The sequence below is a fragment of the Pan troglodytes genome, chromosome 19, assembly GCF_028858775.2.
Source record: "Pan troglodytes isolate AG18354 chromosome 19, NHGRI_mPanTro3-v2.0_pri, whole genome shotgun sequence".
NCBI lineage: Eukaryota > Metazoa > Chordata > Mammalia > Primates > Hominidae > Pan > Pan troglodytes.
The window spans coordinates 78,096,016-78,217,911 of NC_072417.2; the positions used below are offsets into that span (position 1 = coordinate 78,096,016).

At 47.3% G+C, this 121,896-nt stretch overlaps 1 protein-coding gene and 1 long non-coding RNA gene across 7 annotated transcripts in view; both read left to right on the plus strand.

The window, feature by feature from the left end:
* The window catches only part of LOC100609156 (uncharacterized), an 18,192-nt gene extending 8,538 nt beyond the window's left edge, over positions 1 to 9,654 (plus strand). For 2 of the 4 annotated variants that reach the window (XR_010153363.1, XR_010153364.1), the window contains 2 exons: positions 1,121 to 7,408; positions 9,376 to 9,654. This is a non-coding gene — a long non-coding RNA (uncharacterized LOC100609156). The remainder of the gene's footprint in view (positions 1 to 1,120; positions 7,409 to 9,375) is intronic. The other 2 variants (XR_008540536.2, XR_675451.4) reach the window with 2 other exon arrangements.
* A 17,758-nt stretch (positions 9,655 to 27,412) lies between these two features.
* RGS9 (regulator of G protein signaling 9) lies at positions 27,413 to 121,059 on the plus strand. 3 transcript variants are annotated; one of them, XM_511633.5, is made up of 19 exons: positions 27,413 to 27,668; positions 43,601 to 43,697; positions 48,486 to 48,536; positions 50,423 to 50,529; positions 50,725 to 50,776; positions 51,040 to 51,098; positions 53,193 to 53,269; positions 58,397 to 58,478; positions 68,040 to 68,111; positions 79,626 to 79,655; positions 80,510 to 80,571; positions 83,900 to 84,013; positions 90,519 to 90,634; positions 95,388 to 95,475; positions 97,543 to 97,681; positions 101,273 to 101,358; positions 103,812 to 103,929; positions 118,356 to 118,840; positions 120,642 to 121,059. In XM_511633.5, the coding sequence occupies exons 1-19, from the start codon at positions 27,612 to 27,614 to the stop codon at positions 120,772 to 120,774; spliced, it is 2,025 nt and encodes a 674-aa protein (XP_511633.3). In that variant the 5' UTR covers positions 27,413 to 27,611; the 3' UTR covers positions 120,775 to 121,059. The 3 variants fall into 3 exon arrangements, with proteins under 3 accessions (XP_511633.3, XP_009431352.2, XP_016788254.2); XM_009433077.3 differs by having other exon boundaries at positions 27,441 to 27,668; positions 68,040 to 68,102; XM_016932765.3 differs by lacking the exon at positions 27,413 to 27,668 and adding an exon at positions 37,290 to 37,357.
* The last annotated feature ends 837 nt before the right edge of the window (positions 121,060 to 121,896 follow it).

The window sequence follows — 121,896 nt, forward strand, 5'->3', positions numbered from 1 at the left end:
AGTATTTCTTGATTATTTGTCTTAGTCCGTTTTCTGTTGCTCTAACAGAATACCCGAGACTGGGTAATTTACAAAGAAAAGAAGCTTATTTGGCTCACGATTATGGAGGCTGGGAAGTCCAAGGGCATGGCTACAACTGCATACCCTCCTTTTTGCATCTATAATTTTGCACATCTAAAACCATCTATAATTTTGCAAAACAAGGCAAACTCTGCTGCTTCTCCATGAGAGCTTCCATTTGTCTATGAATGACATTGAAGACCTATTGTGTCCTGGATTTATTTGCTCTCCCTTGGCATGCCATGCAGTTTTACCCATTCATGCCTTTGCACGTGCTTTTTCCTCAGCCTGGAATGCTCCTTTTCTCTGGGGCAGAAGCAACAACTTCTTGCCAAATAGCCCATGTTCTCTGAGTTAGAATTACTGGGCCGTGAGCAGAAGTGTTGTGTGGGTTTTCAGGCTGAAGTCTTGAAGGGTGAGTACCAATTCTCCATGTTTTTCTCACTTCCCCTGCACAGTGATGGAGCACATGTAATGGAATGAGAAACCATAAATGGTAGCAGCCTAGAGAGTTGAGTCAAGACATCAAGGGAGGGCCCTGGACACTGCCCAACTTGACTTAGCATTTTCTTAAGAGAGATAAACCCTTGTTGGGTTAAATCTGTGTTACCACAGCATAATCTAAATTATCCTGAGTAATACATTCTCATTTTCTGCCAGTTAAAAATCTTTAAGTATCAGCTTAAATCCTCTTTCTTTAAAAGCCTTCCAGAACCAACCCACCCCTAGCCAGAATTGATGTCTTTTCTTTGTGCTTTCACAGCCTGTGTAACTTATGTCTATTTGACACTTAATGCCTAGTATTATGGTTGGTCATGTAGAGTTAGTGACAGAATGAGTAAGAGTATGAATTCCAAAGCCAGACTGACTGGTTCACATATCAGCTCTGTCATTTACCAGCAGTGGGAATTTCGATGAGTTACTTAGACTTCCAGAACTTGGGTTCATATTTGTCCCTCCAGAACCTACCAGAGTGTCCGACATAGTAATTATATTACATATGTCAATAATTATGTTAAATAATACCTGTTTACCGGCCTCCTTCTTTTTTGTCTTGCAGGTTGAAATATCAGTAAAAAACATGCAGAACCAAAGATGGGGACCAAAATCCAAAGCCAGAGGGTCCTGGAAATCAGAGGGTCTTACAACATAACAGGCAGTACAGGCCATGGCTCAGGCTAGGCGTGGAACAGACTGCAGTTCTCTTCTACAAATCAATCTAGACTGGACAGATAGAACTCCAAGGGAGGAAAGAAAAATGAATCTGATGTTACTTCTTGAAACCACATTTTCTGAAGTCACCATTTTTATGTATCTATCAACTCATCATTTTTATGTATATATCAATATGATTTTATGATCTTATTTTTTCCTACTAATGTGATGAATTACCTTGATTGATTTTAGAATATTAAATCACTTTTGTATTCCTGGAATAAACCCTAGATGGATGCTTGATTTTTTCTAATTCCTTAGCAAAAATGCTAATATTTTATTTAGGATTTTGCATCTATATTCACAAGTGAGGATTTTTTCCCTCTCCTGACACCAACCAATTCTCCAACACAAACTGAGTGTCCTACAATTCAATTCAATTCTGACACTACCCAGAGTTAGCATTAGCCTCCACAGATTTAAGGCCTCAGCCCTACAAGACTGTCCCAATCAGACTCCAGTTGCAAGTCCTGGGCCACCCATACTTCTGGGCAACTGGTTACAAATTGGGGGTTCTTATGACCACCTCCCGCAGGCTTGACAATTTGCGAGAATGATTAGTGGAAAGCAAGAAAGTGCTTAACTTAATATTACTGGTTTATTACAAAGGATACAATTCAGGAAGAGCCAAATGGAAGTGATGCATGGAGCAAGGCAAGGGAGAATGAGCACAGAGCTTTCCTACCCTCTCCAGGCACACCACTCTCCGAGCACCTTGATGTGTTCACCAACCTGGAAGCTCTCTGAACCCCATCATTTACAGGTTTTAATGGAAGTTTCATTACATAGGCATGACTTTTTTTTTTTTTTGAGACGGAGTCTTACTCTGTCGCCCAGGCTGGAGTGCAGTGGCACCATCTCGGCTCACTGCAACCTCCACCCCCCGGGTTCAAGCAATTCTCCTGCCTCAGCCTCCCAAGTAGTTGGGACTACAGGTGGACACCACCATGCCCAGCTAATTTTTGTATCTTTAGTAGAGATGGGGTTTCACCATGTTGGCCAGGCTGGTCTTGAACTCCTGACCTCAGGTGATCCGCCTGCCTTGGCTTCCCAAAGTGCTGGGATTATAGGCATGAGCCCTACATAGCAATGACTGATTGAATCTTTGAACACTGGTGATTACTTCAATCTCCAGCCCCTTGTCCCTCTCCCCTCCCCAGAAGTCAGTGGGTGGGGCTAAAAGTTCCAACCCTCTAATCATGCCTAGTTCTCCTTTTTTTTTTTTTTTAATTGTTTATTTTTCTTGGCATGCAGAATAAGAGCTATTGTCTAGGTCTTTCTGGTGACCTCTTCATCCTGAACTACCTAGAAGCCTCCAGCCACTAGTCATTTCATTAGTATACAAGAGACACTCTTGCCATTGTGGAGATTTCAGGAGTTTCGGGAGCCATGTGCCAGGAACCAGGGACAAAACCCAAATATTTATTTTTTCTCATACCACAATGATTGACATTGGTCTGTAATTTTTTCTGCTTGTAATATCCTAGTCCAGTTTTTCTATTAAGGTTATGGCCACATAAAAAGAGTTGGGAACTATACTCTGTTTTGCTATTCTTTGGTAGAGTTTGTCCAAGTTTATGCAAGATTGGTATTATTCTTTTTTTTTTAGAGACAGGTTCTCACTCTGTCACCCAGACTGGAGTGGCAGTGATGCCATCACAGCTCATTCACTATAACCTTGAACTCCTGGGCTCAAGCAATCCTCCCACCTAAGCCTCCTAAGTACCTGGGACTACAGGTGCAAGCTGCCATGCCCTGCTAATTTTTAAATTTTTGGTAGAGGCGGTGCCTTACTGTATTGTCCAGGCTGGTCTTGAACTCCTAGACTCAAGTGATTCTCCTACCTCAGCCTCCCAAAGTGCTGGGTGTATAGGTGTGAGCCACCACACACAGCCCATGGTATTATTCTTTAAATATTTGGAAGAATTAACTGATGAGGCAAGCCATCTGGGGCTTGGAATTCTTTGTGAGAAGTTCTTGAATAGATTCCATTTATTTATTAGATATTGGCTATTCAGATTTTACTTTTTTATGTGGGCTTTGGAAAGTTGTATTTTTCAGGGAGTTTGTCTATTTTATCCAAGTTGTCAATATTTTGGTGTAAAGACAATAATATTCTCTTATCTTTGTTATATTTGTGGGATCTGTACTGATATTCCTTTCTAATATTGAAAATTTGTCTTTTTTGTTTCTGTTGATCAGTATTGTTTGGAGTCTATCAATATAAATAATATTTTCAAATAACCAAATTTTGATTTTGTTGATTTTTCTCCATTGTATATGTGTTTTCTATTTCTTTTCTTTCTTTCTTTTTTTTTTTTTTGAGACGGAGCCTCGCTCTGCCGCCCAGGCTGGAGTGCAGTGACACGACCTTGGCTTACCGCAAGCTCCACCTCTCGGGTTCACGCCATTCTCCAGCCTCAGCCTCCTGAGTAGCTGGGACTATAGGCGCCCGCCACTACGCCCGGCTAATTTTTTTGTATTTTTAGTAGAGACGGGGTTTCACCACATTAGCCAGGATGGTCTCGATCTCCTGACCTCGTGATCCGCCCGCCTCGGCGTCCCAAAGTGCTGGGATTATAGGCGTGAGCCACCGCGCCAGGCAGATTTGTTTTCTATTTCACTGATTTATAATCTTTATTATTTACTTCTATTTTCCTTAGATATAACTTACTGTTCTTTTTGTTCTTAAACTAAAAAAATAAATCATTGACTTTCAGCCTGTCCATTTTTCGAATATATACATTTTTAAGGTTATAAATAACTCTCTAGTCCCTACATTAGCTGCATCCTATGAGTTTTTAGAAGTTACGTCTTTTATGGGGTCACATTCAGTTCAAAATATTTGCTAATATCTGTCTAGATTTCTTCTTTAATCTATGAGTTATTTAGAAATATATTTTTTATTTCCAGGCCGTGGAGATTATCTTTTTATTATTGAGTTCTGACTTAATTTTATTCTGGTCAAACAACATTCTCTGAATGATTTCAATGTTTTGAAATTTGTTGAGGCTTTCTTTATTGCCCATCATATGATCAATTTTGATACGTTTCATGTACACTTAAAAAGTAAATTCATGCATGCCTGTAATCCCAGCTACTTGGGAGGCTGAGGCAGGAGAATTGCTTGAACCTGGGAGGCGGAGGTTGCAGTGAGCCGAGATTGCACCATTGCACTCCAGCCTGGGCAACAACAGCAAAACTCCATCTTAAAAAATAAATAAATAAATAAAATAAATTCTATCATTATGGGTACAGAATTTGATACATATACAACAACTAAGTCAAGTCTGTTAGTTGCGTTATTTAAATCTTCTAGATCCTTACTATATTTTCTTGCTCTATAAGTTACCGAGAAATGTATCTTACAGTCTTCCATAATGATTGTGGATTTGTCACTTTCTTCTTTGAGTTGCTTAATTTTTGCTTTATGTATTCTGAAGTTATAAGTATGTATAGATTTGTGATTTGATATCTACTTGATGGATTGACCCATTATAATATGTACCTTTTTTTTTTTTTTTTTTTTTTTTTTTTTTTTTTTTGAGACGGAGTCTCGCTCTGTCACCCCAGGCTGGAGTGCAGTGGCGCGATCTTGGCTCACTGCAACATCTGACTCCCTGGTTCAAGTGATTCTCTTGCCTCAGCCTCCAGAGTAGCTGGGATTACAGGCACATGCCACCACGCCCAGCTAATTTTTGTATTTTTAGTAGAGATGAGGTTTCACCATGTTGGCCAGGATGGTCTTGATGTCTTGACTTTGTGATCTGCCCACCTTGGCTTCCCAAAGTGCTGGGATTGTAGGCATGAACCACTGCACCTGGCCAATCTTAGTTTTTTATTTGGATTATTTAGTCTATTTAAATAATAGTAAAGTAATTATTGATATAAAGTTGGGTTTATTCTATTTGTTTTCTGCTTGACCCATTTGTTTTCTGTTGTTTTTCTTCTTTCTTGCATTCTTTTGGATTAAGAAAATATTTTCTATCATTCTATTCTTTACCTCAAGCTTGTTAGTTATACATTGTTTTGTTACATATTCTTTTTCTTTAGCTGTTATCCTAGAGATTAAACAACATGCAATCTTGACTTATTTCTGTGTAATACAAATTATTACTTTTACCAGTTCCCAAAACATTTAAAACTTTAGGAAACTTTAGTTTTATTTATCTCCTTCCTCATTTTGTGTTGTTGTTATACATGTTTAGTTCTACACATATATTTAAATTCCATAAGACATTATACCTATTGGGTTGGCAATAAATATTCATTAATAATTACCTATGTATTCATCCATTCTGGTATTTTTCTTCTTTTTTGAGAGACAGGGTCTTGCTCTGTCACCAAGGCTGGACTGGTGTGCTAGCACAATCATGGCTCATTGCAGCCTCAGCCTCCTGGGCTCAAGCAGTCTTCCCGCCTCAGCCACCTGAGTAGCTGGAACTACAGGCATGCGCCATTACGCCTGGCTAATTTTTAAATTTTTGTAGAGGTGAGATCTCACTATGTTGCCCAGGCTGGTCTCAAACTCCTGGGTGCAAGCAATCCTCCCACTTTGGCATCCCAAAATGCTGGGATTATAGGCACTCCTGGCATATATATATATTAAAATATATATACTAAAATATATATATATACATTTTAATTGAAATATGGTATTCACTCAGAAAACACGTACAGATCAATACATTTTCACAAGCAGAATGTGGTACATATATTTTAAAACATTAAATTCTGTTTAAAGAAGCAAAATTTTGTATTTTAGGAACACATTACTTACTGTTCAAACAGATGGTTTCCTGAGGAAATGTGTGTGACTTCACACTATGGGGCTGTCTTTGTCAGCCCTCCCAGACTGCCCCATCTGTGACTTGATTTTTTTTTTCTCCTTGTCAAGGTGTCCTCCTCAATTCAATTCACCTCTGCTTCAGGCCAACCGAGACAGGGTCCTTTTGTCAACCTTCTGGCTTCCTTTGCCCTGAGGGATGGAAGCCTTTTCCCACAACCCCCATCAGCTTCTCTTTCTGCATGTTGCTGATCTGGAGACCTGCTGTCATTTGTGGCTGCTCTGAGACATGGCCTGGTCATGGGGGCAGAGCCTTCCTTTGACTGCACCATTTGTTAGCTGTGCTTTAGCCTTCTGTGGAGATTACGACTGGAAAGGCTTGAGACATTGATGACTGGTTCAGCAACAAGAGCTTGAACTGTATGGGAGGAAAGACTGAATACTACAATTTTAGCAGTCATTACTGGGGAAGCTGGCAGGAGGATCATTTGAGCCCAGGAGTTCGTGACAGCCTGGGTAACAGCAAGACCCTGTCTTATTAAATTATAATAATAATAGACTGAATTATGGACAAAACGAAGTTAACAAATTTTTTTAGCAGTCACCATTCCTTAAGCACCTACTGTCAGGTGCTCTGCCAGAAACTTCTATAGAGCATCTCATGAATCCTCAAAATAATTCTGTGAAGAAAATATCATTACTATCTGATATGGTTTGGCTGTGTCCCCAACCAAATCTCATCTTGAATTGTAGTTCCCATAATCCCCATGTGTCATGGGAGGGAGCCAGTATGAGGTAATTTAGTCATGGGGGTGGTTACCCTCATGCTGTTCTCATGATAATGGGTGAGTTCTCACGAGATCTGATGGTTTTATAAGGGACTTTACTCCTTTTGCTCAACACTTCTCCTTCCTGCTGCCACGTGAAGAAGGATGTGTTTGCTTCAATTTCTACCATGATTGTAAGTCTCCTGAGACCTCACGAGCCATGTTGAACTGTGAGACAATTAAACCTCTTTCCTTTATAAATTACCCAGTCTTAGGTATGTCTTTATTCGCAGTGTGAGAATGGATTAATACACTATACAACTTCAAATAAGGAAGAGGAAGCTCAGGGAAGCAATTTGCCTAAGGTCACACATCTAGTAAGTGCAGAGAGTGTTTGGATCAGATTTAATTCATGCTCTTTGCTCTAGGTCCAGTCACATCTTCTATGCCTATCTCAGCTGCTGACACGTGACTCAGCTGCTCCCATTTTCCTTGGAAAAGTAGGAGCTGGAAAGGACCTCAGAGGTCATCCACATCAACCATCTCATTTCACTGATGAGGAAACTGAGACTTGGACCAGGTCAGTGGTTGTCATTCACACCCACGTGCCATCCATACCCACGTGCCAGTCACTCCAAACTACACACATTTCTCCAAAGGCATCTGGGTGTTCCCACCTCTCTGCTTTTGCTAACAAGTTTCCCTCTGCTGGAAGTCCCCTTTCTCCTCATTTCACACTGTTAATGATCTTTTCAGCTTTCAAGATTCACTCCAAGCATCATTTCTCTCATCATCTCCTGAGTATCTGCAGGCTACACTTAGCAATTTCTACTGTGCAGGGGAGTTACCACAGCACGCCTGAGACTGCTAACCTTAGAAAGCCCTGCTTTCAAGGTTGGCCTTTCCAAGGCTGGCATGTAGGAGCTTGGGTTTCAGGAGAGTTCCCATGATTCCCTGATAAGAGTGGCTCATTGTGCCTGGACTGTTTGTGCAAACAGTATGGCTTATGTGAAACACCTGCTTTCCTTCTGGGAGTCTGGAATCTTGGTGCATGCTAGGCAGAGGTTGGCTACATGACCAGCCCTCAGTAAAAACTTTGGGTACTGAGTCTCTAATGAGCTTCCCTGATAATGGACAACATTTCACACTTGTCACAGCGCATTGCTAGAGGAATTAAACGTGTCCTGTGTGATTCCACTGAGAGAGGCTCTTGGAAGCTTGCCCCTGGTGGCTTCCAGACTTTGCCCCATGTGCCTTTTCCCTTTGCTAATTTTGCTTTATATCCTTTCATGGTAATAAATTACAGCCATGCTGATGGCTATACTTTGAGTTCTGTGAGTCCTCCAAGCAAATCACTGGACCTGGGAGTCTTAAGTGGTCTTAGGGATCCCCAGCGCACCTGCTATATGTTCTGCCATATGCTTGAATATAGATTTCCTGCATTAACACTCAAATGCTGCAATGTTTTGGTTTATGAATCTCTCACACTGTCAAAAAGCAAGTTTGTGTTATTCTTCTTTTCATTTCAATAGGTTTTGGGGGAACAGGTGGTGTTTGGTTACATGGATAAGGTCTTTAGTGGTGATTTCTGAATTTTGGTGCACCCATCACCCAAACCGTGTACACTGTACTCCATGTGGGGTCTTTTACCCCTCACCCCCCTCCCCCCCTTCCCCCAGAGTCCCCAGAGTCCATTGCATCAATTTTATGCCTTTGCATCCTCATAGCTTAGCCACTTATTTTTGTTTATTTATTTATTATTTATTTTTTGAGACAGAGTCTCACTCTGTCGCCCAGGCTGGAGTGTAGTGGCACGATCTCAGCTCACTGCAATCTCTGCTGCCTGAGTTCATGTGATTCTCCTGTCTCAGCCTCCCAAGTAGCTGGGATTACAGGCGTGTGCCACTACCCCAGGCTAATTTTTGTATTTTTAGTAGAGACGGGGTTTCACCATGTTGGCCAGGCTGGTCTTGAACTCCTGACCTCGTGATCCACCTGCCTCGGCCTCCCAAAGTGCTGGGATTACAGGTGTGAGCCAACGTGCCCGCCCTGCTTAGCCACTTATAAGTGAGAACATATGATGTTTGGTTTTCCATTCCTGAGTTACTTCACTTAGAATAATGGTCTCCAATTCCATCCAGGTTGCTGTGAATGCCATGATTTCGTTCCTTTTTGTGGTTCAGTAGTATTCCATGGTATATATATATATATATATATATATATATATATATATATATATATCACATTTTCTTTATCCACTCGATGATTGATGGGCATTTGGGCTGGTTGCATGTTTTTGCAATTGCAAATTGTGCTGCTATAAACATGTGTGTGTTTATAGCAAGGGAACAGCAAGAGAGTTTTGGTAGCCAGCTTCCAAGATGGCTCCCAATCATCCCTGCACCTGTTTTCATGCCTTCTCACATTGAGTAGGGTCAACTTATGTAATCGCTAGGTTATTGGGGAAATAATGGTGTGTGACTTCTGAGGTTAGGCCATAAAAGATATTATGGTTTCTGTCTTACTCTTTTGAGTCACTTATTCCAGGGGAAGTCAGCTGCCATGTTGTGAGGACACTCAAGCAATCCTATGGAGAGGCCCATGTGATGAGGAACTGAAGCCTCCTGCCAACAGCCACGTGAGGGCACCATCTTGGAAGCAGATCTGCCAACTTCACCCAAGCCTTCAGATGAATATAGCCCTGACCGACATCTTCACTACAATCTCATGAGAGAACCTGCGCCAGCACTACCTAGCTATGATGCTGCAAAATTCCTGACCCATAGAAACTGTGAGATAATAAATGCTTGTTGTGTTAAGCCACAAGTTTTGTGGAAATTTGTTACTCAGCAATAACTAACATGAGAGTTAGCTGAAGGTCACATTCTTGTTGAGTAGTGGAAAGGGTTTTGTTAACCCTTTACCCACTGTGGTTCACTTGATAAATGATAGATGAATAAAGAGTGAAAATGAGCACAAAAGTGCCTAAGAAAATTTTCTTCTTTATTGGATGAGGAAAGGGTCTGGAACTAAACTAATGTAAAACTGAGAAAGGATGAGGGGTATAATCAGAATGACATACAAGCAATGAAAATGAATGAGCTAGAGCTAAACACTACTACATATATTAATATTAGCTGCATAATGTTGAGTAAAAAAAGCTAGTCCAGAAGACAAAATAGTGTAAGACATCCTTTTGATAAAGTTTTAAAAAAGTGAAACCAATGTATTGTTTAGATATAAATGGCTGTGATAAAACAAAAAACTCCAAAGGCAAGAGCATAAACTTTACAAAGTTTATCATAGTGGTCACCCCTATAGATAGGGAAGCAGGAGGATTGGTCAGAGAGGAGCATGTTGTAACTGTAAGTTATTGGTCATGTTGGTTCATGAAATATTCCTAATACTATTAAATAAATCTAAATAGAATAAAATAAATAGAAAGGGCCACGCATAGAACAAAGATGTTTTTGTACCAGGGACTGAGAATTATCACTAACCCAATCCAATAAGCCTGAGGTCCAATAAAAAGGGTGGTGGTGATGGGGGTTAGTCTAAGGCCTGAAGAAAGGGAGGGATGTTAACACTTTAAACACCGATAGTCGAATGTGAAGCGGAGGCAGGTGGTCAGTGGGATGGAGGCCACTCTAAACAAAATGTATGGTTTTTGCTATTTGGGAGTAAAAGGCAGCACAATTTCAGGACACTTTATTTTTTTTTTGTTTGTTTTGAGACAGAGTCTCGCTCTGTCGCCCAGGCTGGAGTACAGTGGTGTGATCTCGGCTCACTGCAACCTCCGCCTCCAAGATTCAAACAATTCTCTTGCCTCAGCCTCCTGAGTAGCTGGAATTACAGGTACGTGCCACCATGCCCAGCTAATTTTTGTATTTTTAGTAGAAACAGGGTTTCACCATGTTGGCCAGGCTAGTCTTGAACTCCTGACCATCTCCTTGTTGTGATTGCAAGCTCACTATATGTCTCAGTACAATATAAGAATCTAGTCTCCCATGTAGATCTTCCTACAGGAAAGAAACACACTGTTGGCAAATACAATGATCCAGTCTGACTGATAATTATGTTTTTCACTAGAAAGGAATTAACTCACACTCCAGGTTTATACATCAACTTCTTTTAGTTTGGTTAGCATGTGTCCTCTGGATCCTGCTTACCTCTGTGTGAACTAATGGAACCAGCGTTTTGGCCCTACAGAGTGAAGGACAGGATACTGGAAGAAGACAGTCCAAGGCATTGTTACCCAGTCATCCCCAGTCAGGTCTTGTTTGAAACTCCAACAGTTTAGTAATATACTAGTAAGTCAATTTGTAGCTCTACTTGAAGAAGGTTTGTGCCAAACAAGATAGTTTCAGTAACTAAGCTATGTTGAGTGATGTTCAAAACAATTGTTCTAAATTTTATTCTATAATGTCAGAGCAAGGTTCCAATGAATATCAATGCAAATATACAACACATTTAAGTGGTTTTTAATTACATTCTATTTATACAGTTAGCAAATGTTGATCATATCTTATTAAAATAGGTCCATCTAGGAGACTGTGAACAAATTTCTAGGTTTGTCATTAAGAATCCCTGAATTTTAGAATTTCGACACAATTCACATTTTTTCCAAATAATTATTTCTGTTTTATAAATAACTGTATATTGATAATGTTTGCTCAATAATATTGAGATGTTATTTACTGTTCATGATGTATGCAGGAGGAAGTCCAAGGCCAGGTTTTGTTCATTTCCTTTTCCAGGTGTTATATGGCTTGTGGCACTTCACTAACTAGGAATCATTTTCTTGAACGTTCACAAAACAGAAACTATCCTAACCGAAATCCAGTCAGATGATTTCAAAAAAGTAGATCTGAAATGCCTTTTGAGAGCTGCGAGTGCCTTCTGAGCAGTCCTGTGCCCAGGTGAATGCTTTATGTCAGCATTTTGCAAAATGTGTTCTGGGAAAAACCACATGGGAGGGATATTAATAGAGTGTTACTTTAAAGTTTCTGTGGTTAAAATGCTAGAGAAACACCAGACTAAACAAAGTTAAGCAAGTTCATCACGGCAGGCCTTCTCTGAACGATCTAATATTCTATTAACTGTGTTAAGAGACTGGCAGATTCCTCCCTCCCTCCCTCCTCCCCTCTTTCTCTCTTTCTTTTCTTTTCTTTCTTTCCTTCTTTTTCTCTTTTCTTTTCCCTCCCTCCCTCCCTCTCTTTCCTTTCCTTTTCTTTCTTTCTTTCTGTCTCTCTCTCTCTCTTTCTTATTTTCTCCTCAGGAACACATAATGGCAAATGCTTCTTTATAGGGAATATTTCCCAACACAATCTCACAGAAGTGTCAGAGAAGGTATATCAGTTTCACACATGAATAGTTTTCGTTTTATGGATAGTTTCCGTTTTATAAATGTTCAAGAAAATGATTCATAATCACTGAACTGCCACAAGCCATATAACACCTGGAAATGGAAATGAACAAAACCCGGCCTTGGCCTTCCTCCAGCATACATCATGAACAGTAAAATAACATCTCAAAATTATTGAGGAACTAACACCTGTGGTAAGTGGCCGCCCTGGTAGAGAATCCAGGCCAGTATTCTCAAACTAGTAGTCTACAATCATGAGTCTCATTTCTCCTTGGTAAGATTTTTTTTTCTTTTTTTCTGAGACAGGGCCTCATTCTGTCACCCAGGCTGGAGTGCAGTGGCACGATCTCAGCTCACTGCAACCTCCGCCTCCCAGGCTCAAGCCATCCTCCTACCTCAGCCTCCCGAGTAGTTGGGACTACAGGCGTGCACCATGATGCACAGCCTTTGGTTAAGAGATCTTGATTTTGTCTTCACCCTCCTCTCCCATAGGGAGGACGTTAGGACCCTTTCTACCCCTGTACCTCCAATCCTCCTTCCAAGTGGCACTGTCTGCATAGTTCTTGTACTCTACTCTTCCAGGCTCATAGTTCCTCATCTTCTGAACTAATCTTCTTCCCCATTATGTGGTCACAATACTAAAGTGCATTTTTTGTTTGTTTGTTTTGGTTACTTGACTTTTTAAAATTGACAAGTCAGTCGTTCTCCTACATACGGGAAAAATGGGCCCTAAAGTATATATATTTACAGGTCTTGTTCTGTCGCCCAGGCTGGAGTGCAGGGGTGCCACCAAGGCTCACTGCAGCCTCGACCTCCCAGGCTCAAGCAATCCTCCCACCTCAGCCTCCAGAGCAGCTGGGACCACAGGCGCACACCACCACGCCCGGCTAATTTTTGTATTTTTTTTTTTTTTTTTAGTAGAGACTGGGTCTCGCTATGTTGCCCAGGCCGGTTTCTAACTCCTGAGCTCCAGCGATCCTCCCAACTTGGCTTCCCAGAATGCTGGGATTACAGGCGTGAGCCAGTGCGCCCGGCCTAAATTAAATACTTTTAAGTTGCAGTGTCACCATTATTTTTTTCGAGCCTGTAGGGGTTATAAAAAGGAAAGTCCAGAGCTTAGGTATTGGAGGGGCCGATCTCGAGGTAGCACTTAGGCGAAAGGGATCCCGGCGCTATGGGCTTCAAGGGGGCCCCTCCGAAAAGCCTTCCACCCCGGCCCCCAATCCCGCGGCGCGCAAGTTCCGTGGAGGAGGCCCCCCCCCCCCCCCCCCCCCCGCCGCCGCCCGCGGCCCCAGAGTCGGCATTAGGGGTTCGCGTCCACCCGGCAAGGCCTTCCGTGAGCCCAGAGCAGGGACCTAAGAGGATGCGAGAAACCCTCCAGCAGAAAAAAGCCCGCAAACTCAGTGCACTCACGCTGTCTGAAAGAAGCCGAAAGTGGGCAACCGCCGGAAGCCGACATCCTGAGCCCGCATTTCCTCTCTAGGAATCCGGAGGTTTCCGCATCTCTATGGTCTGGGCCTCGAGCGGCGGATCCTGTGGTCTCTGGCGCAAAGGAAAGTGAACTCCCAGCGAGGAGGAGAAGGAGCATCGGCTTGTCTCTTCGCGATCCCTTTCCTACCCCTTCTCACTCGTGCGCACCTGGCAGTACCACCAGCAGAGCCTCGGAAATTGCTTTCATCACGATTTAACAAAATGAAGACACAGGAACACAATAGGACACCCCCAAACTCAACAAGTTTCTCTAGCTTTTTGCCAGTAGTGTAGCGCACATGCATTTTTAAAATTTAGATGAAGTCTAACATTCATGCAATAACACAGCTGAAATGACGAGTAATAACAATAATAATAACCCAGAAATGTTTGACATTTGAAATTCCTTTTGAGTTTGAACCCTAGGCTGGAACTGGATGAGCTGGCCTCGTCTCTCAGCACAGACCCTGTCCTCTGGTCCCTAAGGCCGCGAGCAGGAGAGACACACCTGTTCTTCCACTTGCTCCCAGGGCTCCAGCTGGCCCATCTGTTGATTCGAAGGTTCATGCTAACGAACTTATATATACTTTCTTATTTGTATTTTCCACTCTAAAAAGGGATAGGGAAAACAATGCAAATATAAATAACTGCAGAATCTACTAAAATTAGAATTGTCTAGGTTTACAAAACATATGGCATCCAACACAAATAAGGGTGTGGTGAAATTTGTTCATTCTGAGCAGACAGAATGTAAATATATGCATCCTGTTGAAAAACTACTTGGCATTTTATATCAAAAGCCACCGTGACTCATGGGATCCCATCTGTGAAAATTTATCTCAAGCAAATAATGCAAGAGAAAGGAAAAGCTGTATTTTTGAAGTGATTCTGCAATGGACAACTATTGTTATTGTTCGCCCAACATTCAGTTTTTCTTTTAATGATTTTAACAGTAGGATTTTTCTGTGGGAAACCTACTAGCCCTCAATCCACTTCTGGGGTGGGCCCATGACCCAGGCCTGGCCAATGAGAATATCCCAGCATGGCAAGGCAGTAAGACATGAAGTCATGAGCCAGGCTGAAGGCCCCGAGTCCTGGCTCTGCTGCTTAACAGATGCATGAATGTCAGCTTGTTATTCAGCTTCTCTGACTCTCAGTATACTCATTTGTTGAATGGGCACATTAATAGTCCCCTGCCTCACAGGGGTAAAGATTAAATGAATGAAGCAGGTATAACAGTGCTTGTTATGTCCTACCATGATCAGTTCCTACCTCTGTGACTCTGATCAATATTTCCTATGTCTAGCACGCTTTATTACCACCTTTCCTTTCTTTCCTTTTCTTTTTACTTTCCACATGTTGCAAAATCATCTACTGCATTATCCTAGACATTTATTTTATATTTTTCTTTCCTACGGGGAATACCCTGAAGGTGGGACTGTGTCTTATTCATCTTTGTACTCTGGGTGCTTAACACAGTTCCCACCCCAGAAATGGTGCTCAATAAAGGCTTCTTGAAGAAACGGAATAGCCTTGAGCCCAGAGATGAGAAAGAAGTTGGAACAACTAGTGAAAAGGTGATAAATCCTAGATGATAAACAAAAGGGGAATAGAGAGAACCACATGAATATGAACAATTTTCTTTAAAAAACAAAAAAAACTTGATCCCTGGGGATTGCAGACTCCCTATCTCCCTAGCCCTGGACTGGCTCCCATGTGGTGGACAGATGAGTTCTAAGGACAGACTTGTGCCTAAGATTCACTTTCTGAATTACTGCTTCCTTTTTCTGCCTTAGGAATCATCTCTTCCCTTGGAGACTAACAGGAGAAATTAGCATTCTTTTCAGATAGATCCAATCTGCCTTCAGGAAAGACCACCCTGCATGGCCAATATTCATGTGCAAAAATTCAGACATAAAATGCAAAGTGTAGAGGAGGCTTTAAGGTACAGTAAACAAGGCCAGGCATGGTGGCTCATAACTGTAATCCCAGCACTTTGGGAGGCCAAGGCAGGAGGATCCTTTGAGTCCAGGAGTTCGACACCAGCCTGTGCAATCTAGCGAGACCCCCATCTCAACAAAGATATAGTAAGACACTAGGGAAAGGACAAGCTTCATTAGGTGCCTGGAGGAGATGGGTCAGGCCAGCCTGGAAACCCTTGAAAACCCTTTCTAATGAGTGATTGCTCATCTTTTGATGGTGATACTGAACGAGTGATACCTCATCTTTTGATGGTGATACTGAACGAGTGATACCAGCATCAATTTCTCTGCTGTACAAGACCCTCCTGGAATCCATCTGAGACTCAGAAATTCTCAGGTTTGAAAGAGATGGACAGCAGCACAGTTTGCCATTGAGTATAGAGTAGATCTCATCTACAACTTTGGACTGTGGCCACTGAAGCTGGGAACACTCCAAAGACACCCAGTTCCCTGGTCTGTGAGATCATCTGCTTAAAGTACAAAATTAGTTGTTAGAAAGTTTTTCCATGAAGTCCTAATTAGTATTAATGTAATAGTGTCTTAATTCAGGTATTGGTAACCCTTAGCAATCTTCGGTGAAGCATCCAGAACCTAACAGATAGAGGACTTCCTGACTTAACTGACTTCTCCTACCACCAGATTCTGCAATTTAGCAAACATTTTCACTTTTTTTTTTTTTTTTTTTTTTTTTTGAGACGGAGTCTCACTCTGTTGTTGCCCAGGCTGGAGTGCATTGTCATGATCTCGGCTCATGCAACCTCTAACTCCCGGGTTCAAGTGATTCTCCTGCCTCAGCCTCCCAAGCAGCTGGGATTACAGGTGTGCGCCACCACACCCAGCTAATTTTTGTATTTTTAGTATGGATGGGGTTTCATCATGTTGGCCAGGCTGTTCTCGAACTCCTGGCCTCAGGTGATCTGCCTGCCTTGGCCTCCCAAAGTGCTGGGATTACAGGCGTGAGCCACCATGCCTGGCCTAAACATTTTCACTTACAATATTAATTATAATTTTTTAAGAATAATTAGATTTTCTCATAGCAAGCAAATGAATTATTAGAAAGTGGAGGCTTTGCCCAGAGGTACGCATGTTAGTAAGCAGCCAAACCAAGACTCAGCCATGGTTTATTTTGTTCTGAATCCTGTGCTCTTTCCATGACTGCAGTGCTCGGCCTCCCTGAACTGCTAGATAACAGTGACATAAATTCAGTGAAATAAATTCTGGCTGTGTTGGCCAGGCACGGTGGCTCATGCCTGTAATCCCAGCACTTTGGGAGGCCAAGGCGGGCAGATCACTTGGGGTCAGGAGTTTGAGGTCAGCCTGGCCAACATGGTGAAAGCCCAACTCTACTAAACAAACAAATGAACAGAAAAACAAAGCAAAACAAAAAAACAAAAATCAGCCAGGCATGGTGGCATGAGCCTGTAGTCCCAGCTACTCAGGCAGCTGAGGCAGGAGAATTGCTTGAACCTGGAAGGTGGAGGCTGCAGTGAGCCAAGATTGCACCACTGCACTACAGCCTGGGCAACAGAGTGAGACTCCATCTCAAAATAAATAAATACATAAACAAACAAACAAACAAACAAATAGATAAATAAATTCTGGCTGTGTCTACCTGGGTATGGGATTGATTGATCCATGACTGGGAAATTTTGGACAAGTCTGTTAGAAAGAAGGTGAGGGGCTCTGCTTGAAAGGCTCTTAAGAAGGTAGTAGGCCAGGTGCAGTGGCTCGCGCCTGTAATCTCGGCACTTTGGGAAGCCGAGGTGAGTGGATTGCTTGAGCTCAGGAGTTCAAACCTGGGTAACATGGCAAAACTCCGTCTTCACCAAAACGACACCAAAAAATTTAGCTGGGCATGGTGGCACATGCCTGTAGTCCCAGCTACTCAGGAGGCTGAGGTCAGAGGATCACTGGAGCCCGGGAGGTTGAGGCTGCGTGAGCCGAGATCACGCCATTGCACTCCAGACTGGGTGGCAGTGAGACCCCTGGGCCCAGAGAAAAATAAAAAGAAATGAAAGTAGCAAATGTGGCAGACTTAAGCTGAGAGGAGGGAAGACCTAACTCATGAGGGATGGGACACTTGGAGCAAACAGAGGGTCCTGGGATCTAGAGGTTTCACAATGATGAACAACAGGTAAGTGAACCCTGAGCAGAACTGAATGCTGGACTTAGAGGGCAAATATACAAGTTCAGACTTTCCAAGACGACTCAGCTCAAAGTTAAGATCGGGATATGGCCATGGAAGTGGATAGCTGAAGTGAAGCAGAAGCAAAGATCGCTGGAAGGGAGGAGGTTAAGGTCAGAAGGTTGGGGAATTCATCCACTGGGACCCTGAATTCACCCAGGATGGACAAGAGGAGGATGTGGGTAAGGTGCTCAAGTTCTGTGGGGGAAAATCTGGAGGAAGACAAGAGTGCAAGGAGGAGGAGAGGGGTGGAGAGGGGTGTGTACGTCTCAGAGGAGGAAAGGTTTAGCACCAAAGTAGAAGAGCGATGCCTCAGAAGTGGCAATGGCAAGCTTGGGGAACTCCTAATACCAGCCTGGAAATAGGGTGATGACAGGGGAGTAAAGCAACCTCCCCTGTAATGGATGTGACACCCCGGGGGACAAGCCCAGTTGCCCTTAGGAGGAAGATCTAGTAGAATATTCCAGGAGGACAGAATGCTCATTCTATTATCATTATTTTTTTAGAGACAAGGTCTTGCTCTGTCACCCAGGCTGGGGTGCAGTTGTGCAATCATAGCTTACTGCAGCCTCACACTCCTGGGCTCAAGTGATCTTCCTCCCTTAGCCTCCCAAGTAGCTGTGATTACAGGTACATGCCACTACCTGGCTCATGTGTTTTAAAAGATTGAGATATAATTCACATACCATAAAATTTACCCTGTAAAGTATACAACTCAGTAGTTTTGGTATATTCACAGGCTGAATCTCTACTACAAATTCCAGAACATTTTCAAGAAGAAACACTATACTCATTAGCAGTCACTTCTCATTCCTTCCACCTCTAAGGATTTGTTTTTTGTTTTTGTTGTTTTTTTTTAAATGAAGTCTTACTCTGTTGCCCAAGCTGGGGTACAGTGGCACAATCTTGGCTCACTGCAATCTCTGCATCCTGGATCCAAGTGATTCTCCTACCTCAGCCTCCCAAGTAGCTGGGATTAATAGGCGTGTGCCACCATGCCCGGCTAATTTTTGTATTTTTTAGTGGAGATGGGGTTTCACCGTGTTGGCCAGGCTGGTCACTAACTCCTGACCTCAAGTGATCCGCCCGCCTTGGCCTCCCAGAGTGCTGAGATTACAGGCGTGAAACACTGCGCCTGGCCGGGATTTGTACTTTTTAATAAAACACCACATTTGCTGTCAGTAGGGTGGCTTCAATTTTGAACTCAGAAGGAATCTCTACTAAAGATAAGGAAAGATGAGAAAAAAAGGACAATTAGCTTTTCCAAGGTTCAGGTGATGTAATAAGACATAAAGATAAAGATGGATGGACGGACGGATGGATGGATGGATAAATGGTTAGATAGACAGGATAGATTGATTGACTCACAGATAGAGAAAGCGATTATTAGGTTCACACATCAAAACAAAGAGAAATGAACCTAGGGAAAGTGGATCTTTAGAAGCAACACCTGAACTGGATTAAAAATGCATTCTTGCAGCATTTAATGTTTCTTTGTGTCTCCTGTATCAATCATCTTCCTGTGCCCTTCCAGACATTTCCATTTCTGGGAAAACCAAGGGTAAAATGGGCAGGAGTTTTGGAAAATCCCTTGCTTTGGAAAACCATAAGACAGACACTTGTTCCCTATCACCCTCTCAGCTCCTTACAAAGAGCGGTGGTGGCTGCTGGAAGCTGAAGGAGGAGGTGGGACCCCCCAACCTCCAACACACAGCTGTGGTGCCTGAGCCATCCCGTCACAGTCAGGCAAGGGGAGAATCTGGGCAGTTGGCAGAAACACCGAGGGAGCCACAAGCCTCCAGGTGGATCTTGGGGGCCTGTGTCAGTAGAGGACCCTCAGCTGGCGTGCATTCTGTTTAAGCATCCTTTGCAGGGTGGGAGTGTTTGGCCAAAGAAAGGGGCTTCAGTGAGATGGATACACATGGAGTGCAGCAATTAGTACATTTTCCTGAGGTCTTTTTTTCTAAAGTAGGTCCCTCTTGCTCCATCCCCGATCTCTGTCTGATAACTTGTGGGGAATGTTGATGGTAGCACTCAGCTCTTTTGAATGTCTGCCACATGGAATCCCATTTTGGGGCGGCTGGTCTAAGTTCAGAGGGGCCTTGACTTAGGGGGAGCACTGTTCCCACTCTGCTACACCTCAGGGCTGATTGAACTTTTTACTCTACTCAGAATACTGACCTCATAGGATTTCAAAATTTGAGGGGACTTTTGAATTCATCACGTCTGATTCTTTCTGAAATTACATATTACTAGTGAGAAACTAGAGAATCAGAGAGGTTAGGTAACTTGATCAAAGTCACCCATCCTCAGTGGGTGTGGTGGCACACATCTGTAATCCCAGTTACTTGGGAGGCTGAGGCTGGAGAATCGTTTAAGCCCAGGAGTTGGAGTCCAGCATGTGTAACACAGCGAGACCTTGTCTCTACAAAACATAAAAGAATTAGCCTGGCGTGGTGGTGCATGCCTGTAGTCTCAGCTACTCGGGAGGCTGAGGCAGGAAGATTTCCTGAGCCCGGGAGTTGGAGGTTGCAGTGAGCTATGATCGTGCCACTGCACTCCAGCCTGTGCAACAGAGCTAAAAAATAATAATAATAATAAAAATAAATAAATAAATAAAACAAAGTCACCCATCCAACTAATCCATAGTGACAGAAAGCAGGTCAGTTGTTGTGTGGGTACAGCGTAGGGGGAGGAGGTGAAGGTCAGAAGGTGGTGCAAAGAAGTTCTGGAAGATGATGGATAGGTTCCCTATCTTGATTGTGTGTATAGTTTCATGGGTGTATATATATGCCAAAACGTATCAAATTGTACACTTTAAATATGTGCAGTTTATTGTATACCAATTATACTCGACGAAGCTGTGAACAAAAGGTCCCTATCTGGTCAGAAGCAGAGGAGGGATAAGAGCACACATCTTGTGCTTCGTGGTCTTCACACCGCCCTAACCCCAGCACTGTCTTAAAACCAAAGCTTATTCTAAGTCATAAAAGTACCTTTACCCATATTGTCATTTTTTAAAACTCTGTATTTATAAATTTTCTACAATAAAAAATAATAACACCCTTAAAACAAGTAGCAAATGCCCTTCAACAGTTCCAATCTGACCCGGTCCTTAGATGGAATTGTACCCTACAGAATTGGGAAGGGGTGGGGAACAGAGAAAGGTGTGAGTTTTTTCTTTTTTCCTGTGTTCATCTTGAGCAATGCTTGTGCCAAATATCTTTTCTGGATGCATCAAGTGAATTTAATTTAGGATAAAAAAATTGAGAGGAACCAGGTTTCTATTATAGGACTGTGGTTTGTGGTGGTATCTGGTGGTCCCCACTAGGTCGAAAGAGTTTCCGAACAACCCCTAGATGAGGAAGATGCAGGAAGCCTTCTAGGAAGTACCAACTCTTCTTTTTCTCCTTCTTTCCCTGTTCAAACACCCAGGGCCACGAGGTGTGGCCAGCTTCCGGAGGTCCAACATAGCTTCTTTGTGGAGCATGTGAAAGTGCAGAGATAAAGGTCGGTGTGTCCAACCATCACTTCCCTTTATTGTTGAACTTGGGCTGACCCATGAGGAGCATAGAGACTCTGCCCAGCTGGCTCGATATGCTCAGTGTGGAAAATGAGGCCCTTTGGTTTCCCACCAGAGTATGTCTTCATGCTGTATTGCCTAAAAGGACCTAAGAAGAAACATTCATGCAACTGAAGGTTTTTCTGTCTGTATGATTTTTTTAGAATTGCAAATGTAATATACACTTATCATAATTTCAAACAAGACAAGTAGATGAAATGTAAGCAAGGGTAAAGGATGGGCAGTGACTCTGGGAGTCAGATGAACCCGACACCATTTCTGTCCAGGTCAGGGAGATGTCTCTTTGTGCACGTGTGGGAGGTGCTGTACCTGAGTTGTCCAAAGTGCTGGGGGACAGTGGATGAACTCTGAGACCGAGATCTGGGTGTGCACACTACCATAGACATTTAACCCATACGCTGCCTCTTCACACTGTGCCTCCCCTGTGTCCCTTCCAGCCCCCAGAATTTTTGCCCTTCTCTGCCTGACTTCTGTGCTCCAGGAGGCTAACTCTAAAAGACTGCAGACCCATTGCCCTCTGGATTTGGGTCAAGACTGAACACTGGGAGGAAACAGGAGATGGAGGGCAGGAGGAGAGAGAGCCAGGATATGTATTCCCTCAGGCTTTCTCCTTCCAAGATGACAGACCCCCCAGCAGGGCCCTGGCTCTCCATCCTTAAATGCCTAGATAATGCATAATAGCTTTCCACGGTTGCTATTATATTACCTGGGATCTTTAACATCCCTTAGTGGCTCCTTTAACCCTGCCCCACTTCTAAGAAGTCCCTTCATGGAAGTCTTGGCCTGGCAGCGGTCTGAAACATCCATCCTGTTGAAATGAACTGTTTAAGTTTCTGTCTCTTTTTCCAGACTTTGAGAAGGGCACAAAGGCAGGGAACATGTCCTTTTAAGCTTTAGTGCAGCGCTTGGACTGAACTAAATTGTTGGGTTGACTAGGGGTGTTGCGACATTTTATTGAGATGATCTTAGACCTGGATTTTAAAGGGCACTGCTGCTTGCATGTGCTGTCTGGATGAACACATGACTGTACCGAGATGAGGTTTTAGCCTACAGGGAACAAGGTCCAGGACCGTGTAGATCATGTTGTACAATACCCAGGGCAGCATGACTCCGCTTAGGGTCTGAATCACACTCTTTTGTTGATAATGATGCAGAGGACACTGGTCACAAAACTGATGATGATGTTGATGATAATGGAATGTCCATTTACTGACTCAGTCAGAGTCACAGGAGGATTTAATTTTAGTACTGGTTTATTGCAAGGTAATATCTGTTTTTTTTGGTCCTTTTTTTTTTTTTTTTGAGACAGAGTCTCACTCTGTCACCCAGGCTGGAGTGCGGTGGCACGATTTTGGCTGACTGCAACCTCTGCCTCCTGGGTTCAAGCGATTCTCCTGCCTCAGCCTCCTAGGTAGCTGGGATTATAGGCATCTGCCACCATGCCCAGCTAATTTTTGTATTTTCAGTAGAGATGGGGTTTTACCATGTTGGCCAGGTTGGTCTTGAACTCCTGATCTCAAGTGATCCACCTGCCTTGGCCTCCCAAAGTGCTGGTAGTATAACAGGCATCAGCCACTGTGCCTGGCCTCAGTTTTTGTTTTTGTTTTTTTTTTTTTGGAGACAGGGTCTCACTCTGTCACCCAGGCTGGAGTACAGTAGTGATCCTGAGCTCAAGTGATCCTCCTGCCTCAGCCTCTCCAGTAGCTGGGACTACAGGTACGCACCACCATCCCTGGCTAATTTTTAAAACTTTTTGTAGAGACAGGGTCTGACTATGTTATCCAGGTTGGGTCTCAAACTCCTGGCCTCAAGTGACCCACCCGACTCAACCTTCCAAAGCATTGAGATGACTGGGTCAACCTTTTAATTGAGGTAAAGTTTATATTCAAGGTACAGTTTACATATAATTACACACTCTAATTTTAAGAATAGTTGGATGAGTTTTGGCAAACTTATTTCCCTGTTTAACCAGCACTCCCATCAAGATAGAAAACATTTTTTATCCCTTTAATCCCTGACCCAAACCCTCCAAATTTCTTTTCTTTTCTTTTTGAGATAGATTCTTGCTCTGTCGCCCAGGCTGGAGTGCAGTGGTGCGATCTCGGCTTACCTTGGCCTCCTGGGTTCAAGTGATTCTCCTGCCTCATTCAGCCTCCCAAGTAGCTGGGATTACAGGTGCCTGCCACCACATCCGGCTAATTTTTGTATTTTTGGTAGAGACAGGGGTTTCACCATGTTGGCCAGGCTGGTCTCAAACTCCTGACCTCAGGTGATTCTCCCGTCTCGGCCTCCCAAAGTGCTGGGATTACAAGCATGAGTCACCATGCCCGACCCCTCTAAACTTCTTGACCTTGTGTCCAACAAACTCCTAGTCACCACCCTCAAATTATGCTAATCCTTGCCTCTGCACCTTTTCTTGTGCTGTTCCCTGTGAGGAAACTTAGCTTGCCCCTACACCTGGTTAACTTCCTATTTTCTTTTAAGACTCCTCTTCCAGGAAGCCTTCCTGATCTTCTCTTCCATTCAGGATGGGTGAGGTGCCTTTCCACAAAATCCTGTATTGCATTGACTACATCTTCATCACACATAGATTTTATTTTATAACATTTTTGTCTAAATATTCTTTTTCCACTTTAAACTCTGAGCTCCTTGAGACAGGAACTGGGTCATATTCTTTTTTTTCTTTTTTATATTTGTATTTTTCTGGTCTTATTCTCATAGAAAGGACTGAGTCATATTCTGCTTTGAATTCCAGACTCTAGCACAATGGCTGGCAAACAATATGTTTGTTGATTAAATAAATCGATGAATTAAATCAATTTTTTCCCCTAGGACACTGGCATGAAACTTTGAATACCATATTATATGACAGGCTCTTTCAGTTGCAAGAAACAAAGACTCAGATATGTGGGAGGATTCCTGAAGATACCCTTGCCCTTGGTAAGGCACTGACCCAACTTAGTCCGAGGGGCTTGTCTGTGTCATGGCCCCTCCGCTGCTCTCTGTTCAGCTTGTTGCTTCCCTTTTTTTCTTTTCTTTTATATGTATATTTTTTGAGACAGTGTCTCGCTCTATTGCCCAGGCTGGAGCGCAAATCTCAGCTCAATGCAACCTCCGCCTCCCAGGTTCAAGCGATTCTCCTGCCTCAGCCTCTCGAATAGCTGGGATTACAGGCATGCGCCAGCATGCCCGGCTAATTTTTTTGTATTTTTAGTAGAGATGGGTTTTTGCCATGTTGACCATGCTGGTCTCGAACTCCTGACCTCAGGTGATCCCCCGCTTCGGCCCCCCAAAGTGCTGGGATTACAGGCGTGAGCCTCCGCGCCCAGCCTGTTTGCCTCCCTTTTCTGATCAGCTTCCTCTGCTCACCTTTCATTTCTCCTTCCTCATAACTTCAGCTTGCATTTGGTCTCAGCTTCCTGTGGCCCTGACTTTATCTGACTCAAGTTGGCATTTGTGAAGGTAATAATCTAACAAGCTCCTCTCCATTTTTCGGATCCACATCATGGTCCTATCATGTGGGGAACTGGCCTCTGGTCCAATGAGCAAAGATGGGTCCCACAAAATGTAGTTGCTTGGAGAGCAGGGCCTGACAGAAGGGGTGGGGAGGAGAGTGGCAGGCACTGAGGCCTCTCCTATTCTATTAGTGAGCAAAGTGCCTTTTATTTTTGCCTCTCTTTGCTCCTGAATAATTTTTCTCATCCTTCATTTTAGGAATGCCACTTATCTTCTCGATGCTTAGGGTTTCTAGAGACAAGGGATGTTGAAGCTGGAAGGAACTTCATAGCTCATCTTGGTCAGATCCCAGCACGTGCTCTGTATAACACTAGGCTCAAAAGATGCTTCATGAGAAAAAAAATCAAGATATTCCAGCATTTTCTTTGGATTTAAACTCACACCAGGCTCAAAAGATGCTTCATGAGAAAAAAAATCAAGATATTCCAGCATTTTCTTTGGATCTCAGCTCACACCAGGAGCATACTTCTCAGTGGTTCAATTTGCTTGGCAGGATCTCTGGTCTTCTGCATGGATGGATCTCTGCAGGGTCCAGCGTCCTCTAAATTGGAGGCTCTGAATCAGGGATTCCTGAAAAGGCACAAGAGAGGCCCAAGCATGAACCTCTTGAAATTGTTTGCAAACTTCAGTCAGTGTTGTGTACATGTGCATGTGTGTGTGTTCCTGAGTGTCCGTAGCTTTCATCAGATCCTTACAGGTAAATATCACCCGAGAGAATGGATAAGAACCACTGCTTTTTTTTTTTTTTTGAGACAGAGTCTCACTCTGTCACCCAGGCTGGAGTGCAGTGGCTCAGTCTTGGCTCACTGCAGCCTCTGGGTTCAAGTGATTCTTGTGCCTCAGCCTCCTGAGTAGCTGGGATTACAGGTTGCTCCACCATGCTGATTGATTTCTGTATTTTTAATAGAGATAGGGTTTTGCCATGTTGGCCAGGCTGGTCTTGAACTCCTGACTTCAAGTGATTCACCCGCTTGGGCCTCCCAAAGTGCTGGAATTATAGGCGTGAGCCATCACACCCGGCCAAGAACCACTGCTTTAAAGGGACATTGGTTGACTGTGCCTTCCTAAGGTAAAGTCCTTCTTGTTTTCTTCCAACTTAAACATTTTATCTGCTACACTCAATAACCATCGAGTATGTTTAAGAGAAAGTGCTTTATATAACAAAGCAGAAAGGCTCTTGATAATAACTTAGAGGCTTCATCCTTGCATTTTTCTCAAGATGAAAACGCTAACATAATGAGCTGTCAAGGTAGGTTCATCAATTGTAACAAATGGGCCACTCCAGTGGAGGATGTTGATCATGGGGGAGGCTGTGCGTGCGTGGGGAGAGGGCATATATGACGTGTCCCTATACCTTCCACTCAATTGTGCTGTGAACCTAAAACTGCTCTAAGAAATAAAGTCTATTAAAACAAGCAAACCAGCCAGCTGCAGTGGCTCACTCCTGTAATTCCAGCACTTTGGGAGGCCGAGGTGGGCAGATCGATTGAGCCCAGGAGTTTGTGAAACTCCCTCTCCACAAACAATTTTTGTAAAAATTAGCTGGGTGTGGTGGCACGTGCCTGTAGCCCCAGCTACTGGGGAGGCTGAGGTGGGAGGATTGTTTGAGCCTGGGAGGTTGTAGGTGCAATGAGCCATGATTACGCCACTGCGCTCCAGCCTGGGTGACAGAGCAAGACCCTGTGTCAAAAAAAAAAGTTAAACAACAACAAACCCAAACCAACCAACCAACTAACCGAAACACTAGGAATCAGAGAAGTGAAATATAATTCGCTTCATCCAGACAGCTAGCCCGGTGAGGACTACAACCTTCCCCTCTTCCTTCTTCACTTCTTTGCTCTCTCTTTTTAAACCCACATCTTAGCAATTTCTCTGCTATTGGGTCATTAAATCGCCACCTCTAATTTTTTTTCTAAGCATTTATTGAGGGCCAAGCACTGTGTTACATATCTCCTCATTAAAATGGTATAGCAACCTTTTCTGGTCGATATTATGATCCCATTTTCCAATTTTTACTTTTGAGTGAAGGACATTGATTCTTAGAGATTGTAAGGAACTTGCCCAAGGCTGCCGGCTGGTTAGTGGCAGAGCTGGGATGGGAAAGTCCGTATCTTCCACCGCGCTGTATTAGTGAGGGCTCTTTGTGTCACTTCTGTGCATAACTCCGCCCCAAGTTAAAAGGCTCGCTGCTCTCGACAGGTCCTCCTCCTCCTCCCACCAGGTCCTCCTCCCGCCAGGTCCTCCTCCCGCCAGGTCCTCCTCCTCCCGCCAGGTCCTCCTCCTCCCGCCAGGTCCTCCTCCTCCCGCCAGGTCCTCCTCCTCCCGCCAGGTCCTCCTCCTCCTTCTCCTCCTCCCGGGGCCCTGCCCTGCGTGTCTCACCTGCTGCTCCGCGGGGTCCCGGCGGGGGCCAGATAGCGCCCCCTGGCGGCAGGTGGGCGCTCGCGCAGCGCATGCTAATGAGCCCGCGGCGCCGCTCGCGGATTGGCTGGCGCGGATTCCAGCTGCTTTCCAAGTCAGCGGCGCCTAGTGAGAGTCAGGGGGGCCCGGCCCGCGCCCTCCCCGCCCAGCCGCCTCCCCGTCGACGCCCAGGGCTGGGGCGAGCCAGGCTGCCTTTCGAACTTGGGGGGCTTCTCCTCTTGTCTCCCACTGGTGCTCTGGCTGTGAATCCATCCAGGGGCCAGGATGACAATCCGACACCAAGGCCAGCAGTACAGGCCGAGGATGGCATTTCTCCAAAAGGTAACCCTGGCCCCTCACCTGGACCCTGGAAGGAGGGCGGGGGACCGCATCTGCGAAGCGTCCGAGGACAAGAGGGGCAGGAGTGGAGGGCACCCCTTTGGGTCGATTTGTGCTGCTCGATTTTATTAAGTGACTTCTTTGCTGTGTGTGTCGATATTGATGGCTATAATAATTAGGTTTTCGTGTGCCCTGCCTGTAGTGGAGAATCTGAAGCCAGCGCTGATGGTCTGCGGGAGGTGAAAACAACCTGTTACTCGGGAGAGGCAGGTTCAGTTCAGGCTGTGGCAGATTTGAGACAGCCTGCCGATATTGTTGTAAGACGACCAGATGTGACATTGCCATTTTTGCCTTTTTTTTCTGATCCCAAACTGCACTATTTTAAAGTGTGTGTGTGTGTGTGTGTGTACACATAGACCATGAAAACGGGGTGATTTGTAGGATAAAGGGCCACCCCATTTACAATGTCCTGAGAGCCCTCATTTGAGTGTGTCTATCTGTGCATCTCCTGCTGTCTGCGCTGGCGGCAGAAGTCCCAACCTTTTCACTTCCCTTGCGAATGCTTTCCCAGACAAAGTGACCGGGCACAGGGTGTGCACACAGGATGGACATGTGGGAGGTGGAATGCACCTGTGGGGTGATGTGTTTAGGGACAAAGTGGTTCATTTAGTTCTGAGCTTCTGGTGTAATCACTGTCCGATGAGATCTACAGAGGATTAGGTGCCGGGTCACATCTTTGTCCTTCCTCCCACCCGTAGCCACTTTTCACAGCCTAGTGTCCATCTTCTTAGGCTTATCTTGTTGAGTAGAATTAGTTGAATGTTTTGTGACAAGCTGGGCTCTCCCTGAGCCCCTGGAGCTCAGCAAATTGGTGTAGTCAGTGACCGCTGTCCTGATTTGCCCAGGACTTTCAATGCTAAAACCTGGACAGTCCTGGGGACCCCGAGACAGTTGGTTGCATTTGGTTCACCTGTTTCAAGATGCTCGTGCTCATCTTCCGGGTAGCAGAGGTGTGGGTATCATCTGTAAAGCAGACAGGCTGAATGTTGTCTCACTCAGAAAGAACCCTGAGAGCCTGTATTGCAGATACCAGTTACTAAAAGCAGAAGAAACTGCCTAAGTCGGCTATCTCAAAGCCACACATCATCTTCCAGGATTGATCCTAGGACTGTCTCCTCCCAGGCAGGACAGCTCTGGCTTGGAGGCTCAGAGGGTAATTGTCAAGAGATAAATTCAGTTTGTTTATTGAATCTCTGGCATTCTTTTCCATCATGACTCTTCTCTGATAGATTCTCCTCTCTTTACCTTGGTCTTCTGACTAGTGTCTTGGTCTCTAGTTTCTCTCCTCCACCCCAGGCTTCCCTCCTCCTCCCCAGCCACCCCTCCTCCACCCCGGCATCCCCTCCTACATCCTAGCCTCCCCTCCTCCACCCCAGCATCCCCTCCTCCACCCCAGCATCCCCTCCTCCACCCCAGCCTCCCCTCTTCCACCCAAACTCTCCCTCCTCCACCCTAGTCTCCCTTCCTCCACCCTAACCTCTCCCTCCTCCATTCCAGCTCCCCTCCTCCACCCTAACCTCTCCCTCTTCCATTCCAGCTCCCCTCCTCCACCCCAGCTCTCCCCCCTCCACCCCACGTTTACCTCCTCCACCCCAGGTCCTCTTCCTCCACCCTGTCTTCCCCTTCCTCTACCCCATCCTCCTCCTCCTCCCCAGCCTTCTCCTCCTCCATCCTAACTTACCTCTCCTCTACCCTAACCTCCCCCTCCTGCATCCCAGCTCCCCCTCTTCCACCCCTGTCTCCCCTCCTCCATGACAGCTTTCCTACACACACTGTTTTTTTCCCCCAAATCAATGGTGACCTCCTTGACCTGAAACGCTCCACTGGCTTCCCACATTCCCAGCATAAAGTCCAACCTTCCCCTGAGCAGCCTGGTTACCCAGGATTCCGTTCCCACCATCTTCCTGGCTTTGCCTCCTGCCTGCCTTCCACACCTGCCCTCTGGGAAACAACAAAGCAGCCACAGGCACCCCTGGGCTCCTGCCTCAAACACTTCTTCCTTTTTAGGAACCCGGTGCCCTTTCATGCCTCAGGGTCTGTCTGCTGGGAAAGTCCTTTCTCCCCCTCTTGCTTGCCAAGCTCCACTTCTCTTCCCACGCCCAGCTCAGTCACCCCTCGGCTGTGAAGGCTGGTTCTCCTAATGCCCCTGGGCAGGACAGCTCCCTTCTCTGTGCCCTACAGACCTTGCCACACCTCCAGCATTGCTCTTTCCCTAGACCTTGTGCTGGCAAGGGCCCTGTCTATGTATCCTCTATATCTATGTATGTATTGGTCATGTCACAGAGCTCCTTGGAGCAGCGGACAGAATAAAGGTCTGCAGAACAGGTCTCAAGAGCCCATGCCAGGTGATCCTTAATGAAGAACCAGCTACATTCAATGTTCAGCTTTCTGGAGAAGGGCCTGGAACAAAAAAATGTGGACCTGGGTGCAACTGTCACTCATCACTCGTTCCATGCATGTGATGAAGTACGCTGTGTCTGTGATGGTGTGGAGGGGTGGGCATTATGTGCATTATCTCATCTATTTCATTAGCTGGAGGTTATGGCCACCATTTTACAGAGAAGAAAGCTGAGGCTCAGAGAGGCTAAGCGGCTTGCCAGTCACGCAGCCCTAGGTGGTGAAACCAAGAAGAAATACAGGAGTGGTCATTGTCTGTCACAAGTTGTGATGCAATGCCCTGAGCTTTCCCATGACGTAGGGCAGAGTGTGGAGGCTGTGGGAAAGCCTGGCTCAGTGTGCTTAGGGACACAGAGCTGAGACCTGAAGGATACATAGGGTTTCCAGGCAGAAAGGGAAAGATGTTTCAGGCAGAGGGAACAGTTTACGCACAGAGGCATGGGAAAGCTAGTGGGTTTGGGGCCATGTTCTGTAATGGATGGATTTTGAAGTGCGAGGGGAGTGGGAAGCTGGAAAGGAAAGGCAGAGGTAGTGGGTGCCTATGGGCCTTCAAGACCTTTGAAACGTTTGGTTTTATCTCGTACGGAGCCACTATAGAAATTGGAATGGGCAAGTGATATGGCAGATTTGCAAATTAAGAAGATCACTGGTGGGCCAGATGCAGTGGCTCATGCCTGTAATCCCAGCAGTTTGGGAGGCCAAGGTAGGTGGATCATCTGAGATCAGGAGTTTGAGACCAGCCTGGCCAACATGGCAAAACCCTCTGACTATTAAAAATATAAAAATTAGCAGGGTGTGGTGGTGGGCACCTGTAATCCCAGCTACTTGGGAGGCTGAGGCAGGAGAATCGCTTGAACCTGGGAGGTGGAGGTTGCAGTAACTGAGTTCCCAAGTTCTTGCCACTACACTACACTCTAGCCTGTGTGACAGAGAGAGACTCTGTCTAAAAAAAAAAAGGACCACTGGTGTGAGCCAGAGGAATGGGTGGGATGCCTTCTCCCTGAACTAAGAGAGTTTACTCAGGATCCTCCTGTGCCCCTGCAGCTCCAACCTCTTGAGAAATGACAGCTGTCATGGGGCCATGGAGAGCCATACTGGTCAGAAAGGACCGTGTGCGATTCCCGAGGTTCTCACACCCATGCCTCCATCTCAGTCTCAATGCAGCTGTGGGTCGGGATGCCCGCCAGCCATGCTGCTTCCCACCTCTGATGCCTGGGCTCGTTTCAGATGTGGTAGAAAGAGGCAGAAGGCCCATCTGTTCTTGGCTTTGCTGGGGAATTAGCTGATGGCACACAGTGGACAGATGAACACAGGTGGGTGGCCTCCTGTGGTTCCAGCACCCATGGACTCTTGTTCTGGGGATGGCCCATTCCCCTCTGCAATTACCAGATCACCATCCCAGCCAGTACCACCACTGCCCTTGGGATTCACCATGGGATGGACTTTCTTGGAGAAGCCTTCTGGTGACAGCTTTGTTTTCCTGTGTGGCTTCTGGCATCTCTTTTTGCCTGAGAAAGGAATGCAGAAGCAGAAATATTGAGGATATCCAGGCCGAGTTTGGTATCTCTTGCTTGTAACATTCTTTCATTCAATACAGACACATAATTGGGCACTTATGGGCTAGATGCTGTGCCAGGTGCTGGGAGCACCAAGGAGCTTAGAGTCTAGTGGAGAAAGACAGATGTATAAACAAGGAGACAAGAAGTGTTCCATAGGCTGTGGCAGACATTGTTTGAGGATACATGTGACACCAAGCAGGGAGTGGTCAGTTCTACCTGGGGTCAGGGGGGATCAGGACAGATTTTACAAGGGGGCTTGCAATGGAGTCGAATTATAAAAAGTCAGTAGTTTTTGGCCAGGAGGTTGAGGAAATGAGTGACATTTTAGGCAATACAAAACAGGGACATGTAAAGTAGCATGGTGGTTTGGGAGATTGCCTACGGGTTGGGAGAGCTGGCCCCAAGTGTACAGGAAGTGAGTTTGGCGTTGATGGAGGAGAAGCCTGGTAGGTAAGAAAGGCCCAGATCTGCTGGGTTCGGTGCCACATGTCTGTAATCCCAGTACTTTGGGAGGCTGAGGTGGACGGATCACTAGGTCAGGAGTTCAAGACCAGCCTGGCTAACATGGTGAAACCAAAAATACACAAATTAGCCAGGCATGCTGGCATGCGCCTGTAATCCTAGCTACTTGGGAGGCTGAGGCAGGAGAATCGCTTGAACCCAGGAGGTGGAGGCTGCAGTGAGCCGAGATCATGCGACCGCAGTCCAGCCTGGGTGACAGAGCAAGGCTCAGTCTCAAAAAAAACCCAAAAACCAAAAACCAAAAACAAACAAACAAAAAGAAAAGCCCAGAACTGGAGGGCTTCCTAGGTCATGCTACAGAGTTTGATGACTTCTGTGTTTAATGAGAAGCTGTTTGACGTTTTAAAATCAGGGATGAATAAGATGAGTTGGTTTATATGCTAGAAAGATGATTCTGGTGAGAGGGAATGAGTAATTCTCAACCTGGGCTGCACTTTAAAAAACATTAATATCAACTCACTCTACTTTGAGTTTCTGATTTACTTGGCCTGGAAGTGAGGCTTAAGCATTGGTCTTTTTATGCCACTGTTTTTCTCCCTTCCTTTCTTTTTTTTTTTTTTTTTTTGTTTGTTTTTGAGACAGAGTCTGTCTTTGTTGCTCAGGCTGGAGTACAGTGGCGAGATCTCGGCTTACTGTAATCTCTGCCTCCCGGGTTCAAGTGATTCTCCTGCCTCAGCCTCCCAAGTAGCTGGGAATACTGGGACCTGCTACCATGCCTGGCTAATTTTTGTGTTTTTAGTAGAGACGGGGTTTCACCATGTTGGTCAGGCTGGTCTCAAACTCCTGACCTCAGGTGACCCACCTGCCCTGCCTCCTAAAGTGCTAGGATTGCAGGTGTAAACCACAAAGCCTGGCCTGGTTTTCTTTTCGTTTCTTTCTTTTCTTTTTTTTTTTTTTTAACAATTTCTTTTTTTAGAGATGGGTTTTCACTATATTGCCCAGGCTGGACTCAAACTCCTGGGCTCAAGGGAACCTCTCACCTTGGCTTCCTGAGTAATTTCATTTACAGGTGCCTGCCATCATGCCAGGCTTAACCATTGCTCTTTTTGAAAAGTTTTCCAGGTGGTTTGAATGTGCAGTCAGGATGAGAGCCCCCGGGGACATTTGGCAATGTCTAAATACATTTTAGGTTGTCAAAACTGGGGGTGCTCCTGGCATCTAGTAGGTGGAGGACATGAATGCTGCTAAACATCCTGCAACACACAGGACAGCCGCTCTCACCAACCCCCAAAGAATGATCCAGCTCCAAGCGTTGATGGGGCCACGGTTGAGAGCCCTGGGCTAAGGAGCACCCCGGAGGCTGGAGACAGATGCCAGCTCAAAGGCAGAACCTGATAGTCCAGGAAGCGGGTTAGAAGATGTTCCACGGAGGCAGGATTGAGTGGGCAGAGAAGAGATGTGTTGAAAACAAAAGCAGTCAGACTGAGCAACATATCAAGACCCATCTCTACAAGAAAATTTAAAAATTAGCTGGGGGCCAGGAGTGGTGGCTCACGCCTTTATCCCAGCACTTTGGGAGGCCAAGGTGGGTGGATCACTTGAGCCCAGGTGTTCGAGACTAGCCTGGGCAACATGGTGAAACCCTGTGTCTACCAAAAATACACACACACACACAAATGAGCTGGGCATGCTGGCAGGCACCTCTAGTCCCAGCTACTAGGGAGGCTGAGGTGTGAGAATCACTTGAACCCAGGAGGCAGAGGTTGCAGCGAGCCGGGATTGTGCCACTGCACTCCAGCCTGGGCGACAGAGCCAGACTCTGTCTCAAAAAAAAAAAAAAAAAAAATTAGCTGGGCAGGGTGGCACATGCCTGTAGTCTTAGCTATGGGATGCTAAAGTGGGAGGATCACTTATGCCCAGAAGTTTGGGGCCACAGTGAGCTCTGATCGTGCCACTGCACTCCAGCCTGAAAAAAAAAAAAGGAAACAAAAGCAGATTCAACAAAAGTTGGCCACATCTTGGCTGGGGTCACCTGGAACGATTCCCAGGCTTTTGAATCGGTGGGAAGAGCAGATTTTGGAGAAAGGCTACCGAGCACTGGTTAGGGCGTGGTGCCTCATGAGTGTCTGAGCGTCTGGGAGACATCGGGTGGGACAGCGGGAGGGCGGCTGGACTGTGTGGCCAGGCTTATTAGCAGGAGTGCATCCTCCTCTGTTGGAAAAACAGCTCTGCGGTTCTGGGTCACTTTTCCCATCTTTGTATAGAAAAGTACCGATTATTATTGTTCCCCCGGGTGCCTTCTCCAGCTTAAAGGAAAATTCCAGCCCCAGAGATCTTCCGCAGTGAGTGACAGCTCCTTAATGTGAGGAGCAGCGTGGGCGTGGTGGGTGGGATGTCAGAGCCATCAAAGCCCTCATTTCTGATCCCTCTGTGATGTCGGGGTTCCCTGGCACGCCCACTGTCATGCCTCAGCACGTTGGCATCTGAGAGAGGAAAGGTGCAGCTGACACCCTGACCCCCTTCTCCCCGAAACGGGGTCAGACAGGGTCCCGCGGTGGCCTGGTTGTGCAGCACTGACATGTTGCCTGGGAACGAAGCGGGGCTGATGCTTTGTCTTGGGAGGAGCTGGGAAGCAGAGTCTGTTTGGGAGTGAGAGTGTTGGCCTTTGAGGGTGAGCATGCCCCCAAGGACACAAGGAGGAGAGTGCAAGGTCTGCCGAAGTTTGCAGCAGAATAGCAAGGGCATCTCACTCCCTGGAGAACTTGGGAAACAGTTCAGATTCTCTCCCCTCTGTGCAGGGGAAGGGATGTTTCTGATTGAATATAGGACACAGAGTCTGTATGAGTTTGTAGGGCTGTCGTCACAAAGATCCATAGACTGAGTGGCTTAAGCAACAGAAACTTCTTTGCTGACAGTTCTGGAGGCTGGAAGTCTGAGTTCAAAGTGTGGCACGGTTGGCTTCTCCTGAAGCTTCTCACCTTGGCTCGCAGATGGCCGTCTTCTCTCTGTTCTCACATCATCTTCCCTCTGTGTCTATCTGTGTCCTAATCTGTTCTCATAAAGACACTGGTCATAGGGGATTAGGGTCCACTCCATGACCTCATTTCACCTCTTTATTTTATTTTTTTATTTTTATTGAGAATGAGTCTCACTCTGTTGCCCAGGCTGGAGTGCAATGGCGAGATCTTGGCTCACTACAACCTCCGCCGCCCGGGTTCAAGCGATTCTTCTGCCTCAGCCTCTAGAGTAGCTGGGACTACAGGTGCCCGCCACCATGCCTGGCTAATTTTTTTGTATTTTTAGTAGAGATGGGGTTTCACCTTATTGGCCAGGCTGGTCTCAAACTCCTGACTTCATGATCCACCGGCCTTGGTTTCCCAAAGTGCTGGGATTACAGGCATGAGCCATTGTGCCCAGCCTTATTTTTACTTTTTTGAGACTGAGTCTCACTCTGTTGACCAGGCTGGCGTGCAGTGGCTTGATATCGTCTCAGTGCAACCTCTGCCTCCCGGGTTCAAGCGATTCTCCTGCCTCAGCTCCTGAGTAGTTGGGATTGTAGCCTGCCACCACTCCTGGCTATTTTTTTTTTTTTTTGTATTTTTAATAGAGATGAGGTTTGCCATGTTGGCCAGGCTGGTCTCGAACTCCTGACCTTGAGTGATCTGCCCATCTCAGCCTCCCAAATTGCTGGGATTACAGGTGTGAGCCAGTGCACCTGGCCTCATTTCACCTCTTTAAAGACCTTATCTTCAAAAGCAGTCACAGTCTGAGGTACTGGGGTTAGGACTTCAATGTACGAATTTGTAGGGGGATGCAGTTCAGCCCATAGAGCTAGAGTTCTGTGGTTTCCTGGGGAGACTGAGGAGATGCCTCAGAGGAATTTGTACGGGGAAAGGTCTGAGGAAAAAGGATCGGGATCCCAATGGGCCGAACTCCCTCAAAATGTTCCCGAGGTCCACGTGACGTTCCCTCCTCCCACCCAGCCCTTCTTTCTGTGAAGGGTGACACACCTGCTAGAAAGAAATCTGACTCCCCTCATTGTGTTTTTAAAATAACTCTCATTATTCCTCCTCTGAAGGTTATTTTCAAACTCTTTATAACTCGATTTTTTTTAAATGCAAAGACAAGGAATCAAATCTGCCAACTTTCTATCGGAGAAACTCGGGTTTCTAACTTTTAAAGTGGGATTATATGTCTTCTCCAATATATGGGCTCCCTGCTTTTATAACATGCTGCTGTTACATCTAATAAAAACCATTTTGAATGAAGGCAGCCTTTCATCCGGCAGCTAATGTGGGAAAAAGGAGTCTTGGGCCCTCATATTAGAAAATCTTGGCCGGGCGTGGTGGCTCACGCCTGTAATCCCAGCACTTTGGGAGGCCGAGGTGGGCGGATCACGAGGTCAAGAGATCGAGACCATCCTGGCAAACATGGTGAAACCCCGTCTCTACTAAAAATACAAAAATTAGCTGGGTTTGGTGGCGCGCGCCTGTAGTCCCAGCTACTTGGGAGGCTGAGGCAGGAGAATCGCTTGAACCTGGGAGGCGGAGGTTGCAATGAGCCAAGATCCGCCACTGCACTCCAGCTTGGCGACAGAGCAAGACTGTCTCAAAAAAAAAAAAAAAAAGAAAATCTTGGCTGGGCGCGGTGGCTCATGCCTGTAATCCCAGCACTTTGGGAGGCTGAGGCGGGCAGATCACTTGAGGTCAGGAGTTTGAGACCAGCCTGGACAACATGGTGAAACCTCATCTCTACTAAAATACAAAAAATTAGCGTAGTGGTGTGCGCCTGTAGTCCCAGCTTCTCCGGAGGCTGAGGCACAAGAACCGCTTGAGCCCAGGAGGTAGAGGTTACAGTGAGCCAAGATCATGCCACTACACTCCAGCTTGGGCTACAGAGTAAGACTCTGTCTCAAAAACAAACAAACAAAAAAAGAAAATCAGGCACTTCTTGGGTACCATGGAGACCTGAGGTCACAATTAGTGGAGAACTCCAGAAGGAGTCACTCCTGCAGCCTGTTGGCTCCTCAGTTCCCTGGGCCACCCCCAGGAGCAGCAGCTGTACCTCCCAGTGCCCCGCAAACACCCTCCTGGGGTTGTCTCTTTGCTCCCCTCATTGCTGCTGGACCTACAGCTGACCCAGCGACCTCAGATGCTGCCAAGTCCTGTCACTGCAGATGGCCAAGGACTATGGCTCTGAATCAAGCCAAAATAAGTATTTTCTGTTCCAAAACAATTCTGTGAGCCGAGAATGTGTCCGTGCAGAGGAAGCTGACAGTCAGTCTTGCACTGGGAGTCCCTGGAGCTGCCTGGGTCTGCACGCTGGCTGGCTCTGTGCTCAGAGTGGCCTCAGCTGTGTACCTGCCCTTGGCCCATTTCTCGAAATCATGGTTCAGCTGCAAATGCTGGTTTAGCAATAAAGATTGAAATAGGGAATCTCACCCCTCAGCATCAAGTTAGGTCATGGTCCCACGCTCCTTGGGAAGGTGGGAGCTTCCCAGCTTCAGGCTGCCTGAGTGACAGGTGGCAGGTAGCATTTTTCCACTTCAGGACTCCCTTGAATGACCCATCACCTTGAATGCACCTGGATCATTCTCTCTCTCTTTTAAAAACTTTTTTTTTTTTTTTTTTTTTGAGACAGAGTCTCACTCTGTTACCCAGGCTGGAGTGCGGTGGCATGATCTCAGCTCACTGCAACCTCCACCTCCTGGGTTCAAGTGATTCTCCTGCCTCAGCCTCCTGAGTAGCTGGGATTACAAGCATGCGCCATCACACCCAGCTAATTTTTGTATTTTTTGTAGAGACGGGGTTTCACCATGTTGGCCAGGCTGGTGTCGAATTCCTGCCCTCAAATGATCTGTCCGCCTTACCCTCCCAAAGTGCAGGGATTACAGGCATGAGCCATTGTGCCCCGCCTCTCTTTAAAAAATTTTTATTTTATTGCGGTAAGAACATCTCACATGAGATCTACCCTTTCAAAACTTTAAGTGCACAATACAATATTGTTGATGAGGTACAATGTTGTACAGCAGATGTCTAGAATGTATTCATCTCATTTAACTAAAAGTTCTTTATGTCTGTTGAGTAGCAACTCCCCATTTTCCCTTCTCCCTAACCCCTGGCAACCACCATTCTGATATTTGATCTATGAATTTGTCTATTCTAGGTACTTCATGTAAGTGGAATCGTGTGGTATTTGTCCTTCTGTGACTGGCCTATTTCACTTAGCATAATTAGCCCTAGGTTCATCCATTTGCTTGCATATTGCAGAATTTCCTTCTTTTCGAAAGCCAAACAATGTTCTTTTGTATGCATAGAACACATTTTCTTTGTTCATCTGACAGTGGACACTTAGGTTATTTCCACATTTTGGCTAACGTGTATAGTGCTGCAGTGAACATGGGAGTGCAGGTATCTTTTCCAGAGCCTGATTTCAGTTCTTTTGGATACATACCCAGAAGTGGTATTGTTGGATGCTGTGGTAGTTCTATTTTTAATTTTTCTGATGAACCTCCATACTGTTTTCCACAGCAGCTGCACCATTTTACATTTCTACCAACAGTGCACAGGGTTCCAGTTTCAATCTCTTTCCATTTCTGAATTAAGAAACCTGAGTCCTTCTTATACCACCCCTCCCTTAGAGTGCGGCCTGGTCCTCACCATCTAGGGAGATTCTGTTGGCCCTCTCTGCACTTTTTTTGGGATCATCTCAGCCAGTTTGCAGTTGCTATTTTTTTTGTGGGTAGGTGTGGGGAGGAGGACAAGGGCTCCCTGTGTTGCCCAGGCTGGTTTCGAACTCCTGGGCTCAAGTGATCTTCCTGCCTCAGCCTTCCAGGTAGCTGGGATTACAGGCATGAGCTACCATGTCTGACTTGCAATTGCTATTTCATAAATACTTTGTGCACAGAATGATATGAAATGCTTTGTATGCTTAATCTCATTTAGTCTTCACAATATCCCTACGATGATTGGTTTTGGTGTTTTTTTTTGTTTTGTTTTGTTTGTTTTTGAGGCAAGTTCTCTCTCTTGCACAGACTGGAGTGCAGTGATATGATCTCGGCTCATTGCAACCTCTGCCTCCCAGGTTCAAGCGATTTTCCTGCCTCAGCCTCGTGAGTAGCTGGGATTGTAGGCGCCTGCCACCATGCCCGGCTAGTTTTTTTTTTTTTTTTTTTTGGTATGTTTAATAGAAACGAGGTTTTGCCATGTTGGCCAGGCTGGTCTCGAACTCCTGACCTCAAGTGATCCACCCGCCTTGGCCTCCTAAAATGCTGAGATTACAGGCATGAGCCATCGCACTGGGCCTGATACTATTGCAAGCTCTATTTTACAGATAAATGAGTCCTAGTGAAATTTAGCAATTTACCAAAAACCTCTAGCTTCTAAATTGGAGCAGAGATGTGAACTGAACTTTCTCTGCATTCAGACTCCTAGCTTTCATATTAGTTAACTTTTCATTTTCATGTAACTGTCTGCTCAACTTTCTGAAGACTGGGTGTGTATCTTTTACCTTGTATCCTTGCAGTGCAGGGTTCTTAATACATGCTCAATAAATACCTATACTTATTTGGTTTGTTGACCTGGGTTTCTATTCCTGGGCACCTAAACACAACCCTGCATGCAAAGTTTCAAAATGTATTAGTATGAATGCTACTAATATTAATAATTCTAACCATAATAGTGAACATATGTCTCTCCTGATAAAGCATATATCTTCATGCATACATAACATATATCTCTCCTTATAGAGCATTTTACATAATTAAATTCTAAGGGATTATAAAGTCACAAATTAATTAAATTCTAAGAGATTATAGAATTCTTTAGTAGTCCACATCATGGTCCCCATTTTATGGAGAGAAAGGAGATTCAGAGAGGTTAAGTGAGTTGCCCAAGATCCTACAGTTAATAGAGAAAGAAAATCCCATGGAGACTGAGTGCTTTTTCTTTGGACTGCAAGCAAGCACCTTCAGATCATAAAAGGATTTTGTAAATTGTAATGAGCCAGACAGTGTTGGGAGATGTTGTTTAATTCAATGCCAGAAGACTAATGATGGTGTAAGCAAGGTGGCTAAATGGAGGGGAAGCAGGTAAATGGATGAGATGTTTTACTTTGGGTAATGGCGGGAATGTGGACAGACTGGGTGTGAGAGCAGCCATCCACGTTGATGTCCAGCTGCACGCAGCAGCCCAGACCTCAGGAGAGAGCCCTGGGCCAGGTGAAGGCAGGAAAGGGCTTTGTTTCCCGCTGCTGGTTCATGTTCTGTGCTTCTGCTTCTGTGGCCCTTCCACCTAGAACACCCTCACCCATGCTCCTTTTCTCTTTCTGCTTCCTACTCCTTGCTAATCTTTGTAAAATTCAACCTAGGAGGCTGGGTGCAGTGGCTTATGCCTGTAATCCCAGCACTTTGGGAGGCCGAAGCGGGTGGATCATTTGAGGTCAGGAGTTCGAGACCAGCCTGGCCAACATGGTAAAACCCTGTTTCTACTAAAAATACAAAAATTAGCTGGGTGTGGTGGCGGACACCTGTAATCCCAGCTACTTGGGAGGCTGAGGCAAGAGAATCATTTGAACTCGGGAGGCGGAGATTGCAGTGAGCTGAGATCACGCCACTGCACTCCAGCCTGAGCAACAGAGAGAAACTCAGTCTAAAAAAATAAAAATAAAAATAAACCTAGGAGGAGTCCTTCTCTCCTGCCCAGCTCTAGGCACTGCTGTGTTCACATGACACCATAGACTCACCCTTGTCATTGCACGTTCTGCATTGTCCTAGAATATCCTTGCACTGGTCAGTTAGATCTTTGGGCTCAGGGACCACAGCTTCTCTCTCTTGTTTCCCGGAGTTGATCATGACTGTGCCTGGATGTCGAATGACCAGCTGACCATTGGCAAGCACATCTGGGGCAGGGGGAGTGGACAGCTTTCCCGTTAGTGAGGGTTTTTCCAGGGGAACATGAAGTTTGAAACCTCTGCACGTGAAGCTTTGTCAAGATCAGTAGCAAACAACGAATAACAAGAGAAACACCTGGGTTTTCTCTAGTCATCTTTGTTAACTAGTGTCAAACATCCAGTTTGTTTTAAAAAAAAATCCTTCACGCCAGGTGTGGTGGCTCACGCCTATAATGCCAGCACTTTGGGAGGCTGAGGCAGGTGGATCACTTGAGGTCAGGGGTTCGAGACCAGCCTGGCCAACATGGCAAAACCCCGTCTCTACTAAAAATACAAAAATTGACTGAGCATGGTGTCATGTGTCTGTAATCCCAGCTACTCGGGAGGCCGAGGTAGGACAATTGCTTGAGCCCAGGAAGTGGCGGTTGCAGTGAGCCAAGATCGTGCCACTGCATTCCAGCCTGGGCGACAGAGGGAGACCTGTCTCAAAAAAAAAAAAAAAAAAAAGTCCTTCAGCTGATATTATTTCCATTTGATTTTTTCAAGTGGGAAATAATTTTTAATAATAAAAATGAAAAAAACAACTCTAAAGATAGTCAGGGCTGTCCCTGTGGCTGCCTTCCTGCAGTGCAGGCTTCCTTGGACAGTTTGTTGATTCTCTTTAGCTTCAACTCTCCCTGACATTCATGGCTCTAATTCATATCTCTGACCCTGTCTCTTCTGAACCTGGGGCAGTCATTTCCAATCACCTCCCAGACATTGTGGGAATCTCAGCAGCCCCTTACAGTCGACCTTCCAAGGCAGATACCTTTGCTTCCAGAAGTGGCTTCTTCTTTGCATTTTCTAGTTTGGTAACTGGTAACTCTGGTCGTATAAGTTATAAACATTGGCATTATTCTGTGTCACCCTTAGTGAACCTTTCAATCACTTGCAAATGCAGTTTATTTTCGCTCTTCTAGGGCTCTGAAAGTCATGCCTCCTTACCATCTTCCTGGCCACTGCCTCATTTATTTATTGATTCACACATCACTTGCTTACTGGGTACTATCTATGTGGCAGGCATGCTTCCTGACACTTGACATCCAGCAGCAAACAACAACAGAAAAAGACCCCCAGGAAGAGCTTGCTTTCCAGGAGCTAGGGGAGATGCACCATCAACAATGTATTAACTAGGTCAATTATTTTGTATGTTTGAAGACCACACATGCTCTTGAGAAACGGAGCAGGGCGTCAGGAGTGCCAAGTGTGGAGTTCAGGGTTGCAGCTTTAGGAATGGTCAGGGTGGGCCTCCTGAGACCATCAGAAGGGGAAGAAGGTGAGGAGGGAGCCAAGTTGGTCTCTTGCGAAGACTGGCCCAGGTAGAGGGAAGAGCCAGAACATGGGACCTGCCCAAGGCTGGCTGGGAGTGTCCTTGGTATGGCTGGGGGAAGGAAGGTGGCCAGTGTGGCTGGATCAGAGGGAGCCAGTGGGGAGTGGGTAAGAAAGAAGTCAGAGAGGAAGGAGGTCCCGAACATGTAGACCAGTAGGGGAACTTTATCATTTACTTGGAGTCAAGTGGCCCTTGCAGTGGAACAGCCAAGCAGAAGAGTGACATATTCTAAAATAATGGAAAGCCCATCTGGCTGCTCTGCTGAGAATACAAAGAGTGGGAGTGTTAAGGGTTGAAGCGCTGTCATTTCTTTTCTTTTTTAAAAAGAGACAGGGTCTCGCTCTGTCACCCAGGCTGAGTGCAGTGGTGCGATCATAGCTCACTGTAGCCTGGAACTCCTGGGCTCAAGTGTTCCTCCTGCCTCAGCCTCCCAAGCAGCTGGGAACTACAGGCATGTACCACCACGCCCAGATAATTTTTAAGTTTTTCGTAGAGGCAGGGTCTCACTATGTTGCCCAGGCAGGTCAGAAACTCCTGGGTTTAAGCGATCCTCCCGCCTCTGCCTCCCAGATTTTGGGATTACAGGCGTGAGCCACTGTGCCTGGTCACTGTCGTTTCTCACCTGGGCTGTACGTAATAGCTTTGAATAGGTCACTGCACTTTTTTCTACCTCTGCAAACTTCTTCACACTTCAGTGTTCTTCTCTCTGTCATGGGCCAAATTTCCAGAACGCTCTCTAGGAACAGTCACTGGAATAAAATCCACACTGCAGGGGTGGCTTTGAGGTCCATGTGGTCTGGCCTCCACTGGCTTTTCCAGCTGCAACTCCTGCTGTTTTCTGTTCCACTAACCCTGGGAGCTGTCATCCTTCCATGCCTTTGCCCATGGTGTTCTATCACTTTCTGTTCAGCAAAATCCTTTCTTGTTAAGCTCCATCTTTCCTTAAAAGCCACCCCAGAATCTCCCAGTCAGGATGAATCTGCGAGTCTTCACATGCAGGGATGGGATCTGTGTCTGTGGAGCACACCTTAGTCTTGGTTGCATTAGAGTCACTCAGTGCCCACCTGGCTCCTGTACCAGATGGGGAACCCCTGTGTCCACCTTTGCATTTTGAGGTCCCTCTCAGTGCAGTGGAAATTGCCCTGCACAACTTTCAAAATTGTTCTCGTCAGTCGGCTTTTTCCTGTTCTGTCTTGCAGATTGAAGCGCTCGTGAAGGACATGCAGAACCCAGAGACAGGGGTCCGAATGCAGAACCAGAGGGTCCTGGTCACCAGCGTTCCTCATGCCATGACAGGTGATGCAGCTTGCACTTTAGTCTTGGCCTGGAATAGACCCCACAGGCCCAATACGGCCCACCTCCTGTGTTTGTAAAAAAACTTTATTTTTGGCCAGGTGCAGTGGCTCACGCCTGTAATCCCAGCACTTTGGGAGGCCGAGGCGGGTGGATCACAAGGTCAGGAGATCAAGACCATCCTGGCTAACACGGTGAAACCTTGTCGCTATTAAAATACAAAAAATTAGCTGGGCATGGTGGCAGGTGCCTGTAGTCCCAGCTACTCGGGAGGATGAGGCAGGAGAATGGCCTGAACCTGGGAGGCAGAGCTTTCAGTGAGCAGAGATTGCGCCATTGCACTCCAGCCTGGGCGACTGAGCGAGACTCCGTCTCAAGCAAAACAAAACAAAACAAAACAAAGCTTTATTTCTAAATAAAGTTTTATTGGAACATATCCATGTTCACTCATTTATGTATTGTCTATGGCTGCTGTTACACTACAATGGCAGAGTTAAAATATATAGTTGTGGCCAGGCACAGTGGCTCACACCTACAATCCCAGCACTTTGGGAGGCCAAGGCAGGTGGATCACCTGAGGTCAGGAGTTCGAGACCGGCCTGACCAACATGGTGAAACCCTGTCTCTTCTAAAAATACAAAAATTAGCCAGGCATGGTGATGCATGCCTGTAATCCCAGCTACTCGGGAGGCTGAGGCATGAGAATCGCTTGAACCCGGGAGGCGGAGGTTGCAGTGAGCCAAGATCGCACCACTGCACTCCAGCCTGGGTGACAGAATAAGACTCCCACAAAGCTGAAATGTTTATTTACTATCTAGCGCTCTACAGAGTACATTTGCTGACTCCTGGACTAAAGTCTTCCTCTGAGGAAGGGGTCAGGAGGGAGAAAAGGACTCAACAGGTCATTTCTTGAAGCCATTCCTCCCAGAAGGTCATTTTAGAAACCTTCACTGTCATTTTTTGTTTTGTTGTTTTGTTTGCTTTGTTTTAATGAAACCAAGTAGCAGAAAAAAAAATACTATTTAGCAGAAAAAAGTTGGCCTTTGTTTTGCTCCACCTTTTACCTTCTAATTCATTTCAGGCCCTTCTCAACTGCCCTGTGGGGGTGGTGCCACTGTCTCCTCTCTGTGTGTGGTGGGGGTGAGGTGCCTGCAGAGCATCATTTGGGGATATTGGCAAGAAGGGCTGGACACCAATATTAAGAGAGCATTTTGGTTAATGTGTTACCTGTTTTCTGATCTTGATTTTGCAGTAAAGACAATGTTTCATACTTAGGCGTATTGCCTGCAGAAGCAGACAGCTTCTCATGGCCCAAGCCCGGGCCTCACCACGGCTGTGCTCAACCTGAGGCCTCCCTCTCTACGCCACCCCTGACCTGACTATTTATTTTTCACTCAAGGTGCCCTAGTCTTTGCAGAGACAAGCTGGCTCACAGCTTCCCCTTTCCCTTTCTGACTGCTTAGAAGAAAGGATGCCCCCACCAGCAATGTGTCACTCAGGTTTCCTTGCATGCAAGCAACAGAAGACCCACTGTTTTGTTGGAGCAAAAGGGGAAGTAATTGAAATGCTATAGAGCAGCTCATGAAGGAAAAGGAAACACTGACAAGCCAGACTTTGGAAAGGCCAAGAACCAGAGTAGCTCTGGGCACCCAAAGAGTGGAAACAGGGGGCAGACTTTTCAGGGTGCCTTTGTGTCCCCCATCACCTCAGATGCAGCTGGGGCAATTCTTCCTGAAGGCATCCCTGACCCCGTCCCCCTCCCTGCCTTTGACTGTCATCAATTTTGGCCTGAATTCTCTACTGGACTGGGGCCCTTTAAGGGAAAGTATCTTGTCTTGCTCATCTGGGTAATCCCAATGCTTAGCAGAGCTGTGTTTGTAACAGATGGTTAGTAAAAGTTTATTGAATGCATGAGTCACTTCTTGTCTGTCATTGTGCGGAGAGTGAAGGATTAAATCCTTCAGGTGTCTTTTCTAGCTGTAGCCCTGGTCTCAGTTTACTTTCTCCATTGTTTTTGTTTGTTTGTTTGTTTTGTTTTGTTTGTTTGTTTTGAGACAGGGTCTCATGCTGTCTCCCAGGCTGGAGTGCAGTCATGCAATTATGGCTCACTGCAGCCTTGACCTCCTGGGCGCAAGTGATCCTCCTGCCTCGGTTTTCCAAAGTGCTGGGATTACCAGCTTGAGACTCCACAGCTGGCCAGTTTTCTCATTTTGAATGCAAGAATGGCAATCCCTCCCTAAGGGAACGAGTGCAGGAAGGAAGCGAGAGAGTGCTGTGCAGGTGCTGAGTACGCGGCGGGTGCTGGATGGTGGTGGTAGCTAGTGCTTTCCCACTCATTGTCTGTTAACACTCACAATAAAGTTAGGGGTAGATATGACTGCCCACTTTTTGCACATGGGGTTATGGAGACCAAAGAGTTTCAGCAACTTGCCTTCATGTCCTTAAGCTCATTTCATTAGTGAGCTTGAATTTCAGCCCAGCAATGTGACTCCAGAGTCCATATATATATTTTATTTTTACTTTTATTTATTTTTTTGAGACAGGGTCTTGCTCTGTTGCTCAGGCTGGAGTGCAGTGGCACTATCTTGGCTCATTGCAGCTTCTGCCTCCTGGGTTCAAGCGATTCTCATGCCTCAGCTCCGGAGTAGCTAGGATTACAGGCACCCACCACCACATCCAACTAATTTTTGTATTTTTAGTAGAGATGAGGTTTCACTATGTTGGTCAGGCTGATCTCGAACTCCTGACCTCAGGTGATCCACCCGCCTCGGCCTCCCAAAGTGCTGGGATTACAGGCATGAGCCACCGCGCCCAGCCCAGAGTCCATATTCTTATCTACTGTCAGTGTGCACCAGCTGCTTTCCTTCCCTGCACACGGGGCACACTTGGTTCCTGGATTTGGGTGAGGTCGCCCATCCTGCCATGGTTTCCTTGTTCCTCCTGCACAGGTGAATTCCAGCTGCTGTAGAAACAACACAGGGAGAAGCCCTGGTCCTGCAACAACAGCACTGATAAAAAAAAAAAATTATTTAACTTCTTGGATGGCAGGCGTCCCAGGGCTTCCTCGGGACAAAGGTGGCTGATGCAGGAGCCTGAGCAGCCTGCCATGCTGTCAGCGTAGACCGCGTGGTACAGATGCTGGTGGCACCATAATCTCATTTGATCTATTTCGGGAGGCAGTCAAGTGGATGAGAAAGCCCTCGGCTCCTCGGTGGAGAGAGCTAATCAGTCTGATGTCTGCCTAGGTCTGTCTCTCTGCCTGCGCACCACTGTGTAGCATTTAAAGAGAGAGACTTGGTGTGGAAAGTCTAAACACCCAGTCCTAGGAGTTTAGATGAAGGATTTTGCTTTTGAACAGCCATCCAGGGGTGAATGATGCTAAGAGCAACAGAGGGAGAACCATGGAAAGCCACGACGGTGTGCATGTGGACACTGACAGAGATCATGGCTGGACATTTGTGTCCTAGGGTGTGGGCATGAAGGGAAGAATTACAGGTTGTCTACACCCAGCCATGGTCGTAGGCAGGCAATTATGCCCAGAGAGTGTGTATGTGGGTCATAAGAAGAAATGTCCCTGCACCGCCTCCGAGGAGGGAAGTATCATTGGCAATTATCCAGACATAAGAACACAGGGAGTGGAGTCTCAATCCTGGCCCTCTTCTTTGATATGTTATGTGGGCCTGTTCCCATGCAGACAGGCTTCCACCTTGGCCTTTGGAAAGCAGGCTAAGATTGCTGGAAAATGTGACCATTGGCATCTGCACGATGGTATCTGTGATGCGGTGCTTCGTTCCAGGGCACCTTGTCTATCTTCTGAGATGCTATTACCTTGTGCCTACAAGCTGTACCTTCTGCTTGTGAGGCGAGAGGGCCCAGGCTGAGGGAAGGGGCTCAGAGCTTCTGTGGGGTCGTATGGCAGCTCTGGGCTTGTTGGTGGAACTTGGCTTGCCTTGACCCTTAGATAAATCTGAATCCTTGAGGGGAGCAGGTGGGTGGGACGGGTGTACGGGTGCACATTCTCTCCTGGCCTCTGAGCCCGCCTCTCCTGCTGTTTTTCATGCCATTTTTTCATGTTTTTTTGTGTGTTGTTCCCAAGCCAGCCCCTAAGATTTGCAGGGCCTGGGGCGAGAGTACACATGGAGCCTTCATTCCATCATCTAAAGTTATAAATCAACTAGGATAGGTCCCAACCTCCTACCCTGACAAAAGTACCTTCACAATGTCATGGAAGGCCAGGTTCAAGTTTAGAAGTTTCTGACTCCTCGGAGTTCTGCCTGGGAACTTGGGGAGTTGGAGAGCCGGCCCCAGCCCTCAGCCTGTCCTCTTCTCATCCCTGGCTCTGTTTTACTCCCAGAGTCCCAGCTTGGTCCAGAGCCCTGCAAACAGCTTGCCTCGGGTCTGTTTTGTGTGTGTGTGTGTGTGTGTGTGTGTGTTTAGACTTAGCCTATTTACTATCCAGTTAGTGAATAACAGTCCATGTACAAGTTATCGTCAGGTAAAAGATCGATACAACAAGAGATGTAAAGATGAAGCATGTGTGTATGTATGCGTGGGCTGGGAGGGCGTGCGGTGTTAAGTTGCACATCTGCTGGAGTCAGATCATGGATAGCCTTGAATTACAGGCTGCAGAGCTGGGACTGAGCATGATGAGGTGGGGGTTTCTGAAGGTTCTGAGCGAAGAGGAATGAAATCGCAGCTGAACAGGAAGGAGACCAGTCAGGCAACAGCGTGGAGGAGCGGGGATGTGTCAGGAGGCTATGACAATAACCGCAAATGTCTCTTGTTTTTCAGGAAGTGATGTTCTGCAATGGATCGTCCAGCGGCTTTGGATCTCCAGTCTGGGTGAGAGCTCATCTGGCACTCAGTTATCCGGGACAGCTGTGTGTACAGCACCATGGGAGAAACTAAATAGAGACTTAGCCTGTGTTTCTGAGAAATTTACATTTTAATTGGACAGACATGACCTTCGTGTGTAAAAGTACCAGAATCAAAAGCAAAGGCAGGATAATTTGGGGACGAAAGAGTTATTTTGTACAAAATATTTAGAGCATAAATAACAGGGATAAGTGCGGAGGACTCAGTCAAGAAAGTCCTGGAGGGGGTGCTGTGTATAGCTGGTCTTGAAAGAAGTGATGCTTGTGAATTGGTGAAGAGGAGCTCTGAGGGTCTTCCTATAAGGGGACACTAGCAAGAGCAATGGTTTAGAAATGGAATGAGCGGAAAGTGGAGGAGTGACAAGGGAGATTGAGAGTCATGGCTCCAGATGGCTATGGAGGGTGGCAGAGGGGTGGAAGAGCACCTGAAGATCTGGGAGATAGGCAATAGGAAGCCACAGGCAATTTTTGAGCATGGCAATGTGCCTGATAATCATATTTCAGCTAGGGTGCCTCGCAGTGTCAGGCCTCTGAGCCCAAGCTAAGCCATCATATCCCCTGTGGCCTGCACGTATACATCCAGATGGCCTGAAATGAACTGAAGAATCACAAAAGAAGTGATATTTACATGGCCTGTTCCTGACTTAACTGATGACATTCCACCACAAAAGAAGTGAAAATGGCCAGTCCTTGCCTTAACTGATGGCATTACCTTGTGAAATTCCTTCTCCCGGCTCATCCTGGCTCAAAAATCTCCCCCACTGAGCACCTTGTGACCCCCCACTCCTGCCCGCCAGAGAACAACCCCCCCTTTTTCCTTTACCTACCCAAATCTTATAAAATGGCCCCACCCCTATCTCCCTTCGCTGACTCTCTTTTTGGATTCAGCCCGCCTGCACCCAGGTGAAATAAACAGCCTTGTTGCTCACACGAAGCCTGTTTGGTGGTCTCTTCACACGGACACGAGCGAAAGGCAGCAATTTAGAAAATGGATTGGAGCAGAAAGAAACTGGAGAGTAGATTTCACACTAGAAAATAGGCTGTTGGTACAATGAGGCATACAACTTTAGGACTTGGTCTTTGATGGAGGGAGCGAGACCTGGAGAGGGAGGGCTGGGGAGGAAGTCTTCCCACACCTTGGAGGCTGAGCTATGGGATGGGGAGATGGGTTGGGTCCTTGGGCTGGGGGGTCCTGCAGGAATGGAGGGATGGAATCCTCTCCAGAGGATGGAAGGATATCTGCTTTCATTGATGCTTTGGAGAAAGAACCAAGGAAGTTTGTCCTTTAATTGATATAATTGATAAACAAGGCTGTGCTTCCGAATAAACTGGAGCAGGGTGGGAATGAAAGTGAAGTGGGAAGGAGAGGAAGGGTCTGGACCCGAGATGCAGGCAGAGGTGAGCTTGGGATAGAAGTTGGCAATAAACATGATGCTCCTTGCTTATTCTTGGAGTGACAAAGTGTCTGTTGGTCCAACAGAGACATTTTCTTCCCAGTCCTGTGACCTTTCCCACACCCAAAGGGCCTATAGAGGCTTCTCTAGGCCTTCCTTAACCATCACCCGCTGCAGCAGACCACGTGTGGTTTCTGTTAACATCCAGATTTCCTAGTTCCCATCTAGACTTATTGAGTTGTCATTCCTGGGGATAAGACCTGGAGGTCCTCCTTTTAGCATGCAACCCAGCTCACGCTTGTCCACAGCCAAGTTCAGGAACCAGTGTCCTCACTGCTCATGAGATGCAGTGCTGTTAGGAAGGGGCACCTGTCCTGGAGTTTGGGGTGCCGTGGGGGCCGGCAATGAGCTCCTGTCTCAGCCCTGCTCTTAACATCCATGTCTGAACTGCTTTTCCCAGAGGCACAGAACTTGGGCAACTTTATTGTCAGGTATGGCTACATTTACCCGCTGCAAGACCCCAAGAATCTCATTCTCAAGCCTGATGGCAGCCTCTACAGATTTCAGGTGAGTCTTGGCCTTGACCCTGGCTGTTCATATGGGGTTGATCTCATTTGAAAAGGTGGGGTTCATAGTTTCACAGATCAGGACTTCAGAAACGGTGGAGGGGGCCAAGGTGGTTGGATTTCTTTAGTCACAGGGTTGGGGTCCATTGAGTCACAATCCAGTTTTAAAGCGTGGTTTCCCTGGTTTCTTTTGCAGACACCGTATTTCTGGCCCACCCAGCAGTGGCCAGCTGAAGATACCGATTACGGTAAATACTTCAGCCCCAACTATGCCTTTGGTAGTGCTTAACATGCTGCTTATTTACTTGCTGCACTTTGGTGACATTTGTCTTGCTGTCATCATGACCTTTCTGTCAGTCCACATCTGTACTGGGCATGTCCCCAGGGGCAAGGGGCTGGGTGTGCTGAGCGTTCTCTCCCCGACTCTGAGCACAGCAGCCTCAGGCTTAGGGAGGCTGCAGATGGGGTTTTGAAAGATGATGATGGAAGATGTCATTGCTTTCTTTTCCAGCCATCTATCTGGCCAAGCGAAATATCAAAAAGAAAGGGATTTTGGAAGAATATGAAAAGGTATGGAGGTGCTTTTAAGTAGAGGTTGTTATAATTGAGTGGAAGATAGTTTTGAGCTGTACTTTCCTCATTCCCACATCACTACATTCATATGCGCCCACATTCATATGCGATCCATCCAGCCAGCCAGCTAGCCATCCATTTATTAATTAGAAGCAGCTAGCTGAAGTAAATTCTTTCTCATGTCTAACTTCAGTTTCTCTTGCTGTAATTTAAGCCCTTGCCTCAGTGGCTACTGGGCACACAGTGGCTACCCACTTCCTTTTGCCATCCCAAAACAATGTGACATAATAAATATGTACTCTAATGGACAACCCTTGGTTAACAGATTTGAACTTGAATTGTTTTTTTTTTGTTTTTTTGAGACAAGGTCTTGCTCTGTTGCCTGGGCTGAAGTACAGTGGCATGATCTCAGCTTATTGCAACCTCCACCTTCCAGGTTCAAGCGATTCTCCTGCCTTAGCCTCCCAAGTAGCTGGGATTACAGGCGTGTGCCACCACGCCTGGCTAATTTTTGTATTTTTAATAGAGATGAGGTTTCACTATGTTGGCCAGGCTAGTCTCGAACTTCTGACCTCAAGTGATCTGCCTGCCTCGGCCTCTCAAAGTGCTGGGATTACAGGTGTGAGCCATCGTGCCTGGCCCGAACTTCAATTTATGATGGGAAAACAATAGGACTGTATAGACTTTTGTTTTAGGCTGGGTGAGTCCAGTTTCCCAAAGAACACATGCTAGCCCTCAAAAGGCCAAAATTTCTGGGTGGAGGGTTAAAATCTTGCTGTGTTTTTATATTTATTTATTTATTTATTTATTTATTTGAGACAACGTCTTGCTCAATCACCCAGGCTGGACTATAGTGGTGCAGTCTCGGCTCACTGCAACTTCTGTCTCCTGGGCTCAAGTCTCAGCCTCCCAAGCAGCTGGGACTACAGGAGCATGCCACCACACCCAGCTAATTTTTGTATTTTTTGTAGAGACAGGAGGCCCAGGCTAGTCTCAAACTCCTGGGCTCAAGTGATCCATCCACCTCAGCCTCCCGAAGTGCTGGGATTACAGGCGTGAGCCACCATGCTAGGCCACGTGTTTTTATTCTTACAAACATGTTTTCAGAAAGGCCGGTTTATCTTTGGTTTATCTTAGGGTTTATTTTGTGAATTTGTGATGCTGTGTTGTTGAATAGTGAGTTTCCAGGTTGGGTGTGGTGGCTCACGCCTATAATCCCAGCATTTTGGGAGGCCAAGATGGGAGGATCACTCGAGGCCAGGAGTTCAAGACCAGCCTGGCAACATAGTGAGACCCTATCTCTACAAAAGATTAAAAAATTAGCCAGGTGTGGTGGCATGCACAGGTAGTCCTAGCTACTGAGGCAGGAGAATGGCTTGAGCCCAGGAGTTTGAGGCTGCAGTGAGCTATGATTGTGCCACTGCCTTCCAGCCTGGGCAACAGAGTGAGACACTGTCTCAAAAAAAAAATTGATTTTCAAATTATTTTTAATCTCTGATGCTCTCTTCCTAATCAGATTTGGGATACATTTATTTATTTATTTATTTTTTATTTATTTGAGAGGAAGTCTCACTCTGTCACCCAGCCTGGAGTGCAGTAGCACAATATTGGCTCACTGCAAGCTCTGCCTCCCGGGTTCATGCCATTCTCCTGCCTCAGCCTCCCGAGTTGCTGGGACTACAGGCACCCGCCACCACGCCTGGCTAATTTTTTGTATTTTTTTTTTTTTAGTAGAGACAGGGTTTCACCATGTTAGCCATGATGGTCTCGATCTCCTGACCTTGTGATCTGCCTGCCTTGGCCTCCCAAAGTGCTGGGATTACAGGCGTGAGCCACCACGCCTGGCCGGGATACATTTATTTTTACAAAAGCAAAGAAAACCAATAAAAGTGAGGCTTCTTGTGAAAGTGTTTTGAGAATTCAGCTGCTCCTTGAGTGAACACCATGGTAAAACCAGCTTAGACACCATCGGGCTGGGTCCATGGTTGCCATGAGCCAGGGGTGTGCCCTTGCTGACTTAGAGTTTGTTGCCCTGCGGCACATGGCATATATCTTGGGGCTTACTGTTCTCATTTTGTTTTTCTTCTTTAGGAAAATTACAATTTCTTGAACCAAAAAATGAACTATAAGTGGGACTTTGTCATTATGCAGGCCAAAGAGCAGTACAGGTGAGTGAAAGGAGACCATGCTTGTCCTCTCGGTGTCTTTCCTCCCTCTCTTCCTTCTTTGTTTCTTTTTATTTATTTTATTTTTTATTTTTATTTTTTTTTTGAGACAGAGTCTCGCTCTGTCGCCCAGCCTGGAGTGCAGTGGTGTGATCTCGGCTCACTGCAACCTCCGCCTCCTGGGTTCAAGCGATTCTCCTGCCTTGCCTCCCAAGTAGCTGAGATTACAGGCACCCAGCACCATGCCTGGCTAATTTTTATTTATTATTATTATTATTATTATTATTATTTGTATTTTTAGTAGAGACGGGGTTTCACCATGTTGGCCAGGCTGGTCTCAAACTCCTGACCTCGTGATCAGCCTGCCTCAGTCTCCCAAAGTGCTGGTATTACAGGCGTGAACCACTGCGCCTGGACTCTTTCCTTTTATTAAAATAAACTTGTTTTTGAGCATTTATGTGCCTAACACTGGGCTGCGCAGGGGGAATCAAAAGACACAGTCTCATAGGTCAGGCAGATGAAAGAATAGGCTATGGTGCTGCTGTGAGATGAGGGCCACCTGGCTGGGGTTTTCAGAAGGAATCGTAGAAATGGCATTGAACCTGGGGAATGCATAGGAGGGGTCCAGGTGAAGGATGGCAGTTGTGGAGGAAGAGGAGAGGTGTGGTGAGAGGAAGGGGCTCTCAGCAGGCAGAACCAGAGGCTGGAGGCAGGAGTGTGCCCACTGCAAGCAGTTCCTTGCAGCTGCATCTGAGAGTGCAAAGTGTGGAATTAGGAAGATGTGAACTAGAGATGTTAGCAAGAGCGGATCGTGAGAGGGCTTTGTGGTGAGGGCCATAGGGAGCCATAGAATGATGTTTAAGCAGGGAAGGGATACACAGTGATCAGATTGTCATGTTAGAACCACGCCTCGCTCACTTGCATTTGCCTGTTGCCATATCAGAACTGGAACTGGAAGTCCCCTCCAGGGCTCTGCCTTAACGAGAGCCGGATGCAGATATTGGGGACAGTGAGTGGTAGGGAGAGGGTGTGGTCAGGACAAGGTTAGCCTATCATTACAAACAGCCCCCAACTCTCAGGGGCTGGAAACCACAAGGTCCATTTCTTGCTGGTGCTCCTCATCCACCGTGGTGCAGCTGGGGCCCTGACATGCTTTCCCCACCTCCAGGACCCATATGCAGAAGAAGCAGCACCATCTGGGCTTTGTGCGTTGCTTAGCAGGGACAGGGATTTCCTGTGTGTATCAGAGCAGCCCTGTCATCCTGCTCATGAGTCACTAGGCAAAGCAGGTCAACGTCAAAGGTTGGTGGGTGGAGACATAGAATCCTACTAGGTGCCTGAGAAGAGGGACAGCTGGGAACATCTGGTGACCCGCACCAGTGATTACCAAAACCGATGATCCCCCCAGTCCAGCCTCACTCGCTGTGACAGTCCCAGATCCAGGAAGGTCTAGACTTGCTGGTGCTCAGCTGGGCTGGATGGGGAAGACCTGATTCTCACCCAGCAGCCTAGGTATTGGAGTAGTGATGAACACTGTTTATGGGAGAGCTGGTCCGGGAAAAATAGATTCTTATGGCGGAACAGCTTTATTGCCCTCCAGGGGGGAAAATATGTTCTTAGGGTTTAGAATCAGGTAGAACATCAGTGAGAGAGCTGCCACTGCTCATTAGCCACAAACATGTTTCTACCTGGGTACATTTGAGGCGAAACAACACGGGTTATCTTTAATCACTTATATTTGTTCATAAGGCTTCATTTGGTGAGTTTCTGGGTACTGTCTCACTTTATGTTGGTGTGGGGAAATACTTACCGTAGTAATTATTGTCACCCTTCATTTCTACAAATGGGGAGACTGAGACTTAGGGAGGTGAAAATTACTTAGCTGAAGTCACTTGGTGAGATAATGGTAGATCTTGGGCTGATATTACTTAATTCCATTTGTTGCACCAGTTTTGAGTTTCTGATGGGTTCCAGCACTGGGCTGGGCTCCAGGGACACAGAGATGGGTAAGATGTGCCCCTCTCCCTCAACCCCTCCATCCCTTCCTCCTCCTGTCTGCTCTGAGCAGGACTATCCCAGCAACCCACAGGACTATGAACCCTGACATCTGCTTTCCTGGGCGCTCTGGGTGCTCTTGAAGCTTGGAGCTGTTCTCAGTGATCCCTGCAGGTCCACCACCAAGGCCTTGGACTCAGCTGCGATAAAGCTCTGTGCTGCCCAGGTCCTGGGACATTCCCCTCTTTCATTCTTCTAGGTGCCTTGGAATGAGCGATTCCTAAAAGGCTTGCTCCATTTGAGACGGCTTTTTCCCACTTATTTTATGGCTTAAAGGCTGCCTCTGATTTCAGATTTAGGGTCTCAGCACAAAACGTGGTTGACCATGTAGGTTGGCCCATAAAGTAGTCATTTTGTTATGCTGAGTCCTGTCTTCCAAGTTCCACACTCAGCACCCAGACAGCTACTCAAGATCTCATGTTGCTGTCAAACCTCAAACTTACCTTGTCCATATTCAAATATGGCTTTCCCTCACTCTCCAAACCTCTTCCTCCAGTATCACCCATATCAGTACCTCTACTGCCCCTACCCTGGTTGAACCAAACTCACCGTCACCTGAACCACGGCAACATCCTCCCAACTGGCCTCTCTGCTCCCAATTTCTCCCCATGTTTGAAACACAGATAAGATCACCTCAATCCATCTTCTCTAGCTATCAGGGAGAACATTCACTTCCAATGTTACTTCCTCAAAGAGGCTTTTCTGATTAGCTGTTACTGCACTCAGATCATCCTAAATTTAGTGGCTCAAAACAACAACAATTATTTTATTATGTGTCCTGATTTCTATAGGTTAGGGATTTGGGAAGGTCTTGGCCTATCAATTCTGACTCAGAGTCTCTAGAGTGGTTGCTGTCAGATGGCTGGAGCTGGGGGCCTGGAGCAACTGGGGGCTGGCTGGCATTTCCTACTCTCTTCTTGTAGCCTCTCTGTGTGGTCTAGCTTGAGCTACCTCATAGCACGGCAGCATCAGGGAGGGTTGTTAGATTGCTTAGAGGTGTTTGGGGACTTCAAGACCACATATTCCAGTAAGGAGGGTGACTGCTGTCCCACCTTTTATGGCCTGGCCTCAGAAATTAGTGCCATGCCTGACGTCCCATGTTGGTAGAAACCATCACAAAATCCCATCTGGCTTCAAGGGGAGGAGACATAGACACATCTATCAATGGAAAGAGTGTCAAAGAATTGTAGACATATTTAAAAATCACCACAGAGGCCATCCCTGATGCTACATGATGGTACTCTGAATGTTTCCTTATGGCAAATAATGCAATTTGCAATTCTGTATTGATTCTTTGACTGTGTATGTGATGTTTAGGTCAAAAGCTACTCAAGGGCAGGGACTATGTTTGGTTCACCAGTAGACTCCCAGTGCTTGGAATATACTGGAAGATCAATGAGTACGTGAATGAATGAATGAATGAATGAAAAATTAAGCAAATGCTGTTGCTGAAAAAATCACAAACTAAAGTAATTCCTAGGTTACTAACTCTCTTGCATTCCATTTATCATGACTCTCCTGTAATAACATCTGTTACAGAAAAGCAGAAGAGCAAAGCCGGAAAGGACCCGTGGGGTAAATCAGAGAGTGACTCTATTTACCAGGCTCTCCAGCATTGTGGAAACTGCAATGCCTCAGGCTGGTTGTGGCCCATGCTCCTGAGGTCAGGGGCTAGTTAATGTGGTAGAAAATCCAGTTAGGCTATCAGGGGGAAGTTTGAAAACAATGTTTATATTTAATTTCCAGAGGAGGCTGACGGAACGCCCAAATGGAATGGCGCTGTTCACCCATCTGGCTCCCTGAGTGTTATGATGTTTTTCACAGTACGTTAACGGGGAGATGAATTCGCCGACTCTGTCTTGCAGAGGGCGTGTGCGTCATCCCACGTTGCCTGGGAAAACAAGCATTAACAAGTGTGAGCGCGGGTCACCGTGGAAATGGTACAGAAGGGGGCCCACGGCAGGATCATTAGTGTTACTTTGCCCCTGGAGGAAGAAGGCCCTGCGTCATTTCCCATCCAGAGTGGGAAAGGGAGAGAGACTGCGAGATAAAAAGGAAAATAAACAGCCCTTTTTTATTTATTTATTTATTTTTGAGACGGAGTTTTGCTCTTGTTGCCCAGGCTGGAGTGCAGTGGTGCGATCTCGGCTCACTGCAACCTCTGCCTCCCAGGTTCAAACGATTCTCCTGCCTCAGCCTCCTGAGTAGCTGGGATTACAAGTGCTTGCCACCATGCCCGGAACATTTTTATATTTTTGGTAGAGACGGGGTTTCACCATGTTGATCAGGCTGGTCTTGAACTCCTGACCTCAAGTGATCTGCCCACCTCAGCCTCCCAAAGTGCTGTGATTACAGGCATGAGCCACTGCGCCGGGCCATAAATAGCCTTTTATAGCAATAAGTTGTGCTCAGAAAAAGCCCCGACGTGGCATGAACTCTTTGCAGTGCCAGAGTAGAAGTTACAGGCACGGAGGAGAGAGGACTCCCCAGGCCAGCATCTTCCTCGTCACCATCCCACAGGGGGTTGCCTGCCTGACCAGACGTTGACTATGTTGTTTGCCCAAACAGGGAAAAGTTAAGAAGCCAGGAGGTCAAATATCGACCCGGAAGTTCACCCATGCGCGCTGCTCTCCAATGTTGAAGTTGGTGGAGTTGGTTTGATTTAGGGCTGGTGGCGGCAGTATGATCTCAGTGCAGCACTGTCCTGTCCGGGGAAGTTAGACCCTGGCCAGACTCCCAAGTGCAAGTGCCACTTCTGCCAATTGCTGGCAGTGTGACCCCGGTGGGCTGGTGGGGCATTCACCCCCTCTTCATTTCAGTGCCCTGAACTTTGAAGTAAGAAAAGGCCACCGGGAGGATGAAGTGGGATTAAAAGAGTTAATACGTGTCAAAGTGGTTAGAAGGGTGCTAGTACTTAAGTGAGATGTCAGTGCTTGCTGTGTTCATTACTATTACGGTATATGTGAATTACTTGGGCAGGTTGGGAGAGGGGTCTAGGTCATCAGGAATGAGGGGCATCACTAATCAAAAGACACAAAGTCTTCCTGGCCTTACACGTGGCTTTTGGCTTTCCAGGGCTGGAAAGGAGAGGAACAAAGCAGACAGATATGCCCTGGACTGCCAGGAGAAGGCATACTGGCTGGTGCACCGATGCCCTGTGAGTATCCTCCTGCCTGGTGTCCTCTGTCTCTTCCTGTGCCTCCCACCTCCATCCTGTGCTCTCCATACCTGTTGCCAACTCCTCTTTCTCTAGGGCGAGAATTGGATCAGCAGGAGGAGCTGCTCAGTGTTGGGTTAACATCCAAGTGCCTCTTGGCCAGAAAAGGAAGTTCTCTGCCTGGATGGGGTCTGCTCATGGCCCATCTGTTGGTGTTAGGTAGGGAGGGACCTGAATGAATTTGTCTTTTACGAGGGCTGGGACTTTTTTTTTTTTTTTTTTTTTTGCTAGGATATCATACCTTGGGAAAGGAATATAAGGAGAAAAAATTAGAACGTAGGCCCCAATGGAGGCGCCAATGCAGAAAAATAGAGTCCCGTGAGAATGGAAACTGCTTGGCCAAAGTTCTCCTTGGTGTCTCTAGCTCCCTCACTTTTTCCTCTCCTAGATCCAGTTCCCAGCAGCTGAGATGGGAGAAGGAGAAGGAATACGTCTGTGTTGAGCTTCTCCTTGCTTGGAGCACGCTGAATCTCTGGCTTTGGGACTTCAGTGGCCCAGAGAGACAAGCTGTACAGAGCTGGTGTAACTTGCCCCAGCTCATCACTGGGAAATGGTAGCCTCATTCCCCAGCACACAGAAGTGGGGTCTGACTGCTGCATACTGGGATTAACTCTGCTGCCTCAGTTTCCTCCTGTACAGCTCCCTGTGCTGCCTATGGGTCATGGGAGGTAGGAGATGTGAATGAGATTCTGGAAACCGAAGAGTTAGAAAGAAATGTTCTTCCTCCTCTTCCTTTAGCTTCCTTGCCTGCCAGGTATCAGAAATTCTCAGAACCAGAAGGAGAACTGAGTGAGGCCTGGTGTCAGAGTTTATGGATTTTTGAGCTTCAAGCCCATCGATTTTGGCTGTTTTGCTTATATTCTTTATATACTGAAAACAGATTCTCCTAAGGTGTTCCACTCTGTAGCGGCATGGGTTTGGATGCTGTGTTGTTGAGGTTAAGGTGCTGAGGTTGATCCCAAACAGCTTGTTTGATTTTTTCTTTGCTTCAGGGTTTCTCCTCTAGGGAAACCAGTTTACAGATGCCTAACACAGGTATCTGGGGGCTGGGTGACAGAGCACAGGGTCCCAGAGATAAGCACCCCTCCTGGTTGGTAGCGAAGAAACTCTTTGTATGAGAAGGAGCCTCACATTGCTCGTGTGTTCCAGAAGCACTCTGTGGTGAGGATAAGGAGACTTGGCGGATATGCCACATTTGGCAAGACACCTTGGTGCCCAGTGGCACCATACCTGAGGGTAGGTAAAGAACGGCTTCTATATTATGTGCATAGACTCCTCACTGTGGGAATGCCTATGTGACTACATTCCTTGCAAAGTGACATAGACTAGCTATGCATTAACATGAAAAACTGATCATCTGGGTTCTTCTCAGTTCTTCTGGGGTAAGTTCTCAGCCCCCACCAGGCTAGTGGCTGAGTGGCTCTTCACAGGATGATGCAGAATCACATAAATATGACCATGTGTCTCTATGACCACCACCTCCCCCCAGCCCATCTCCACCACCATGACCGTCATCCCACCTCCCACTCCCTCACCTCCCTTATCTCCCTGACCTCTACCACCTCTCTTATTTCCCCCACTTTCTCCACCACCTCCACCACCCTTATTGTCTTCATCATTGTGGTCACTGTCACCGTCACCATCACAGTAGACATGAACTGAGAACTCCCAGTGTGCTGGCCACTGTGCTAAGCCTTCTGCATTCTTTTTTTTTTTCTGAGATGGAGCCTTGCTCTGTCACCCAGGCTGGAGTGCAATGGCACGATTTCGGCTCGCTGCAACCTCCGCCTCCCAGGTTCAACCGATTCTACTGCCTCAGCCTCCTGAGTAGCTAGGATTACAGGCACGCACCACCATATCCGGCTAATTTTGGCATTTTTAGTAGAGATGGGGTTTCACCATGTTGGTCAGCCTAGTCTTGAACTCCTGACCTCGTGATCTGCCCACCTCGGCCTCCCAAAGTGCTGGGATTACAGGCGTGAGCCACCGCGCCTGGCCACCTTCTGCATTCTTATTGAACCTTTGCAGCTCTGTATGGAAGGGTTTATTATTATTCTCATTTTACTGATAAGCAAGTGAAAGCTCAAGGATGCTGCTAATTTGCCCAAAGTTACACAGCTAGTTAGTGCCAGAGGGTCTGAACCCACATACCACTGACTGTGGAGCACCACCCCCTGCACCTTAGCCCTGTGCACTTCTGCCTTTCATGACAATGTCATGTGATATCTTGGTACAGTTCAGTCCTTTGGTAACCTCCTTGGTCATTAGAACGTTGCCTGGGTCACTGCTGCTCTAAGAAGCTGAATGCCTGGGTTTACATGTGCCTGGTCCTTCTTTGACAGCACTGGGGACCCAAGTTCAGCATGAGGCTTTGATGGACTCAGAGTGGTCCTAGAACTTCCAGGACTAAAAACTGCTCCCCACATCTAACCTCTTTCATGGCTGCTGCCTGAGTGAAAACCAGACCAGTAGTCAAAGATGAGGCAGGAGAGTGCAGTGGCCCCACTCTCTGTGATTTTCTTAAAATTCTCCCCATCTCTTGTTGGCCTGTGGGGGTGGAAGGTAGTGTTTTTGAAGAGCATCTCAGTCTAGAAATTGAGCAATCTGACTGACAGGCTCAGGAAGCCCCGGAGCTCACAGGCTGCCAGACTGTCTCCAGGAGACCCAAACAAACCGTCAGTTCAATGGGAAAAAAGCCAGCCAAGGCAAACAAAGCACTTGGCGCCGTGGAGTGTCGCGGCCACTCCGTGTCAGACTGTAACCAACAGTTGTAGAGTGAGACGTGGCCTGCTGTTACTGAACCGACTCATTCACTTGTTCATTTGTCTGTTCGTTGATCCATGAAATCTTCGTTGAGCCTTGACTTTGTCCCAGGGAAGGGGTTAGGTGCTGGGTGTGAAATAACACCCAAGAGTCATTGAGTACTCCTCTGAACCTGTGTTAAGCTCTTGGCACAGATGACCTCATTGATGCCTGATGCTATGATGTAGGGAATATCACCATCCCCATTATTCAGATGGAGAAATTGAGGCTCATAGAGGTTCAGTAGCCTGCTCAGTTCTGAGAGAGGAAGCCACATCTTTCTGATGGTAAAGCCCGATATTCTGCTTCTGTGCAAGGAGGCCCCACCCGTGGTCCCTCTCTCAGCTCAAGGAGCTCAAAATCCAAATTGCTGGAGCACAGGTGAGTGACACTCTCCCAGAGATAAGACCTAATTGCAGAAGGGGCACAGCGAGAGGGTGATTGATTTAGAAAGGCAGGGAGAAATGTCTGATAGATGCTGTTTCAGGGAGATCATCACTGGCAAAGGCCAAGACCCCACGTGGGTGGTGGTCGTTGAGGCTCTGACCTGAATTCCTACCCGGATCCCAAAGGACACCTGTGATTCAGCATCCTGTAATGAAGGAAAACGATGTTTCTCACCCGTTTTTTACTCAAATGGAACCAAGTACAGATCTGAGCACGATGCAAACAACAGTGAGTTTTGTAAATGAACAAAGGGAGAAAGCGCTCCCTTAGACAGGCATGTGGAGGCCTTCCCTGCATCTTTGCTGTGCCATCTGTGACTTCCTGCCTCCCAAGGATGTAGTCTGAAGCTGCTTCCTGGCGGTGGGTGTGCTAAATCAAGCAATCCCTTATCTGCATATCAAGCTAAATGACCCTTGTTTCAACCACATATGCAGACACTTGCCAGAGATGTCTGCCCTCCATTTCCCATCGAGGTTAGGCTAAATGTCCAACAATGGAAAATGGCAAAATAAATTGAGGTATATTAACATGATGGAACATTGTGAAGCTATTCAAATAATATTTTCAAGGGCCATTCATTGATCTAGGAAAATGATCTGACATATAATGTGTTTTTTGTTTGTTTGTTGTTTTTTGTTTGTTTTTGAGACAGAGTCTCGCTCTGGGGTGCAGTGGCATGGTCTTGGCTCACTGCAACCTCTGCCTCTTGGGTTCAAGCAATTCTCCTGAATCAGCCTCCTGAGTAGCTGGAATTACAGGCGCCTGCCACCACACCTGGCTAATTTTTTGTATTTTTAGTAGAGACGGGGGTTTACCATGTTGGCCAGGCTGGTCTCGAACTCCTGACTCTGCCTTGGCCTCCCAAAGTGCTAGGATTCCAGGCATGAGCCACTGTGGCGGCCTGACACATAATGTTATATTGTAAAACCAGGGTGGGTGGAGTGCTCCATGTGCCATGGTCCAAAAATAAAAAATAAAAAAAATTAACATATATTTTGTGAATATCTGCTCTATGCCGGGTGCTTACTAGGCATTGGGGATATTTGGATTATGAGCCAAGACAGACATTGCCCGTGACCTCAAGGAGTTTCTTGCAGTCTGGTGGAGAGACAAAGACTAAAATGATTAAACCAATGAATGAGTAACAAGCAGAATGCCATGGCAGCTGGTAGGAGGCAGGGGCTCTGCGTCCGGTTGGGGGTCAGGGAACACAGGACACAGGACGTGGAGAGTGACATTCAAGCCAAGATCCTCTAGGAGCTGACTTTCCTAACACAGCAACATAAAATTGTCTCCCTGTTTCACCTCATCTCTATTTCTTTTTTCTTTCTTTCTTTCTTTTTTTTTGAGACGGAGTGTTGCCCTGTTGCCCAGGCTGGAGTGCAATGGCGTGATCTCAGCTCACTGCAACCTTCGCCTCCTGGGTTCCAGCGATTCTCCTGCCTCAGCCTGCCGAGTAGCTGGAATTACAGGTGTGCGCCACCTCGCCTGGCTAATTTTTTGTATCTTTAGTAGAGATGGGTTTTCACTGTGTTGGCCAGGCTGGTCTCGAACTCCTGACCTCATGATCTGCCGGCCTCAGGCTTTCAAAGTGCTGGGATTACAGGCATGAGCCACCGCGCCTGGCCTCATCTCTATTTCTTTCCCCTATCTTATTTTGTTCAGGAAACGAGTTAGTGTTTTACTTAGTATTTGTTTTCTGTTCCATGCACCAGAAGAGTCTGATATTTTTGGGAAGAGGGTGAAGCTGAGAGAAGGAGGGGCAGGGGGACACGGTGGAGTACCACCGAGAAGTGTCCGTCAGCTCCACGCTGGCCTTGCTCTGTATGTGGGTTCCTGGGAACATCGCCTCCTCACGAGCAGTTGTCACGAGTACAGGAGCTCCTTTCCTGACCTGAATGATGATGCATTGAGCAAATTGCCTCTTTGGCTTACACCCAAGGGATGTTGTTTGGGGGGGGCGGGGTCACACCCTGGTGTTCACAGTTCCTCAGGGTGAAGGAGGGGAGCTTGCATGTCTCTGAAGGCTTCCTGCATGAGGCACCAGGGCAGAAAGTGCCTGCTGCCTCCTTATCTGCGGGCCACACACCGCAGGATGCATCGGCTGCCCTTATTTCCTGGGCGCTGACAGTCAGTTCTGGTTAACTTCATCTGAACACCCTGTTATGTGCCAGAAACTGTGTCAGCAGCACTCTGGTGATGATCATAGTGGGTCAAAGACTTTACACTACCTGATGAATGAAGAAATGGATGAATGAAAGGAGCTTGGGAGTCTCTGAAACCAGCAGAGGCAGAAAGGCAGCCCTCTCACCAGTTTCGAGGGCAGGGAACTGGAAAAGGACCACAGCTTGATTGGGAACAACTGAGACTTAAGGGCTGCTGCCCACAGAGGTGCAAGAGCCGAGGCAGCAGTGGCCAGAGGACTGTGCCTGGCTGTTCTGTAGGGAAGGCACGGAGAGCCAGGTTGGGCTGGAACTGGACAGGCTGGCAGAATCATGAAGCCCAGTGGGTGGCTGCAGGTCTGAGAGTCTAAGGCCGTCTGGTCTGGGCAGCTGAGGGCATAGAGGAGTCTATCTCAGTTATGCAGTGCACTGTTGAGCACTGGGGCAACCAAATTTATATCAGAGCCTGGGGCACATTGGAAGGAAAGAACTAGATAACGAATTCAAGACTTGAGCAGATGACCACACCGAAGTCACCGAGGCAGTGAGCTCCTGTGGAAGAGCAGCCAGACACTGGTTGTAGGGCATCATGAGCACAGGCTGTGTGTGAGTGTGAGTGCATGTCAGTATGTCTGGGTGTGCATGTATGTGAGTGAGTGTGTGAATGTATGTGTGCGAGTGTGTGTACATGTGTGCATGTGTGTGAGCATGTATGTCAGTGTGTTGGCGTGTCAAGGTGTGCATGTATGTGAGAATATGTATGTATGTGTGAGAGTGTGTGTAGATGTGTACATGTAAGTGAGCATGTATGTGAGCGTGAGTGTGCATATGTATGTGTGAGAGTGTGCCTAGGTTTGTGCATGCATGTAAACATGTATGTGTGTGTCAGTATGCACGTGTGTGAGTGTGTGAATGTGTTACGTGTGAGCATGCATATGTGTGTGCATGTATGTGAGCATGTTTTTGTGTATTCATTCTCATAGTGTTATAAAGAAATACGCAAGACTGGGTAATTTATAAAGGAAAGAGGTTTAATTGACTCACAGTTCTGCATGGCTGGGGAAGTCTCAGGAAACTTACAATCATGGTGGAAGGGGAAAAGGCACATCTGACATGGTGGCAGGCGAGAGAGAGCGAGTATGTGAAAGAGGAACTGTCAGACACTTATAAAACCATCAGATCTCATGAGAACTCACTATCATGAGAACAGCATGGGGGACACCACCCCCATAATCCAGTCACCTCCCACCAGGTCTCTCCCTCAATCCCTGGGGATTATGGAGATTACAGTTCAAGATGATATTTGGGTGGGAACACAGAACCAAACCATATTAATGTGTGTGTGTGTGTGTGTGTGTGTCAGGACATGCGTGTATGTGAGTGTGTATGAGTGTGCATATGTACATGTGGGAGTATGCGTAGGTGTGTGCATGTATGTGAGCATGCGTGTGTGAGTGTGCCAGTGTGTCAGGGCATGTATGTATGTGAGCATGTGTGAGTGTGCATATGTATGTATGAGAGTGTGTGGGTGTGTGAGTGTGAGAGTGTGTGAACGTGCCAAAGTGTGTGTATGAAGTCTGCCTTCAGTTATGCAGGGGGATTTCTCCATACCAGATTCAGGGGGCAACTCCTAGAACCCTTTTTGGCAAAGACACTGACTCTGCTGAGCCCCTGCCATGTGAGGTTAGATCCCATGGTGTTATCCCTTCAAGACACCTGTCTCAACTCTAATTTATCCTTTGTGTGATTAATTGCTGAGTGGCTACCTCCCCCTTGAGACTGGGAGTGCCTCAGTAATGCCTGCTGGGGAGCAGTGGTCTCGGGGCACACTCACCATGGGCTCCCCAGGGCTCAGCACAATGTCCGGCACATAAGAAGTGCCCCATAGATATTTGCTGATCAAGATCCACTTGTAACAACTAGGGTAAGGATGGCCGTTCCCTTTCCCTGTCCTCCTCCCCACCCACTTTCTATTGCCTTTTCCTTTCTCTTCCCTGTGTCGTCTTGTCTGCACATATTTGCCTCCATGGTAGCCCAGTGAGCTAGGTTGCTAGATTTAGCAAATAAAATACAGGAAATTTGGTTGAATTTGAATTTCAGATAAACAACAAATAATTTTTATGTAAAATGTATTTTGTATATTTAGTATAAATATATAATAAGCATCAAAATATTGGGAGAGAAATTATTTGCCATTTATCTTAAATTAACTGGGCTTCCTATATTTTATCTGGCAGTCTTACATCTGAGCTAAAACCCAGTCTGATCCCATGGATGAGGCTGAATTTGATGGCAAGAAAGCCCAGTTGCTTCCCAACTCTCTGCTTCAGTGTAGCCAACCTGGTTGGTCACATGTGCTGAGCAATGGGTGGATGCCTGGCATCACACCTGCATCAGGGGAAGTGAAAGACCCAAATTATTGGCCTCAAAGAGTCAAGGAGTTGAGAGAGACCAAGTAAGATTTTCTGGAGAGCTGGGTTACCTGCTGGCAAAGGGAACTAACAGAGATTACAGTCCCAGTTTTGGGCCATTCTTTTACATATGTAATCTTAAAATGAATACAACCCCTTGCTCAGCAATAGCTACCTTCTGTGGAGAGCTTCACACCCTATCTTGTTAAATCTTCACAAGAACCTGCCACGTAGGAGGCTTCTTCTCTGTTTCTTAGAGAGGTTAGTGAGTGCCAAGACAAGGAGTGTTTTCCAAGATCTTCTGCACAGCTGGGAAGTGGCAGAACCAGGAGTGGCACCCAGACGTGCCTGACAAGCCTGGACTTTCCCAAAGCACTGCTCTGTCACTTCTCTTTTCCCGCCAAGCCCAAGATGAAACCACAGAGTGTGGGGAAGGAGCACTGTGGGAAGAGTCAGGAAGCCCATGTATTAGTCTCAGTGAACTCTTTTGGAGCCTGAATGTTACCCATCCATATGCCCACTCACTCATCCATCCATCTACTCACTCAACCATCCATCCATCCATCCATCCGTCCATCCATCCATCCATCCATCTATCCATCTCTCTCTCCCTCCCTTCATCCATCCATCCCTCCATCTGTCCATCCCACTATGGTGCTGAGTTTGTCATCCATCCATCCATCCATCCATCCACCCATCCATCCATCTCTTCACCCATCCATTCACCATCCATCTACCACAAATTTACCCATTCATCCATGCATCCATCCCTCCGTCTATACATCCCACTATGGTGCTGAGTTTGCCATTCATCTGTCCATCCATCCATCCATCCATCTCTTCACCCATCCACTCACCATCCACCTACCACCCATTCATCCATCCATCCCTCCTTCCCTCCCTCCATCCATTTGTACACCATTCCATTCCTCCATCCATCCATCTCACTATGGTGCTGGGGATGCCATTCATTTGTTTGTCCATCCATCCATCCATCCATCCATCCATTCATCCATCCATCCATCCATCCATCCATCCATCCATCCATCCATCCTTCCATCCCTCCATTCATCCATCTCACTATGGTGCTGGGGATGCCATTTATCTGTCTGTCCATCCATCCATCCATCCACCCATCCATCCATCCGTTTATTCACCCACCCACCATCCACCTACCACCCATTTACCTATTCATTCATCCATCCACCCATCCCCCTCTCCTTCCCTCTTTCCTGCCACCCATCCAACTCTGGTGCTGGGAATGCCATTCATCTGTCTGGCCATCCATCCATCCACTCACCCACCCATCCACCATCTACCCGCCACCCATTTACCTATTCATCCATCCACTTATCCATGCATCCCACTATGGTGCTGGGGATGCCAACCACCTGTCCATTTTTCCATCCATCCACCCACCCACGCATCTACCCATCCTTCTCTCCATCCATCCTTCCATCTCACTATGTTAGGTGCTGGGGATACTGGGAGGCAGAACAGCCCTCATGAAGCTCAACAGCTCACCTGGAGGGTTTACACCCACTCAAAGCTTCCCATGGGCTAGGCCACAAGCTCTTCTCAGCTCGATCTCACAATTGGCAGATTAACCGAGACCCACAGTTAACCAGAAACTGGAGACTCTCCCTGTAATGACCTTATGTTGTTTTTATTCCATTTAGCCTGGAATGGACAATGTGCTGGACTACGGCCTGGACCGAGTGACCAATCCGAATGAAGTCAAGGTAAACCAGGTATGTCTCTGCTGCATAGTTTGGGTAGGACATAGGTCGGATTCTGGGGCTGGGAAGGTGTCCACATGTCTATTCGTGTCTGTTAGGGCAACGATATCTCCTCTTTGAGACTGTCAAAGAGAGGAGGACCGTGGGCTCTGTGGACTCAGGGTTAGGGGAGAAGTGGGACCATGGCAGGGTGCTAGGTGAGAAGAAATTACGATTGAAGACAGACAGAGGCTGTAGAGTGCAGGGAAGAGCTAATGGGATCTAGATGGCTGGTTTTCAAACTTTTCTGAGTCACTTCCCCCTTTGAAAATCTGATGAAAGTTATGAGCTCATTCCACTCAAAGATGCACAGACAGACATTCTGTACACAGTTTCAGCCAGTTCCTTGATCCCAAGGAGACTGTAGACCCCAGCCTCGAAACTCTTGAATCAGTTTTAGATTTAACCTTAATCCACATGACAGGACCTGGAATCTAACACTTTCTTTCACATCCCAGTGGAGTGGGATCTTTGTAAAGATTCTCCAAGCAGGTTTCATTAAAAAAAAATACCTTTCCTCAAATAGGCCATCTTTCGTGATGGAGAGCCAATGTCTTATGAGTATTTATTTATTTATAGAAATACAGTTCATAAGCTGTTGAGCCCATGGCCCTATTGACATTTGGGGCCAGATAATTCTTTTTTTCCTATTTATTTATTTAATTCATTTATTATTTGAGACAGGGTCTCACTCTGTTGCCCGGGCTGCAGTGCAGTGGCATGCTCATAGCTCACTGCAGCCTTGACCTCTTGGGCTCAGGTGATCCTCCTGCCTTAGCCACCCAAGTAGCTAGGACCACAGGTACATGCCACCATGCTTGGATAATTTTTGAAATTATCTGTAGAGACAGTGTCTTTCTATGTTGCCCAGGCTGGTCTTGAACTCCTGGGCTCAAGCAGTCCTCCTGCCTTGGCCTCCCAAAGCACTGAGATTACAGGTGTGAGCCACTGTGCCTGGCTCAGATAGACAATTCTTTGGTGAAGTTGTCCTGTGCATTTTAGAATGTTTAGCAGCATCCCCAGCTCTGCCCATGAGATGTCAGTACCTCCATTCCTCTCCCTGCCCACCTAAGCCCCAGTCCTAACAATCAAAAATGTCTCCAGACATTGCCCATTGTACCCTGGGAAGGAAGTCAACATTACTCTGGCTGAGAACCACTGATTCCAATGAACCATCCTAGACCCATTTAAACAGATCTTAGGTGGTTTCATTGCTTTCTGTCAAACATTGTCTTTGGGTAGCAAGGGTCGTCATCTCTAGCCTAGGGTGCATCTATAGGGCTCTGCAGAGCCTTAAGGCATGAGTGGGGGCCTGTAGGGGTGTGCAGGGGAAGGAGGAGGGTGGAAGTGGGAGGGGAAAGAAAAAGGAGCCAGAAATGTTAGCAAGGCCGCTCTGGGACAGTGTTTGCTTTTGCTCCCTGGAGAGGGTCACCGGGGGAACCATTAGGTCTCTTGTCCACAAGCTGGAGAGACCCTTCCTTTGATACACACAGGGCACAGTCAGCCTTAACTCAGCTGTTCCCAGGGCAGCCTTTCCCGTGTTCTCCTTGTCAGAGAACAGATCACTGCTGAGGCCTTGTAGGCTTGGTTGCCATGGAAACAGAATCCTCGAGTAAAAGACTGAACCTGGGTGGAAGGTTTGCTTTTTTTTATGGCTAACTAGCAGCTCTGGAAACCTCTTTCCTGGGGAGGAGAGAGAGGGTGGAGGCAGAAAGCACATCACTCATTCTGAGATGGGGGGGTGGGAACAAAGGGTCACCCATCCGTGACCCAAGCCAGGATACTGCTCAGCTGTGTGTGTGTGTGTGTGTGTGTGTGTGTTGGGGGTGGTTGGGGTGGTTAGGCAGGACCTTAACTTCATCCATTTGAGAGAGAAGCTAAGGAGCTGAGCTGCTCCATCCTGGGGGTGACTTCTGAGGAGGGTGACCAGATTACTGTCTTTACTGAGGAGGCATCTTTGTGCTCCTTGGCTTTCAGAGCCCACTTCCTGCGGATGTGGATGCTGGCAACACCCTCAGCCCAGAGCCCAGTGGGCAGGCTGGGTGTACGACAGAGGGTGCCTTTGCCATGGTGGGGTGTGATACGGGCTGTGTCTCTGCTGTTGTTTACCGTTATCTTCTCTGTCTCTCTCTCTCTCTCTTCCCAGCTATCTATCTATCTCCTGTCTGTGCACTCTGGCTGCTGTGGAATAAAGTATTAAGAAGAATAAAGAACTGCAATTCTCATGCATGCAGAGCCCCTTCCAGCCCTCCCCTCAGGCAGCCCCAGCATGCTGTGGTTTATCTGTCTGCAACATTTTCCACTGTCTGCGAGTCCCCTGTGTTCCTGGGTTAATTTGCCCTGAGAGAAGAGGGTTGCCAAGAGCATGAAGCATCTCCATGAAGACCTGGGAGTGCAGAGGCTTTGGATTTTTGTCTCACTTCAGAGAACTCATGGTGCCTGAGCTGGTTTGAAGAGAGGTCATTTTGAGAAGGAATCAATCCTTCTTTCTTTTTTTCTTTTCTATTCTTTTGTTTTGAGACGGAGTCCTGCTCTGTCACCCAGGCAGGAGTGCAGTGGCGTGATCTCGGCTCACTGCAACCTCCGCCTTCCGGGTTTAAGTAACTCCTTGCCTCAGCCTCCAGAGTAGCCGCGATTACAGGTGTGTTCCACCACGCCCAGCTAATTTTTTCATATTTTTAGTAGAGACGGAGTTTCTCCATGTTGGCCAGGCTGGTCTCGAACTCCTGACCTCAGGTGATCCGCCCATCTTGGCCTCCCAAAGTGCTGGGATTACAGGCATGAACCACTGCGCCTGGCCATCAATCCTTCTTTTTAAACTTTTATTTTAGGTTCAGGGGTTACATTTCAGGTAAACTGCATGTCACCGGAGTTTGGTATATAGATTATCTTGTCACTCAGGAAATAAGCATAGTACTCATAGGTAGTTTTTCTATCCTCTCCCTCCTCCCACCCTCCACCCTCAAGTAGGCCTGGGTGTCTGTTGTTCCCTTCTTTGTGTCCTTGTGTACTCAGTGTTCAGCTCCCACTTGTAAGTGAGACCATGTGGTATTTGGTTTTCTGTTCCTGCGTTAGTTCGCTTAAGACAATGGTCTCTAGCTCCATCCGTGTTGCTACAAAGAACATGATCTCATTTTTTTTTTATGGCTGCGTAGTATTCCATGGTGTATATGTACCACATTTTCTTCATCCAGTCTACCAATGATGGGCATTTAGGTTGATCCCATGTCTTTGCTATTGTGAATAGTGCTGCAGTGAACATAGGCATGCATGTGTCTTTATGACGGAATGATTTATATCCCTTTGGGAATATACCTAGTAATGCGATTGCTGGGTCAATGGTAATTCTATTTTAAGTTCTTTGAGAAATCACCACACTGCTTTCTACAATGGCTGAACTAATTTCATTCCCACCAGAAGCATATAAGCTTCCCTTTTCTCCTTGCCAGCATCTGTTATTTTTTGACTTTTTAATAATAGCCATTCTGACTAGTGTGAGATGGTATCTCATTGTGGTTTTGATTTGCATTTCGAGAATGAGTAAATTCTTGAGAAGATGTATCTGTTTTCCCCAAATAGAGGCAAGTAACCGTCAACCATAAGGAGGAAAGTCATTAGGTTGGCAGGTGTCTCGGGCCCTGGTGACCCACTCCCACTGGCTAATGGCAGCTGGGAGGGACTGGCCAGGGGCCGGGACCACACTCTAGAAGTGAGTACTCTTTTAGCTCCAATACTTTGAGGCATACAGAACCCCCAACTCCTGCACCCCAGGAGGTGATGGGGGCAGGGGCCGCTCATGGCAGGATCACTGCCATCATTTAGGGATGAGGGCAGTGTCGGGTGCTGAAGAGACCCTCGACATTGGCCTGAGCCCCAGCTCTGCCACTTCCGGTCCATGTGATCTTGGGCAAGCTCTTTCTTGAGCCACAGTCTCAGTTTCCTCATCTCTAACAGGGGAAGCATGCTAGTTCCTTCATCAGAGGATTAAGCAGGATCACTTATGTGTAGTGTCTAGAATGCTAATCAACACGTAGAGACACTCCACACACAGCTGGTATTATTCTAAATGTTGTCATGCTACGAGAGAGAATTTATGGGACTTGTAGACCTCAGACTCCATGTTAGGGTGCTGTACCTAGCCAATTTCCTCTTCTGCCTTTTCACCTTCTCATACTTCTCCCCTGGTTGGAGGTGGAAGGAGGGGTTACATGCCAATTTCAACCTCTCTGCCTACTCCAATGAGCAGCTGCTCAGAACCTGAGTCTACACTGGCAAGTATACAGATCTTTTGGTAAAAGGCAGAAATATGGCCTCCCAGTATAAAATACTGTGCTCTGCAGAGGTGCTCAGCCTGGAGCCTTCACACACCATATGCTCCTGCCAATAGGGGACAAACTGCTTTCTTCTTGTGGCTTCTGTGTGACCATGCCTAGCTGAGGGAAGGGAAGGGGCTGATGTTTGCTGACAGCTCCCTGCATGCCAGGCATGGACCTGAGTGCGCCACTGTTTGTAACGGCTCAGCTAAGACTCACTACTGCATTAGGAGGTAGATGGCCACGTTGACCTCCGTTTCACGGTTGAGAAAGCAGGCTGAGAGAGAGGGTGGCTCCCCCAAGGACACACAGCTGGGAAGTGGTGAAGCCAGGATCTAAACCTCAGCTGATGGCCGCCAGAGCCCACTCCACATCCTGCCTGATGTTTTCTAATGTCCTTATTGTGGCTTTTAGAAGTTTTTCTGCATTTCCTGAAATCCATTAACAGAGACAATGTCAGTTTCCTTTTTCACATGAAGAAAACAAAATAGAGAGACATAGCCGTTTGCCCAAGGTGACCCAGCCAGGATTCAGTTACGTGTTTCCAGTTCTGTAGCTCATGTGCCGCCCTGATCCAACCGCTGCTCTGCTCTCCACCCCACAAGGCCTACATCCTGTACCCAGGGCCGGCTTCATGGGCAGGGGGCTTGTACAGCCGCCCAAGACCCCATCCTCAGAAGGACCCTTGTTTGATTTAATGTTCTGTTACCATCTCAGAATTCCTTACACTTTTTTTCTGAACAGTGAACTGCATTTTTATTTTGCACTGAGCCTTGCAAATTGTAAGCAATTCTACCTCTACTTGATGAGGTCGTACCTGGCTGGACAGCTATTTACTTCACATGATTGCAATCTTAAATCCAAGACTCCTTAGACAGCTGCACCCCCTTAATTTTTTTAAATCTATCTATCTGTCTATCTATCTATCTATCTATCTATCTATCTATCTATCTATCTATCTATCTATCCATCCATCCATCTACCTACCTACCTACCTACCTACCTACCTACCTACCTACCTACCTATCTATTTTGAGACAGTCTTGCTCTGTCACCCAGGCATGAGTGCAGTGGCACAATCTCGGACCACTGCAACCTCCGCCTCCTGGGTTCAAAAGATTTTTATGCCTTAGCCTACTGAGTAGCTGGGATTACAGATGTGTGCCACCATGCACAGCTAATTTTTATATTTTTAGTAGAGACAAGGTTGTGTCTTTTTGGCCGGGCTGATCTCAAAACCCTGGCCTCGAGTGATACGCCTGCCTTGGACTCTCAAAGTGCTAGGATTACAGACGTGAGCCACCACGCTTGGCCTTTATTTATTCATTTTGAGACCAGGTTATAAGACTAGCTAATTTTTGTATTTTTAATAGAGACAGGGTTTCACCATGTTGCCCAGGCTGATCTTGAACTCCTGGGCTCAAGCGATCCACCTGCCTTGGCCTCCCAAGGTGCTGGGATTACAGGTATGAACCACTGCACCCAGCTCCATCTCTTTTCTTGCCTGCTTTGCCTTAACCACTTGTGTTTCTGGATCTCCCGGTTTCTGACTTTAGACCCCCTCTCTGCTCTCAATGCCAGTGCTGCCCGATTCCTCATGGTTCTCCCCATCTCGGCTTTGGCTCCGTGGCTTGCTTGGCCCCCCACCTGAGTTTCTCTGCAGATACCTGCCTGGCTACCCCATTCCAAGGTCCTTGCTTATTTCTCCCCTGCACTCCTGCCGGTGGCCTGACCCCTTCTGCCCTGTGCCAATTGTCTGCACCCTCCATCCGGGGTTCGCCAGTCAGCTGGCCCAGAGCTATGTAAACAACAAGTCTAGATGTGTCCCTATTTGGGCAACTCTGCAAGGGAAAAATAAGAAGTTGTTAGAATGCTAAGAATGCAGAGCATCCGGAGATTCCTTAAGCAGAGTCTTCCTCCTGTAGCAAAGTGTGTCGCTGAGATGAGGCATAAAGAAGTGGCTTCACTCCAGGAGGGCCGGCAGCTGAGAAAGGAGGGAAGTTGTGTGTGAATGCCAGGCTGGAAAAAAACTCTTATTTCTTATTTTATCATGAGGTGGTTTTCTTTGAATTGCTTAGAATTGTGCGTACTTTTTTTTTTGTAACAACTTCACTTTAACATAATGTTTCTTATTGCCTTTGGCTAAGATATAATAATATTGATAGTAGGTTTGAAAGACTTAGCAAATAAAAATACAGGATTCCCAGTTATGTTTGAATTTCAGATAAGCAATGAATATCTTTTTTTGCATAAGTAGGTCCCAAATATTGCCTGTGAATCCTGCATTTTATCTTATGATGAGGGCTTAAATTGTGCCGCTCACGTGCTCAGTGGTGGTGTAGTAGCCCTAATGAATAGGCACTGTGTGTGGGTCTCTGCTATGTGCCAGGGACCTTATGTCTATTATCTCATTTAGTCCCTCTTTTTTTCTATTCTCCTTTTACAAATGAGAAATTAGAGGCTCTGAGATGCTGAGCAACTCATCCAAGGTCATAGCCAGGAAGTGGTAGGACTAGAATTTTAACCTTTGTCCGATCCCCAAAGCCCATATGCTTCTATTTCTTTTTTCCTTCCTTCCTTTTTTCTCTCTTTCCTTCCCTCCTTCATTCCGTCTCTCCCTCCCTCCTCTCTCTTTCTTTTCTTTTTTCTTTTCCTTTCCTTTCCCTTTCATTCTTTGTTTCTTTGTTTCTTTCTCTTTCTCTTTCTTTCTTTCTCTTTCTTTCCTCTCTCTCTCCTTCCTTCCTTCCTTCTTTCCTTCCTTCTCACTGTCTCTCTCTCTCTCTCTCTCTTTCTTTTTTGAGACAAGGTCTTGTTCTGTCACCCAGGCTCCAGTGCAGTGGTGCCATTGTAGCTCACTGCCACCTCAAACTCCTGGGCTCAAGCAATCCTCTGTCCTCAGCCTCCAGTAGTTGCTGGGACCACAGGCATGTACCACCATCCATACTCTTTCCTGAATCTCTTCTCCACCACTCCCTCCAAATCGATTTGTCTCTTCACCTTTTAAAAAGTTCAGGACTCTTTTCCCTCACTGTCCCCTCCCTGTACACACTCCTAGAAGAGCAGAGATCCCTGTATGTTAATCTAGAGGAAGCAGATCCCATGGATGGCTGCTTTTTCCAGGTTCATAATTTATTGTACAAATTGAATTATCACATGACAAGTCGACATGAGCTTCTCCAGGCATGAGAACTAAACGGCTGAGGCACAGACAGTTTAGAATCCATTATATTGCTTTCACAGATGGAGTGTTTTTAGATCTTGACTTGAAGTGAAAGATCATCAAAGCAATGCCTCCATATGTGGCCAGTACTCAACTCACTGTACTTGTGAGCGTCTAAGAGTTGAAATGCGTTTTAACGCCTGGAATTGGGCATCAGTTTCTGGACCTGCCATGATTTCAATCTAGCCAAAGCCACACATTCCACAGCCACTGTCCTTCAACGTACGCAACCTGGACAGCTATTTTTAAAGCTAGAAATACAAGCTAAATTCATGTGGACAATCCAAGGTAGAGGTGGGAAAGTCTCACCTTCAACCAAATCCTATTAAGGGAGAGCAAGCTGCAGTTCAATTCCCAGAAGGTAACTGGTAATTCTGGGAATCAGAAAACAAAATAGCAAACTACAGCACAGAGGCAGAGCCCTAGGGAGATAGTAAAATCAAATGAAGTGAACAGGAGTATACAAATTGTAAACCCCAGAAGACTGAGATAATGGCCCTAGAAGCAAGTATATTAAGCCAAAGGGAGACCCCCTAGAGGCAGAATGGAAATGAGCATGGCAGAAAGTCCTGCAAATACAGCTCCCTGCAGGGCCCAGAGAACACCAGGCAGCCAGGATGCATCTGTGTGCGTCCACTCAGGAGCCCTGTGCCCCCACGTTCTGGCCGCAGAACAGTGGCCGACAGGCAGAAAGCTTGATGCTGGGGTCTGGACACCTTGGAGGTGCTTATGACACTGGCGGCTGAGTGTGAGCCCAGCACGATTCTGGTCTTCACCATCATGAGTGTTAAGGACAGAGTGTTTCTGGTACTTGTATTTTGTCTTGCGTTACGGCTCTAGTTCACTTTTGGTTTACATTTTATTTTATTTATTTATTTATTTATTTATTTTGAGATGGAGTCTCGCTCTGTCGCCCAGGCTGGAGTGCAGTAGCATGATCTCGGCTCACTGCAGCCTCCACTTCCTGGGTTCAAGCAATTCTCCTGGGTCAGTCCCGCCTCCACCCCACCCCCCACCAAGTAACTGGGATTACAGGTGTGCATCACCATGCCCGGCTAATTTTTGTATTTTCAGTAGAGATGGGGGTCTCACCATGTTGGCCAGGCTGACCTTAGATGATCAGCCTGCCTCAGCTTCCCAAAGAGCTGGGGTTACAGGCATGAGCCACCGAACCCGGCCTTGTTTACATTTTAAATTAAGTGACTGGACAGAGTCATTCCATCCTGCAGCACTCTCAGCTTCAGGGCAAGGAAGGAATGGGAAGAGAGCAGGCTAGGAGGAGAAAGTGAACAGGATCAGCGATTTTGTGTTTCTCAACAATTGCTCTTCAGCTTTGCAAAGGGAAGAGCTGAATTTGAATCCTGGCCCATCCAATTACTGACCAGGAGGTGTTGAGAAGTTTACCTACAACCTCTCAGAAGCTTTGTTTCCTCAGCTAAAAATTAGTATAATAAAATCTCCTTACCTTAAGCTTTGTAAAGGCTCAAAGAAGTGTAAATTGCTTTGCAGTAGTTGCTAGGCAGTTATCATTATGTAAAAGTACAGCTCCCCCTTTGAGCAGAGGGCATAAACCAGTAGATGCTATTCTGAATAACCCACTCCAGCAAGGCTCCAACAGAAGGAAGTAATTTTAAAGTATTAGATTTGAATGTAAGTCCACTCTGGCCCCAGGGTCCTTTTCTACCTGAAATGTGCATCTTCTAAAACAGTGCCTTAGGTTGGAGGAGAATGGGATCAAATAAGTATGACTGCCAATGCATTTGGATCATTTGGGGAGTGCTTTCAATTTTTTAGTGGAAAGAAATGCTATTAAGCTTAGAAAATGTCCCCATTCTTCTAGGCTCCCAAGCATGCTGAAGTCATCATTTATTACATATTTGCTGAGCATCTGCTCTGCATCGGACATTGTGCTAGGGAAGAGAGACCTGGTCCCCTGCCCTTAATGGTGACTTCATGTTGATTCATACATTAAACAAAGAGTCACACAAATAAGGATAAAATTCAAATGGTGATCAATGCTATGAAGGAGGAAGTCAGGATGTATAAGAGCCTAAAACATAGAGAACTACGTGAGCCTTACCTTTCTGAGATAACTCTTCCTAATCCCCTATGCAGGAAAAAGATTTCTTGTGAAAAGCAATGATAGAAGAGCAATCCGGGGAAGCAAAATGAAACCCAGCCTGAGTTAGAAAGGAGAGACCAGTACATGACATTCTAGACTGGACTCTCCTTTACTCCTTTTCAATGGGCTCATGGGCCAGTGTTTATTTTTCTGACTGCCTCAAAGGAAGTAGTGTCCTCCTCAGACTTAACCACTCTTTTCCAAGTGAAGACTTGGGTGGGTTAAGCAGCATGGATATTAGCAAGGCAGGAATTAAGAGGGTCTGTGTGAGGCCGGGCACGGTGGCTCACACCTGTAATCCCAGCACTTTCGGAGGCCAAGGCGGGCGGATCACGAGGTCAAGAGATTGAAGTGATCCTGGCCAACATGGTAAAACCCTGTTTCTACTAAAAATACAAAAATTAGCTGGGCGTGGTTGTGTGTGCCTGTAGTCCCAGCTACTTGGGAGACTGAGGCAGGAGAATCACTTGAACCCGGGAGGAGGAGGTTGCAGTAAACTGAGATCACACCATGTACTGCAGCCTGGCAACAGAGAGAGGCTCAGTCTCAACAACAACAACAATAACAACAACAACAGCAACAAAAAGAGGCCCCTCTTGAAGTATAAGAGTCAGTACCAACCAGCCCCTGGACACAACCAAACCTAGAAGTACTGGGGCTGGGATCACCACCTTGCCCAGTCTCCAAGAGTTACATGGAGCAGAAAAGTGGTGCAGAGGAAGCACGGCCCACTGCAATTGCAGATCTATGTATTTTAGCCAGAGATAGATCTGAATGGTTTCCAGGAGCTTCTAAGAGCCTGAACATGAAGCCCCTCTTGGAACTGTCCTTTCTTTCTCTGCCTTAACTCAAAAAGTTGAGAGGGGACACCCTGAAGCTTATCCCCAGTATGACCCTGCTCCAACAGCTTCAGCAAGGGGATGGGGCCTGATTCCACAGGGCAGCTCAACTCGGGGACTCAGCTTGCAGTGCATGCTGGCCTCAAGCCTTTCCATTATGTGCTTTATTTTTGGTAACATTGGTTTATTTTTCAACTTATATTATTGGTCAAATTGTTATGACTACTTGGGGAATGCATCTCACCATTGCTTCAGAGCTCTCCCCTGTAACAAAAGAAACCAACACCCAAGCTCTGTGCTAGTTTTTCTATCTCTTCTCTCTCTCTTTTTTCTTTTTTGAGACAAGGTCTTGCTCTGTTACCCAGGCTAGAATGCAGTGGCATGATCATAGCTTACTGCAGTCTCAATCTCCCGGGATCAGGCAACCCTCTCACCTCAGCCTCCCAAGTAGCTGGGACTACAGGTGCACGCTACCATGCCTGGCTAATTTTTTTGTACTTTTAGTAAAGACGGGGTTTTGTCATGTTGCTCGGGCTAGCCTCAAACTCCTGGGCTCAAGTGATCCTCCCTCCTCGGCCTCCCAAAATGCTGGGACTACAGGCTTGAGCCACTGCACCTGGCCTTCCCCATTTTTCTCTTAATCCATATCTCAGACAGGAATCTGTATCTCTCACTCTACAGATCATTCTGTAGGCACTATGCTAAATTGACACCAGTTCCAAATTTAGTCCTTAATTCATCTTGGCCTTTAGGCGAGCAAAGTTACAGTGGTAAGTTATGCTCCTTTGCTTACAAAATCTCTTACTTGGTATTTATTCCCCAGGGGTTACATAGAATAGAGTGGAGGCAGTAGACATGGAGAAATCCTGTCTTTTAAGAAAGAAAAAAATGGGCATTTTTCTCATGGGGAAGGATTTTTATTTTTCAAATGGGTGTTTGAACTGTAATGATTTCATGACATGTGCTTAATGGTTTTGTTTCTTTGTCTTACAGAAACAAACAGTCGTTGCTGTCAAAAAAGAGGTAATTAGTCTTACACTTCCAGTGAAGAATGGTTTTAAGTCTACTAACAGGTTATATGTACTTTGTTTTACCCTCTGCGCTTGGTAATGAAATGAAAACCACGTGCAATGTTCAAACAATTATTTCCAAATTCACGGACAGCACAGAGTGACGAAGCATCTTTTGTAAGCTCTGGCTGGGGCTGAGGCTGACACTCAGGGTCTGAAAAACCCCTCGAAGGCACAGAGCTGAGGGGTGGCCATAGAGGACTGTGGAACCAATGCTGCAGGCTGCAGAGACTCTACATCCCCAACGTGGCCCCTGCACCTATCATTACAGGGCCAGAATCTACCCAAGGTGGCAACTGCCTATTTTGGCAAATCTTATGTCTGGGGCCCAAGACAGAGTCCTGGGAACCATGGGGCATTGAGGTGGGATGTACGGTTAGCTATCTGAACGTGGAGGAAGGTGGTTGAGGAGGGGATAACTTGCTTTGGCCAATGCTGCAGAATCAGGAAGTTTAAGGATGTCACCTGTGGTGGGGACCGCTCTCTGCTTCTGTCTGCCAGAGACATGTGAGGGAAAAGCCAAGCGTTTGTCCCCGTGTCTCAGTTGAATGCTTCTTAGAACTTTTTTTTTTTTTTTCTGCTGATGCTTTTTCCCAGACTAATACATAATGGCTGAAGGAGGCCACTGATTTGAAGTCTGTGGTCATCTGTCCACTGTGGGCCTGACCCACTGGTACTGAGGGGGCTGGCTCTGGGCGTGGAACGGGATGCAGCTCTGGGTAAATGGCTTCTGGGTTTGGAGGCTGTGTAGTGACACTGAAGGGTGGGAGGGGGTTGAATACCTTCTAACAACTGTGTCTCTTCCAGATCATGTATTACCAACAGGCCTTGATGAGGTCCACAGTGAAGTCTTCTGTGTCCCTGGGAGGGTATGTCCCTGATTTGTTGATCTTGCTAAAGTCTGATGAACAGGTAGACAAGAGGAGAACTGCAAACTCGACAAGTCCTGGGCTGACAGACTGAAGATTCAGCAGAACTGTGAGGGACAAAACCAGTCTCTTGGGGGCTTAGTTCCCAGTTCATCTCTCAGAATAAGCCTCCGGGTCTCATCTTGGGTTATGCAAAATCGAGCGTAGGTGAGGTTCTAGAAAAGACTGTTATGTTTCTTGGAATCCACTAATGTGTGGATGGGGAAGTTGGAAAGAGTTGGAAGTCCGTGGACTGAAGACCCTGTGAGGATCCAAGACAGCCTGGGTTCCTATTGTTACCCGTTCCAATTCATTAGGAGTGTGTGAGTCATGTTTACTGGTTCCATGTGCTACTAAATGTCCATTGTTCATCTTTGATTTAAAATCCCATTAAGATAAATTGGACATTTATGTTTGATTTATTGAACTTTCTGGCTACCTTGACCCAGCCCCCCATAGGACATCGTCTAGGAGACAAGAAAGAGCTGAGTGCCGCCTCCCACGTGCAAGCAGTTATTCTTTTAAAATGCGGAATTTATCTTAGGACTGCATTGCTAACTCTGGGATTTTCCTGCACACATGAAAATAAACTTGGCTTATTCCTGGGAGGCACGATGTGACTAATCATGTATTCTGACTGTGTAAGACTCAAGTCATGGTACTAATCGGGACTGAAGATGCTGTTTCGTTTAGTGCCTTCCTTCAATATGTTTAAGGGTTGGGCTCTTGTAAAAATGTTTTACATCTTCCTATGTCCCCAGTTTGCAAAAATGCCACCTGTCTGAGAAAATATGCCCTGACCCCACACACATTTCAGTGACTCTGCTGCTGCTAAGCCCTGATCCCAGCTGAGGAGGGCACCTGTGTACTCAGGGGCATTCACTTTGGGTTATGATAATCATCATTGTTCAATGATAAACTCAAAACCATTTACTTCCGTGTTCCATAAACCCAGTTTCATGAAACCAAACAGAAAGAAAATGAAGGAGACCCAAGGATATTTCTTAGACCCAGTTTCCAATTTTTATTTGTCTCAGGACCTCATTACCATAATTTTGACATCATTAGTGTTTTGACCTGTGAACCAGTTTTTTTGTTGTTGTTGTTTTTGTTTTTTTCCTCCATCTTCTCCACTGGTAAATGTTTGGGCCCGTCGAGGTGGCTCATGCCTGTAATCCCAGTACTTTGGGAGGCTGAGGTAGGCAGATCACCTGAGGTCAGGATTTCAGGGCTGAGGTCGGGGCGGATCACCTGAGGTCAGGAGTTCAAGACCAGCCTGGTCAAAATGGAGCCCCGTCTCTACTAAAAATACAAAAATTAGCCAGGAATGGTGGTGTGCACCTGTAGTCCCAGCTACTTGGGAGGCTGAGGCACAAGAATTGCTTGAACCCAGGAGGAGGTGGCTTCAGTGAGCTGAGATAGTGCCACTGCACTCCAGCCTGGGAGACAGAGCAAGACTTTGTCTCAAAAAGAAAAAAAAAAAAAAAGGTCTGATTGTCGACTAAGAGAGTCTCGGGAGAGAATAAGCCAAGGGGCTTGAGTTCTGAATAGAATTGCAAACCCAGTGCTTGTCTCTAAGGTACCAGTGGTTTATCTCTAAGGCACCAGTGGTTTATCTCTAAGGCATGGATCCTGTTCTGTCCAAATCTCATGGCTGAGGGAAGACTTCAGGGCAGGTGCATTTCACATTCACTGTGGACACAATTCCCCACCTACGGGGAGGAGGCACAGCAGGTTTTCAATACCCAGACAGCAGGAAATGCATTGACTCAGAAGGTCTGACTCAACTCAAGGGAATTAGCTTTTTTTAGAAAAGTTTTTTTAAATTGACACATAATTGTACATGTTTAGGGGGTACATAGTGATGTTTCAATACATACAATGTGTATTGATAGGATCAGGGTAATTAGCATATCCATCATCTCAAACATTTATCATTTGTTTGTGTTGGGAGCATTCAATATCTTCTTTTCTGGCTATTTGAAAGTATATAAAGTAAAACAAAGGTTACTACAGACTGGGAAGGGAAGGGGGAAGGGGAGATAGGGAAGTATTTGTTAAAGGATAAAAAATTAGGCCGGGAGCGGTGGCTCAAGCCTATAATCCCAGCACTTTGGGAAGTTTGAGGCAGGAGGATTGCTTGAGTCTAGGAGTTGAAGACCAGCCTGGGCAACATAGTGAGACCACATCTCTACAAAGAATAAAAAAAATTAGCCAGGTGGTGGCACATGCCTGTGGTCCCATCTCATCGTGAGACTGAGGTGGGAGGATGGCTTGAGCTGGGGAGGTCAAGGCTGCAGTGAGCCGTGATTGCATCACTGCACTCCAGCCTTAGTGACAGAGCAAGACGCTGTCTCAAAAAAAAAAAATCCTACAAAATTACAGCTAGATAGTGTTCTGTAGAACTGAAGGATGACTGTAGTTAATAATAATACAGTATGTATTTCCATAATAGCCAGAAGAGAAGGAATTAGCTCTTCCTCCAAATAGTGTGTTTGGGCCAATTAAGCACCAGGTTTAAATAATGGGCCTAAGTTTCCAAACCCAGGCATTAGCCTGACAAAGGGTAGAACCCAACATGGCAAGAGTCTTGGAGTCTGTGGCAACTTTGGGCTTCTAAGATGGGTGCAGAGACACAAGTTTGAACACTCCAAGTTGGTTTTGAATCTAAAAACCTATTGATAAAATATAAACAGGCCATATTTTAACGAAATAGATACAGAAAGGCCGGGCATGGTAGCTCACACCTGTAATCCCAGCACTTTGGGAGACTGAGGTGGATCGCTTGACCCCAGGAGTTTGAGACCAGCCTGGGCAACTTGGCAAAACCCTGTCTCTACCAAAAATACAAAAAAAAAAAAAAAAAATTAGCCTGGCCTGGTGATGCGCGTCTGTGATCCCAGCTACTCAGGAGGCTGAGGTGGGAGGATTGCTTGAGCCTGGGAGGCGGAGGCTGCAGTGAGCCAAGATTGTGCCACTGCACTCCAGCTTGGCTGTCTCAAAAAAAAAAAAAAAAAAAAAAAAAAAAAAAAGAAATAGGTACAGAGGAATGACAGAGGGACTGGATGGAAGACAATGTTTCATTTCACAAGTAGAATTGGGACTGATTTTGTCAAATACCTGCCAATCCCAAGGGTTATTTGATTTGAGGAAGTTTCTAGGAAAACAGTAATAAGTATGTCACCAAATCGATACAGGAAAAGAGGACAGCCTGGTCAGTTGACCTGCGTATTGATGTCGTATCTTGGGTGTTGAGCTTCTAGGAAATCATTTTCTGTTTCCTTTTCAGGATTGTGAAATACAGTGAGCAGTTCTCATCCAACGATGCCATCATGTCAGGCTGCCTCCCCAGCAACCCCTGGATCACCGATGACACCCAGTTCTGGGACTTAAACGCCAAATTGTATGTATTTTATATATTGGTGTTTTTTAAAAAACCGTTTTTGAGTTACAATTCACATGCCATAAAATTCACCCCTTCAAAGCATACAGTTCAATGGTTTTTATTATATTCATAGAGCTACAATCAATTTTAAAACATGTTCGTTACACAAAAAAGAAACCCTGGACGCCCTCCAGACTTAGGCAACTATGAATCTACTTACTGTCTTCACGGATTTGTCTGGTCTGGACATTTCCTATCAATGGCATCACTTGGAATCCGAGGAATGACAGAGGGACTGGCTGGCAGACAATGTTTCATTTCACAAGTAGAAGAGGAACTGATTTTGTCAAATACTTGCCAATCCCAAGGGCTACTCGATTCGAGCAAGTTTCTAAGAAGACAGTAATAAGTATGTCACTAAATCGATACAGGAAAAGAGGACAGGCTGGTCAGTTGACCTGTGTATTGATTTCATCTCTTGGGTGTTACACTTCTAGGAAATCTAGGAAAGACTATGGGGTCTTTTGCGACGAGCTTTTTTCACTTAGCATCATGTTTTCAAGGTTTATGAATCTTGTAGCATGGATCAGAACTTCATTCCCATTTATGGTTGAATCATCTTCATGGTATGGATGCACTAGAGTTTGTTTATCCATTCATCTGCTGATGGACATTTGGGTGGTTTCTGCCTTTTAGCTATTATGAAGAATGCGGCTATGAACATTCGTGGGCAGGTTTTTGTGTGGGCATGTTTTCATTTCTCTCGGGTGTATATCCAGGAGTGGAATTGCTGAGTCAAATGGTGACTCTATGTTTAACAACAGATTGGTTTTGAAAATTAAAAAATCATATGTATGGCTTTGCATGTTTGATATCTAATTAGCGTAAACTTACGTTCTGGGCAGGCAGGGCCCTAAACCTGCCCTTTCCCTTGCCCTTTGGCTTTTTTTGTCAGTTTTGAATAGTCATTGCTCACTGGACCTGCACGCTTGTGTTATTTGGAAGAGGGGGCAGAGGCAGAAACGCAGGAGAGTTCCAGCACACAGAGGGAGGAAGAAGAGAAGGGTGTAATGGTCAAATTAGAGGGAGAGAGAGGACAGGGGAGAAGGGACAGGCCTGAGTGTGTGAGGGAGGTGGGGTGATGGGAAAGGAGGGAGTGCCAGGTATAGGTCACAGCTTGGGTCAACACTGCCGAGGCCATGAGGAACACACAGGTGACACTGACCCAGCTGGGTAAGCAGGCCTGGCCTGGGAGGGCCCTGATTCTCATCTTGAGCAACACTGGTACCTATTCCATGTGGCCCGCTCTGGGCAGCCAACGGGTTAAGGAGGCCACTCCTCTGGAGTTGGGGGTCCCCTGTCTACTAAGGTCAACTGCAGAGCCAAAGACTCTAGAACTACCTTCTGGGGAGGCTTCCCTTATCCTCTTTGGGCTCTGGCTGTTGGGGTGCTTCTCTGCAGCCCATGTCTGCCTCCCAGGGTACTGAATGAGAGAGGTGACCTGTGTCTGCCTGTGGACAAGCATGTGCGGACGCTGGCTCTCCCTGGAGGAGAAGGCAGGGAACCTGGCCAGGAAGAGGGTTGTCCTAGGAGGGCTTGGGGAGGAGAGGTGGATGGCCGCTGAATTTTAAATAAAATGGGGAGCATGGTATTGAAGACAGGTAGAGGTTGCTGGCAAGAAGAAAAGTGTGTGTTCTGTGTAAGAACCGTTGATCAGAGGGCACTGGGTGGGTGACAACTGGAACTCCCCATTAAAGTGGGAAGCCCTATTCTTTTTTGTGGATCCTATATGTTTATTGAACCAAATATATATATATACACATATATATTTGTATATATGTGTACATATATATATTTTTATTGGTGCACCTATCAACTGAGCAGCGTACACTGAACCCAGTTTGTAGTCTTTTATCCCTCATTCCCTTTTCACCCCTTTCCCCTGAGTCCCCAAAGTGCATCGTGTCATTCGTAAGCCTTTGCATCCTCATAGCTTAGCTCCCATGAAAGCGGGAAGTCTTGTTCTTTTTTTTTTTTTTTTTTTTTTTTATCTTTTCTTTCTTTTTTTATTTTATTTTATTTTATTTTATTTTTTATTGACCATTCTTGGGTGTTTCTCGCCGAGGGGGATTTGGCAGGGTCACAGGACAATAGTGGAGGGAAGGTCAGCAGATAAACAAGTGAACAAAGTTCTCTGGTTTTCCGAGGCAGAGGACCCTGCGGCCTTCCGCAGTGTTTGTGTCCCTGGGTACTTGAGATTAGGGAGTGGTGATGACTCTTAAGGAACATGCTGCCTTCAAGCATCTGTTTAACAAAGCACATCTTGCACCGCCCTTAATCCATTCAACCCTGAGTGGATACAGCACATGTTTCAGAGAGCACAGGGTTGGGGGTAAGGTCACAGATCAACAGGATCCCAAGGCAGAAGAATTTTTCTTAGTACAGAACAAAATGAAAAGTCTCCCATGTCTACCTTTTTCTACACAGACACGGCAACCATCCGATTTCTCAATCTTTTCCCCACCTTTCCCCCCTTTCTATTCCACAAAACCGCCATTGTCTTCATGGCCCGTTCTCAATGAGCTGTTGAGTACACCTCCCAGATGGGGTGGTGGCCGGGCAGAGGAGCTCCTCACTTCCCAGTAGGGGCAGCCGGGCAGAAGCGCCCCTCACCTCCTGGACGGGGCGGCTGGCCGGGCGGGGGGTTGACCCCCCACCTCCCTCCCGGACAGGGTGGCTGGCCGGGCAGAGGGGCTCCTCACTTCCCAGTAGGGGCGGCCGGGCAGAGGCGCCCCTCACTTCCCCGACGGGGCGGCTGGCCCGGCGGGGAGCTGACCCCCCCACCTCCCTCCCGGAGGGGGCGGCTGGCCGGGCAGAGGGGCTCCTCACTTCCCGGTAGGGGCGGCCGGGCAGAGGCGCCCCTCACCTCCCGGACAGGGCGGCTGGCCGGGCGGGGGGCTGACACCCCCACCTCCCTCCCGGACGGGGCGGCTGGCCAGGCAGGGGGCTGACCCCCCCACCTCCCTCCCGGACGGGGCGGCTGGCCGGGCGGCTGGCCGACCCCCCCACCTCCCTCCCGGACGGGGCGGCTGGCCGGGCGGGGGGCTGACCCCCCCACCTCCCTCCCGGACGGGGCGGCTGGCCGGGCGGGGGGCTGACCCCCCCACCTCCCTCCCGGACGGGGCGGCTGGCCGGGCGGGGGGCTGACCCCCCCACCTCCCTCCCGGATGGGGCGGCTGGCCGGGCGGGGGGCTGACCCCCCACCTCCCTCCCGGACGGGGCGGCTGGCCGGGCGGGGGGCTGACACCCCACCTCCCTCCCGGATGGGGCGGCTGGCCGGGCAGAGGGGCTCCTCACTTCCCAGTAGGGGCGGCCGGGCAGAGGCGCCCCTCACCTCCCGGACGGGGCGGCTGGCCAGGCGGGGGGCTAACCCCCCCACCTCCCTCCCGGACGGGGCGGCTGGCCGGGCGGGGGGCTGACCCCCCCACCTCCCTCCCAGACAGAGCGGCTGGCCGGGCAGAGGGGCTCCTCACTTCCCAGTAGGGGCGGCTGGGCAGAGGCGCCCCCCACCTCCCGGACAGGGCGGCTGGCCGGGCGGGGGGCTGATCCCCCCACCTCCCTCCCGGACGGGGCGGCTGGCCAGGCGGGGGGCTGATCCCCCCACCTCCCTCCCGGACGGGGCGGCTGGCCGGGCAGGGGGCTGACCCCCCCACCTCCCTCCCGGACGGGGCGGCTGGCCGGGCAGAGGGGCTCCTCACTTCCCAGTAGGGGCGGCCGGGCAGAGGCACCCCTCACCTCCCGGACGGGGCGGCTGGCCAGGCGGGGGGCTGACCCCCCCACCTCCCTCCCAGACGGGGCGGCTGGCCGGGCAGAGGGGCTCCTCACTTCCCGGTAGGGGCGGCCGGGCAGAGGCGCCCTTCACCTCCCGGACGGGGCGGCTGGCCGGGTGGGGGGCCGACCCCCCCACCTCCCTCCCGGACGGAGCGGCCGGCCGGGCAGAGGGGCTCCTCACTTCCCAGCAGGGGCGGCCGGGCAGAGGCGCCCCTCACCTCCCGGACAGGGCGGCTGGCCGGGCGGGGGGCTGACCCCCCCACCTCCCTCCCAGATGAGGAGGGAGGACGCTTCTCACTTCTCAGATGGGGTGGCTGCCGGGCGGAGGGGCTCCTCACTTCTCAGACGGGGCGGTTGCCAGGCAGAGGGTCTCCCCACTTCTCAGACGGGGCGGCCGGGCAGAGACGCTCCTCACATCCCGGACGGGGTGGCAGGGCAGAGGTGCTCCCCACATCTCAGACGATGGGCGGCCGGGCAGAGACGCTCCTCCCTTCCCAGATGTGATGGCGGCCGGGAAGAGGCGCTCCTCACTTCCTAGATGGGATGGCGGCCGGGCAGAGACGCTCCTCACTTTCCAGACTGGGCAGCCAGGCAGAGGGGCTCCTCACATCCCAGACGATGGGCGGTCAGGCGGAGACGCTCCTCACTTCCCAGACGGGGTGGCTGCCAGGTAGAGGCTGCAATCTCGGCACTAAGGGAGGCCAAGGCAGGCGGCTGGGAGGTGGTTGTAGCGAGCCGAGATCACGCCACTGCACTCCAGCCTGGGCGCCATTGAGCACTGAGTTAACGAGACTCCGTCTGCAATCCCGGCACCTCGGGAGGCCGAGGCTGGCAGATCACTCGCGGTTAGGAGCTGGAGACCAGCCCGGCCGACACATTGAAACCCCGTCTCCACCAAAAAAATACGAAAACCAGTCAGGCGTGGCGGCGCGCGCCTGCAATCGCAGGCACTCGGCAGGCTGAGGCAGGAGAATCAGGCAGGGAGGTTGCAGTGAGCTGAGATGGCAGCAGTACCGTCCAGCTTCGGCTCGGCATCAGAGGGAGACCGTGGAAAGAGGGGAGAGGGGAGAGGGGAGAGGGGAGAGGGGAGAGGGGAGTGGGGAGAGGGGAGAGGGGAGAGGGGAGAGGGGAGAGGAGAGGAGAGAGGAGAGAGGAGAGAGGAGAGAGGAGACGCTTCAGACAATTTTCTACCTCGGCTTTGTGATGCTGAGGCTCGGACCGGGAAGTCTTGTTCTTAATGGTTTAGATTTTAGAACAGTATTACAATTACTGGGGAAGCTTAACAAAAACATCAATGTTCAGGCCTTATCCTCCCAAACCTCTTATTTAGTTGGCCTGGGTTGCTGTCTCACCCCTATCGGCGTTTTTTGAAAGCTCTGCTGATTTTCACAGGCAGCCAGGATTCTTAGGCTGGTTTACAGCGTTGATTCCCAGTGTGGGCCCTGGACCAGCGGCATCGGCAGCACCAGGGAACCTGTCAGACATGCGTATTCTTGGGTCCCACCCACTCCTACTGAATCAGAAACTCTGAGGTTGGGACCCAGCAATCTGTTTCAATGCATCTTCCAGGTGATTCTGATGCATGTGGAAGTTTGCAAACCACTGCCGTCATCACAACTCAGCTTCTTACTAATTATGTGAGACTTGGCAAGTATTTAATCTCTTTGAGCCTCAGTTTTCTTGACAATAAGATGGGATAGTAATACTCAATTCATAATGTTCTTTTAAGGATTCGATGGTATGTGTGTAATGCACAGTACCTCACATAGGACAATGCTTTGTGAATGGCAGTTGTTAATGTTACAGTTTTCTTATTGTTTTTACACTTATTCTTATGGAAAGTGTAAAACTTGCTTGGCATGCTTTATCTTGGATCCCATAGACATGAATTGTGCCTGGTTCTGGTCCTAGCTGCTACATCAGTGGGAAAAATGGTGTGAGGGACTTGAAACCTTAGTTTCAAAGGTCTGTGTTAGGTTTCGGAGAATTCCATAAGGGATAGGAGAGAAAACTGAGTCTTTTTCTGATTCTCTGGAATGTTAGATCTCTGCTAGCTAGGCTCGAATGTCCTATCTGGGATCAGGGAAATCTTTCCAAACAAGGAGGTGCAGTGGGACCTGCATCTTAGAGGAAGCCCTGAAAGGGAGTGCAGAGATGGCAAATGGGTCTACTCAGAGGCACACGGCCTGAGGCAGGTACAGGAGGAGCCACCGGCTCCCACCAGAAGCCAGGGTGTGCCATGGTAGGGGGGCAGCTGTCGTGGGTGATAGGCACCCAGCAGGTGGCAGTGATTGTAGCACCCATCCCCAATGCTGCTCCAGAATTCTCTCCTAGTCCAGGTGGCAGCCTGACCCTCTGCTGGCCAGGCTCCAGGCTGTTACCACGCCTTGGAGGAGGCATTTGAATTCGTTTGTCCTTAAGGCTAAGTGAGCAGGACCTGAGTGTGGGCTCCCCACGGTGGGCATCCTCCTCACCTCTGGGATGGTCATGTCTTTGATGTGAGCCCCAAGGGAATTGTCTGTGGCTGCATCTTCCTAGCAAGTGATTACTTGGCTTGTGTGTTATGCAGGGATTGGGAGGAGGAGGATTGAATTGAGCCCTGGGCCATGAGACTAAAGGCCCTCACCCCAACCCAGGCCACCACCTGTCACAACCGCTACCTGTCTGGTGCATTTACAAATCATCCTTGCAGGGTGGAAATCCCAACCAAGATGCGAGTGGAACGATGGGCCTTCAACTTCAGCGAATTGATCCGAGACCCCAAAGGTCGACAGAGCTTCCAGTACTTCCTCAAGAAAGAATTCAGTGGTGGGTCTTTGTTTTAAAAAAAAAAAAATTAAAATAACTTACTTTTAGAAAGAGTCCTTTAATGTCTAGCCTAGGGTTTGGGGAATTTCTCAGCAGATGTTTTCAGAGCTTTGCTTATGCCCTTAAACAGTCGCTTCCTTTCACAGCTTTAAGAATGGGACCTGAGCCCAAGACTCGTTCTTTCCATAGACTCTAAGAGGCCCCACCGTCTGGGGGAAAATTGCACCTGCTCACAGAATCCACATCAGGATCCCTCACATTTCTGAGGGCTCCATCCATCCTGGATGCCCCCACTGTCACCCAAGGAGCCCCCGCTCCTTCCAGTCAGCCTCTAAATATAATGAACCTGGAGGAAGGGAAGGGAGACAGGCAGGCTTTCCCTTTCTTTCTCTTTTTGTCTCCCAGCCTGATTTTCTTTTTTCTTTTTCTTTCTTTCTTTCTTTTCTTTTTTTTTCTGGAGACAGAGTCTTGCTGTGTTGCCCAGCCTGGAGTGCAGTGGGATGATCTCAGCTCACTGCAACCTCCGCCTCCCTGGTTCAAGCGATTCCCCTGCCTCAGCCTCCCAAGTAGCTGGCGTTACAGGTGCCTGCCACCACACCTGGCTATTGTTTTGTATTTTGAGTAGAGATGGGGTTTCACCATATTGGCCACGCTGGTCTGAAACTCCTGACCTCAGGTGATCCGCCCTCCCCAGCCTCCCAAAGTGCTAGGATTACAGGCGTGAGCCACTGCGCCTGGCTTCCTGATTTTCTTTAGCTCAGTGGTTCTACACATTCAGTCTGCCTGGGGATATTTTAAAACATGTTTTCCTGGATCTCATCCCTAAAGTTGCTTTTAAATTGGTGGGGGTTGGAATCCTTGAAGTTTTGGAAACTCCCCAGATGATTCCAATGTGTGGTGATTGACAGCCATAACCTTAGCTCCTGGCCTGATTTCTTCAGGGCCTTAGGAGGGTGTGGATTTTAGTGGAATGGGCAGGGCCACATTTTATGTCCCATCTCTGAATGTCACCTCATGAGGGGAACTGTGACTTTTTTTTTTTTTGATATGGAGTCTCGCTCTGTTGCCCAGGCTGAAGTGCAGTGGCATAATCTCAGCTCACTGCAACCATCGCCTCTGAGGTTCAAGTGATTCTCCTGCCTCAGCCTCCCAAGTAGCTGGGACTATAGGCACGTGCCACCACACCTGGCTAATTTTTTTATTTTTAGTAGAGACAGGGTTTCACCATGTTGGCCAGGCTGGTCTCGAACTTCTGACCTCTAGTGATCCACCTGCCTCAGCCTCCCAAAGTGTTGGGATTACAGGCGTGAGCCACTGCACCAGGCCTGTGGCTTTTTAAATATACTGCACTTCCCGGAGAAGCATCCACAAAAAAACACGAGGCCAGATCAGAACCAGGCTGTGCATTCACCACCTTCATTGAAATATTTACCTTTACGGGATTCTTTTACTTCCTTGCTCAGTACCCAGCCCTGGGGGCATCACACCTGAGCCTTGACACTCAGCTGCTTACTACCCAAGATCCACTTGTCTGTGGCACTGCCCCAGAAACGAATCCTACTGGACATGCCTTTAGCCTGGCTGACTGCCGGATGCAGAACATTACATGATAATATGGATTGTTGATAATCATCTCCCTAATCAAGTCTAATTGCCGCTCTAGAACAAAACCCAGAAAAGATGGATGGACTGGCGAATAAGTGGTTATAGTGCCATCTAGTGGCAAAGTGACAACATACACCCTGAATTTATTATCTCCCCCTCAACTCATTCCTTAGAATCCAGCGAAAAGATTTCCCTGCATTATTTAAACCGTATTATTAGCAATCTCCTCATGAGATTCCTGAGGCTTTAGGTATGAACAGGGCAGATAAATCATCAATTTGCTCATTTACTTTTTAAAAAGATTTTTAAATTGAAATATTATTTGCATATGATGAAATTAACTTTTTAAAAGTGTACAATTCAGGGGTTTTAGTGTATTCACTAAATTGTGCAACCATCATCACTAATTCTAGAACATTTTTGCCACATTAAAAAGAAACTCTTTACCCATTAGAATCATCTTCTATTCCTGCTTCTCCTGCACCCCAGCCCTAGGCAACCACAAATCTACTTTCTACCCCTACGGATTCACCTCTTCAAGACATTTCATATAAACGAAATCATGCAATATGTGACCTTTTGTCTTTTTTCACTTAGCATAATGTTTTCAAGGCTTGTCTGTGTTTCAGCATATAACAGCGCTTCTGTTCCTTTTTTTTTTTTTTTTGACAAAGTCTCACTGTCGCCCAGGCTGGAGCGCAGTGGCGTGATCTCATCTCACTGCAAACTCTGCCTCCCGGGTTCAAGTGATTCTCCTGCCTCAGCCTCCCAGGTAGCTGGGATTACAGACGCCCGCCACCATGCCCAGCTAATTTTTGTATTTTTAGTAGAGACGGGGTTTCATCATGTTGGCCAGGCTGGTCTCAAACTCCTGACCTCAGGTGATCCACCTGCCTCGGCCTCCCAAAGTGCTGGGATTACAGGCATGAGCCACTGTGCCTGGCCGCTTAGTTCCTTTTTAATGACTGCATAATATTTCCTTCATTCCTTTTTAATGACCCCATAATATTTCCTTGTTTGTATGTACCACATTTTGCTTATCCATTTGTAAGTTAATGAACATTTGGGTTGCTTTGACTTTTTAGCTATTATGAATAATGCTGCTATGAACTTTTGTGTACATATTTTTGTGTGCTCATTTAATATTTTTGGTGGGAAAACGTATGTAACATAAATTTTACCATTTTAACCATTTGCTTTTGAGACGGAATCTTGCTCTGTCGCCCAGGCTGGAGTGCAATGGTACCATCTCGGCTCACTGCAACCTCCGCCTCCCTGGTTCAAGCAATTCTCCTGCCTCAGCCTCCTGAGTAGCTGGGATTAGAGGCGCCCGCCACCACGGCCGGCTAATTTTTGTATTTTTAGTAGAGACAGGGTTTCACCATGTTGGTCAGGCTGGTCTCGAACTCCTGACCTTGTGATCTGCCCCCCCCCCCCCCCTCAGCCTCCCAAAGTGCTGGGATTACAGGCGTGAGCCACCCATGCCCAGCCGAAATCTCCTTCCTTTTTAAGGCCAAATGATATTCTCTTGTAGTCTTCACCATATTTTGTTCATCCATTCTTTTATCGATGGACATCTGAGTGCTTTCCACTTACTGGCTATCATGAATAATTGCTTATTTAATTTTACTAAGCAATCAACTGTCTTTTGCTATGGGCAAGATGGTTTACATGGCACTTTTGTCAGATCAGTTACATTTTAGTTAAGAGCATCACTGGTCTGTGATCTCAGTCCAAAGAACACCCTAAAGTTCATGCTGAAAAGGAAGGACCTCTATAGAGCTATGGGACAAATGCCAACTAGTTTAAAATTGTGCAGCCTTTTATAATATGAAGCACCCAGGAGCTTTTAAAAAAATGCAGGTGACCCTTGACCAACACTGGTTTGAACTGCACAAGACCACTTATAGGTGGATTTTTTTTTTCAGTAAATATATTTAAAAACTTGGGGGGATTTGCAACAATCTGAAAAAACTTGCGGATGAACTGCATAGCCTAGAAATAGAAAAAAGTTATGAAAAGGTATCATGAATCCATAAAATATATATGCAGATACATATCCACTTATGTGTCCATTGACTGTTTATGTTATTAGTAAGGCCTCTGGTAAACAGTAGGCTATTTGTAGTTAAGTTTTTGGATTTTCCACTGCATAATGGTCTGTGCCCTAACCCCTTAATTGTTCAAGGTCAACTGTACTGAGAAAAGAGAGGAGAGGATTTTGTTGTTCATTTCCCCACACTGTGACACACTCCACGATTTACACACACACACACACACACACACACTTGCTCTCTCTTGTGATCGTCTTTATTTTCCCAGGCAAAAATCACCACCTGGGACCACTGTATGAACATATGCATGGTACCTCTGGACGCTGCAGGTTAGAGAACCTCGAGTTGGAGGGAGATGAAGGATTTGGGGGAACCTGGCTTTTCCTTCTGGGCCAATCTCCTCTGGCTCAGGTGATGCTCAGTTCAGTCCTGCTCCTGGCCAGACCTTCCCTGAGGGTCAGTCCATCAGCACTGCTTCTTGAACAGCCTCTCTGTAAGAACCATTGGCCTGGAATATGCCTGGTGAGGGACTGCAAATGATGGGTTCTCTAAGCACAGCCAAACAAAGGAGGAAGAACTCACGCTCAGTCATTCAACGGGAGCAAAGGAAGGAGGTCTTGATGTAGAAAACTGTAGCATAGCAACGCATGTATAGAAGCCTATTCATGTGCGAGCTCGTTCAAGCAATATTTCCTACAGCCAAATTCTAGAATAAAAAAGAGTATGACAACCTCTGGGGGGTGATATGAACTCTGGCCTGTGTATTGTTGGAGGAAAGGAAGCTGCCACGGTATGAATGCATTGCTGCAAACATGGTAGGTGCCAATCTAGTTTATTTCTAAGGCCACGTATTGAGCAATTACTAAGTTCCCAATGTTCTTCCAGGCCGTAGAGGTGAAGATGTGGCTCCTTTCCCCAAGGAGTATTGTTGTCTAGCATCACAATGTGCAATAGCTTGTTCTGCGGCAGGAAAGGTGTTCACCAAGCTGGGAAATGGAATCCATCCCGGCTGACTCATTTCTTTTATTTCCTCTTTTCTTCTTCCAACTTATTTCCTGCCCGGCCCTCATCCACGTGGACTTCTCACCATGCAGGAGAGAATCTGGGATTCTGGGAAGCCTGTGAGGATCTGAAGTATGGAGATCAGTCCAAAGTCAAGGAGAAAGCAGAGGAGATTTACAAGTGAGCATCAGCCAGGGTGTTGGAAAGCCTTCCCTTGGGCCTCTGAGGACCACCCCATTGTGCTTGAGGTGAAGATAGGATGAGAGGACAACAGCCTGGTAGCTGGCTGGGCCCTGGTCAGCATCAGTTCACTGTACTTGCCATGCTAGAAATAGTTCCCCGCTGCTTTGGGAGGTTTGGGGGTTCCCTGAAGAAAGCCTGGTGAGACATGCAGTGTGAGTCACCTGTTCCTATGGGGAATGTGTCTAGGGGTTAAAAAAGCAAGCTGTCCCGAATTACAGTGCAGAGTGCTCTGTCTTTGACTAAAGCCTTCTTAGGTGTCCTGAGGGGTGTGTGTGTGTGTGTGTGTGTGTGACAGAGAGACAGTGAGAGAGAGAGAGAGAGAGAAGAAGAAGCAAGATGGGAAACCTATTCCTCACGCTTCCTTAGAGATGTGAGGAGCACAGGGGAAGGGAGCTCCTCCCACATGTCTGGAACAGTGAGCGCAGCTTGGGGTACAAACATGGGTGGGCACATCTCATTCCTGACATCACGGCTCCAGCCCCCACTTGTTCTGAGCAGCAATAATTCTGTCCCTCTCCATGACTGTCTCTCCTCCAAATTACACAAAAGCCAAGAGTTCCAGGTTAAAAGGGTCAGTCCTGTTTTCCATGGCCAGGTGGAGAGGGAGGGGAAGGTGCGATGAGGCTCCCAAGGTTGCTGAAAGCCATGCTCCCCCTCCCTAACACTCCTCCCCCTACAGGCCTGGTGGGTGCTCCTGTCCTGCTGTGGTCCCATCTCTGTGGGTCCTTTCATCTGCACTGGCTGCAGTGGACATGAGTCCTGGATACTGAGGGCCCAGCATTGTTAGTTCATACTCACATGCTTAGCCGTGTTGCCCAAAGCCCAAGCACCACGCTGGGCTGGAACCAGCCCTTTGCAGTCACCAGACTGTGGTGCTGAACTTCGGGCAGCAGGCCAAACAGCCCCTTCCCTCTGAGGACTTAGCCTCTGGACCCTGGATGTCCTTCCTGCAAATGAACTCAGATTGCAACACCCCGGTTTCCAGAGAAGCACCAGCAGCATTGAAGAGAAAAGCTTGAGGTCTCACTTCTTCTTATACTTAGAGGTTCATACACTCTATTGCAAATTTGCCCAGCTCCTCCCACAGGGAGGGGATCCATGCGCTAAGAGAAATGGGGGTGCGGGTGGGGTGCAGTGGGGAGGGCTGTCGGTCCGGGAAGCTTCCATGACATCCTTTGCAGTACAATGGGTGCCTGATTGCCTTACACACAGTGACACACACACAACTCCTGATTCCAAAAATCTGCTACAGGAAGCCCGCTGCCTCTGCCATTAGACCAGTTTCCTTCCCCAGGCTCCCTGGTTATGTTATGTAAATCTCAGTTTCAATTTCAAAATTTTAATGTACATCTTAGAAAGGTAGGAAAATATTCATATGAGTATTTCTAATTCAGCAACAGCTCAGAACTGGAAATACTGAGAGAGCTCTGCATCCCGACATCCCAGGTAGAGCCACAGGCTCAGGAAGTGTGGCCAAGTTTGGTCTAATTGGGAGCCTTGGCCTGTCTGCCCAGCGGGTCAGACCTCTGGGTTCTGGGACCATGGGCTGCCTCTCGACACAGCATGTGAAATTCATTACAAAGCACATGTGGGTTGGGAGGAGAGCAGAGACCCCCAGAACACCTGTGTGAAGGTGTCTTAGCCTGGTCCCAGGTTGGCCCTGGAATCCTGGTGCAGAAGGTGTGAAGTTGGAGGCTGAGTTCTTCACCCTCATGGCCAGGACCTAATCCGACCTGGACCCCAGCCCCTTCTTGCTCTCTCTCCTGGAGGTTGGAAACATCAAAGTTAAGTATTCATATTCCCAATACTGGATGTTTCTTGCTTCAAGGAAAAATTGCTTGACAACCTCTTCAAAAGTTCATGCTCTTTAGTGTCTCCTAAAAAAACCACCACCCTCACCCTCGGTAACCAAGTTGTACCAGTCCTTCCCTCCCAAGCAGCTGTGAGCTATCCATGAACTGACTTGGTTTAGTTACTTTTGCTAACATCTCCCTCCCACCCCAGGCTGTTCCTGGCCCCGGGGGCGAGGCGCTGGATCAACATAGATGGCAAAACCATGGACATCACAGTGAAGGGGCTGAAGCACCCCCACCGCTATGTGCTGGACGCCGCACAAACCCACATTTACATGCTCATGAAGAAGGTAGGTGGGTCCGTGCTGTGGATACGGGGTCCAGATAGGCTTTCTGTCCCTAAGTACCTGGAAAATTCTTTAGATATAGGAAAAAGGGAGAGGATACGTGGATAGAGCTTTGCCGGTTGTGGCATGCAGCTAAGCATGTGGGCTCATGTCTGTAATCCCAGCTCTTTGGGAAGCTGAGATGGGAGGATATCTTGAGCCCAGAAGTTTGAGACCAGCCTGGGCAACACAGTGAGACCCTGTCTTTATATAAAAAAGAAAGAGAGAGAAAGAGAAAAACCCCAGAATTGTCAACCGTCTCTTCCACCTGTCCACTGGGGTGGACTTGCCTTGAGCCCCTCACCCACGGGCCTAGAGGGACTCCTGTAGAAGCTGTGTGCATCCTTACGGGCCCCACTCTGCAGCAGTAGACAGGTAGGAGTAATGGCATTAGTAATGACAACATTATAATAACAGCCATCATTCGTTGAGGGCTTACAAGGTGCAGTCGCTGTGCGAAACACAGAACTTTATGCTCAAAGACAGCCCACAAGTTAGGCTTTGCTGCTCCAGAATCTAGTGGCTTGGTCAAGGTCTCACCAGAGATGGGGCTGGGATTCATAGCCAGGTTTGCCTGGGTTTCAAGGCCGAGCTCTTAGTTTCTGCTGCAGAGTGATGGCAATTCTCACCACCCTGGCCCCAACAAATATTACACATAGAGGCGTAGTGTCTAGGAGAGACAAATTTGTGTGTGTGTGATTGTAGTAAGACCCTGTGAGAATTTAGATAGCCCTCTGGATTATTAACAAAGTGCGAATGCGGTGGGAATTAAAAAAAAAATACGTGAAGGGTACCTGAGAGAAAAATCAATCATTTTCTTAAGAAACTAGAATCGGAGGCTCAGAGTTAGCCTTAAAGAACTTGTCTAGTTTGATTCTTCTTTGGTGCCATCCTTGACAAGACTTTCTTTGGGTGCTTCAACTTCTCATTATGGCAATGATTTCTTTAATGGCAAAGTATCTTTATAGGATATAGGTTATGTGATATAGGCTATTTGATATAGGTTATGTGATATAGGTTATATGATATAGATTATGTGATATAGGTTATGGATGTTGGTTATGTGATATAGGTTATGTGATATAGACCATCTGATATAGCTTATATGAGATAGATTATATGACATAGGTTGTGTGATATAGCTTATATGAGATAGACTATGTCATACAGGTTATATGATATAGGTTATGTGATATAGGCTATTTGATATAGGTTATATGATATAGGTTATATGAGATTATATGACATAGGTTACATGATGTAGGTTATATGATATAGGTTATAATGTGATATAGGCTATCTGATATAGATTATGTGATATAGGCTATATGGGATAGATTATATGATATAAGTTATATGTTATAGATTGTAATGTGTTATAGGCTATCTGATATAGGTTATATGATATACATTATATGATATAGGTTATGTGATATAGATTATGTAATATAGGTTATATGATATAGATTATATGATATAGGTTATGTGATATTGGTTATGTGATATAGATTATGTGATATCAGTTATGTGATATAGGTTATATAATATAGGTTGTGTGATATAGGCTATCTGATATGGGTTATGTGATATAGGTTATATGATATAGATTATATGATGTAGGTTACATGATGTGGGTTATATGAGATAGGTTATATGATGTGGTTTATATGATATAGGCTATGTGATATAGGCTGTGTGATATAGGTTATGTGATATAGGTTATGTATATAGGTTTGTGTGAATGGTAAATACTGATTAGCTTTCCTGATTTATATTTCTTCTATTTAGTCTTTTATTGTATCATTTAAAAATATTTTTACTTTGTTTTTGAAGCATGTAATAATTTAGAATTGCCGCCAAGCCAGATTAGCCATTTTCATCATTTTTTGAATCAGTGGGGTGTTTCTGTGTGTTTTGAATCAGTGGCTGTCTCTTTGTTTTTGTTACTAGAAGATTCACAGCAGGGTTTCTTTAATAATAATCCTCTTTAATGTATTTTAAAACGTTTTGATTCTTAAAAATGTAGTTTTTGGCTGGGCGCGGTGGCTCACGCCTGGAATCCCAGTACTTTGGAAGGCTGAGGTGGGCAGATCATGAGGTCGGGAGTTTGAGACCAGCCTGGCCAACATGGTGAAACCCCGTCTCTACCAAAAATACAAAAATTAGCTGGGCGTGGTGGTGGATGCCTGTAATCTTGCTACCCAGGAGGCTGAGGCAGGAGAATCACTTGAACCTGGGAGGTGGAGGTTGCAGTGAGTTGAGATCGTGCCACTGCAATCCGGCCTGGGCGAAAGAGTGAAACTCCGTCTCAAAAAACAAACAAACAAACAAACAAAAAAACCTGTAGTTTTCATACGGCCTTTTAGGGGATGCCCAGGGAGGCCAGTTACTAGCCAGAATGGAACAGTCATTGGTAACTTCAGAAAAGAATGGCATATATGCCCACTGGACTCCCTATATGCCATTACAGCTATGTCCTATGGTGAAACACTCAACGTATCCCAGTGGCTCCATGGTCCCTATTCCTAGACTCCATCCTAGTTCTCATAACTTTTACTGCTCCCACTTAGTCTTTAGAATAGCGCCATTTCAATAAATTTTTAAAATATCTCAATCCCTGGTTTGTTGCAGTGGCCTTTGTCCCATATTGGGTATGACTAGAGTTTTCCGCTCGCTTAAAAGTAACGAGCATTCATGAAGCTTCTCTGAAATTGCCCAGAGTCCCAGTAAACAGCCCCATAACTGGACTCTATGCATTGGTTGTTTTTGTTTTTGCTTTGGTATTCTCTTGCCTTTACACCCAAAACACAGGGCAGAAAGGGATGTCAATGGCTTAGAAGTGGGCTCCATACTCCCGGCTGCTCATCTTCCTTGGAAGAAAGTCTTGGAGAGGAGAGGTCAGATGTGCTCTTGTCTCATGCTGGCTTCACTGAACCACTCCAAGGTGGATCTTCATGTGTAGGGTTACAGACTGTAATTCTCAAACTTAAAGGTGCAGCAGAATTACCTGGAGACTGTTCAGGTAGTTGTTAATTGTTAATTGTTTAGGTATCCTCATATGAACAAATGATGACAGGCAATGTCTCCATACATGACCAGTTGTCTCACCTGTTTGGCATGTAGCATGCAGCATATGAGAATAAGTGAAACAAATTAAGCAGTTCTGGGTCTAGTGTACTTTTAACTGTAGCAGCTTTTATGCAACTGGCTACATTTACAACATAGGCTGAATCACAGACAATGTTGATAGGATCTGAAGCTGTGAGCTGTAAAACCTGAGACTGTTCAGGCTCAGGGTGAATCACTCCCAGAGTTTCTCATCAGGAGGGCTGGGGCAGGCCTGAGAAGTTCCCAGGTGAAATTGATGCTTCTGGAGGGGACCACACTTGAGAACCACTGCTCTCAACACCTCCCCCAACACCTTTCACCCAAGGAGACAAATTCTCATAACTTTTCCATTCTACTGCCAAGGGAGGCTTGAAAATGGCAAGGGTATTGGTTTGATTTGACTGCTTTTTTCTCTCATAATTACTGTTGTTTTCTTGTTCCCACTAGGATTCTTATGCTCGCTATTTAAAATCTCCGATCTATAAGGACATGCTGGCCAAAGCTATTGAACCTCAGGAAACCACCAAGAAAAGGCAAGTGGAATTATCTGTAATTGCTGGCTGCCTGCTGCTTAGTTTACAGAGAAGTGAGGGTCTCTTTCAGCCAAATGGCTATTATGGAGATATTTGCTTGATGAAAATATTGGGGACTGGGAAGTATTGCTCAGGGAATGAGTGCCTCATTTGCTTCATAATGCCCTGAAATCACTCTAGCAAGATTTCCTTAGTAATTACCACCACTAAGTTTTGTTTCCCCTAAAGCTGGCTTGAAAGAGTTTAGAGGATCAGACCAATAATTACCCTTATCACAAATGGAAGCTTCTCCTTGGTTTTTTAACTGCTACTCGTTACCTCCAAACTGATGTATGGGAATTAATTAAGGTACATCCTTGTATTTAAATTGTTCTAAGACCTTAGAGAGGATAGCAGATTGCACCCCAAGAGAAAATGCTCAGTGAAGGGGAAACAGATGGTAACGGGCTAGGTATTCTTGCTGCCTCCGGGGACCATGTTTTAGAAGTCCGTGAACTTGTTCATTCTCACTTTTCTCATTGGAGATGTGGATCATCTCATCTGGTAGAGCCATTGGGACAATGGACGAAATAATGTCCTGAGGGGCAGATTGAACTCTTTTCTGGGGGAATTCAATCTACAAGGATTGAAGATTTAAAATATAAATTGAATGGCAGCTTGAACAAAACTGTAAGGCTTTGGCAGAGGTTTTTCCACTGGCAATCGTGTGTCCTGTCCCCCCCCAAAGTGAGTGACTGTTCCCCTGTTTGCTGGGTCAACCCACACTGGGCTCCTTTCCAGCATCTTCCATCAATTCAAAAGGGGGATGGCCGGACCAGAGCCTTTATCAAAGGAGAAAAAACAAAAAAAACCAAACCAACTTGGCTTCATTCTTGAGAATAATGGCCCTGTTATGAAAAGGAGAGAAAGAAGTTCTTTGTGGTGCTATTCTTCTGGGTTTACCAAGTAAGGAAGGGAGTTCAGTCCCCCTGGGGACTTAAAAGCTTCTACTTTAAGCCAGAAGAAAGGCCTGTAATAGCTCCAGTAGTTCTGCCAGAAAGTAATGAGGGGACAAAAGAGGAGTCTCATACCTCTCTCTCCAGATATTTTAGAAGTTGGGGCAGACGTGAGAATTCTCACTATTGTGAGTGAGAATTACACGTGAATGCATTCGTAAAGTGTGAAGCCTGGTCTGTGTCCATACCAGGACTGCAGTGGGTGTGAATTTTGTTCCATGATCCCAGGTATAAGACAATGTATTCAAACTCAATTTTTGCATGACAAGTTACACCTAGCTCCAAGCCTTCCTCTTGGCAGGGCTGGTGAGAAATCCAATGTCAGTGTCAGGCTTTACATCCTGGTAGGGGAGCCCTTCTTCTCCTTAAGATAGATATAAGAGTTCAAGGGGCTTATGTAGTCAAGGGGCTTATGTAGTCCAGAAATGTGGAGTATGTTGCAGGTCTTTGTCTCTCATTGCTGCTGAAGTTCTTGGCTCCAAGCTTACGTGGGCCCTCAAAGGCAGGTGGGCTCCACTGCTCACTGCCCACTACATCACTTGGATACCTAGAGCTTTGTCCTGGCTCCTAAGGCCATGGCAGGGAGAGTTTGGTTCCAGGAATCCAGTTTGGCTTTGAAGAAGGTTCTGGCATGTGTCAAGATATTGCACATGAGCAGGGTACCACCAGCCCACCAGCCCTCTTCAGGCCTCTTCCCTCTTTCTCTGTTCATTGGGGCCTAGCTATTTTGGACAGTCCAGCTCTTTCCTTCCTTCCCAGAACCATAGCTTTTGAAAACAAATGCTCCAGCCAGGCGCAGTGACTCACGCCCGTAATCCCAGCACTTTGGGAGGCTGAAGCGGATGGATCAGTTGAGGTCAGGAGTTTGAGACCAGCCTGGCCAACGTGGTGAAAGCCTGCCTCTACTAAAAATATAAAAATTAGCCTGGTGTGGTAGTACATGCCTGTAGTCCCAGCTACTTGGGAGTCTGAAGCATGAGAATGGCTTGAACCTGGGAGATGGAGGTTGCAGTGAGCCGAAGTCGTGCCACTGCATTCCAGCCTCAGTGATTCAGAGAGACTCTGTCCCCGCTGCAAAGAAAAGAAAATAAACAAATGCTCCAACTCTCTCCAGTACCCAAGCCTTCATTATCCACTTCTTTCATGAAGATGTTACAAGAAGTTAAGATAACAAATTGATTTCTACATACTGTAGAAGTTCAATGCAACTTCGCCAACAAAAGGGTCTTCCTTGTGCCTGACCTAAAATCTGATGGCAGTTGGTACTCACTCTCGTCTCATCCTCCAAGTGGGGAGAAAGGAGCCAAGGTTGGACCCCACTGGAGGTTCACTGGAAAAAGGAGGGAACAAAATATAGATTCTGGACCTTCCAGCCCCAGCTCCCATCAAGTGTGACAGGGTCAGTGTTGGGCAAGCTGTGTCATTTTCCTCCAACCACCAATCTGTCCTTCCTTCCAGCTCCACCCTCCCTTTTATGCGGCGTCACCTGCGCTCCAGCCCAAGCCCTGTCATCCTGAGGCAGCTGGAAGAGGAAGCCAAGGCCCGAGAAGCAGCCAACACTGTGGACATCACCCAGGTCATGAGCAAGCTGGACCGGAGGAGCCAACTCCAAAAAGAGCTGCCTCCTAAATAAATCTGTGATTCCTGGGGGTGGGGTCATGTACTTGGGAGAGGCAAATGAAGAAGGGTAGGGTCAGAGTCTAGAAGGTTCCATTCCCCATTTGTGGAGGTCATCAGGTTCATCCCATACTCCTCTAACTTTCTTCATGGGGGACTTCCTAATACCACAGCAACAAGAGCTTGTTCTCCCAAGCCCACTAATCAGGGGACAGGGTGGGCGAAGGCGGTGGGTGGGAGAGGGGATCACCTGACTCAATTGCTGTGTGGCTGCCTATTGTACCTTAGAGAGTTCTTAGGGGAACTATGAACTTTCTCAGTAAGAGCCAGGGGGAAAAAGCTGTCTCAGTGAGAGCCATAGGGAAAAGTGGTACACAAAGCTCTCACTGAGAGAGAGCTTTGTCTACCACTCTTTGCTTTGGAAAATTAAAAAGAAGGCCTCTCCCCATACCCAAGGCCTAGTGTTTTTCAGGGAGATTTGTTTAAAATAGCTTTATGAAGCTCCTCATCCTATCTCTCTAATTTAGACTATTGTTTCCAAATCATTCTGAGGTTCCGCCAAGGGGCTAGTTGCAGGGAAGTACTTTCTCTGAACTCCCCTGCTATGCCTGCCTGGAAAGACCCTGCTGAGACGTTTCTCCTGTTGAGTTTGTTCTTAGTCATAATTACTGGAGGGTTGATGGGCTCTCTTCTTCCCATCTCCCCATCCCCTTGTCCATGCTGGGGAAACAAGCGGCTTGCGGGAATGAAGGACTCAAATGGCCCTCTGAGGAGCATCTTTTTGGCTAAAGAACAAAGGCATTGATGTCTTCATTCATGGGAAGAGGATGGTAGACATCGAGATGAGTGAGGATCAGAGATGATACTCTCTAGGACATTTTCTAGATGTTGATTCTTCCCTCTTCTGTAGGTGTAGACGAGGTCAGCCCTGTGGTCAGGACTGGGGGAGAGGACAGTTCTAACTGACCTTGGGGGGTTTAGAAGGTCATTCTCGAAGTTAGGCTCACTCCTTACACTTGTGCAAGAATGCAACAGAGATAGAGCACAGAGGTGAGCAAGAGACCAGCCTGACCAAGCAGGAATACTCACTCATTCAGCACATCTATTGAGCACCTACTATGTGCAAACATCGGTGAATAAAACAGACGTGGTTCTCTCTCATGGAGCTTCTTCTAGTCTAGGACTGAGACAAAATAATTAAACAAACTATCAGGTAGCTATTGTTGTGTGACAATCAACCAGAAAAATAGAGCAACATCAGCAAGTGTTCATTGTTCATGCATGTGGGGTCATCTGTGTGGCTCTGTGGATCTTGGCTGGGTCCACTCATCTGTCTAGGAGTGTTGCAGTGGCCTAGGCTGAGATGAGTGCGATGAGTTTTCTCTGCTTCATGTACCTCTCTTCTCCCAGCAGTCTTGCCTAGGCAGAATCCCATGCTGAGGACTGAATTGCAAGGGAGCAAGTAGAAATACACAAGGCTTCACATAGTCTCTTCTACTTTACTTTATTGGCCAAAGAAAGTCATAAAGCCAGCCTAGATTCAAGGGGCAAGGAAATAGACTCTACCTCTTTAGTGAGAGAAATTTCAAAGTCTCATGGTGAAAGATGGATGAAATTTCAAAGTCTCATTGCAAAAGACAGGGAAAGTTGAAGAATGAGGGCCATTGTTGTGATTAACAACACAAATGCCTGCCCAAGGATTATAAAGGAAATTAATGTGGTACTGGGATAGGAAAGATGGGATGTGTGTAGGCTATGCCCCTGCTAGGTGGTGACAGAGAAGCAGGGAATGAGAAAGAGTTGGCCATAAGAGCATGTGGACCAGGCAGGGAGAAAGTTCTGGGGAGAGAGGGCTGTGTGGGCAAAGGCTCAGAGCTGGGAAGTAGCTCAGAGTGAACCGAAAGGCCAGGTGAGTGAAGCCTGCTGGGTGAGGGGGAAACGGTGCAAGATGAGTTTAGAGAGTGGGCAGGGGCCAGATCATTGATGACCTTCAAGGCTGTTCTAAGGAGTCTGTGGTCACTGGTTTCACGTTAGCAAAATGATTCTAGCCCAGAAGAGGGGCACTTACACTTTCCATTTGCACTGGTTGCAGACCAGTTTCCACTCTGAAAGTGCATGGAGGGATATGCTTTGCTCATCTCTCTTCTGGAGAATCTTGGAGTCTTCCCACTCTGGAAGGTACCCCAAGTAGAAATGTAAACCATTGTAAACTGGGTGACACGAGTGGAGGGACTGTATTTATCTCATTCATTACTTGGAGCCTGATTCCTGACACCCAGGGGGTTCTGCACCAACATGAATGACATGAGTGGATGAATGAATGAAAGAATGAATGAATGAAAAGAGCCCTGGATTTGGAGAAAGCCTCCTGGTTCCTGTTCCTGGCTCTAGCACTAGTCATGTAGCCTTGGACAAGTCACTTAACCTCTCTACGTCCTTATTTGTGAAATGAGGTATCAGGACCAGCTCTAAACTTCTCTAAACAGACTTTGTGAATTCCGACTGGGAACCCGGGCTGGGGCATCCATTTTACTTGAAGATTTGGAATGGGAGGAAAATTAGGTAATTTCTAAAAGTTTCACATTAAAATAATCGTGAATATATTATGAAATAGAATGTAAAATGTACATGAATTTTTAAAGATACAATTTGAGACATCAAAGGCATTTTGTGCTTGGCTGTGGCAGGCTCAGGCTCTGCCCTCCAACTTCTGGGGGAACGTGTTTTCGGGCTCTCCTGCTGTGTGGCCTACTTTTATGGGAACATTTGAGAAGCATGAAACCAGAGAATATTTGCTGTCCCTTTTGGTTACTCCATATGAGCTGAGATGACATACCCAGCAGCCTGGTGGTGAGGGTGGTGGTGAGCATGTTGTTGAGGGTGGTGGTGAGGGTGGTGGTGAGTGTGGTGGTGAGGGTGGTGGTGAGGGTGGTGGTGTGGGCATTGCATGCATTGTGGCTTCTACAGGGCACAGATTGTGTCTTGTTCATCTTTGGCTCAGGTATCTCTTGTCTCACTCGCCACAGGTTTGTGCTCCAGTTATCTCTCATTCTCCCACAGGTTACTATGTGCTCTGTGTCAGGCTCATACGGGGACTCCTTGTGTATTGACGGAAGCCTGCTCAAGTTGAGACACACAGGATCTCACAATCTAATAAGAGACACAGCACGTAAACAAAGCAGATGAGCATTCTTTATTAAATGAATGAGGACATGAGCGTCTCAACACTATCTGTCTAGAGGAAGGAATATAAATGACTTCATGGCTAAATGGCAGCATTTATGCTTCATAGATGTATTTTATTTATTTATTTATTTATTTATTTATTTATTTATTTATTGTTTGAGACAGGGTCTTGCTCTGTTGCCCAGGCTGGAGTGCAGTGGTGCAATCATGGCTCACTGCAGCCTTGACCTCCCAGGCTCTAGCAATTCTCTCATCTCAGCTTCCCAGGTAGCTGGGACTATAGGTGTGCGCCACCAGGCTTGGCTAATTTTTTGTGTTTTTTGTACAGATTGGGTTTCGCCATGTTGACCAGGCTGGTCTTGATTTCCTGGGCTCAAGTGATGCACCAACCTCAGCCTCCCAATGTGCTGGGATTATAGGCATGAACCATTGCACCTGCCCCATAGATCTATTTTAAAGACCTTTTTTGTGTAAGAATCTGTGGTGAGTGCTATGGTGGATACAAAAATGAACAAAATGGTCTCTGCCCTCAAGGGACTGACAAGGTGCATGGATGCAAACAGCTGTAGCCGGAGGCAGGATGCAGTCGAGACTGGATGATGATCAAGGATGATGATTGTTGATTGAGACCACAAGCTGGAGGAACCCAGAGGTGGGAGAGAATTGTTTGGCTGGGGGATCATGATAAGGTTTTTGGAGGAGGCGTGCTTGAGGTATGTCTCAAAGGAGAGTAGGGTGTCATCAGATAGAGATTGGGAAGTGGGCACTGCAGGGCATGTGGGCAGAGCCCAGGCACGGCTACTGCTGGCCTCTAGGCAGCTTATTGGGTCAGGAAAAGGTGCTCCCTCCAAGTAGGTGTCCTTATAACACCTGGCTGGATTTCAGTCCCACCTTGCCCCTCAGCCAGGTGCCCCTGAGCAGCACACAGCTTGCATAACCATTTGGTGGCCCTGAGCACAGGGTCCAGGAAGCAAAGCTGGGAGGGTGCTGGGTTGAAGATGTATCATGGAAGGCTGGAATGTGGACTCTTTACTGCAGTCTCATAAGCGCCACTCCCCACCCACCCCTGGCTGATTTAGATGCCCCTTCTCTGGCTCTCCTTCCATTCTGCTCATACCTCTGTCTGTGAATGCTGCACTGTATCGAAACAATTGTTTATGTGTCTTTTTCTCTCACTAGGCTGTAAAACTCCTTAAAAAGGAGAGATAGTGTCTTGTGGGGTTTTGTGTCTCAGGGCTAGACACAGCATGGGCTTGCAGTTCGTACGCTGGATGTCTGAAGAGCTTCAGCACACTGGAAATCAGGAGCTGGGGAGTGAGGACGAGTTAAGAAGTGGTTGCTGTGGTCTCCGTCAAGAGGAAGGTGTGGATTAGGAGGGTGGTGGTGGGTTCAGAGGAAAGAGGAGAGATGCTGGAGGCAGGTGGATAGGACCCGATTGAAATGGGGTGATGTGGGGGAAGAAATTAAAGAAGACCCAGAGATTTTGATCCTCCTAAGATAAGGGTGATGTTATGAAAGAGGACTGGATTTTGTGTTAGCAGTTGGGGAGGCACCAGGGAGCTTTGGAGTCCCAGACGAAAATGTATACACCATTCATGTAATCAACATTTATGGAGTTTCTTTCTTTCTTTCCTTCTTTCTTTCTTTCTTTCTTTTTTTTTTTTTTTTGAGACAGAGTCTCAGGCTGGAGTGCAGTAGCACCATCCTGGCTCAATACAACCTCAGCCTTCCAAGTTCAAGCCATTCCCCTGCCTCAGCCTCCCAGGTTCAAGCCATTCCCCTGCCTCAGCCTCCCCAGTAGCTGGGATTACAGGCACCCACCACCACGCCTGGCTAATTTTTGTATTTTCAGTAGAGACAGGGTTTCACCATGTTGGCCAGGCTGGTCTCGAACACCTGACCTCAAGTGATCCGCTAGCCTCGGCCTCCCAAAGTGCTGGGATTACAGGTGTGAGCCACTGTGCCTGGCCTTGGAGCTCTTATGTACCAGACACTGGGAGCCTGCAAAGCTCCTCAAGGAGTTCCAGACTAGGAAAGAGACAGACACACTGTACAACTCACTGACACAGAGGGTATCAGGACTCATAGCAGAGCAAGCAGAACAGAAGGAGAATGTCAAGGAGGAAGTGATGGATCCTATCTGGAGGCATCGGGGAAACTGGACCTCAAAGATTGAGTATAATTTTCCAAGTGGAAGGCAGAGAGCTGTGGTTAATAATTATAGTTCCCCCTTCTTCCAGAAGGGATTTGAGGCAGCTCATAATACTATAATACCATATGATGGAATGTCTAAAATGATAGATTGAAAACTAATTTTAGACAGTAGTTTGTACACAGTGAACCGTGGATGACTGGGTTATCAAAACTGAATGTTACATTTTTTTTAAGCATTAAATTTTGCTCTGAAATTCCTGACAACTACCAAGCAAACAGAGAGACAGATTGGTTTTAGAATTTTACTGTGTCTGGTTGGGTGCAGTGGCTCACGCCTGTAATCCCAGCACTTTGGGAGGCAGAGGCGGGCTGGTCATGAGGTCAGGAAATCGAGGCATCCCGGCTAACCCAGTGAAACCCTGTCTCTACTAAAAATACAAAAATTAGCCGGGCGTGGTGGCAGGCGCCTGTAGTCCCAGCTACTCAGGCGGCTGAGACAGGAGAATCGCTTGAACCCGGGAGGCAGAAGTTGCAGCGAGCTGAGATCGCGCCACTGCACTTCAGCCTGGGCAACAATTTTACAGTGTCATGAAGTCAAGCATTCAAGTCCTTTTTTACCTGGATCCTCCCCCTACTCCTAAGTCCCAACACGAAGTTGAAAATGTGCTTCTGGAGAGGGAGATTTCTAATCCATTCCTGTTCTAGGCATAACGGATGCAGAAGTGAATAAGATCATCAAGTCTTATTTCATCGAGTTTGCATTTTAGCTGGGGGTGCGGGGACAGGCAGTAGATAATAAATAAGTGCTCTGAAGGAAAGGAAAGTAGGTTCGAGTAACTCTGAATTAAGGAAGGGGAGTAATTTTAGATGGGTTCATTGATCCAGAATTGACTGTTGAAGATGTGACAGTGGATGGAACTTGAGGGCCAGAGAGTGGATGGAGAGAGAAAAGAAGGCTAAGAGGGAAGCTTGGACGAGGCCACATTTTAAAGGTGTAAGAGGAGAGAGAAGAGTTAAGAACGGAGTGGCAGAGCTGTTAGGACGCCTCCCTGAGAAGATGGGTAGGGGATACGGGTGGGTGGCCAGCAGCGTTGAGCAGAGACAGTGCCTACTGGATAGTCCCTGGGCACCCTTCCACTTCCCAGCCACCCTGCAATTAGCTGGGGCCACATGTCTAGTTGTGGCCAATAGACATGGGCTCTGCTGAGGTGGATCAGAGCCTGGGGCTCCACCTCCATCTCATCCCCTGCTGTGGACCTGGGAGTCCCTCCTGGCCCACACAGGACTTTATGTGAACAAAAAACCAGACCTTTATTATAAGAAGTCACAGAGAGTTTGGAGTTGCTGTAGCATAGCCCATCCTGCCCTGCCGAATCAAGAAGTTGAGCATGTCAAGGACTGGCAGAGGCCACTGGATTTAGCAGTAAGGAAATCACTGGGGATTTTGAGTAGGTGATTTCAGCAGAATAGTGAAGGAAGAAGTCACTTTTATGGGAATAAAGGAGAAGATGTTGGAAGTAAGGAGAGTGAGCTGTGTGTGTAGATTACCATTTCAAGTAGTTTGGGAGGAAGGCGAGAGATATAGTGGTAACTTAGATAATGGAGGGTTGAGAGGAGGCATTTCCAAAGGACAGCGTGAGGTGGGGGTGTTTGCCAAATGAGGGGATGATCCTGGGGAGGTGGGGAGATAAAATAAAGAATAATTGATAAGAGAAAGCCTGGAAAAAATTGGAGGGGATCAGACCAAAGCCAAGATTGGTTTTGGAGAGGAATAGTTTACTCTCTGATGTTGCAACTCAGAGAGATTTGGAAGTGGAAGGGAAGGAAGCTGAAGGCTAAGTTAAGGTAAGATCAATTTTAATGATTAGGGAATATTTGAGGCATTTGCTGAGAGCATTGCAGGAGGAGGGCAGTGTGGCTACAGAAGCAAGGCCATGTGACTGCAGGAGAAGTCCCTGAAGTGTTGAACCAAACAAGTGCTTGACAATCACTGTGAGGCAGTGATGATGGATGCTGAACCAAACAGTTGAGTAGAAGGTTGTCAAGCTATGAGAGGGAAGAAGTGTCTCCTCTCCTTATATGGAACTTTCTGTACGTTCAAAGGTGGCATAGAGAGAGATGTACATTCCATGATAGTCCTTGGTCAGGCAAGCAGCCATTCAGGAAAACTTTGGAATTCCGAGCAACTTTGTCAATGGGAAATGCTGTGGGATGGCCACAGGAAAGAGGGAGGTGTTGTCTTCCAGCAGTCATTGACTACTTTCGATGCAGAACTTTAAGAAACCCGCTTGCTATCAGCTTCCAGTCAGAACAGCACTTGTAAAGGGTTGATCCTTAAACATCGCTAAATGAACACATCTCTGTCTTGTGGTTCCAGGAATTTTAATCCTTGAAGCTAGATGGTATGAGAACAGCTTTTTTTCTGAAGCCAGGCTTGAATGGTAGGGGAAGGAATGTGGACTTTGGGGTTAGGCAGACATAGTTTTGATATTTTAGCTGGGTGGCTTTGACCTTCAACCTGTCTGAAGTTATCATTTCTCTTAGAATGTTATTGATAGTAGAGAGTGTCTGGCTTAGGGTGGATGCTCAGAAATAGCTCTCTCTCTCTTTCCTCCCCCTTTCTTTCTGCCCTCTTCTCTCACTCTCTCTTTCTTGCTCACTCTCTTGCTTCTTGTAATCTGCCAAGGCTGGGATCCAGAGTTCCAGCTTCTGTGAATAGAGGGGTCAGGCTCTGATAACAGTTTTCCTCTATCTGTTATGACCACTCAACATTCAACAGAGATATTCAGCACCTGTTACATGCCCAGCATCCTGCTAAGTGCTTGGGATCACCAGTGAGCAAGAGAGACACCCTTGCGGCATTTGCTGTTCAACAGGAGAGACAATTAAACCAAATGGTGTGATATTATAGGGAAGCCACATAATGTTTTGGGAAGGGTTGGCAAGGACTGCTAGCCTGATGAAGGCAGTGGAGACTTGGGGAGATCAGCAGAGGCTAAAGCAGAGGGGTGGGCAGGGCCAGGCAGGGCAGTTCGTTGGTGATCAGGACCAGTGGCCAACCGGGACCATCCATCCTGGAAAGCTCTATGCAGCTCCTAGGGACTCAGGGCTGTGTGCATTTGTGTGGCTTCACCATGATCTCAACTCCAGGTATCAGCTCTTTTCCACCTTACACCTCCCTCTCCCCAACATCAGTGTATGCCAGTGCTCTGCTTTCCAACCCTGGAGTCCACCAGGAAATTCTCATGTTTGGTAGTGAAGGGACTGCAGGTTCTGAGGGCTTGCAAGAGCATCTGTGGCTGCTGCTATTGTTCCAGCAGGTGGCAGCTTCTCCTGCTAATGTTTAAACTATGTGTCCCACAGGGCCCATTGAAATCCCAAATAGCATAAAAAATAAACATTTATTTGGACAATATTAACGACATATTTAAATCATTATGAAAATCTCTATTATGCCATGTCCTTAGACACCTTTGAATTCCTTAATGTTATATTTTAAAAAACTTAACAAACCCCTCTATCCATGGGGTGTATAGCTTGTGCTAGGATATAAGTTATTCTGTAGGTAGAGAAAAGGCTGCTTTCATTGTGAATATTAAGTAAAAATATAAGGGCCAGGGACAAAATATGAGTAAAGACCTAAGACAATTCTTGGCCTATTATAAGCCCTCAACGAACACTAGCTGCTATCATCATCATCACCACCATCATCATTGTCACCACCTTCATTGCCATCACTATCACCATTATCACCATCACCACCATTACCACCATCAACATCACTACCATTACCACCATCACCATCACTATCACCATCATACCATCATCACTATCATCATCATCATCACTATCATCATCACCATCAACACCACCACCACTACTGTCATCACCATCACCACCATATCATTATTATCATCACCGCCATCCTCACCATCACCATCACCATTAATACACAATCATCATCATTATCACTATCATCATCACCATCAACATCACCACCACTACCATCATCACCATCATCACCATATCATTATTATTATCATCACCACCATCCTCACCATCACCATCACCATTAATACACCATCATCATCATCATCACCTAGTAGCTTCAGTCTTAGAGTAAGCTTGTGCTTTCTTCTAGCTGTTGGTGTTGTCCAATATAGTAAATCATTATTCTTTATTTAAGGCATTTCCTGAGAGATATTTAAAACATTGTCATCTCAAACCATCTATCTTCTCTGTTCTTTGAGAATTTTGCAGTGCGGTCCTCCAGCTCTCCAGAGAACGTTAGGATATATTTAAGGGGAGGAGGGGGAGAAGTTGATGTCATGTCCTCTGTCTGCAGCTTCTAGGAGAGGACTGACCAGCAACAGTGTAGTGACTGGTCAATCCTGTAGTCTGGAGTTTCATGGCTGAAGTAAGGGTCGTTGCTAACTGAGAAGGTCTTGTGCTAGACTGTGTCAAATGGGATGACCAGTATGGGGTCATGCCATGTGTTCACCCATGGCAGAGTTTTCCCCATGGGGCTAACTTTGCACATTTGCTTGGGGGCGGTGGGGAAGGGGAGAGTGGGAAGGCACTGGAAGAGGGGACTTTGCACACTGCATGCTGCACCTAAATGTGGCCCTCTGCTCACCTTCCTGCTCCCAGGAAGTGGGAGTTCAGGTGCCCCCAAGGTCTCCTTCAAATTCTCAACCACATTCCGAGGACAGAAAATGAATTTCATCTCTATGCATTACCTGCTTTGCCATTCATTAAAATGCCTGTGATTGTGTTCTCATGTAAATGTACCTGTTTCATTTCATACTCCTTTACTCCCTTCTCTTGGTTCCCTTGTACAATAAAAGAGCAGCATGAAACAAAAGAATGCTAAGCTCTCCTTCACTGTCTCTGTGGTGTCACATTTCTTTGCCATGTGTCATGCATGCCACTGCTTTGCTGCCTCACACCAATGGTAGGTGGGGCATGGGCTGGAGGGGCTGGGTCTCCAAGCAGAGCCCCAGGCTCCATGGGAGGGACCAAGGTGGGGAATTGTGGGAGCGGGTGGAAAAGGCATCTGCTTAGATTGTCCAGGACCAGTAAAGCTAATGGTCATTTGCCCAGAAGAAAGGACCATCTCAGGCCAGGTAAGTGGCCATCTTCCTCACCTGTCTGTCATCCATCCCAGAAAAGAGAAGATGCTAGGGGAGGAGTGGAGCCAGAGATGGACTGAGAGAGGTAGGAGGGTGGGAGGAGGGGAGCCAGAGATGGACCGAGAGAGGTAGGAGGGTGGGAGGAGGGCACAGAGTTGGGGGAGGGCATAGAGTTGGGGGAGGGCATATAGAGAGGCTGATCTGGTCACAAACTATGAGTTTTGTCAAGTTGCATCATATCCATGAGCCTCAGTTGTCTTATCTGTATAGTGGGATGATAGAAGTTTATCACAAATTCTGAGGAAGTGGAATGGAAGTTAATTCTGTATCTCTCTTGACAAAGCCGAGTTCCTAGTTTTGGTATTTTTGGATGGCAATGTGAATCAGTAAGGAAAGCAAGGCCCTTTGGGTCACACAGACCTGGCCTCAGGTTCTCATTTAGTCACTGCTTCGGTTTTCTATTGCTGCATAACAATGACCACAAGCACCAGCCAGGTATGAGCTCAGTTTTCCAGGAGACATTTGGCTGATGTCTTGTTCAAGGGGCTGTAAGGGAATTCCATAAACTAGGGAACTTATCAACAACAAACACTTCCTGCGGTTCTGAAGGCTGGGATGTCCACGATGGAGGCCCCAACAGATTCGGGGTCTGGTGGAGTCCCACTTTGTGGTTCATAGATGGAGTCTCTTCACTGTGTCTTCCCACGGTGGAAGGGCCAACCTAGTGCCCTGGGGTCTATTTCATAAGGATACTGATCCTTTTCACAAGGGCTCTGCCCTCATGACTAATCACCTCCCAAAGACCCCGCTTCCTAATACTATCACCTGCAAGGGGAAGGCCTCCAACATATACATTTTGTGGAGGACACAAATCTTAGACAGCGCAGCTGGGTTCTCAGCTCAGGGTCTCACATTCAAGGTGTCAGCCAGGCTGACAGGGTTCTCATCTGGATGCTTCTAAGAAGAATCTGCTTCCTAGCTCATTTGGGTTGCTGGCAGGATTCAGTTCCTCGTTTAAGACTCAGGTCACTGTCTTCTTGCTGGCCATCAGCTGGGAGCTGCTCTCAGCAGCTGGGGGCCACCTGCATTCCTTGAGATGTGCCCCCTCCATCTTCAAAGCCAGCCATGGAGACCTTCTCCCCAATTGAATCCTTGCCAAGCTTCCGATCTCTCTGCCTTCTGCCTCTGGCCTCTAGACTCAGATGGAAAGGGCTCCTGTGACCAGCTGGAGCTCACCCGGACACTCCCCCTTTTTAAAAGTCAGCTATGCCTCATCACATAGCCTGACTGGGAGTGACTACCCCATCACATTTATGGTTCACGTGTACACTCAAGGACAGGGGTGGGAATCCTACATGCCACAGTCACTGTGATTCTACATGCCACAGTCACTGACTAGTTATGAGAGCTGGTAAAGGGTAATGAGCCCCTGTGGGCCTCAATGTTCTGTTCTCTAAAATGGGGTGGTTATAGATAAGCAAAATACCTACCATGTAGTAGATACTTGACACATCTAAGAGCCACCCTTCTTCACCTAACAGTTGTCTCCCAAGCCCCTAATCAAGGCCCAGCTTTCCCTGCTGTATATTCTTTGCAGAATGTGTCCTAAGTAGAGTTGCACCTCCCTATAGAAGGTAAGGGCTTAGAAGCTTAGTGCGGAGTCCCTTAAGCTTACAGGGCAGAATAATCTCAGATGTCAGCTAGAAATGCTTTCCTTCAGTCGTACCCCCCTGATATTCTCCTTCAGTGGGGCTGTGGTGGGGCCAGGTTCTGCCTTTGTACCAAGCACCCTGAGTGATTCTGATGTGGCCGATCTGTAGACCACACCGAGGCATCCCGCGAGCGATGACTGCGCCGACTCCAAGTCAGCCAGTTGGGTTTCAAAGTCTGAGCCCACTGTTCCCGGCAGGGTGTCCCTGGAGGAATGGCTGGACTTCTCTTAGTGTCCTCATCTGTAAAATGGGGATAATAACAGTTGCCTCACTGGGTGGCTCTGTGGAGCATGCAATAATCCACAATAGTGGATTTGCAATTACAGTAATAATTGCAATTATAATAGTTATTGCAAATGCAATAATTCATGATTATTGAGTAAAGTGCTCAGCCCAGGTCCTCACATTTGCTGTGTTCTCACTGTGAATTAATGATGTGATTGTTATTACTATAATAACCCCATGGCCCTGGGCGTGGGCCTGGCTTTTGCTCTGCCACCCTGTGGGATTCTGGGCAGTGAGGGGGAATGATGGGCTCTGAGCTGCTGTTTGGGAACAGAATCTCGTTTGAACTTCAGGGAGCTGGTGGGAGGGAATGAGACAAGCCCTCCATGCCCTCCTGGCCCTGCCCTCAGTGGCCCCTGGCCTTTCTTCCCCCACCAGAGCTGTTCTTGGGTGCGCCTGCCCTTCCCTGTTCAGGCTGGGACCTGCCCATGCAGGTGATCTGAAAGCCAGGCCACCCTCTGCAGGAGCCACCTGCTCAGGGAACAGGGCTACCTCCTTCAGCCCTGGGGCAGTGCCCAGATCCCGGGGTCAGCCAGCTCTCACTGAGCAGGGCAACTATGTGGCTGTGCTGTGTGTTAGGCCTTTTGTGCTCTGACTGTCCTGGAGCCCCTCACCTCCTTCTTGAGGACCAGAGCATCCCCAGCTTGTTCATGCCAGGCTTTTTTTTTTTTTTTTTTTATAAGATGGAGTTTTGCTCTGTCACCCAGGCTGGAGTGCAGTGATGTGATCTCGGCTCACTGCAATCTATGCCTCCCGGGTTCAAGTGATCCTCCTGCCTCAGCCTCCTGAGTAGCTGGGATTACAGGCACCCACCACCACATCCAGCTATTTTTTTTTTTTTTTGTATTTTTAGTAGAGATGGGGTTTCTTCATGTTGGCCAGGCTGGTCTCGAACTCCTGACCTCAGGTTATCCACCTGCCTCAGCTTCCCAAAGTGCTGGGATTACAGGGGTGAGCCACCATGCTGGGCTTCATGCCAGGCTTTGATGTGGCTTGGGCCACAGCAGGCCTTTAGGAGGGAAACCAGCAAACCCAGGCCCATGGGCCAGTGTGTTCCGCCATGGGAAAAGTGGTAATAGCAGACAGGCTCACTGAAAATTCCGATTTTAATTTCCTTTTGTCTGCTTTCAGGCAACTTTGGGCTGTAAATGCCAGATTTACCCCTCCTAGCCTATGCTCTGGGGGCTGGGGCCATGGTGGCCCAGGAAGGTTGAGATACTTCCCCTTTCTCCACTGAACACCTTCTCGCCATGTATTCCTGTTTCCTTCTCCCCAGCCTGGCCTGGTTCCACATTCAACCTTTCTTCCTGACCACCCTGGCTCTGCCTGAGGGGAGATCTGGGAAGGTGCTGGGCCTAGACCACCCCAAAAGGGTGGTCACTGTGGATACTGGGCAGGGCTCAGCGCAAGGAGGGGCCTCAGGCCTGGAGCAGTCAGGAAGGCATGAGCTGGGACTTCTTCTGTCACCTCCACTTATCGGCTAAAAGTGTTTTAAATGCCTCCAGACCTGAGGTTGGGGTCCAAGGATGGAGAAGGCAGGGCATGGGCTGTGGCAGGTACTATGCATTGCTCATTTGGGGACTGGAGTTGAGGGGTGATCGGGAATGCAGCCTGGCCATACTCCAGCATCCTTGGCCTGGAAGAAGGTCAGTTCATGTCCCGGGATACAACTGCTTAGCCCTGAGACTGTGACCAGGGCTGGGCGACAGGCAGGTCCCTGGACAGGAGGCCTCTGTGTGGCTGTGCCATTGTCATAGGTAGCTTTGGACACCGTTCCCAGCTCCGTAGGAGGCAGCCATATCAGGCCCGCACTCTTGTCGCTGGAAGGGGACTAAGTTAGCAGAGGACAGCCCAGGGGCCCTGCTGGCTGGGGCCATGCAACTCACCACTGAGCTCTCTCCTTTCCTTCTCTACAGCCGGGCCAGCACATGGCTCCCAGCCCCCATCTGACCGTGTACACCGGGACCTGCGTGCCCCCGTCTCCTTCTAGCCCCTTCTCCTCCTCCTGCCGCTCCCCCAGGAAGCCTTTCGCCTCACCCAGCCGCTTCATCCGGCGACCCAGCACCACCATCTGCCCCTCACCCATCAGAGTGGCCTTGGAGAGCTCGTCGGGCTTGGAGCAGAAAGGGGAGTGCAGCGGGTCCATGGCCCCCCGTGGGCCCTCTGTCACCGAGAGCAGCGAGGCCTCCCTCGACACCTCCTGGCCTCGCAGCCGGCCCAGGGCCCCTCCTAAGGCCCGCATGGCTCTGTCCTTCAGCAGGTTTCTGAGACGAGGCTGTCTGGCCTCACCTGTCTTTGCCAGGCTCTCACCCAAGTGCCCTGCTGTGTCCCACGGGAGGGTGCAGCCCCTGGGGGATGTGGGCCAGCAGCTGCCACGACTGAAATCCAAGAGAGTAGCAAAGTAAGAACCCGAAGGGGACGTGCCGTATGCATGGGTGGCTGTGGGTGTGCAGGCCTCTGCATGTGAATGTGCATGCTTTGGGCTGGGGACTGGGATGGGGGAGAACAGATACCCCAGGCAGCCCACTCAGATCCCTTGGCCACTGGAAGATATTCAGAAACTCAGTTTTGTCCTCTGCTGTCTTCCTGAGGGAGATGGAACAGGTGTCCTTCTTTTTCATCTTCCAAATCTTTTCCATTTTTCCAAATCTTTTTTCCCCTTATATGTTCTTCCACTCACATTGTCCCATCCCAAGACCGTTATTAGTCTAAGAAATCCATTGCATCTGTAAAGAGCAGGAAAGATTGGTGGCAGCAGTGGGAGCTGCAGGTGTTGGGATGCCCTGGGCATGCTTCTGGGTGCTCCAGCCCCTCCCTCACCATAAGTGCCCTTGCCTCCCTTCCCCTCACCCTAAGGAAACCTTCCCACCCTCCTCTGCATCCATTGGCACAGTCTCTTAGAGGGACTTTCAGGGAGCCTTGTTCTGGCAGTCATTTCTGTGAAAACGAAAGTGCATAGCCTTTGCCTGAGGGGTGGCCCCTCTAAACTTCATTTTGGGTGATCCTGCAAGCCTGATCTCTGAGAACCCCAAGTTCCCTGAGACAGGCCAGAGGGGGCAGAACTAAGGCTCTGAGGAGTGCTCCATAATGCCTGGATCAGAGCAGAAAGAAAACTTGCAAGTGATGCAACACAGAGAATCAGCTCCTACTCTTACTGAGTTTTGGGGGAGACAGTCAGCAGGGGCACCCCTGCACCAATCAACATGTGTTTGGCCCTGTCTGGGCTTGGAGAAGAAAGCACCATGCAGAAGTCTTAGGTTGCCATGGATACCCGGGGACAGCCAGGCAGAGGTTGTTATCCCTCCTGCCTGTGTCGCTCAGAGGGAGAGGGAGGAGCAGGTGACTCCAGTTGCCTTAGGAGAAGGGTCAGAATCCTGTGTGAGTGTGTCTATTGATTTTTCCCAACAGGCCCTGCAGAGGGAATATTCCAGCTTTGGGGCTGCTGCTATGCCTCATACATGGGCTTGGGACTTTTAAAGGCTCTCTTCTCAAGGGCCACTACTTCCTCAGAAGGCAGTTTTTTGTTTGTCTGGGTGTTTTTTTTTTTTTTTTTTTTTTGAGATGGAGTTTTGCTCTGTAGTCCAAGCTGGAGTGCAGTGGTGTAATCTCGGCTCACTGCAGTGTCCGTCTCCCAGGTTCCAGCAATTCTCCTGCCTCAGCCTCCCAGGTAGCTGGAATCACAGGCACATGCCACCACGCCCGGCTAATTTTTTTGTATTTTTAGTAGAGACGGGGTTTCGCCATTTTGGCCAGGCTGGTCTCGAACTCCTGACCTCAGGCGATCCGCCTGTCTCAGCCTCTCAAAGTGCTAAGATTACAGGCATGAGCCACAGTGCCCAGCACCCATGAAGTCAGTTTAAAGGGATTGATGATTAAGTCCTGGTATGTCCTACAGGGACCTCCGGAATCCATCAAAACCATAGGGATCCAAGCACCTCAAAAATGAAAACAAAGCACCTTCAGAATTATTTTTCATTCAAAATGAAAATATGAATCCCCAATAAAAAGATTCCACCAAGCCAATCACTGCACACACAAACTTTGTAGTCAAATGCTCTACCCCTGAGCTATACCTGCCCCCACCACAGTCTTTGGCAAATGCACCTGGTATGTTCATCTTCAAGGATGTCAGGATAATTTGGGGAGGTGCAGTCCCTCCTGCCCCTGCCCCTACATTACTGGCTTTCCTCTTGCACCTGAAGCTTTTTCCAGATCAAAATGGATGTGCCCACGGGGAGCGGGACCTGCTTGATGGACTCGGAGGACGCTGGAACAGGAGAGTCGGGTGACCGGGCCACAGAAAAGGAGGTTATCTGTCCCTGGGAGAGCCTGTGAGGAAAGAGGCAGGCTGAGCTGGGGGCTCTGGACCAGGAAGATGCTCTGACAGATGCCATGGTATGGGCCACAGGACACACTTGCTCGAGAACCAAAGTGCATTTGGGTGACATTTGAGGGTTGGGGAAACAAGATGGGATAGATTGTGGCAAAGAATGCTCTGGCTGGTTACCAGGGACCAACTCCTTCTCCTCTTCCTGACCCTCCCTCCCCTGGGCAGAAGAAACGCATGTGGACCAGAAGACTTTCCCTGCTGCCTTAAAACCAATAAAAGGTTAACTTCAAGTTTCTTGGAATGTTAGTGTGTGTCTGGTTTTGTTAGTAATTTGTGAGCTATTATTTATGAGTTAAACTCACGTCTTCTTCAATCTTCTGGACAAAGGGACATTGAGTCGCTTCCAAGAGCTCTCTCCTTGTCTAAATTGGTTTGTGCACAATGCTTTTCTCATCAGCAGAGCTCCCCAGGGGATGCCCCAGGGCATGGCATCTCACAGGAATGGAGAGAGGGCTGGGAGCAGGCACACTCCTAAAATGCCAGGTGTGTTGCCTCAGGTCCTCCAAGAAGCAGACACCAAGGTGAGATTCGATGGACAAGAGATTTGTTGGGGAAAACACCTGTGGTAGATAAAGGAAGGGCCAGAGCTGGAGAAAGTTGAAGTTGAGTGTTGAGGGGGTTCGGGGCGGGGGGCAGTCCAGACTGTGCTGCAAGTCTGACCTCTGGGCAGGGAGAGTCTTAGATGGCAGTGCAGTCCAAGAAAGTTTTGACCAGGCTGCTGGGGTGTCCTTTATGCAGTCCAAGAAAGTTTTGACCAGGCTGCTGGGGTGTCCTTGAGCCCAAGTCATTGCTGGAGAGGGCCTGCATCTCTGGGAACGGCCCTGCATTCATACCCCTACGGTGCATGGTCATGTGCTGGGAGGTCCCGTGGAAAGCCTGACCTTGGCATGGATATGCTGGTGGATCCTGAGCTGCAGCAGCTTGGCCATCAGCCCGCGTGCTCCCTGCAGTTGGAGATCTGAGTGCTCCTTTTCACTTCTGCTGCACTAGGCCAGTGGGAAATTCTAGAGGTTTGGGCTTTGGTGTGCTCCTCCCACCTCCTCTCCTAGTTACTCACTCAACATGTG

Excerpts from the sequence above, each read along its gene's own strand:
- RGS9 (XM_511633.5), top strand. The coding sequence starts at position 27,612 with ATGACAATCCGACACCAAGGCCAGCAGTACAGGCCGAGGATGGCATTT. Across the intron at positions 50,530-50,724 it reads GCAGCCTCTACAGATTTCAG|ACACCGTATTTCTGGCCCAC; the intron begins GTGAGTCTTGGC and ends TTTCTTTTGCAG. Across the intron at positions 84,014-90,518 it reads TGGGACTTAAACGCCAAATT|GGTGGAAATCCCAACCAAGA; the intron begins GTATGTATTTTA and ends TCATCCTTGCAG.